At 37.5% G+C, this 144,179-nt stretch overlaps 1 protein-coding gene and 1 long non-coding RNA gene across 5 annotated transcripts in view; both read right to left on the minus strand.

Annotated features, from left to right (window-relative positions):
• The window catches only part of LOC134157802 (uncharacterized), a 4,194-nt gene extending 716 nt beyond the window's left edge, over positions 1–3,478 (minus strand). Inside the window, exons 1-2 of the long non-coding RNA XR_009962472.1 lie at positions 697–3,478; positions 1–636 (exon numbers count right to left, since the gene is read on the minus strand). The exon at positions 1–636 is cut by the window's left edge and continues 716 nt beyond it. This is a non-coding gene — a long non-coding RNA (uncharacterized LOC134157802). The remainder of the gene's footprint in view (positions 637–696) is intronic.
• Positions 3,479–5,088: 1,610 nt separating this feature from the next.
• On the minus strand, positions 5,089–112,875 carry PTPN4 (protein tyrosine phosphatase non-receptor type 4). 4 transcript variants are annotated; one of them, XM_062607155.1, is made up of 27 exons: positions 112,742–112,875; positions 73,043–73,197; positions 66,367–66,474; positions 62,405–62,447; positions 62,229–62,307; positions 58,064–58,108; positions 57,772–57,824; positions 55,357–55,477; positions 54,061–54,148; positions 52,517–52,605; positions 46,507–46,570; positions 39,597–39,769; positions 35,635–35,703; positions 28,089–28,223; positions 26,694–26,852; positions 21,596–21,755; positions 18,801–18,884; positions 18,659–18,715; positions 17,115–17,271; positions 15,450–15,616; positions 14,788–14,878; positions 14,641–14,702; positions 13,732–13,878; positions 11,324–11,452; positions 9,742–9,890; positions 8,418–8,553; positions 5,089–5,861 (listed from the first exon to the last, which is right to left on the minus strand). In XM_062607155.1, the coding sequence occupies exons 2-27, from the start codon at positions 73,178–73,180 to the stop codon at positions 5,775–5,777; spliced, it is 2,790 nt and encodes a 929-aa protein (XP_062463139.1). In that variant the 5' UTR covers positions 73,181–73,197; positions 112,742–112,875; the 3' UTR covers positions 5,089–5,774. The 4 variants fall into 4 exon arrangements, 3 of the variants coding, with proteins under 3 accessions (XP_062463139.1, XP_062463138.1, XP_062463137.1); XM_062607154.1 differs by lacking the exons at positions 66,367–66,474; positions 112,742–112,875; XM_062607153.1 differs by lacking the exons at positions 58,064–58,108; positions 112,742–112,875.
• Positions 112,876–144,179: the final 31,304 nt, after the last annotated feature.

The raw sequence follows: 144,179 nt of genomic DNA on the forward strand, positions 1-144,179 counted from the left end.
TAATATGATCTAAATAATATTCTTCCCTTTGCATTTACACATAGTATAGCACCTGGTACAGAAAAAAACCCAAACCTTACACAAACAGTCCTGCCAAATTGATGGGTTAAAGTGGCATCACTGGTAAATGAACCAAAGCAAATGGAAAACAAATCTAGCTGCATTGGATAAAGTAAAACTTTTGTTTTCCTACCTTAATTTTCCTGTAAGATTATTGTGGGTTGATACTGTGGTGCCCCAATGTACTGAGATAATTGCACTGGATCGTTTATAGCTTAGTCTTTGTGGATATATTTTAGTTAAAGAAAACAACAGCTTAATGTAAACTGTTTAACCGTTTCACTCATGTCCTAGGCCCCTGGCCTAGGAGCAAAAGGGTGACAACTTTAAACTTTGCTATGCATTATCTTTAGTTATCAAAATTCAAATAAGTTAAGAAAAAAAAAATATACTTATTTCCAGGTGATCTGATGTTAGAAATAATGCTTGGCAGAAACCTTTCCAGTAAACACAGCTAATCTGTAGCTAGCTGAGAGAGATCAGAGATACATTTACAAGTACCCTGCAGTTTTTAGTTGCACCATTTTTTTTTCCCAAACGCAAGCTTTATATTCTTTTTAAGATAGGAAAATTGACCTGATAGAAATATTAATATCTGTTTTCTGAGAGTCCCTCAGAAATGCATGAGAAACAAACCAGAAATGGTTGGAACAATGGAAAACATTTGTACCAGGGTGTAATCCGAATCATCTCTGTACAGAAACCCATTAAGCATTTACCTCCAAACCCAATTTATTTTGTCCAGTAGTTCAGTCAGTAGTAAGCATGAGATAAAGTGCTACTATTTAAACACCAAAACACTTGGAAAAAATTTACCCTTTAAAATGTGTAAGGTTGCTAAATACGAAATAACACAACCAACAAACTGTCAGCCAGCCTGTGAAACCATAGCTCATGCTACAGCAGACTGCAATGATAGATATTTCAGTGGTGGTTTGGTTTTATTGTTTGTTTGTTTTAAAATGAGGCTACAGATTTGAAGAAATAAAAAAGTCAAAATCTTTTTAACTGGAAATTTCAGCATATTTTTAAAGTGATTTATCTCAAATTCTCACTACTGAGCTCTCAACGAGCAAAATGTGCCTCAGCCAACAGCCAGAGCTTACAACTTATGCACCAGTTAAAACTTGTAGGTGGAGAAGCGAGAAGATGCACATTACCAGTAGCAACTAGCACAGAGGTACAATCCAGTGATAACAAACTGGCCTCTGTAGACTGCTAAACAAACAAAAAACCCCAAACAAATTATCAGTTTCAGTTGATAACTGCAGTGGGATAAGAGAGACTGGACAGAACAGTTACACTGAAACAAACCATTCTGCCCTTGTAACAGCTTCCCAATCACCATTAATTATAATCCCTGTAATTTCATGCAAGATTCACATCTAAGCAACGAGTATGTTTTTACCAGACTTTGATATTGGATCCCAGCACTGAATAGCAATGGAAAAGAACTTTTCCAGTCTCAATGCAAAAGGTGGGTACTTAAATGAGCAAATGGACCCAGCCAACCTGGGACCTGAAATGTGAACTACAAAGACTACAACTGACATTACAGGGCAACACTCCCGTACTTTATGGAAGTCTAAACATGCAAAATTTTAATTTGGACCATAACCCAATCCCTCCTTTTATCCTTAGGGCTGAGGGTCTTGTTGCCTGCGTATTGGCTCTATAGTCAAAACGACAGCATACATATTGGAAGACCTGCTTTTACTTGGAAACTGGTGGATCTGTAGAGTTTTTCATGCTTGTGCCAATTCCCTGAGCCATCAAACATCGCCCACACACCTGCACGCACACTGCAGAAGCATAAAAATACCACATAATTCAGTTCCACTTCATACCTGGAGCTCCAGCATCTCTATGCCAGACCTTCCCTACTTCCCATTGCCTTGAGCAGTGCAACTGCAGCAGGTCTGCTGCATTTTGGCCCTTCCACAGGTACCACAAAGCTTTCTGGAAGGTCTCCAAGGAAAGTTGCCAGCTACACAGGTTCCATAACAAACTCTCATGTTCCTTTATCTCCCAACTGCTTTCTCTAATAGATGGTGTGCCAGACTGTAATCAGGCATTCTAGAATAAGTATTATTGCTTTATCTATATGGAACATAAGCTTTCAAGTTTTAACAGAGAAACATGGAAGACACATCAGCTAGCATTAAATGTAGTGAGAAAAAAAATTCAGGCTTTTTCATAACTGGGAGAGAATATATAAAAATAAAATGCATAACAGCAGTGTTTTGCTGCTTAAGACTTGCAAGTTATTTAAAACCCCAAATGCTTCCAAATTCAGGATAAGTGAATTCTTCAGCTCTCAGTTACCTGGAGTATCTAAAGCAGTATTTCTCAAAGTGGATTGGCTGACAATCTGTAGGTGGTTTATTAAACAATACCTGCACCTTATTTCATATTTAGCAAAGAAAGAAAAAAGGCCCCAGAACACTTAAAGCTGCCACTAGAGCCCCAGGTATTTCTACAAAAAAAAAAAACAAAAAACAAACAAAAACCAAACAAACAAAAAAAAAAACCCCACAACCCAAAACTTTCAAATACACTTTAAACAAGAGATGGTAGTGGTAGTTTTCAATCCCAGCCTAAAAGGAAAACAAAAGTCTTAACATTATACATTGGCACAAAATTGTCATAATATTGCTCTTATTTACAATGAATTTTTTTTTCTTAAACTGGATTTGCATCATGGAAGTGTTACAAACATACTCTTTCCCGCATCCACCCAACATTTTTCCTAATCAAATGGTATGAAAATAATTATTCATAAAATTCAACAGTCATAACACCAATCACATATAGGTCTATAGGTCATTATGTCTGAAAGATACATTCATGTTTTGTACAGCATGAAGCATACAAAAAAACTTCTTTAAAAAGCTCTTAAGGATGATACAGATCTTCATGACCCAATGTAAAATATTTAGAAGTTTTGCTTTTTTTTTTTGGCCATATAAAAGTATTTTAAAGGCCATTTATACCACAACAGGCAGAAACATATGAACAAAAGTTTTACAGTACAGAAAGGCTTCAGCACTATTCCCTTTCCCAATCAATATTTTGGTTACCACTATCCTGATTTTGGAGAAGCCAAAAAGCCACTGAGTTGCTGATGGCCAATTATCTAAGAATAGTTACTTTGTTCATTTTTTTCCCCAGTGCAACTAATTCATAAACTACAAATCCACCTAAGCCAGTCCAGAGAAAAATTCTGAAGAGTTATTATCCTTGCCTGTGTTTGTAATCAAAACAGTAATGACAGACAACCAATAAATATTCCACACTTAATTGTGGTATAAATGGGGCTTTTGAAATCAAAACTGCTTTGGCAACTTTACATAGGAATCTTTATGTACGTGACATACCAACACTATATAATGTTGATATAAACTCCCGTGTCTGATTTCCCTTACTTTCATTTAGAACTTGACTATGAAGAAAATTTATTTCAATATAATGGATAAATTACTTTAATTTTTAGATGTTAAGTGCTCAGCTTAAAATAACCTTCCAACTAGCCAGCATCTCAGCTAATAATCTTGTCACATGGAAGTTAAAGAAGAATTCTAAAGAGGAGTTTTCTTTTGTTGCAAATGGCTTAAAATAAAACCAAGATTAAAGCTACCTTATTACTCTTTTTCAGTTTATCAGAAGATTCTTGTAAGATTAATTTTTCACTGAGGGATAATATTGATTTAAACATCAAATCTAGAAACACAAGTAACAGGGCCACAGGCCATTTAATATTATTTTGTTTTCTAAAAATATTTAAAACTCTATCTTCCATTTGGCATTGTGGTTCATGTTTATTACTAAGTCCTAAGCTAGGATTTCACTTTGCCTGAATCCCCTTTCATTAATAGTTCATAGCTGATCTGTTTCAAATGTCCATAGAACACAGTATATTATATAATTCTTCAATAGTTAAAAATTATTTAGTGTAGAACATTCCATTTTAATTCTATGCTCTATACAGTTTATAACAAAATTTACTGGGTAAACATTTTCAGGAAACCAATACAATAAATTAGAACTTTTAAATAGAGGACACACAGTTATGTTGTCACAGGGCAGTCAAAGTGACTGATTTTTTTCTTACAGTATATTACACCGGATACCTTGCTTCTGACTTGGTTTCTCCTATACTGAAAAAATATTAAAAGTGGGACATTTATGTACCTTTAGAATGAGCTCAGATACTGTATCACAAACATTTCTTACAAATCTGCTAGCTACTTAAATAAGAAGCAACCCATATTCAACTGGAACAATTTTGTACAAGCATAACAGAAGGCGACTGGGGTCATTATGGAATTAAAATGAAGTTCTGGGACAACTTCATAGTGTTCTCCTCCCTTCCCCCCAGCCAAACAATTAAAAAATAAAATAATATAAAATAAAAGGCAGACCTGTACGAACATGGCTTGAAATCAACTATGCGGATATAACAAGTAATTGGTTAGCAGATAATGGAATTAAATCACATCTGATTGTAAGTTCAACTTAATTATCAGTGCTATTAAAAAGTTATGTTCTAATCAAGTAAGACAGCTATTCTCAATAAAAGGATAAATGGAAGTATCAGCTCCTAATGACCCTACCAGCATTTCATTGTAAGCTGCTAGTAAGTTACTAGTTGGAAGGAATGAAGGAATGTGTCAGATTTTCACATAATTACAGCACAGCAGCATACAATGCTCATTCATTAAGTTGGCAAAGGAGCTTTCACTACCGAAAGCAGCACGCAGGTACTTGTATAAAGAAAGAGGGAATGGTATTTCCATGACCCCTTGTGGTAACATAGTCCAAGCACCAAGGGCCTTTTTTAAAATGTGAACCCATTAAGATAAATATGACAGGACAATACCACCCCCACAGAATCATGAGTGCCTTTCACTGGATGTACGCTGTAAGTCTCAAGGCACTTAAGGGGTTAAGACATAATGCATGCACTAGTTCCCATCACGTAATCTTAAATCACACGAATCAGAATACACCAGTGCATGACACACAAGCTGTGTCAAAGAAATGCTGTTTATTTTTTTATATTTTTATTATTATTATTTTGTACAAGATGCTGGTAAGTGGGCATTATGCAGCTACCGCTGGGTTAACACAGACGCCAGCTCTCCTCTAACAACCAGCTGGTCTCTAGTAAGGGTGTAGGACAAAGTGTGCTGCATCAGTAGGCAGTGTGTATCTATCTAGTAACAGCAATATTGCTAATGTTGTAAAAAACAAAACAGTGAGAGTCTGTACGTAGTAAATAAACCTAGCACTGGAAAAAGACCATGGCTTAGTGTGTTTTTTTCGTTTCTTTTTCATTTTAAGAGACATGGGTGTAAAACAGAGTGAAATAATTCCAAGCCTTGTTTGTAGCAATTCAATCAGAAGCGCAGTATATGGCACTACAACGAAATATCGTAGATTACCCTGAACACGATTAGTTCTTTCAGTTTATGGTTTGTTCGGAGCAAAGCACAAAAATAAAGTCTTCAAACAGATGAAAGTTAGAAGAGTTTCAGAGACTGATTTTGTTTCAACATAAAGTGCAACAGTGCTGAAGTTTTCAAAGTCCTTTGTCAATTCTTTGCTGTACTTCACTATCATTTCCTGCAAGCAGTATTATGGCACAAAGAATGCTGCCAGTTTATTATAGAGGACAGGATTCCTCAACTGATATCCTGGGGGTTTTTTGCTCTTTACTTATGCAGTGATGTTTGTAAAGGTTTAACAAATCCTTCTTCATACACCTTCAAAATAGCTTCACATACAAATCTGTATTGACTCTGAAAAGGAAAGTAAATTCAGTAAATTGAAAAGAAATGTACTTGACTCATGTAATCTGGAAGCAGAAAAGGCCTCTAAGATTTGCCCATCCCCTTCTCTTGATGGTCCAAGAACTGAGCTTCAAAGTGAGTTTAGGAAACACAAATCAGGGACTTTATATTAGAACATTTTGTTTCTCAACAGAAGAATGGGATGAACAGCACTTTGAAATACATACCAAAAGTCATATCCACAAAACCAGTGCTAATATTGCAACATCACCTATTCCGTTATTTTCTGCTCTTCATTTCATTGCTGAAGTTTCATTGACCTGAGATTTTCATTCACTTGGATTTAAAAGTTGTAGTTTCAAAGCACTTTTTCATACTTAGATTAGTGCTGGCATGTTACTGGCACCTCTCTCTCAGAATTTGGTAATAAAGAAAACTGTTTCATGTTTGAAAAAAAACCCCAGAACTCCAGTTTCTTTACATTAGATAATGTCTAACTCTGCAATGTATTCAAGTCTCACACCTGCATACACAGAGGCCACTAATATATATATATTTTAACAAACAATTCTTTAAAAATCCCAACCGTAATCAACTTAGAATAAAATGAAAATAAATAAAGCCACTGTTTTTTAAAGCACCACAACTATCACTGAACACTGCATAATGGTATGTATGCTGATCAGAAAGCCAGCATATCTGCCTTTTCTGTGTTGTGGAATATTCCTCTTTGTGCAGTCACTAGTGATGTCAGATCTTCAATGGGCACAGTGACAGATTTAGCAATAAAATAATTATTTACTGTTGCATGTATATTAAAACAGTTAAATTTATACATATTTGTGTAAAATACTTATTTTGCCTCCAATGGCTCCTGAAGGAGACTCTGAACTCTCCTCTCGTAGTACACACAGCAGACACCCATGCACAGGGCCATCTTGTGGACACTAAACGAATCTTTCAGGATATACAAATCAGGAAGAGAGTGCCAAGGGAAAAATTATAATAGATAATGTTTATGAAATCTTAAAAACCCAACCACTTCAAGTCTTTTATTATGCCTTCTCTCACTGATGCAGTAAACACCTGCATTTCACTGAAGCTTGAAAATTCTGGTTTCTCTAAGAAAAATGAGAAGACCAGAAGATATTTAGCACATGGTGTGAAAAACTGCCATTAAACCCCTTACCATTGAACCTCCTACCTTTACTGATAGAATTTTCTTCCTCTCTATATTTGCTAGAGAGACATGCTATTCATACTGTATAGTCACCACAAACAGCAAGAGTCACCCTTTATTATTTTTCATGTATGACCACCTTCTTCATCCTTCCTGTGCTAACTGAATAATACAACTTTTTTTCTAGTGCAACATGAATACTGGACAGCAGCACTGAATGAGATGACTTAGAAACCTAGAAATGGAGATCCATATACACTTTTTGTCAGTTTGAATACTCTATGAAGAACACAAAAGTCTTATTCAAATTTGATTATAGAGGAACAGCAGCAGGGACATCAAAGCTACTACCCATTACCCTCAGGTAACTGTATCTTCAATTACCTTTAGGTAGCTGTGAGAGAGAGCTGCTACTGGACCTAGTGCGTTTTCTCCTTCTAAACACTTTCTTTTTAAATGCTACATATACTACGAGCAAAACTCTACAACTGGATAGTGATTTAAAAAAAAAAAAATTAAAAAAAACCCAGAATGATTAGCATTAAGAAGTGGTTCCTGGATAGCTTGGAACAACCATGAGTCCAAGCCTTTTGTTTTTAGAACAAAGCTCAATCTTTTAACCCTTTTTAGATATTTTCTAAAAATGTGAACACTAACTATTCTTAGGTACATATGACTGATAAAAAGTTTCTAAATACGTTCTAAAACATCTGCAATTTTGAAATATAGCACATTAAAGCAACATCACAATTAGCTCAAAAAGCTCCAAACATTACAGATCCAGGAAAAAGTCTAGCATCGTAAGATGCACCAAATGTGAAGAGAACACCAAGGGAATACTGGTAGCAAGATACTTTTTTAGACTAAACATACTTAAAATTACTGATATACCTCGATCAGATTGAATTACACAGTTTTTAAAACATACTATTTCTCAGAGTCACTACAGGGCAAAGTTAAGTCTTGTTTTCATTATAGCTAAGGCAATATTAAAATCACTGAAGATTTTCCTTTCATGTCTTAGATCTTTCCATGCTTAGATTTTATACTGCTCCCATTCTTAACACCTGGAATTAGGCTCCTGCTGTTTCCACTGAGTAACTTTAACAGTACTGAAAATTGGCTTCTTGACATTAATTGCCAGGTATCCCTGACACAGCTGCTGCTTTTTTCAGTTTTTCTTTGTGGAAAATCTAAAGAATTGCTACTTTCCAATAGCCTTTGCAATTTACTCCTGCCTGGAGCCAAGGCTACACCTGCACTGGGTAACGGTGATCTCTTTGCAGTATAATCAACAGCAAGTATATTAAAAATACATCTAATTTTATGACTAGATAATAGGAAATTATTCTTCTGCAACACAGAACAGAAAGTATGATACTCACAGGTGTTTGGATCATCATGGCTCTTTGATCTCTCATGGTTCTTACAATATCTAATGGATAAACAGGCTGATTGCACTCAATAAGACACATAGCTGTCTCCATAGTGATGAGAACTCCAGTCCGTCCAATCCCAGCACTGAGAAAAAACAACAAAATAACAAAATGGAAAATGAAACATGATGTCTGGAGCATAGTTCATACCTGAAAGACCTTCCTTCTCAATGATTCTCATGATTGATCATTATGATTCCCATACTGTTAGGGCAGGGATTGTGTCTGTGTCACTGGAAGCCTCCACCTGCCTGAACAGAGCAAAACCACTCAGTGTAGAATTGTCAGTCCTTTGAAGAGGGATGGCCTTAACTCAGCCATCCACTTAAGCACAATTTCCAAACAGATATTTATTCAGATCATATTATAAACCACACTATTGTCTAGATGATAACAAAACACAGAAATACCTAGCATACACTGTACATTTTTGTGTCATTTCACAATTACTGGTATGACCATTACTGGAATGTTGGGCTGATTTGACAAAGCCATGTTTATGTTCTTGAAATGAACCCTATCTTCTTATTTCAGAATAAGGAATATTACAATTACTAGAAACCTTTGGAGGATGATAATAATGATGACATATGCTAATTTACAGTCATTTGGTATTATTTGTTATTACAGTTTACTAATTAGGTATTTTAAAGGATTAAGATTTTGGATTTTACTATACAAATGTAAAATGCTTTTAAAAACTATTGCACAAGAAAAACACCCCCCCACATTTTGTATATATAAAAATCTGAGAAATAGAGCTATTCTAATTCATGACAAAAGCAAATTATTAAGAGAAAATGTGTCATCTTAATGTATGACATCAAAATATCATGCAGCCTAAGACTGCTGACTTGAGAGACTTATTTGATCATTGCATATACCACCCATGTTTTCTGCTATGGATTATTTATATAGTTGTTCTGGAGTTTTGTAGAATAGTCACCATCAGGAAAAGGTTTCTAAATATGTGTTGCCATTTCCCTGAATCACTATAGCACAAGTATTTAAACTGTAAACAAACCACAAAAAATACCCCAAAACCTAACAAAATCCCTGCACAGATCAATGCATATAGATACTCAAAATTTTCTTTACTGACACATGATTACAGTTTTAGGTAATTACTTAATTTTAATGTTGAGCTTTCTTGTCATCCACCCCCAAAGCAGATACAATTAAATGTTTATTTACAACAAATCACAGAAAATCTATTTGATGATAAACAAGAGCAGTTTGATGATTTAATGAAGTTGGGAAAAAAAAGGGATACCTGCAATGAACAACAACAGGTTCTTCTCTGCCAGCCCTCTTCTTTCGCACAAGACACACAAAATCTAGGAAATCGCTAGAATCATCAGGAACCCCATGATCAGGCCATGCTATATACTGGATTTGGGTTAGTTGGCGGCTTTCCTCTTTCTAATCAGAAACACAAGTTTATCGAGAGAAATTCAGGAAAAAAAAAGCAAAAAATAATTATAATTAAAAAATAATAATCAATGGTACATTTACAGCAACTTGAACCTGTAATAGAAGTGGCTTCAGGAAACTAGCAGCACTTCATTACTGCTTATTACTGCTAGTCACTGCTCATCCTGGATTTTCTAATTACTATTTTTTCCTTAAAAACAAAAAAGGCAATCCACAAATGTTTACATCTTCAACAGGTTAAAAATATTATACGCCATGTAATAGCAAAGCAATTCAAGGATACCAATGATCTACCTGAACATTAGATGTACAAGAAGGTGGTCAAATTTTTAGCAAAATAAATTTAACAGAAAGAGGTACAATCTTACTAGATCAGATCACAGAACCGGGGTAGGAAGAGGATGGACTTTCAGGCATAAAAGCTTTCCTTCAGACCCTGTGTGAACAGCAGCATTGTCTTGGCTTTATCTGCACCTCTTAATTTTATCAAGTGTATACATAAGATGCAGAATGACTTTGTTTTCCACTCTCTCCTGCCCCTTGCTCTAATATCACAAATATAATCTGCCTTTATTTAGTGGAGGGGACAGGACATACAATCACTGTAAAAGCAGGATTTCAAAGATCCTTTAAATACCTTTTAGGCACACAATCATTTACAGATTGTCACAACAGGACACAGGGAAGGATTTTTAACTGCAACCTAACTAAAGGCAATTCTGTAAAACTGGTTATCTCATCTGGTAACCCAAGCAGTGAGAAATGAGTATATGAACTAACTGCCAGATATTCATTTCCAGACATTTTTGAGATTGAAATACTAGCTGGGGACACTCTGAAAACTACACGTGCTCCAAGAATCACATAATGCACGTTTAAGGAGGTCTTTGTTTACATATAGTCATCAATCCCAATTAGTTCTCTCAGCAGGATTTATCTTCCATCTACTTGCATATACTCTTAACAATGAAATTATTAAGATTTAAGAACTGTTTGCCTGTACAAAGACACAATTTCAGTTGTAATAATGAAATACCTCTAGTGGCTCACGTTTTGAAAACATCCAGGGAACAACAAGTTCCTCAACTTCTTTAATTACTCTTTTTCTTTGGCCAGGGCATGAAAGACACCAGTAAAGACTTCTAAGACAAATTATACATCTTTTACATGACTGAAACCCAATTAATATGATTATGGAAATTGAATCTTTGTAACATTTTGCTAGTGAAAGATGTTATCCTTCTAAGAGCAGAATTTAAACTAGGTATGTACGTGGCAATAAAAAGCAGTTTTCTACAGGCTCTAGAAATAAACAGTTCTATGTGGATATACCATGAAGCTGAAATGAAACCCTCATTAAGTTTTAGCTAGTCTGTGAGGATTCCACAGGTAAGTACTTTAAAAACGTATTGCGATTTTACCTCTAGATTAGTCAGTGTCATTTCTCGGAAAACATAAGCAGGATTTCCTTCTTCTGAATGGCAAGTAATCTGGAAATTCCCATATGATGAGCTTCCTGATGGCTCTGGCCAGTACTGGTGGCATTTAACCTGAAGTGAACACATTTTTAAAGACGTCTGAGATTATTTTCATTCTCTACGGTTCTTTATACCTTTGTTCATAAAAGACTATTTTGATAATTTTGTAATTACTATTACTTTACTTACCAAATAGGCTGTTACCTAATTATCGTTAATAAAATACGGTATCATGGAGATTTCCTGGTTCTGTTTTCAAGAGGACATATGCACCAGCTCTTGAGGTTAGTTTCACTGAAGATGGATGCCTTTAACTTTCATTAAAATTTTAAAACAAAGTATATCTATAAATATTCCATCTTACGCTTCAGTGACAAAGGTGCTGCTTTACAAACATTTCTGACCTCCAAAATCCTAATCTAATGTTCTCAAAGCACATTTATACGGGAAAAGAACAAATGAAATTTAAAAAAATCCAGAACCAAAAGGCAATAAGCCCCGAAAAGGTTGCTAAACTAATGAAGAAATTAGGGGGATGCAGACAGTGGACTTCAAAGACTCCCAATCAAGTCATTAAATGTGAATGAAAACTTCAACTACTAAGACTTTCAGATATATTGCTTAAATGCCTAATTGCAGAGGTCATTTCAGCTCAAGTGTACTTTTGTTTTTCCAACCCACCTGGCAATTCTTTAAGAGCAGCCAGATTTGCAGACTTCCTGCTCCACTGAGACATCTCGGCATGCAGTGGGCTAGTGATGTCAGTAGCCTCATGATCAGCTTTAGAGCAGGGAGTCTGCCTATGGGTATAAGACAAATAAGTTCTTTTATTTCATTATTAAGCAGCTCTCCAAAGAACTCCACAAATATCATTACTGAAGGGGTGGGGGAACCTCAGAGAACTGCTATTGCAAGTCTGTTCTTAGCAGATCTGCAAAGAAAACTCAAAGGAAAAAGCACACTTGTACTGAAATGCCCTCTAATCAGGTTTATTTGGGAGCAGGCAGCATTATGCAAACACTGAGTCACTGAAAAATGGTTTAAAAATGCTGCAAGTCCCCTTCAATTATTTTAATTATATTTAGAGGCCTGACCTCCCAGCAAATATATGGTTATTAAACCAAAATATATATAGAGAGCTGAACTATAGTCTGAGTTGATCACAACACCCACAACCTACCATAAATCCATCTTCAAAAGAAATCCTGAATGTGGAGAAATTCCACTAAACCTTTATTCCAGAGTGTCATTTCTGTCCACACACTGAACCAGACAGTGCTACTGTGAATGCTCCAGATTATAAATCCAGTAACTCTGAAATCACACTGTGCATATGACCAGATTTGACTGTTTTGCCTGCCTCCAAAGGACAGGGCTGCTTAATAAACAAAGCTATTAAGGAAAAACTATAGCTTAAAAAATAAAACCAGAAACAGATCACAAAATACACCTGAGGCCTTTTACAGCACCATACACAAGTTGGTTTTAGAAATTTGTAATTATAATTATGTTATTACCAGTACTTTTACAGATATTTGTATGGAAATGATTTAAAGGAAAATGATTCTTTCATAGGATTAAACAACTGTTTACATCCACAGAAGAACATTTCATGAAAAGTTTTAGATTTCAAGCTTATCAAGGTTTCTCTTGAAGACAGCCTTCAGGCATGGGATCTTAACAGTACAAAGCTGTGGTAGGCTGCCTTAAAAAATTAAATTTCCTACATATCAAAGAACTAATCTAAAAAATTGATGAAACTTCTTGGAGTTCCTTCATTTGAAGTTTAGAGAAAAAACCTACTGTGATGGTAAATTCTGGATGCTTTTTACTTTACAGTAAAGAAGCCTAAAATATTTTAAGAAATATGTGAAGGCTTCAATATATTTCAGAACTGAGTAAAGTTTAAATATTAACTACTTTAACAATATCAGAAGGTTTAAAATATAAGAGTCATCACTGCAACAGTACCAATAATGCACTGCCCTCTATGAAGAATGACAGAATGGTTTGGAAGGGACTTAAAAATGTCATTTAGTCCAAACCCCTGCAATGAGCAGGGACATCTTCAAATAGATCAGGTTGCTCAGAGCCCTGTCATGCCTGACTTTGAATGTTTCCAGGGATGGAGCATCTACCACTGTTCTAGGCAATCTGCTCCAGTGTTCCCATCACCCTCATTGTAAAAAAGTGCCTTCCTTTTATCTACACTAAATATACCTTCTTTTAGTTTAAAAACATTACCCTTTGTCATATTACATGTCATACTAGTATGCTCCTCAAATCTTTAAAAAGGCTAATCACCAACAGGTTTCTATAAGACTATGCAAGTAAAGAAATCTTTTACTTACTCTGCCCCGTTCAACTTGAGTCGTTAACATTACAACCATAGATGAGCCTTGTTCCCAAGTCATCTGCCAAAAGTCAGGACAAGTGTTCGGTAATGGACCTTGACAAGCAATGTACTGGTTTATTATTGTGGAAGAAGGGATTTCCATCTAAGAGAAGACAAAGTAGTTCTTTTCATGCTTACGGACAATCAAAGTCAGGCATCAGATGTTTACTGTTTAGGAGCTAACACATTAAAGAAGCATCAACTATATTAACTCTGTTTATTACAAGTTATTAAATCTAGATCGGCACTAATAAAAACCCTTCAAAATGCTTCACACACATAAGATACAAGTACACGCCACATATTACCTGACAGTTATGTTGTTGCCATAATCACAATTAATTTTTGAAAAAAAGAAATGATAGACCAACTGGCAAATAATTCAGGTGCAAACATTTCATGCTCTATGGGTTTCTGACACTAGCTTTTAAAATGCTGATCTTGGAATTTAATTTAATCACTGTTTTGTGTTCCAGAAAGGAAAAGTAAGTAGCTGTAATTTTGTTGTTATTGAGAATGTGGAGGGGGGGGAGGGGTGAAGGTGTAAAAGAAAGTGGTGCCAGATTCAACATTACTGATGTTGAACACTACTGCCACATTAATACTTGGAAAGGAATTAATTCCTCTTGTAGAGGGAGCTAGCTTCTCTTACTGTTTTTTCTTTCTCTGGGATTCATTTATAGAAACACCTGCCAGAAAACATTACCAAATAAGTATAACAAGAGTAAATTTTACACCACCTGACTAAAGGTTTATCAGCCATTCTAGGCACAACTAGATTTATGAAAACTTTTTTTTTTAACCAACTTCATGGAAAAACTGCAAAATTACTTAATTTTGCAGTTCTTTGAAAAATGCCACTCACATTTATATAATTTGCATTGATGTAATCTTCATTACTTTTTAAAATAACCCGTGTAGCATCATCTGAAAAAAAATTTAGAAATATGTTACTTATTTACTAACCACAGTAAAATATTTTTAGAGTACATATACAAACACACATACTTACAAGGCGAAATGTCTCTGTATCTATTTTTGGAAATGTTTTGAGGTAATCTGGCACAAGACATTGTCATTCCAGGCTTTTTCCTATACAATTGCTAAAGACAAAACCAATGGTCAGATGATAATAGATGCAAAAGACCTGTTACTTTATTATTTGCCATGGGGTACTTTTTAGAACATAAACTACTGAGCAACAGTAGCTTCAATACACATTATTATGTACTTTTCAAAAGAAAGCACTATGAGCTATGCTGTGGGATCACTGAAAATGATCAAGATGTCACAATTTGTTTGAAGACAATGTCACAGTAAATTAGACGTGGAATGAAGGTCTGAATACAGAACACATTTCGGTTTACATTTTTCAGTTTTCATCTCTGTGAAAGCATTTTATTAGCATAGGTCCCTCATAACCACAAAAATCTGTAAGTAATCAATAAAGCTATTTATAACAACACTAAAAACTAGTATTAGGATTATTCAGTGCTATAAATTTGTATATACAACACAGGATTGGATTTATTTTGGTTGTTATTTTTCTTTTGAGAGCACAAGACAGTTGTTCTGCCACAAGATGCTGACTCTAATGAAATTCAACTGAAGTCCTCTCTTCTGAAATAATTTCTTAGAACTGTAGCACACAGCTACAGGCAACATGGTACTCACATCAAACTGAGCCAAAACAGTTCCAGTGATAAGCCCCTCTGCTAGCTGAATCATGGATTCCCTCAGAGCATTATCATCTTGATGGACACCATCAAGTGGAGATTTCTCAGGGATGTACTGGAAGTCAGGCTCGCTCTCCAGCTTCTCTTCCACAACATCATAGACAGCTGTAACAAATAAAGGTATGAACACTGACTGAACATGCCGTTTGGCAAGCAAAGTTAAGTCTGCATCATTTGTTTAAAACAGTACAACAAACAAGTGTTTCTCCTTTAGAAAAGTCTGCATTTACTAGCACACTGATTTTAGCCTCCACTAGCAAAAGTAGCCTTTACTGATTATTATAATCCATAAAAAATATTTTTTGTTTAATAGTAATTTTAAGTGAAAGCACATCACTGACTGCTAAAAGTTTGATGAAAATTTGGGTTATGCCCTACCTTCTCTGATGTAACTCCCTAATCTCGGATTCTCACATCATGCCTCTGAAGTCATTATAATAGCATTTACGCTTTTAACTCACTTTGAACTGATTTTAGGCTTCAGCAACTAGGGCAAGATGTGCAGACCACCTGAGAAAACAGCATTAATATATGCTATTATACTGCTATCAAAACTGTTTGCGTGCCCTGCCTATAAACAAACTGAAACATAATACGCATCTTCTACTACACATAAGAGACATGATGCTTGAAAGCCTGCGTTTAAATGTCTCATGACCATGAAGGAAAAAACTGGCAACTGCTCACTTTAAAACTCAAATGTTTTTATCTAAAATATGAAGATAATCAACACACAAGGATAACTGTTTTAGTAAATTTGTAAACAAAGCTAACAATTTTAACTGAAAAAGAAAGTAAGCACACAAAAGCTGCAAGAGAACTTACACACAGAATAAGAGAACAAGTAAGTGGGGAGTGCAAATAAATGAATAAAGGAAAAATTGCTTTTAGGTGGCTGAGGTACTCTCCTAAACTAATTTAAATTATTCCCATTAAACATCATTATTTTTCATTTTATTTTTTCCTCTGCAATTGTATTACACTTCAGATATGCAGCTGAATTAAATCCAGTGACCATTTGCTGGCAATGCTCCAGTGGGGTATTTCACGAATATAATGCACAAGCTGTTATTTAGACTCCATTTCAAGCACTTTCTTCTATTAAGCCTCATCATGTAGAAATGTTACCAGCTGTTCTGGATTGTTTTAAAAGTATGTGGAAGGATTTTGCTTATATAGACCGCCAAAGTCACCTAAACATGGGGTGTTTAGTGAGGAGTTTTTGTTCATTTGCTTGTGTTTTGTTTTCCTTAATGGAATAACAGCAGCCTCAGAAACTGCACTCATTATCCATACGGCTTTCTGGACATTTTTATCAATGAGAGTGAGAACAAAATTCAAATTACCTATCAGTTTGAAATATTTGATCTCTGACTTTCCTGTTAATTTTCAACACTTAAGTTATTATGCATAGCTCCTTAGAGTAAAGGACTGATCAAGATTTCCACAATATATTCTCTTGCTGCAACTCTGTTTCAAGGAAGGGAGTTCCTTGTTACAACGATGTTAAGCATTCCATCTCAGGACACAAAATGAAGGTTAGAAAATGAAAGCAAGCTGTGGATTTATTAGTTTTTCTTATTATTATGTATAAATAACTCACCATTGGGTCGAACTAGGAGCACAAGTTCCCCTGAGTGTCTCTCACAGCTAGCTTTAATAAACATAACAACTTGGTCATGGGTATGTTCTGCTATATCCCTGCCGTTAATCAGTACAACCTGGTCCCCTTCATTCAGACGAGGGACACAGAGATCAGCCTGCAAGGTGGAGGGGGAAAAAAAGTAATAAAAATAAAAGCTGTAAAACAAGCCATTTCCAATTTCTCACCTTAAAATAGCAACATAAAGTAACTATACATAGGGACTTGAATCTTAATAGCTTAGTTGCTATGGTTGCTGCTTTGTATTCAAATGATAAATTTAAGTGTTACACAATACATAAGACAGTGCCATTCACATTAATAAGTCCATTTGCAGCTGGGAGGTGACTGTCATTGTAACATGTCCTTCAGCAGCTGTTACTCTACCCCTCTGGTTGAAGTAGAAAGTTCAACTGTTTGAATCACATTTTTGTACAGGCAATTAAAAAGCAGGATGCTCCTATCTTTGAAGAGAAGGAGTAACATGGCAAAGCCTTGTCCAAATCAATTTCACAGGCTTAAATGCTTCAGGTATGAAACGCTGCAATTGTAATGACAAGACTAAGGACCGAAGACAATGCACAAATCCCAGTAATCCCAGAGAGAGGAATCAGGTAATAAAAATCATTATTATCATAGCCTAAACATTGTTGCAGAAAAGAAAGAGCACATGCCATCACCAAATACCTTGTCCTTAGAGAGTGGATGTTTAAAGTGTTCAGCCAAAATTATTTATGTTATTAAATATTTCAGGAATAATAAACAGGGACAAAACCAATGCTCTTGACAAACACTTGAATAGTTTCAAATAGTAAAAAACAAAATTTAAAGAAATAAAAAAAAAAGCTGTACTTCTTAAATGTTAGCAAATAAATGGCTCACTCTAAAAGGTATGAACAGAGCTGACTCCTCTCAGCTGAATACCAGGTCAGTATTTCCGGCAGTCAACTGACAAAATATTGTGCCTAGCTTGAAGACACTATTGATAATCACAAAGCACCAGTAAGAACAGACAATCAGACCTGATGAATGATTCATGATACCTGATTTTAGTATAACTCTTGGCTTTATTCAGGTACATATGTCACTAAAATGAGAGATTTGCTATTTCAGTTATTTTAAACATCCTAAAAGATTCTTTCTGTACATAATTTATGTGAGCTTATATGAATGCCTGTATTTAGAAAAGGTAACCAAGTAAATGTATTTTTAGGATGACACAGCTCAAGAAACAGCACATACTGAATATTTGGAACTCCTTGTAATTTTCAGGAATTAAGCTTTGTTTCAGTAAAAAAAAAAAAAAAGTATTTCAGATAATTGAAGAACTTTAAAAAATGTTATGTAGCCCCATCAAATTCTTACTAAACATAATTTGCTTTGTTATAATAATGTTGGAGCACAAGCTGTGATTTTCATAGGCAGTTCTGAAATAATTCACAGTTTTAAATACATACTTTAAAATACACAGGTAATGCTACCAAGTCCAATTTTCTGTAACTTACAGGTGTTCCTGGAGCCACCCTGGACACTATTACTGGCATCTTCTGATCATATCCACCCTTTAAAAACAAATTAAGTTAGTAATAAATCACAAATGTCAGAAAATAATCTTAATATACATGAAGGGAATAGATGTACTGTTACCTTTACATTGAAGCCAAACCTTCCATTTTCATCTGGTTTCATTCTGATCATAACAAGATTGTCATGAGGGACACCACCATTGGGCTAGTAAACAAAGATTATATTATATTAACATACATATTATTTGTAATTAGACTTTGAGGATACTGTATGTAATAATTTTGCAGTTTCCTCATCAAGTAACTGTTCCTGGACCCTTGAGAAAACATCAAGTACTGGTACAAATGGTCTTATCTTGAGTTTTCCATAGAAGAGAAAAGTTACACATTTAGAAGTCTTGGAACAGGCTGCCCAGGGGAGTTGTGGAGTGTCCCTCTCTGGAGACATTCAAAACCCACCTGGATGCATTCCTATATAACCTGCTCTAGGTGGCCCTGCATTGGTAGTGGCATTAGACCAGATCACCTTCAAAGGCCCCTTCCAATCCTAACCAGTCCGTGATTCTGTGACATAACTGAAAAGTGTGTTCTCTCAAAGTAAGAAACAGAATTACAAAAGACTAATTGGCTTCAAGCAGGCCTAAGAAAAAGAGTTTACTAAACGGAAATGCCTTAAAATAATTTTAATTAACACCTCAGTAAAAAGCCTGCAGTAAAAATGTAATATGATGAAAAATAAGATAATTGAAGGCATGGCTTTCTTTCTATTAACAGCAACATACTGGTAATAAGCAAGGAAAAGTTTGGCAAAATCTTGGTTCCATACCCCTATTCCATTTCAATATAGTGGAATACGAGGCATGACACATGCTCTGCACCAAGCAAGCTCTGACAATTTCAGCTGCTTGCTTTTCAGTTTCATTCTGATCACACAGCACCTTTAAAGGAACTACCAATAAACTGAGGAATATTACATACTTTTTAATCTGGAAAAATCAACTTAGTGCCATTGAAGTGATCTTGAGTTTATACTTAATATATTTCACAGAGTGAACATCAGCTAGTGCTTGTATAGTTTCTATGGAGAGCACGTGAAGTATTATTAAAGAAATTTGTTTCAAGCCAAAGCATAAAACTGATATTCTGAAAGGAAGAAACCAAACAAAAGGACTTCTTAAAACAAACACTCCTACACGTAAGAATGTTCAAAATCTGCAGGCTCAATAGGTAAAAGAAGTCTGCTCATCTTGGCTCTTAAACTGAATTTCACGTGTTTCAAGCTCTTGGATAAAGCAAAACAACTCCCTTGAATGCATTCATAGTATGATAAGATGAAAAATTTGGGGAAGGAGAGGAAAGTAACAGTGTAAATTACCGATAAGGAAGGGTGTTTAAGGAGGAAATTTAACAGCTAAATGAAGTGTAAGGGGTGAGAGGGTTTCCTTACAATATTTGAGACAGAGCAGCAGAAGTGGTGCAGAAACCTGAAGTGCATTCTGGTCAGAAAAGCAACTTAGGAAAAAAAACACAACCAAACCCAAACACATTCCAAAACTTAAATTCACCATTTCACAAAATTTCAGTCATGCTGTATTCCTTCTTCTCTAATATGCGAAATAAAAAGCCATCAGCAGACCAAATCAGATCTTCAATTACAACAGCGTACTGCCTTAAGCAAGGCTGCATAAATGTGGCCCATTGGACCAAAGCAAACAATCACACCGACAATGCACAGAGAGAAAAGAATCTCATTCTCATGCAGCTGTGTTGGTTTTGCAGAACTAAAAGGAGTTAAAAAAAACAACTGAAAGTTATTTTTGTCAATTTGGTAAAGATAACTTGATGAGTAGTGTTAACTTTCAAGACAGAACAGTACTTTAATATGATTCAGGTAAGCACTGACAGAAGACAAAGCTGTTTAGAAGTCTGTTTTGTTATTTAAAGCAATTTTTTTTTGCAACATTCCCAAAATGCTCATAAATATGCAAGTCACTTTTGTGAATTTTATTAAAGCCCCCCGTATGAAATTAAATACGGGGTTTATGAGAATCTTAGCTTTATAACAAGGCCTGAGAGAACACCCTAGGCTTGGAGTTCAGAATGCAAATGAAAATAAACCAAAGGCATTTCTAAAATACCAATTTTTGGAGCTGACTCACAATTTTGAATGTCTGAGGTTGCCAAAGCTTTTTATGCAGTATTTGCTACATCTAGATTTAAAACAGTTTTCCCATACTGCAAAACATCTCCTGTCCCTGGTTTTTATCACTATAAAACCAAGAACCACTTGAAAACTTCTGGAGGGACAGAAGAAAAACTCACAAAAATGGTTAGTGAGATTTCACCTCAGTCAGGCAATAATCAAGTGACTGATCTTGACTCATCCAGCATGTGCTTAAGTGTGGAAAAAAAACTTGTTCTTTGATTTTTACGTTTGTTGTCACAGGTGCCCTTGCTCGAGTCTCTTCCTTGGAAATTCTGATGAGAAATGCAACCAAGAGATTCAAGAAACCTCTCCTGACAAAACCACTCTAAAGCACTTTCAGTTTCAGCTTTTTGATATAAACTAGATTAAACACCAGTGGTAGTGTCTACAATGTCGTCTCTAAAACTGACAGTAAATGACACCTTAAAGAAGAGGTTAGTTAGAAATTTCTGCATGTGCTGAAAAGCTAATATTCAAAATGCTTACATATCCATCAAAATGTAAATCATTTGATAACAACTGACAAAGGACTACACCAGCAGGTGGAAAAAATAGTGGGAGCTAGCAAAGAGACAGTATATATAATGGAAATGCTGCAATGTAATGCACAAATATAAGAGCTCTCTGAAATGCAACAGAACCAAGCTCATGAAAGTAGGACTATCATTCCAATAAAAAGCAGAATAGTTAAAGTGGATCCAAAAACTTACTGTGGATTTTTCTGGTGATTCAGGAACATCAAATGTTTCATTAATATGGTTATCCAGTTCTTGCTGTGAGTGCGAATGATGAATTTGGTTCCAACTGTTCTTTTTAAATTGTTTGGGTGGTAATGCAGGAGGCTGCCCATCTATAGGAGTTTCTTGAGATCTAAACACCAAAATAGAAGTATGAAGTGGAATGATCATGAGATATTGACAGTTCTTTCAGGGTTCCAAATAAACTGAAAATGCTAGAAGAAACTCAAGAGTTTGAGAACTGAATGTCTATATGTATTTTTGGAATCACAAAAATGTACTGTGGTAGAATATACTGGAAGTGTATGTTTGGACATGTTGCTGCTTTTTTCTTCACAAGTAACTGTACACAGAACCAGTAACTTCCAGCTTTTACACATGATTTTTTTTTTAAATGGTTTTAGTATCATCAACCCATTTTATGCTGAACTATTGTAAAACTCACTGTATTTATACTCTGCACTCTTGCTAAAAAAAAAACAAAAAAAACTAAAATAGATATGTCACTTAATTTTTCCTCAATAAGAATATCAATTAGTTTGCATCTTAAATTAATGCCTGCAATTTAAGTCTTAAACCCAGAGACAAGCAGCATAACTAATTTTTGGCTTTTGATCTAAAACCAGGAGGACTGCAAGCTGAAGACAACTCAGCTGTCTCCCTGCATTTATTTGAAATGCCCACGAAAATGAGAGTGTTAATTTTCCAATTAAAAGTGTATGTGTGCATTTGAAGAGAGCTGTTTTTTTTTTTTCCCCCTTGAACATTTTCCCCTTTGAAACATGCAGAGCTTTGAAACACTGTAAAAAATGCGTTCATTGCACGCCTTTTTTAGTTGAGTTATAACACCATTACTGGAGATTAAATAGCAGAAAGTTCTATTTCTGCTTTAGAGCAGCAAGCAGTCTACTGTAGACTTATAAAAATGTTCTCTATGTTTATGTATAATACAGATAATTTCCTTTATTAGTCCTTTTGGAATAAAAGCTTAACTGTATAATTTGTATTACATAAATACATGATTCATCTTTCATTATATGGTTTTATATTTAAGAATTAAGAAGAACATTTTGAGAGGCCCAAAAAGGCAGCACATAGTTCCCATTAACTTGTTTGAATGCCAGTTTCTAAATACCAGCATGCCTTCCTCCCCACTAACCACATTAAAAGTTATTATTAAGTCATATAATGACTTAGGACAACAACCCACTGATACTAGTGGCAAATCCAAAAACCACCAAGAATGAAGTTACAGGTTACAGCTAAATCTAGAGAGCATGCTACCACCAAAAATGGGTGCCTCCATTCTTTCTTTCACACGTACCCACAGGGCCCTGTCCTTGAACCATTCTGGCACTCCTCCCTTGGCTAAGGCAGCTCACCAAGCAAGCAAAAATAAGTTGATTTTTTGGACAAGGCTGGGTAGCTCTCTGCTTGTTCAACAAGGAGAACTGGTTTATCATAGGTCGACCGCTGCATGGGGAGGGAAGTACATACACTCCCTGACACCAGAATAGAACACTGTCCCTTTCGTTATCACAGAGCTGTAGTGGTAACGCATAGCATAGTATCTCTCTAAAAAGCAAAGGGAACCACATGAGTAGTCCTATGTATTTAACTGGTCTAGCCACAGTAAGCTGTTTGCAGGGTAAGACTCTCATTATGAGGCAGCACAGCATTTCAAGTTTCTGCAAGTTAGAAAACTGAAGGCACAAATCAAATTCCATACCACGTAACTTGTTTCTATGCAGTTAAAGAAAGCCTGATCCCAGATTCACGTTTTCAATTAAAAAGTCAGAACACAACTGTCTACAGTGATTTAAAATAAAGGATGAACCTTTCAAAAAGCATGAAAACTGTACTGGAATTAGAACACTTGACTTTGAAAAAACATGTTTTCCTTTTCAAAAATCTAGTAAATTTTCTTAGAAAATATTGATAATTTTTTTGGTCAATGTGTGAAACGGTACGTTTGAAAAGATCCTAAAAATATGTTCTCCGGTATGCTTCTGTTTAATTTCTACTTTCAGAAAATATTTTTTTGCCATGCAGAGTTAGAAGAAAAAAACATAACTAATTATTCAGTATCTTATGTCTGAAGAGCCTCATGTTCAAAACACACTAGGGAGTAAAAATAATATTCCTAAACACTTTTCAACACAAGTGATAGTAAAAATGATCATACTTTTATTTTTCAGGATAAGCAGCTTTTCTAACTTAATCTTTGTGGAGAAAGAGATAAAATATGATTACCAACATTTGCAAAATGAACTTTCAAGGCAGCTATAAACTATTTAGACTTTGACACAAAGGTCACCCAGAGCTTTTTAACTGCCTATGCATTTATTCATTCAAGTCTGGCCCGTACAGATTATTCCGCCTTTTAAGTGAAGGGCAACATAGCTATGTATTTTCCTGTGAACAATTGCTCGTGAGAGTTTTAAACTGAATAAAAAAGGAACAGAAAACATGAGTGTAGAGACAAAACGTCATTCTGATAAAAGCAAAAGATGGGATCTTATGTTTGACTAGATGTCTGTACATTCATGACAACAAACACAAATAAATTCCTACCAAACATACAAACTTTTAGAAAAGATTTGAAAAGTTACTTAAATGAGCGTTTTAGAAGCAGCAATGCAAGTACTGTAATATATTAGCATAATGAATTGTGAGAACTAACAACCAAGCCTTGGGCAAAAACTTCATTGGCTTTATATTTGCCCAGTCAGCTTTGAATTTCCTTATGAATGCCTAGACAATGGCAGTGAAAGGAGCCTATTTTGCACGCAAAGCAGCTCTCTGTTACTGCATTCAGCAATTTACATAAGAATAAAATAACACACAAGCCCTGGTTCTGACAAGCTTGGGGTATTTCTGTTACGTATATCCGGTCAGACCTTTTAATATATCAAGCAAAAGTTTCATACACACCCCCTAAACTTATTAAACTAAACGCATATCACTGCTGTTGGAATTTAAGGTTATAATTACCTCAGGGAACTACAAGCAGCGTCTCTCAACTGAGTTTTGAATAGCATACGCAGATGAAGAAGAAAAATGTGGAATTCAAGGTTGTATTAGCTAAGCTATAGTATTCTTCTAAATACTGCACTGAAACTCTAATTTCTTTTGCTATGCTGACTCCAAATTCAAAAAGATCATGAAACCCAAAGCCTGTCTGGTTACCTTCCCTGACTTTCTTACATATGTAAATTTATCAATTAAAAAAAATTCCCAACAAATTAGTGGATGAACTACTCAATTTCTTTTTTCCACTCAGAAAGGTCAAACTGTTTAAGAAACAGGTTTTTTTTTTGACTCTAAAACAATGCAATTTTAAATTATATAGCGAATATGAACTTCACGAGTACTAGTTTCTTTCACAGATCTTGAATCTTAAATCAACATCATCTGAAACTTTCAAAAGATCCTAATGGTGTTCATGTATTTTTGACAGTGAATGTCCTCATTCAAAAAAATACCTTATGCTAGATAACTACACTGGTTTAATTAAATTAAATTCCACTTTAAAGCTTCCAACAAAGGAAAAAAAAAAAACAACAAAAAAAAAAAAAGCCAAACCTTAGTGACAGAAGAGCAATACTTCTTTTGCGTGGGTATACAAAGTGCAAAATAATGAAAAAGAACACCATAGTTGCATAGCCACTTTACAAAACCACTTCCTTTCTTTTAAGACCCATTTCCATGGCAACTTACACGAGAAATCAGGTATCAAATAAACAAATCTCAAGAACACTCAGGAACATCTTTTACAACTTAAAGGCATATGAATAAAAAGAGACTAAGAACTGTGCTTACTTGACTGTGTCACTACCATTCAGTGTTTCCCATAACTGACTTAAGTTGCAAGTCTTGCAACAGAAGGAACCTGACCTTGTGTGGCTTTTGTACAGGAAAACTCTAATATGAGAAAAGATTCACAAGCATTCCAGAGTTTTGAGACTCCCCTGCCTTTGATAAAAAGCCCACCAAAAAAACAGGGATTTTAGATTAATTAGGCCAAATTACTGTCTTATAACTCTGAAAGCTCAATAACGAGGTGATGATGAAACTATAACTATTGTACCCTATCATAAAAAATGTCTTGTGTTACTTTACAAAACTTTAAAAATTTGGTATTCTATTTCCCTCCCTGAAGCTACACACAGCTGTTAAAACTGAAGGTATAGTTCAAGTAAAGAAGGTACAGTCCAAGCGAAGAAGGTATAGTCCAAGCAAAGCTGTTGAACTGTGTCAAATGCCTTCCCAGAATAATTTTTCCCAAGACATACAATTTGTTTTTATAAATGTGTAGTTATGTATGTGCTATTTTTAAATTCACAAATGTTTTTAAACAATTTGCACAATTTCCTTACTAAGAGAGATTATACAAAATTATGAGGGCAAGTTTAGCATTACATGTATAGCTCTATATAAAAAGATACAGTGGCAGTGTTAATACAGTGTACATCATGCACCTTCTTGCCCCAATTCATCATTGTCACAAGTAACTGAGTATTTCACATATTCAAATAATTCAGTATTTTTTTTGTCATCCTTCTGAACTTAATACACAGTAACAGGTTTTATTTTTGCCCACTATAGCATAGCAAGGTTACAGTTTCAAGAATAATTAGTGTAACAGAAGCCTGACAGTGCTATCTTAAACAATACACAAAATGTACCAGGAGTCTTAGAATGCTGGGGTGCTAAAAAGGTATTTTGGCAAGTAATTTTTAAAGCTCACTCATACTTCTGTGCTTGGACAAAAAGCAAAATTTTCAAACTCATGGGAATTAAAAACTTTTATCACAAAACAGTCCTATGAAAAAAATAACTTTCACTTCCACATCCAGACACTAATGGTTATGTTACAGCAAATCCGCATTTTGGCTGGGTGGGCAAGGTACTGTAACCCTTCACCAGGAACATGTTAGATATAGGTCTTCTATATCACTTAATTTTCAGTAAGGCTTCTACTAATACTCCAGAAATAACAGCTACCTTTTTATTAGATTTTCTGGCTCTCCGTACATGCTACCTTACTGTAATGACCAACAGGACTTACGGTGATGATTCCAGTATGATGCTATTAGCCTGGGTGGAAGACGGAGATCTGTGATTTACAAATACTTCACTTGGGGATGTGTGAACTACATGGTCCACTAAATGTCCAACCGATGAGGGTCGTAACCGTGCTCCTTCTTGAGTGAAGGCAGAGTTGCGACTAAGAGGGAAAGCACAGCAGTGCAATGTGAAAAGAATATTATTAGTCTGCATTTCTTACACTACTACAATGGAACATTAAAATAGTTATTTACACTTAGTGCAAGCATATGTTCATCTACATATTTTTATTAAATCAGGCTTCAAAAATCACTGAATTATGTTGTCAGATCAACATGGTATTCATTATTTTCCTTTTTAAAGTGTTCAAAATTTATTTTCATAAACACTAAATGGCTAATTTTTTAATTCTTTTTTTTTAATTGAAGAAGCCTGAAAGCATGATGGTCCAATGAACAAGCTACTGAACTGACAGTCCAGTCAATGAAAAGAAAAATTAATCCCCAAGAAAAAAAAAAATCTAGGTCTCTTCATGGCAGAACTTAATCTGAACATTTTATCCTCTGCATCTTCTCCTACAAAGATCATAAGCTTTGCACTGTGAGCCTTATTTCTGTGACCTAAAATTTTCCCATGTATAAAACTAGCACAGGGACATTAACACCCTTCTTTGCTTTAAAACATACATGATTAAATTATATTATGCTATAAGCATAAATATATTATAATTTCACAAGAATTTTTAAATGCTACAGATATTTACAACAACAGTCTTTTGAATAATATGCTGTAGTGCCAAAGAATCTTAAAACCTTCTGGTTTATGCAATCCAAAATTGGGTAATACTGATTCTTAAGCCATTTTCAGCACACAGAAAAAAACTGGTTATGTCCCCAAAGAAATCAGGAATGAGTTTTCACTAACTATAAACATAAACAGAAAGTTCTATCATGTGGGAAGAGTGACCTTTGAAAGGAAATGCAGAAAAACTGAGGGGAATAAATCCACAAGGATTTCCAATTAAGTAACTTACCTAATGTTTTAGGAAGTGGTATTAACCAGGATAAATGATTTCAAAAATATCACACAGATTTTATTACCAGTGTTTTCTTAGACAATTAATAAGTTAGTTTTAACCTGTCAAGAAAACTCAAGCTCTCAAATTTAGGGTAGCATGCTACATCTTGCACTTCTTACAGGTTGAGTGAGAAGTACCTAAAATTCACACCCAAATAGTTTCTCTTATCTGGAGCTAAATGTTCCATAGAACCACTCAGCACGTAATTTGTCAAGTTATTTGTCTCCGTGATGCATTAATCCTTTTATTATATAGACAAGTCATTCACATTAGAGGTAGGCAGTTACTTCTAGAGAGAGAAGATTGGACACTACTTACTGATTTGGGGTTCCAGGTGGAGACCGTGATGGCAGGCTTTGTGTTTCCAACCTATCATCAGACAGTGAATTCCTACTCACTACTTCCCAGTCCATCCCACTCATTAATTTTCGTGCTAAGGGTTTACTGGGGGATCTAGAAGAAGAAAATAAAATGACTAACCAAAAATTGTATGAGCAAATACAAATTTGCCTCATACAAATACATAAAATTCACCAGAATTAAAATGATGTTCTATCACAGACAACCAAATTATATGGAAAAAAGGAAATAGAATTATGCAAAACTATTTACATGGGCAGTTCTTTATTTTCTCAATATATTGTACTTAATTTTCTGTACTCTGTACAAGAACATCAATGAAATACAGTCATGAAATACTATTGGCTGGAAGGAAGACAGGCAAGATGGAAGAGGAACCCACTGAACTTCACCAGGCATTTCTAATGCCTCAAAGAGAATCCGATTCAAACAAAATAGCCATTAAGAGGTCTGAACTGAGAAATAAAACAGAAGACAAGCAAACAAACAAACAAAAAAAAACCACAAAAAACCCCAACCCTCTAAGTAACACTATTCAGCCATTTCAGGAAAAATAAAGCAGTGCAAACACCAGCCCAAAACAATGTCCCAAAGACTATGAAGAACTAGAAGTGGGATAGTCATCAACATGACTGAGTTTTGTTTACTTATCAGGGGTTTTCATACAGGTGACAGGCTTTCTTCCAGAACATGTTTTGTTACCTGTATGGCAGATGCAATCATTCTATTTACACTTCTTTGTCAGTAACCAAACTTCATTTGGTACTGTACCACAAAAGTCCTTCAGGTTAAAGGTCATATCACCAATTTTTTTGTACAGAAGTAACAGCATTTTCTATTTGTTGCCCTTTCTTGGTGTTGAGGAAACTTTTTCTTCTCATTCTTGAGTAATCCCAGGATACCTACAATCCCCTTCTGCTGTTTCTTTCACCTGTTTCTTAAGCACAAATGAGACCATACTTGCAATCCCTCATAAAATACTTCATTTCTCTTTTATAGTGGAAATCATCAAATGAATCATAGAAGAATTGTGGTTGCTTTTTTTGTAGCATCACATTGGATGGTTCAATCATCCTACAACTAAACATACCCAGACTTTTGCTGTTTGTTTTCAACTGAAAATTCTTTATCCAACAACAAAAATTCTTTTAAATAATCCTTACCTGTCTGGTGTATTTTATGTTACCAGGCTTTTATTCCGACTACTTTAATGGTGCTACATACTTCAAGCTTCTCCACTACCATTACCCAACCCTCTCTTGTTCCAGTGAAACCTCAATTTCATCAGTCTTTATGCTATGACCATTTAATTCCAATTTGCCTTTATATTCTATCATGACACTCTACTGTCATGATTTCACCCTAGCCAGCAACTTAGGACCACACAGCCACTTGCTCATTCACACCCTGCTATGGGATGGGAAGAACTGAGAAAAAAGGTAAAACCTCTTGCTTTTGATAAGAACAGTTTAATAACTGAAATAAAGTAAATAAAGTAAAAGAACAGTAACAACAATAATAAGGGGTAACCAACAAGCGATGCACAATACAATTGCTCATCACCCACTGGCTGGTGCCAGCCTGTCCTGAGCACTGACCAGCCCCTCCCAGCCAACTCCCCCTAGTTTCTACACTGAGCATGACATTCTCTGGTATCCCTTTGACTAGTTTGGGTCAGATGTCCTGTCTCTGCTCCCTCCCAGCTTCTGGGCAAAGCATCAGAGACTGAAAAGAGTTGGTCAGGGTAAGCACTACTTAGCAACAACTGAAGCATCGCTGTGTTATCAGCACTGTTCTCATACCAAATCCAAAACACAGCACTCTATAAGCTACTAAGAAGAAAATTATCCCAGCTGAAATCAGGACATCCAGTTTCCAGCTTTGCACAATGAGGCGACAACATATTAGTGTATCAGCATAACTCCTCTATTTCTTTCCCCAGCTCCATACACCTGTATCACAAAACAATCTCTGCCTTTGCTGGTTTTAGGACACATGGTAACTGTTATTTATCTTCATCATCATCTTACTGATTTACTGAAAGTGTAAGTCCAGAAGAAAGGAACTTTGAGAAATTAAGGAAATACCCACACACAAATTACATCCTTCTGAAAATGAGAACGTTAGTTGCAAATACATTTTTGCTTCTCATGGAACTTAAAGCTCAATGCAAGCCACCACCTTAAGCAAAAAGAGACCACAATGATAACCAACCAAGCATCATATCTAATTACCTATCTTTACATAGGTACTTAAGTCCTACTGCTGTCAGCAGTGTTTGTTTGATACTAAAGAAGGGGTGGTCAGTGTGTGGAGGGTTTATTTCTGGTTTTACACTCCTAAGCAGTTTTGAACATGTACTTTCTGCTTTGCTACCCAAAAGCCTTACTAAATAACAGCTGACAAATTTCAGACAGTTAACTGAGATGGGCTGTTCAAAATACTACTGTTTCAAGTCTTACTGCATGCAGGGGAAAAAAAAAAATGTGACAGCATATTGATTATTTGAAAACAGAGAAAATAATTATTTAATTCCTGAGGAAAAAACACATCTGTTTTCTTCACTGTATTTAAGCAGTATTAGTTTGATTCAAAAAGTAATTAGCTTGATATAATGTCAATTAAAACAACACTTCAGTTTCTGTAATTTGCTTCAAATTGGAGCATCTCAAACTACTTATCTATTTTTCTTCCCAAACATAGCAAATTTGAGCAGTTCTGAACAAGTGAAATAATAAGAAACCTGCAGATCTGAATAGTATGTCTAATGTTATCTGCTCATTCTTCTCTTATTAATCAAAGTTATCATTAGCTAGACTTTGCTGACAGCATGCCTACAGCCAGCAGATAAGCACCCAGAGCCAGCTCTGCCAAGAGGTGGATTCTAACTAACCAAAGAAAGGGCTGAGGGAAAAATGCAGAGGAACATAATACATCCAGTGCTAAACTGGGTAAATACAGGTGTGCAGGTACAGTATCTTCTGACAGACATGCAAAACGTTCAGTGAATAAGCAACAACTGTAATACAGGAATGTTGGTGTGTCTATATATATATTATTTTTAAAGCGCAACAATGAAATGTCTGTATAAAACAAATTAAATTACAAAGAGAGACAGATATATATATGTATATAAGGGGGGGGGAAATCGAAGTTTTTCCAAAAATTCACCTCTGACTGCTTCAAAAAGCCCCTACTGCACTGTATCTTAACTGATAGTTTATAATTACGTTTTTGAAAACTTCCTCAATCTATGCAACAAATGAACATAACTCTAAAATGAGAAAAGCACCTTCTTCCCCATCAAAAAAATCCAATGTTAAGAAAACTCACCTTTTTCGTGGTTAGGGTCTGATCTTTCAGAAACAACAGCTTACCACCATGCTAAACATCTGCAGCACTTATCAGCAAAGGTTCATTTCAATTATTTTATTAACAGCTCTAACCTCAGAGTCCCACCCACACGTTTGTTGCCTCCATTTCCTGTCTTTGCAGAAATTTCAAAGAAAAAATTACCACACTGCAGCATCAAACTTCTCAGTGCTGTGGCTTTTTGATACTCATCCTCCTGCCAGCACTTCTAACAATAACTTATTTCTCACTGTCATTTAAGATTTGTTGTGAAATATTCCAGCAAGTTTCTCCTGCACTGCTAATTCTTTACAATATTCAAATAGGTTTCTCAGGCCAGAATACAGCTGAGGAGATGGGAAGGGGGAAGTAAGCCATAAAAAACTTTCAAAATTCTTTTATAAAGTTTGAAATTCTAAAGTCCATGTTTGTCTGTTCAGTCTGGATGCTTGTACTGTACCTCAGCACACAGCACTGCTTTTAACAGAGTAAACTCTTTCAGATTCAATTTCTGGTGTATCTGCAGAGACATTCCTAAATATGTTGGAAGAAGTCCTTTCTATCTGAGTAGGGACAGAGGCTTTACCTGCCCCCAAAATCAAAACCAGTCTTACAAGCTGCAATACTCCAACACACACACACACACACACACACACACACACACACACACACACACACAACCCCAAGTAGAAGGGATGAAATCACATAATGCAACTAAAAAAAGGCATGACAAATTACACTATCTCAGCTACAGTACACAAAAGCTTTCAAAGACAGAATTGGTTTTGTGTCCTGCTAAATTCTTGCAGGAGCTGGGAAAGAAAGAGGGTATTGTTTGGGAATACAGGTGGGAATCTTTTAAATCACTTCTGCCCCAGAAAGAAATATAACCTGGAGCCACAGCCTAGCTTTGTGTTTTGACAAAGGGCACAGGGACGTATTTGTCATCAAACCTCAAAACTACTGTTTCAAACCAAGAGACTGAGTCTACACAAATCTGCAGGGACAACACAAATTACATATGCAATTTAAAGCAACCGAGGAACTACTTAATTAACCTGAATAAATACATGGTTGAAGCAAGACTGGATTTTTGGAAATAGAGACTGTAACTTAATGATAGGGAGTTTGCAAATACAATGACTGAGATACCTACTCACTATCAAACTACCTTCCATCAGAATTGAACAGAACTAAAATACTTTGCAAGGACTTTAAGAGCAAACAATGGTCTTTAAGAAATCTCTCAATTTATGACTTGATTGAACTTTTTGCACTTTTATTATCTGTTTTCACTTTTGGTATGCTCCTGAGAATTCTCATGGTTCTTCTTGGGTTGTGAATATCTTACAATAAATGAGGCCAAGAGAATAGCTGTAATAAAGATTAAAAAAAAATAATAACCTAAACAACCACAGCAACTGTCTTCTAAATGCTGAAGTTATTGCTGCATGAAGATTAAGAAAACAGCATCTACAAAATGTATCAAATTTATTACAGACTATCCATTTTGAAAAATTAAAGTGTTTTTATAGTTTGGAAGTAAAGAAATACATGAATACAACTTCACCTAATTTTAAAGTAAAGTCCCCAGGACAGAGCTAAGCCTGCTAAATTGTAGGTTATAACTGTTTGTTTTATTCAAATGGCTGTTAAGAAATTTTATTTCCATGTCTGGTGCTCTCTGTGTTCTGCACAGTGTGAAAGGATCGCTACTTTTGGCAATCACCATTTCCCAACTTAGAACAAACAGGTAACTCAAATAACATCTCAATATAATTGTGTTATTTTCTTACAATGAAATGATTCAAAAATTTGCTTAGACAGTATTAGCTCAGTAAGGCAGTTTCTAGTTAGATAATGATAAGAGTGTAAATCTGGACAGCTCTAGAAAAAAAACCAACAAAATACTGAAACCATTTTTCTTAACAACTGATCTTGAACACATCTTTTGATGTGGGAATAATAAAAGCAACAGTAAGTACTTAGGTTTTTTCCTGTATTCACTTAATTCTCAAGACTGACCTGACTGTAATGCTAGCACGCTCTGACTTCACAGCAAAAGGCAACCAATACCTAGACGAACTTTCAAAAGCAACCAAAAGGAGCTGCTTGTCCATTGAACTCAATGACTTTGTCTGAGAAAGACACACTGAGAAAGAAAAAGGAAGGTCCCAGGAACAAACCCCACGTTATACCTGGAAAACCTTAAAAAGCTAAACTTGCTCTCTGTACAAATACAAAAGGGCTAACATCTGCTCAGTATTTCAGCTTGAAATGTAAATATTTAGAAGACCAAGAATAAAACATAATGTTCTTAGATTAAGCTTCTTGAACCACATAATGTTCTAGGAACGTCTTAATGTTTCAAGTGTTTTCACCTTTACAAATACTAGAAGTCTTTAAAATTGAAAAGCCATTAATTGCACACTGTGCTGGGGAGGACAGAGGACGCATGATTTATTGAAAGTTTTTCGATGTGTGTATTTATGGTATACACCATAAATTTCAGCTCACTGATGTACACACATACACCTCAGACATTTATCAGGCATTAACATTAATAAAAAACTCAAGAGGTGAGGAGAATGCTTTATTCTTCAATCTAAAAAGCAACAGTGGAAAATAAAATTACTGAGGACAGAAAAGCCAAGTATTTTTTTTAACTAAAAAACCCCAAAAGACTTGAGAAAACATCAGAGCAGTTCTAGCCACGGCCTTCAATTTAATCCAGAATATATTTTATAAAATACAAGTGACCCAGGCACCACTTGTTCAGCTCTGATGCAAAGGGAAGAGTGCCATCTACTGAAGAAGAGTTTTTAAAATTATAAATATATTCCTCAAAACCAAGTTTTGGTTCTACTCCACCCTACTTACTTGTAGGGAACTGCTAAGTTCAGAGTGCAACACAAAAAATAGCTTTTAATTGATTCATAACTGTAATTTAAATAAATAAAACTCTGTTGTCATAGTGCTGAGTCTTTTGAGAACTAAAAATGTCGCCCTAAGTAAAAATTTAAGCAGGTTCCCAAAATAAATTAAGCAAAAAATAATTCTACAGCACACAGAACAAACTGGTTTTATAAAATCTACCTTCTGAAAAACAGTTCACAGCACATCTGCCCCCAAATCCTTCTAATATGGAGCTAAGTATCTACAGTGTGCCCAGCTGAAAACTCACATTACATTGTACAGGGGTAAAGAAAGCAAGGGGGACACCACAACACAGGAAATCAAGGCTAAATTCACCAATGATCTGAAAAGCAGTGTTTGCAGGTACTGGAGAAAGGTTGGTGGACTTGTTACTAAGTCTGTGAGCATAAATTTGAACTCCAGAGTTCCTTAAGAGGTAACTATGTTAAAAGACATTAAGATCTCAGCAAAAGTATAAGCATAAAAAAAGGACAGAGCACACTCCCTCCTCAGAAGGATTCTATCTATTAGGGATCAGAGCAGACTGCCAAATGGGTGCAGCAGCAGTTTTACTTTTGAATACTGTATCCTAAGTTCTGAATGAAGAACTAAATCTGTGTCTTGACTGCTTTCCTGTAATCACTAAACCCCTCAGGAATCTTAAAGTTAAGTAATAGATTGTATGATTAGCCAACTCCTCTGTGACAGAACACCTTCAGAAGCAGCTCACTCTCAAATTTTTCATAGTAAAGTATCTCACTGGGACTTCAGCAATAAAGCTGTTCTCACCAAGTGAGACACTCACAGTACCTTATTCTAAAGGAAGTATGCATGGACAGTTGCAAGCTGTTATCAGGGATAAAACATACCCATTAACTCAGTATTTTAATGGATGAGTTAAAGAGACTATTCTTTGCAATAAAGACAGCACAAAAAGGACTAGTACATGCAAGAACAAATTACACAGATTGAAGGCTATTCTGAAAGAGGAAACATTAAAGAATACCCTTATTAACTTTTTCCATCATAAGATTCCCCCCAGTTTCTGGCTGCCTCATAAAACACCACCCCATTTCAAAATTAAACTCCTTAATATGGCTAAGTCAAGCCACCAACAACAGTTGACAATAGTTGTTCTTTATTTTACATTTTTGCACACAGAAAACAGTGATCCCATAACACCTAAAAATACACAAACACGAGACTTACTGATCTTGTACAAACGTAAATTGCTTACCTTGCAAACACCCTATCTTTGTTTGCTCTTTCTTTACCATACTGCACAGACTGGACCTCTGTTCTCCCACTGGAAAACAAAACCAAACGAAACCACTAAATATAAAAAATTTAGGATAACATTTTATTCCTTAAAATTGAAACATCTCTGCCAAAAAAAAACCACCAAAACCAGAAACCAACCCCCCCCAAAACCACAAAACAAAACCCAAATTCTATTTCAGTTATGCTCAAGCAATCATGCCAATAATTCAGTACAACGTAACTATAGAAAGCATTTGGTAGAATTGGAGGTCTTCTTTCCTACCATAGTGTAACTGTAACAAAGAACAATCAATTTCAGGCATAACATAAAGCTTTCTCTTCTCTTCCCTTCCCAAGAAAGTACTGATTGGATCTTTGGATAACATTATAATCTTTCCTGCTACAGTCACAATCAAAAGTTACAGCACCCCCTCTGTATTCTTCCGAAACTACTCCCCTGAATTGCTAATAATTTAGTCACTACTTAGTTCAGCAAAATACCATGAAGAAATTTGATAATAAGCACATCAGGCTTGTATTCTTCTACACAACTTGTCAAAACCAAGATTAGATCTTGGAACTTGCTGACTTTTCAGATAAGAGCAGATGTCTTGTGTCAAATCAAAGATCCTTTATAATATTTCGTAATTTCTATTTTAGAAAAAAATACAGGGTGGTGTGTTGGGTTTTTTTGAGTGTCTATTAGCAGTTAAGAACTGGGGGCAAGATACCAGCAAATCTCCCTCTTGCAGCCACTTCCCCATTTATAACTTCAGACCAAGGCAGAGTCAGAAAACACATGTCCTAAAACAATACTGATGCTTAAAACTCTGCTCTGTTTTGTTCCTTACAGGAACATTCACACAATGAAATGAACGAATAATTAGCTATTTTCATATTCATACTACAGAACTACTGGATGTGTGAAGGCTGGAGAAATTTGCCAACTGGAATCTCACAAAATTCAGTGAAGGGAAATGCAACAACCTGCACCTTGAGGAGGAGGAATAACCCAACGCAAAGGCTGAGGGCCAACTGGCTGGAAAGCAGGTTTACTCAACACAGGTAAGACCACATGCGGAGTGGAGTGTGTGTTGAGTTCCAGGTTTCCTCAAGTCAAGCAAAAGGCCACAAAGACAATTAAGGGTCCAGAAGAACTGGCTTATGTGGGCTGTTCAGGCCCAGGAAAAGAACACTTGGGGATCAAATGAGTGTGTATAAACGCCTGAAGAGGGAAATGAAAAATACAGCCAGATTTTTTCCAATGGACCCAGAAACAGGACAAGAAGCAATGTCACAAACTGAATTATGGGACACACCACTTAAACGGGGGGGGGCGGATGATGACAACAACATGCCCAAACCCCCTTAAAAAAAAACACAACCAACCCCTTTTTTACTGCGAAGGCTGTTAAACACTCAATCAGGTTGCTCAGAGATAGTGCAGTCTCCGTTCTTGGAGAGAGTTAAAACCTGGCTGGACACAGTCCTAAGGCAACCTGCTATAGTGGACCCTGTTTGAACATGGCATTACACTAGACAGGGTCCAGAGCTGCCTTCCAACCTCTGCCACGGTGTGAATGTAAGAAATGTCTTTTTTCAAAACTGCTGCCTTCTAACTTCCTGGTGTTACACATTTTAACCCTGACAAGCAGTAAGCCATCTGTATTTTCCCCTATTCCATTCCAGTAACTTTAACATTGTATTTGCCTTTCCCTAACAGCTACTGATAACTGATTTAATGTTTTTAGAGAACTATGAAGCTCCAAGACAGTAATAACTTGCTTCAAATTGATGCTCCTCCTTGTGTATATTATTTTTCATTTTTGGACACTGAACTTCATCTACCATCTTACTGCCTACTCACCCCTCATTGCAACATACCACCGAAACTTTTGACAGTCAGCTTCAGCTTTTACTACAAAGCCCTGTATTGCTTCAGTGGTAACTTCCCTTCATTGTGAAGAAGGGTCCTACTTGTTTCCCATCTGGTTAAAACAGTTCACAGCTGCTAACATATAATAAAACTCTTCATGTTTTGGTAGTTCCGGTATTTGGTGAGGAACAGTTTTAGAACCACTTTGAAAATCCAAGCACGGTGTACAGAAGTCAGATTTTCTCATCAGTTGTCTTCTTGATCCCTCCTGGAAGCTTTTTAGAATTGTTGCATTAGAATCGTTTATTCCAATGGATATAATAGAATATGTAACACATTTAATAATTCAACCATTTCATGTCTTTGATTTCTTTCAGAACTGGAGATAATTCAGTCTAGCCCTGGCAGTTTAGTATTTTATTAGTTGGTTTTAATCATAGAAATGTTGGCTAGAAGTCTCTATTCCAATCTCCTGCTAACACTAGGACATGTCTGGCCACAGCTTTGTCTAGACAAGTTTTGAAAGCCTCCAAAAATAGAGATTCCACAACCCCTCTGGGTAACTTGTTACAGTAATGCACTATCCTCCAAGAAATCAAAACCCCCAAAACGTTTACAGCTACAACCTTCCGGGTGAAACTTGTGGCTGCTGCCCCTTGTTCTACCAGCTGTCATTGCCAGCACAAGTTTGTCTCCACCATTTCTGACACTGCCCCTGAAGTAGCGTTAGCCTTGCTAACCCTCTTGCTTTTCCCTTTAGCTTCCTCTTTGCTAGGTTAAACAAACCCAGTGCCCTTAACCTCTCCTTGTGTGCGAGTTACTACTATTATGCTGCCTCCAAACAACCTCTCAAACTACTTGCAGAAATTCTAGCCTTTTGGCTGCTTCATTAACTTTAATGACCTTCTTCATTTTTATGCAGTTTCCCTTTTCATCTTACATTAACATAAGTTGAATGTCATCATCAAAGAGCTTTTCTGTAATAGTAACCACAATGATTCAAATTCAAAATCTTTAAAGAAATGAAAAAGCTCCCCAAAATTCACTACAGCAACATTGAATCAAGTCTCAAATACTGTTCAGGATCACAGAATGCTGTTTCTCAAATGGGTGCTGTGAATGCTGGTCAAAAGCACAGATGGCATAAAAATTTAGCCACTGAATTACTTTCCTCTTTATATATTTATTCAATTCACAAGGGTAACAGAAATAGTCTGTTATTGTGTTTTCCAGCTTTTCATCATCTCTCTTCATACGTCACAGACACTGTTGCCATTCTGGATGGATTCTATTATTCTCTACTTCTGGCACTATTTAAGCCATTGGCAAGCTGCATGACTTGCAGAGACAGTTAACTCAGTTCCTGAACTGAGATTTTATTTTTTTTTTTGTAAAAAGCGTAAAACACTAAAACCCAACACCACCCATTCCATCGTTAGAATAAAAATTATACTTGGGGATTATAGTCATTCCACAGCATTCTTTGTATCTCCAAGCTTTTCGCATATTAAGTTCACCCTTAAAAATTTATGGACTTCATCCTTATTTTCTAAACTTCTGGCTTTGGTGCAGAAAATACATGTCTTTTGTTTTCACCTAGTTCCTATTTGTATGCATCTAGCTTAAGTGGGCTTTACTTGTATAAGCTTCTTTTCCTTGATTTCTGCTTGACCTTTATTTAGGTCTGGTTTGTTGCTGCAAAAAGATCTGAGATCCATCAATTTTCAAAAACACCAGGTCAAAGACTCTGAATTTCTGAGACATTTTTAAGATAAACATAACCCAGCAGGGTAAGCAGGCAAAAGCAGCCTGTGAGACAATCTCAAGAGTACTAACTCCATAACAACCCCCAGTAATACAATAATTATATTTTTCAAGATAGCCTAGAGAATTACTGACAACATTTGAAACTTAGGCCAGCAGGGGAAGGGGGCAGTTGCAGGATTCAAAAGCTGCTTGAATTATGACACCTCTTCATACAGATTCTAAATTATTCCCTATGTTCATTAATGTGTTGCCTGTTCTCTTATGTTCTTTTGCATGTATTTCAAATTAGCACTTACCAGTACCGGAACTTGGAACCCAAAGTGAAATAATGTGCAAAAAAGTTCTTCTGAGGGGGGAGCGGTCTGTCCAAACGGAAGAATGTGTGATGCTCCACACAAGCTTTCCATAAATTCTTACATGCGCGGTAATTCACCATATTGAATCCTAGTAATGTTTCTCTAGATTCATGCTAAAAATGAGAAAAATTTATGTCAGATAAAAATTATTCCCAGTTACTTCTGAAATTAAGATATATACTGTTATATTTGGGTTATTTTAATTATTATTTTTTTTACATTATGGTTTTTGAGGTGGTTCTCTACTTTTACATTAATGTTATGGATTATAAACCCTTTAAAAATACCTCTTAAGTATTTTTAAGATTATAAACCCTCTAAAAATATGTTCTTTAAACAATTTTTTTTTTTACTGAGCCTGTTAAAAGGTTAACAGTCAGTTTAGTGATACTGAAGCAAATAGATGGAAATGGTCCCAAAAGCCAGGACCCAAGCTGCATTAAAACATTTCTCTGATTAAAGAATTCTGAAGCAACATGATTCCCTGGTTCAAGATTCCCGAAGTTAAGGCGAGGAACTACCACACACATGTGCCAATTACAAATTGGGACCAGGTACTGATCTTGAGAGCAACTGATGTTCACGCTTCTAAATGATTAATTTGATTCCTGGTAAAGCAAAGAGGCAAAAGTGCAAAACAAGCTAAACTATTCTGCCTGTTGAGGGAGCTTGATTACAATCTTTGTAGGTCAAAAAACACCATCAGCACTCTGCTTTCTCTTCACAGTACTAAATCCTTCCCAACATTCAGCACACCTGAACTGTTTCCACTTAGTAGTAACTCCTTTTCCAAATTACACATTTGCTGGTCTGCTCATCTTTAGATCTGCTGAAATACCAGGGCAGAGACCTGCAATTCTTCTCCCAGTGTTGTATTTGGGAAGTCCTCATGACCAACAGCTAAGAACAGCACTGTATTTTCAGCTGCATGATGAAGGGTAAACAATAAAATGGATTTAAAGAGTAAACATCAAGTCCTGAGTATCTATTGGTGAAATTCAAGAAATTATATCCAAGAAACTAAAACCTGATACTTTATTTCAACTTAAAAAATGTGCTACATTCTCTTAATTTCCAGGTATTGACAGCTGTTCCCTGTATTTTCTAGACATGTTAACAAAACAAATTAAATCCATTACCTATTCAGTTAGAAAAGGCTTTATGAACAAAGTAAATGTACAATAATATAAACAAGATACATTGCTATTCTGCAAGAGACCAACTAACTATGTAAAATTATGAACTGCCTCATCTGGATACAGTAAAGGATGAGCCAGCTCAGATGTTAAGTTCCAACAGGAAGTTCTCATGATGTAGCAAATTTTAATGCTCTGTCAGACTTTTACACTGTTGAAAAGAGAATTTGACACATTATATGAACTGATGATCATACATTTTCATGTCACTCAAAGCATTATAATTATGGGTTGGGGAAAAATAAAATCCCTGCTGTTCCCCCTATTTTGTATTCCAGAGAAGGAGCTGATCTGATTCTCATGGCACCATCTGATCACTAGATCAGGCATGAAGCATGAAGGAGGAGCTGGTATCATGATGAGAAGGAGCTGCAGCTAGATCAGCTTAATTGTAATGCGAAACAGCACTTTCACAGGAACTTGGTGTGTTAGAGCTTTAAAGGTACTTCAACAATAGTTCTATTCATAGCTTTTAAGGCTTTCATTGCAGTGCAGAGAGAAGTGTTTCTCAGACCCTTCCCTTCATCTTAATTACAGCTATGAATCCATCTTTAAGCTACAGAAGAGTATCAGATATTGGCTCCTAAGTGCACCCATCCTTCTCCTGTCCACACCTGCAGCTTCTGTAATACCGAAACATAAGTCTGGCACTTGAAATTAATCTTTGCTGATGACTCGGGAGTGCAAGCCCTGGCTCTACTGCTGTATTGTAGCTGGACTTAGCCTAAGATTGCCACTGTTTTCCTTGAAAATCGTAGGCTTGAAACAATGAGAGGTCAGCATAAGACCCCAAGGCAATGTTCATAGTGTCCACGTACTTCAGCCAAAAGCACACAAAATAACAGGATGGTTATACTGGATCCTATGGGAATGTTTTTATAGCACAAGACTCCAGGAAGATGCTGAATGCTCTGTAGGACAATGACATACAGGTATTTCAGGGCCTTAGGTCTGCTGAGACAGTGTTAGAAGACAACCTCAGGGAGTTACAGTTGGATTCTGCTCTGAAATTACTGTCTTACTAATTGTGTCCATGGTTCCTATTAGAGAGAGGAAAATAGTCTGCTTAATATAGAGAGGAAGAAGAGTGAAGCAGTTGGAACTGCAGCCCAGAAATCCAACCATATGCAAGCTGCAGGAAACGCAGTGTGGCCAGCAGGCAGAAGGAGGTGATTTTCCTCGACTCCATTCTTGTAAGACCCCACCTGCAGTACTGCATCCAGCTCTGGGGCCCTCAAAATAAGAACAATGTGGACCTATCAGACTGAGTCCAGAGGAGGGCCATGAAGATGATCAGAGGGCTGGAGCTCATCTCTTATGACAACAGGCTCAGAGAGTTGGGCTTGTTCAGCCTGAAAAAGAGAAGGTTCCAGGGACACCTGATAGCAGCCAGTACCTAAAGGGGGCTGTCGTGGTTTAAACCCAGTCAGGTAATTCGTTCGCTCACTTCCCCCCCGCCTTTCTTGCCCTCCCCCTAACAAGAAAGCTGCAGAGGGACTTTTTACAAGGATGTGTAGTGACAGGACAAGGGGGAATTGCTTTAAACTGAAAGAGGGTAGATTTAGATGAGACAAATGGAAGAAATTCTTCACTATGAGTGTGGTGAGACACTGGAACAGACTGCCCAGAAAAGCTGTGGCTGCCTCATCCTTGGCAGTGCTCAAGGCCGTGCTGGACGGGGGCTTTGAGCAACCTGGTCGAGTTAAGGTGTCCCTGCCGATAACAGAGGGGTTGGAACTAGATGATCTTTAAAGGTCCCATCCAACACAAGCCACTCCATGGCTTGAAACAGGGGATTCAGAGCAGACCTCTTACTGGTGAGGCCAGAAACTGGGCTGGAAAACATACTCTCTAGGGGGTCTGTTTCACTTTGCCTAAGCAAAGAAAAATACCAGAACAATGCAAAAATTCCCTACCCCATCTCAGAGGCAAAATGACTTGCAATTTATAAATGGCAGATGCACCAGAGACTCTAGATATTGCAGAAGTAGTGGAAAAAAGTCCTGTAGAAGCTTAAATTCAATGCAGATTATACCAACAGTATCTGCTCTTCACAAAAAAAAAACAAACAACAACAACACACCAAAACAAAACAAGACAGAAACTTCAAGAGGATTAGGCAACAATCAAATAGGCATCTAAAAAATGCCAGTGTTACTTAATATCAAGTATGTACTTGGGCAGAGAAACCCATACATCACCTTGTGATTCTAGCCCAATTTCTTTTTAGAAGTCAGTAAGAAGAAAAAATTCTGAGCCCAAACTTCAGATATATAACCTATTTTATTTTTTTATATATATAAATAAACAAATAGAAATATTTGACCACTCACTGAAACCAAGCCTTGGTCGTGGACAATACACATGGTATGGTTTTGTTACAGACTCAAACAATTTTTCAGTGGACATCTGAGCTCTGAAAGTGCAGAAGACAATCTTGAACAGCTTATTTGGCTGTCAAAGCATCAAGACCACTAAAGTATGCTGCACAGCATTATGAGTTTGATGCTATTTATATTACAAGAGCTCAGGATACCACTAACTAAAACCAGAGAATCTTATGGAAACATCTAGAAAAATGAAACTACTGAATTATTCTCAAGCAGCTTCAAAGCATGGAAGGGAAGAATATGGAACTGGAAGAATAAACAAAAATACGGTGAAAAAAATCCTGCCACTAAAATTATGGCTCAGAGACCTTCTAATGTTGGATGAAGAATTCACACATGAAACATTCTCTTCCCTCCACAAAATCATAAACAAACAATGGAAAGAAAACTTACTCCACTGGACGCATGCTCCAGCTATATAATTGTCAGAATATATAACCAGCTTCCATTCAAGATTACATTATGCTACCAGTGGAAAATGACTGATGTTAGACAGCTTCATCTGACTTCAAGTGATTTATTTAAACACAGATATAATCTATTAAAAGTAGGCAAATAATTCTTCACTTATGTTGATGCCTCTAAGCAATGCCAAGCCAGAGAATAAAATTAATAGATGATTAAAAGATAAGGCACTTGCACTTTGGAGGACAGTTGGAATTAAAAGCTCTCAATACTCATTAACAGTATTCAAAAAATCCCTGTTTAGGACTATTTAAAAGCATACGTAGCCCAGTTTTGAAAAAATAGAGAGAATTCCTCTCTCAAGTCCACTAATTTAATACCCTATAATATCTCAGCTTTGCATCTGAATAAATATGGTTATTCAGCTGTAGAATTTGGTATAAATTTACACAAAACTTCAAAACACATCATCAGCATACCAAGAATATATTTTCACTGCCACATCGGTGCTTTTAAGTATACAGTCAAAGCACTAGACCAAAGCTATTTTACATACCAAATGTGCAATCACTGAGTCACTTCACCTAGTTTCTTCTGCCTAAAGAGAGTCATTTAGGCTTCCTTTATTGTTAATGGGTGTGAAAGCACAAGTAAGCATATACCACCAGAGAGCAACTTATTCCATTGTAAAACGTACTTGCAATTCATGCAAGATGTTCCACCCTTTCCATGTGCCTGGTTACTACAGAGGAAGTCTAATGACTAACTTCAGTGAGATAATTATCACAAAAGTATGTTCTTTTAATTTAACTGAAGCAGAGTATAGGTGAGCTGAATCTTATCCTACAAGTCTACTCAGGGAAAATAGCTGGAAATAATTTTAATATAAGGTTTGATTAAAAAAATAGTTCAGGTATGATTTCTTTGGAAGCCAAATTTGAGCTTTGATCTCATGATATTCATGACTCTGAATGAATGAAAATTAAGTTCTTGCCATCAGTTTTCATCTGATACATAGAGTTTTAAGGAAAACAGTATAAGGCTTTTTAATTTTTTGGCTTCGATAAGATGCCTCAGAAGAGAAATTATAGTAGTTACATATACTACATTCTGCTGCAAGTAGCAATATGCAGAGTATTAACAAGGAACAGAAAAAAAAATTAGAAAAAAATTATATTACCTTTGATTATATGCAGTTGTTGTTTTTTTTTCTCCAGAAAATAAGAGAAAACACTTAAGTACTATACCAAATCCAATTTTACTTCTACATATCTTGGTCTTCAAGGCCCTGAACATTGATACTACATGCTTTTCCTCAAGTTCTGACTTACAAAACAACTGTAGTTTGTAGTTTCTGAATTCCAAATAAAAGCCCACATTCTTATCTCAGGTCTAAATACAACATTCCTGCAGTAGTAATGGAAGTTACACACACTGGTATCAAGACAAAATTTGACATCTGGTCTTTCAGAAATTGGTTTACCTTTGAAAACTAGCATATAGCTCCTGTAGGGTAATAGGAAATACCTGTGTCTTTGGTATTTCTCTGAAATATTCCCTCCACCCTTCTGTATCATCCCTTTTTTTTTTTTTTTCACATTTACAGGTATTTTTCACATTTACAGGTATTCTCATTTATTTCATGTAATATCTAAAATTCATTTCTTTCTACACAGAATTACTTCAAAATCCTCTAACTCGTCTGATTCTACTTCTGAACTGATAGCTCCACACACTATTCCAAGGCACACAGGTTAAACCTCTCCTGCTAACTAATTCAGAACAAGGTGCCTGCATGTGACCAGGTAGTTCCATTTGTGAAAACTGCAAACTCCTGGGCCTCATTTTAAAGAACCTGCTTTTAAGGGATACACCTGACTCCTATTTTCAGTATCAGTACTAGTCACCAGCCATTACCCTGATCTGACATAACAGGTATTTCCTCCTTACATTTTTCTTGTTTAACCATATTGTCTCTAAATCTGGAATAGTCCTATAATACTCAGGATGTATTTCTGCCTAGAATACACCTTTTTTATCTAGTCAGTAAGTCTGCATTTCAGGTCTTCAAATCCTTTAAGCTGTAAGAACTGTACAAAACCTTCTAGCTAATCTGATGAGTTAATCACATAGTCATATTTTTAATTAATTTCTCCATCTTTTCCCAGTGATACAACTGTATTGGGTTTAGACTAATCTCTTGGAGGCATGGAACAATCCATTTCTTGCTGAATTAAATGTGCAGTGGTCCTGCAGTACTTCACAGGGTAGCAAACACACACCACAAGCAGTGAAACCTACATGTTCTTCACAGAAAGCTTCAACTTTTTCCCCAAACTTAGAAGTAAGCATAAAAAATTGCCATATGCAATATAAAACTGCAAAGACTTTCTTACCTCTTCTGTTTAAATATAAGTAATACTGCCAACTTGTATTACTAAATCTGAATAATGCAAATCAGCATGTTTTAATGAAACATTTTCTTACAAGCACATGCACAACTGAAGCAGCATTAAGAATTACCTTTAGTTTTAATTTGGTTTCTTACGGAATTTAAATTTAACATTGATTTACTTTCAACCTTTTCAATGTTTGTCTCATATAAGCAAGTTGCATTTCCTGTACACAAATGTAAAACTAAACATTATCTAAAATATAAGGCAAATTAAATGGAAGAAAGAAGTATGAAGCACTGTAATGGTCCACTTAAAAACTGAAATAGCTGGAAGGTTGGTGAAACTGAACTTTTAATTGCAGATAAAGGCAAGAATCAACATAGTATCAGCCAGTATAATGCAGGCATATGGTATGGAGTGATTTCATTGCTCTCATTTTTATGATATTTAAAGCAGTACTCACCAATTCTTTCCTAAGTTGAATAAAAAACTGCTTGCACTTAAAAGAAATTTTTACAATCTTCAACCTAAATGAAAAATAAAATCACAGTATTTAAACACTTAATATACTGAGTCATGGTTAAAGGCTTAAATACACCTACTGAAAATACACTTTCTAAAGAGAACAGATTTCATTTAATTTCCAATGACAAAAAATTAAATATCAAAGATTACATAAAATAGCTTGTATAATCTGAAATTTGTAAGACCTATATTTAAGTCATTTATCAAACTCCCTTGTTTCCACCCTAAACCCAAGACAGTTGCTAATTTAAATATCTTTTCCCAGTTCCAAAGAGCTATTCCAATCCCCAGGTCTTTCCAACCAGATGTTCTCTTTTCTGAGACCGCTTCCATTATCCTTTAAAATATGAAAAAAAACCCAACTTTCAACTTCACATGATTCCTGAAAGACATTCTTTCTCTAGGTTCTTATATGCCTTTAAATATAACCAGAACTTGTTTTAGTAAAATAGCTAAGACAAAAGCACAGAGATAAAGACTTACAATCTTTGTATTTATCAAGTTAAAAACAAAGAAAAAAATTATCACACCGTAAGGAGGAAAAAACATTTAAAATATCACATGACAGGGAAAAATCAGCCTACAGATCTTTTCATCTTGTAGGTTGTCTATAAACATATGAGATGCTGACAGAAACTCCAGACAATTTTGCATAGTCACTGCAATGCTAGTTATGCTAAATGGGAAAAGACAGGCCATATTTCCATCACAATCTAATTACATACTTTTTCAAGGAAATGCAATATTAAGATAACGTGCATCCTTTATTAAATATAGAGGAGTGTTATTTTGGTCACTCAAAGGAGATTTCGCTGACAACTGTCATGAAACTCAAAGCAAAAGACAATCTGGATCACACAGCTACCTTGCAGGAAATTACACTGCAAACTCTTCAGGACTTAAAATCAACCTTTTAGACAGCATGTTTATACAGAGCACCCTTACTAATCTGAACTGTAATCTGATGGTCCCTGTACTTCAAGCTATTATATGGGCTTTGGTGAAGCTACAAGAAAAAAAAAGAAAAGAAAACAAAACAAAACAAAAGCCCCCCCCCCCCCAAAAAAAAAGGCAAGCCAAAAAAAAAAAAACAAAAAAACCCAAAAAAAACCAAACCAAAACCAAGCCCATAATTAAAAAAAAAACAACCCAACACATCAGTGAAGACAGTGTTACAATTTTCATCATAAACTTATTAATGAAGAATATACAGGGACATTAATAAAGACTGGAATTATTACTTGCATATTAATCAACTTACTGAATAAAAAACCCTCCGGACTAGGAAGGATGAGAATCAAAACACTGACACCTAAGTTGGATATCTATATATAGAAATAGATATATAGAATCTTAAGTAAAGCAAATGGCTAAATTTTTCTCCAGGGGATTATTCAGAGAGGAACCTATCTTTGATGTTCTAATTCACTGAGAGAGTTTCTATCTCTAATAACATACAAGCAGTCTGTAAATATCAGCCTTTACATTATGCTTATTGAAATCTTTTCCTATTTATCTTTTCTTTCCTAGCTTTGCCATTAGTTATAAAAAGAAAAAAAAAGCAAGCAGGGCAGCAATTTTCTTAGCACCTCCTCTGACAAACAATCACTTCAGAATAATTAGGGATGAGTCTTAAATTTGCTGGATGGGATGAACATTAGTGACTAGGGACTAACATCCCTGCCCATGGCAGGGAGAGGCTGGAACCAGATGACCTTTAAGGTCCCTTCCAATGAAGGCGATTCTATGGTTCTATGATTATAGCAGTTTGACTGTGGAAATAAACAGAAAAAAAAGATTCATGAGGCTATTTAGGATGCAGTTAACCAGAAGTAGGTCAGGATTAATTTTCCAAAATTTTTGAGTACAGAGCAATTAAAAGAACATTTTAATATATACCTCTTCTGAAAACTGAGCTGCACATGCTCTACAACATCTCAGATGCTTAGCATGCCAACAGAAAACCTGACAATAAAAATCAAAATTATTCTGTTTATAAAAATATATTACTAAGTTTTACTCTTTGTTTTCCCTCTTGTGCTAAAGAAATAACTGCCTTTAGTGATTTACAGACTCGGGGAGTATGATAAGGATGGAAGCTACACATACTGGTTTTTAATCTTACCCCATAATTTAGGCAGTGAGGTCAGCTGACTTTTAAGCCTGAAAGCATCTGGAACGGACTCAAAACTGTAACATGAGCAAATAAGGTCTAACTCAAACTGCAAAAGTTACTGTTCAAGTATAAAGAAATGACTCAGCAAAGCTGAATCTCAGCTATTAAAAAAAAAAATATAGCAGATAACACTGAGTTCATATGCACTGCTAATACCCTGCTAGTCATTAAATAAGAATATCCATACCCAGTCAAAGTAAACGCATGTCTGCCTGTGTTTTCTTTCTCCAACCCTTGGCAATGATGCGTATCCAAAGAAAAGCGTAAGCACAAGCAGGCATAAAAAAAATATTTTCCTGGTAGAATTTTCCAGCCACCTCAGACATCCTAAATTATAAGATACATCTTTTAAATGAAGAGATATGTAAAAGTCTTTATCTAAAGTGAAGACTGTACTCAAACACGTGGAAGGAGTCTCATGATATCTCACTAGGGACTTCACCAACCCTCCCTGATAAGGCAGGACACAAGCAATCCAGCAAATTTCTTGTCCAAGACTCCTCGGACACAGATTTTGGACTGGTCAGCTAGCAAAGATGCTCTTGGTAGCACAACTCACAAACAAGGAAAGACTGTCCAGATTTAGCAAACACAAACTTTGCTCCAGCAGCTGTGAGACAGTGAAACTAAAGACCCTGAGGGCGGTGAGGAGGGATGCAATAAACTAAACCACTGTGGAGTTCAGAAGCAGAAATTCCAGCTTGCTTAGAGCTTTAGTAGGTAAAATCCCTTGGAAGCTGCGTTTTGAGGCACAGGAACTGAGGAGAGATAGCCAATCTAAAAGGACAATCTTTTCAATCCAGTACAATCCCAACATGCCAGAAAATACGCCAGTATGTGAGGAGGCCAACTTGGGTAAACTCTGAACTGCTGACTAGAACACAAAAGAAAGCGTACAGGACATGGAAGCAGGATCAGACGACCAAGAAGGAACGCAGAAGTACCACCTAGGCATTCAAGGATAAAACTTGGAAATCCAAAATTCAACTGCAATTACAACTGGCAATGGATGTAAAAGGCAACAAAGCTTTCAAAGTGGACAGAGACCACAGAAGAGAGACAAAGGAAAGCCTGTCTCCACTGGTAAACAGGTGATCTAGTGATAAAGGAAAGGCTGAGGTACTCCATGCTTTTCAAAGGCAAAATCTACTCCCTATATTCACAGGTCACTGTGCCTGGTAGCACGGTCTGGGGAAATGAGAAATTACCCACAATACAGGAAGATCAAATTAGGACACACTGGATAAAAGGCAGTCTCTTTTGTTTTGCCTTACTCCTGCCTTGTCTCCCTCCTGTTTCATTTCTCTCCAGGATCATAAGGTCCATAATATGCAATTTAGATATAATATCAAATTAAGAGGGAGAGGATAAAGGCATTTTACTTAATTCTTCTGAGCTATACAGTTAAACCTTTATTTCTTCTCACATACATGTGTGTCTACCCTCTCACTTGTCCCAAAACTCATCTCAGGAGTACTGAAAAAGGGATATCTAAATATTCGCTGTAGCCATAAAGCACTGGGAAGACATTACACAGCTTCAGGTGCACAGGAGCAAGAGTAAATGGAAGTGAGAAGAAAAAGTATCAGTACTGGTATCACTGGAGCAGCTGCCTGACTATGGATAAAAAGGAAAGGTAATAGGTCTGTTACTGAGCTATATTGCAAGAACTGACATTTCACATTATTACTCATAGAAAAAGAAAGCCTATAATAGGACAAGGCAGACGGGGGTGTGGTTTGGTTCTATTTTCTTTTTTTTTATGTTGGTACTATAGCATTCACAGGAAGAAATTAATATCCCCCATGTCAGCTGATACAGTTGAACACAAAGAAGAACTGTTTAAGTAATTACACACACACACAAAAGCACACTAAGAATTTAGATCAGCATTCTTGGCATACAAACAATATGAAGCAGAGCTCACAGAAACCTCTAGCTTCCAGTAGAGGCATGTAGCTTAATTATGACTTATATTGTACGCACTCAGTAATTTACTGGTGTGTTTTATAGAACAGATTTCTACTAATAATGTTTTCCCAAAAATAACAGCAGTAAAAGCAGCCTGAATTAAAACCTTCCTGATTATTACAGTATTGCATTTATAAAGCAGCCTTAACCCAGAAACGGCTCTAACACTTCAGAACTCTTACCAAATGAAAGATATCTTTCTTACTATGTGTCACTAATACAAAGGCAGGTCTGACTGAGTAGTACAGTAGCTTCAAACTTCCCATTGCAAGATCTATTTTTAATTTATCCAAGTAACCATGGACACTGAAAACTTACATGCTCCATAATTGTCTCAGGCTTACTTTCCCTTGAATGCTTACAGGCAAATGTATCATGTTCAGTTGTATCTGTCTGTGGATAGCACGCTATGCCATAGCTTTTTTTAAATTTCTCTCAAAAAATCTACTGAAAGTTGACCATTCACACTGTCAACATGGTAAACCACAAAATACATAATATCCTACAACACTCGAAACTGAGCTTAGCATAGAAAACCAGAATGTTGCAAAAATTCCTTGGGTTGCAGGAAAGATCAAGACTGTGACTAATATCTTGCATCTCTGCAAGGGAACTTACTAAGTGAAAACAGGTCACTAACTACAGGTAATAGATCTTACCCTGTGTTAACAGAAAACAAGCAAAACCCAAGGATTTCAACTGCCCATATCATTTTGAACTCAGAGAAAAGTTTCAATTGTGGTAATCAATTTAATCTGTTTATACAAAGATTACAGTCCAGCCAAGAACCTTAGAATTCTAAAGTCCAGGGCTGCAATGTCCAACCACACACGCCAGTAGCAAATGAAAACGTAAAATGTTTCATTATTTTTCTAGAGTGAACAGCTTTTGTGCCTCATGAACTAATGTCTATTTTGATAATTTCATATGGCTGACTTCGTCCACTGAGAATGCTGTTATAGCATACTCTACAACATATGTAATAAGTAAGGCTGTCAAAGTAGATTCCAAGGCAGACAAATGAAACCAAGGGAAGGATACTTCTGAGGGAACTCAAAAAAAGCATTGGAGAAGGTAACACAACTTCTGTTGAGTACTACGGAACTTATAGTGCAGAACAGAATTTCTTTTAGATCTTTTCCCTTATGTGTATAAATAAGAACAGGCTCCCAACTTAAAAAAGACTAATAATTAGAGTAATATATTTAATGAGGATAACCCCTGTGTTTATAGAACAGTTTTAAAATTATTTTAGTTACAAGAGAAATAAATTACAACACTGGAATAAACACACTTTTTTGATCCTTATCATGAAAATGGTTATCTGTGGATGAAGAGATGACAATGTTCTGAATGCACTACCTCGGTTATCCTCAAGTACCATACCTATATTAAAATTTACACACACAGTGCAATCAAGTGATATGTGACAAAACAGGTAAGAGTAATCACTCTCCAGGCTAGCATTTTTAAGATCAGTTGTCTCTTTAAAGACTGTGGGCTAGACCATAACACTGGCCCTGGTTATACAGTAAATTAAACAAAGTATGCTTGCAAACTCCTGAAGAAAAACTGCATTAAAATTCATTACAGTTTGCACCACAAACATTTAACAGCATGCAGAACAAGACAAAAACCCCATCATAAAATTACCTATCACACAGCGAAAGTTAAATCATTTCAACTTGATACACTACAATGAAGTTTCACTCTTTTTGTAAAGCATGTGATACTGACAATGGTTAAAATATATCTTGAGAAACACTAAACAAAAAATATTAGCTTGAACAGCTGTCCTTACCACTGAAAAGTGTTAATTCGTACTCTGTTCTTAAAAATTAGTATTCCACCTGACATCACTCCAATCATTATTTCATTGTTACTCTGATCCTTTAAAAGAAAAGAGAAAATTACTTGAAGAACAATATAAATGTTTGAAACCTCATATACATTCATACTCATCTCTCTCTCTAAATACGTAATTACCACAGTACAACAGATCACAGTTAACATGGAAGGAAATATGTTTTAATAAGACAAGAAAGAACTATTCATTACTATTTAGGACAAGGCCGAATGCTTGCTCTGAGTTCTTCATACACTACCACAGAATTTTAATTTCTTAAGTTAGATCTTCTGTCTCCCACCAACTTTGAATAAATACATAATATAGGGTATCCTAACAGTTCATTACAAACAAAAGTACTAAGAGACTGGCTTGAGATTTGCTACACTAAAAGCAACCAGCAACTTAAATTCCTACCTGAAATTGCAATCTCAGAACAGAGAGAGGAGAGATTCTAAAACAAACAATATTATAAGCATATTTAAATAGCACATTTTTCCTGAAATATCTTTGTACTCTAATCAAACACCTGCTATAGATTTCTTTGTATGTGCACGATATTAGTAGGATATAGACAGAAGTGTGATTATAACTATAATAAAAAAAATCAGCTTTAAATAACTGCAATCCATGTAACAGATCTACGGTGCTAGATAAGTAACACAGCATGTGAAAACTGGAAAGTTCACAGCAACACAGCATGATGTGGGGTCCTGGACAGGCCTACTGACACTTTTATGGAGCATGGAAGAATGGACAAGAGGAATGAAGGCACTCATGGAGTGGGAGGATAATCAAGGAAAGGGAAGGCAGGAAAGAAGTCCAGGTAGTTCACCGACAGAAACAGATCCTATTTGAAATAATTAATTTCAAATTCTATTACCTGTTTCTTTAACCTTATGGAGTAGGACAAGAATATTTAAAAAAAAAAAAAAAAGGTGTCTTAGCTACTAAAAATCAAATATATTTAGAAGCTCTGCAGAAATAGCACTGTACTGACAGGTTAAGCTTGTTTGAGTCAAGACCTTGAGCGCCTTGCTTTACTAGATATAACTGATATTATATGAAATTATAGTACCTCACTTTATACTAACAGTTCATGTTGTATAAAACCAATGATTTATAATTTGGTTCTAATAGGAACCAGATTAAATATTTTTCAAAGCTGACAGAACTGTAAATACCAAAAGCACATTCAACAAGTACATATTCCTTATTCACCTGTAGGCAACTGAACTGGCATTCAGGTCAAAAAGGCTCAACGATAATAACATGTATATAACTAAGCCCAGATTTAAGCAAAGAAATACCTTCACTAGAGGGAAGCAGCAGCTACCAAAATAAGTAAATCACAGTTAGTTACCTAATAAGATATTATTTTCTTCTTTTTTCTCTTGTAAGCAGCAGCCAGGAAAACTTACTAAAAATAAGCATTTATTTTCCCATAAATCTCAGAGGAATCCATTTTTACATTTCAATACTAGTTCATCTAAACTTACCCTAGCATAGTGCAATTCAACTCCATAAAGTTCTAAGGTACGTGCTGTATTGAGATAACTGAACTCTGCTTCTGCAGGAGACAATCCTCTGAAAGACAGAAGCTAAATCAGAAACATTATAACACATCCCCCACATCAGGCACCCGAGTGAGCTCAAAATCTGCATGTGTTTTATGACTTTTACCCCAACCCTGATATTTGAATTTCCTTTCTCGACATATATAGACTGTAACCCAAAAATTTTAACAGAAAAAAAAAAAACAAAAAACCTTCTGCTCAGGTTAAAAGCCTTTTTAACAGAAAAAAAAAACAACTTCGTGTAGACAAAGTGCTGACTATAGTCCACAACACAGCTCGTTGTCCTGCGCTGTGCACACGTTTTGATTCTAATGCACTGTATCATTTAAATGCCTGTGGAGCTCTAGAATCTGGAAATTGCTTTTGCGGTCCTGTATTTTGTATTGGTATCAACAGTTCCTACCCAAAATTCACCCTTAAAGTTCAATTTACCAGCAAGTCACTTTTAATTTCTTTATCCCACTAAACAGAATTTGCTAAGCCATTGACTTAAAGGTAATATAATATTCAGTAGTTTCTAAAACCAAAATTATGCCTCAGTTAAGTGAATGTTTTTGTAAACATAGCTTACCTTTTGTTAAACTTAACTATAACAAAAGGCACTTAAGTTCTGAAATACCAAGCAACTATCACTGAAAAAGTACCACAATGTTACACACTAATAAATAAATAAATAAATAAATAAATAAATATATTTTCCATTACTTCATTGCCTTTTCCTCTTTAGTAAAAGGTCACAAACTTGCATGCAGGAAAGAGCAGATATTGAAGAAAAGGACTTTGTTACTTTTAAAGTAACTCTTGCTTACTGGTGAGAGCGCCATGAAAACTGAGCCTTTATGCACAAGGCATTCTCAAACACTGTGGAAAAATAAACAAAACCAAACAAAACCTCAAAGAAATTATATCCTACTAATGCAATATCCTGTGTCATACAAATACTGGGTTTAGTACCTTTAACATGTTGATTTTTTCATTTATTTTCCCTGTCATTCTGTCATAGATATTCCATCTGTGCAGAGTATTAATGGTACCATTATACAGACTATCTATAAGAAAACTCCACATTAAACATACTCTTAAGAAGAAAATATACCAAGCAAGAAAAAAAACCCAGAAACCTTTAAGACAAAACACTCATTTTCTTTTTGTAACAGAACAGCACCAGCAGTCAGGATTTGACAAAGTCAGTCAAAAACTTCTGCTGTTAATCCTTACATGTGCTGCTGATGTAATTTTGCTATTTCTTTTTCAAAGTCTTGAGGCTGGCTAGGGATGAAAGAATAGTCTGAGAGGTAGCCTGGAAAGTTTTCTGAATGGTTGTAGTCTCCCAGCTCGGCTAAAATATTAAAAAGAGAGATTATTGTTTATCACTGATGTACTTGGCACGGTGCAATGCCCCCAAAATTCACAAGAGTCTGCTCACGCATACTTTATGATCTACAGCAAACAAAAATAGAGAAGACATTTGTACTCCTTTCTTCCCCTTTGAATATACACTCACATTTTCATGATATTTAAAGAGAGCTTTGAGTAGTTACTTATGAAGGAAGTTTATAAAGTGTTTAATTTTTAATACACAAATTCATAAATGCTGTCATAACGGCTAGCACTAAATATATATCTGAAGGTATTTTTTCTTTTTTTCACCTTTGTTTGCTTTCATGTAATTACATAATATATATATTGTTAACATCACAACTGCTATATCTTCATTAGGACCTGCAAAACCCACCAACTCATTTTGTACCAAGATATATTTAGAAGCATTTGTAAACTATTTTTTGCACATTCAATAATATGTATGGAAAAAAGTACACATACATACACCTACATTGAAACTACTTTACTTGAAAACTTTACTTGAAACTACTAAAAAGTGCGTATATATAATTTCTTACACTTTCTTCAAATTTTAAGCCAAACTAAAAATCACATTTGTTGTCAGAAAAACACATACAAACAACATTTGCTAAAAATACAGGTTTTGAGGCTTTCTACCTACAATGAAAGAAATTCAGCTTTAAGTATCTGCAATCTATGTAACAGATCTACAGTGACAGATAAGTAACACAACATGTGAAAACTGGAAAGTTCACAGCAACACAGCATGATGTGGGGTTCTAGGCAGGACTACGGACACTTTTACGGAGCATGGAAGAACTGACAAGAGGAATAAAGGCACTCAGAGTGGGAATAAAAGAAAAGCAGGAATAGTTCATCTATAGAAACAGATCCTATTTTAAATAGTTTTAAAACTGGAAAATTGGGCTGGGTTTCATAACAGAGTGCCTGCCTTGCTAAAATCTACTAGAGAGATTATGGGACTGAGAGATACATTTTCCATTTACCTATATATAAAATCCTATATTATATATATCCTATATATATTTACCTATATATCTACCTATATAGAGAATCCTGAGAGCTAAACACAGTTTAGTAACAGGCAGCACACAAAATCATTAGACAGAGGTCTGCACCTTGTAAAACTTAAGAGCAGCAGAGTCTCTCATATAAAAGTAACTACAATAAACTGCACATACCCACCACTTCTACAATATTATAAAACAAAATATATTGCATTGTTCAAAGCTAAAATCTTATAAACTTTTCATTGCTCCACTACAGAATCATAGAACCATATAACCAGCTAGGCTGGTATGGCCTTTAAGATCATCAAGTCCAATCGCTCCCCCGTAACCACCAAGTCCATCACTAAACCATGTCACGAAAGGCCATGACAGCACTTGCAGTACATATCTATTTCCCAGTAGCTGGAGTATGGGAGCTTTGTTTAAGAGAAATTGCTCTACTTATTGAGCTGGAAAAAGGTGACCACCTATCAAAACTGCACATAAAACATTACATTAACATTACTATATGTTTTTTCCCTGAAAAGATTAACATGGATGCTACTTCTCTGCTACGTACGAAGTCTACATCATACTAAATGTACATATAAGTATCTTTAATAGCAGAAAAACACATGAATATAGATAGATATATCAGCATTGCTTGTAAAACTGAATTTCTGACAACCACAAATTACAGGAACTAAGTGCTGAACAGTCTCTTAGTTGGTTGTTATGTGTTGTGTTTTCTTTTTACCCACTGAACAATTTAAGTTTATAAAGGAAAATTAAAAGGGAGGAAGAAGACTAAATCTTGGTATTCAACACAGATCTACTCATTGAATGGCTAAAAATTGACCAAACGGGTATTGGACTTCTGGGCCATGTATGTCCAGAATTTTCACACTTATTTGGAGATTCACTATATGGTATGTTAAAAATGTTTGAGTCTAAAAAAGCACTTTAGCATCATTCTCAAGAACTCCCCTCCACCTTCAGAAAACACAGAAATACAGGAGGGCTATTTTGGGACTTTTTAACAGCATGGGTTTAAAGAAAGCAAGCAGAGTGCTACCAATATTTTTTCCATATCTAATTCAGCAAAACATGCTGGGAGATAAAAAACAACCAACCATATTACCTTAATCATGAGAAAGTAGCATCATGTCCACAAACATCACAATATAATGCCATACAAACTACAGTCTTTAGAAACCAATTAATACTACTTTTTATGTATTTTAGTATTAACATGCACATGAATACTAATGATACTTACACTGAACAGCATAGGAAGCGAGAAGAGCAGCAGTATTGTAAGGACACGGCAATCTGTTTTGTTTTTAAATTAACAAAAAAATTAAAATTACCTATTTTGTACGGAATTCAATTATTTGAGAAAGCCTCACCTTTCAGTCTATAATAAACTAGATAGATAATTATTATACATATTCCTCATTGCATAAACAATAATTTATTTTAAATTTTTTTTTGAAGGTAAAATCCCTCACCATTAGCTTTCAATTTTTTTCAAGTTCCATTTAACATTTAACACAACAAAAATGTCTTACCTTCCAGTAAGAATGTCCTGTTTAATTTGCAAAAAATACTGGTACCTTATGTAAAGAAATAAACAAAAACCACAGTAAGTAAAATTACAATTACTTAATCATTTTTCATCAATTAAATGCATTTTGCTTTCAGTTAGTGCAAAACTAAAACTTCACATTTTGCATGCTATTTCTTAAACTCCTATGTGAAAGAAATTAAACTTGATTAGTAAAATAATAATATAGCTTTGTAAATTAAACTATTTACAGGCTATGAAGTTACATTATATTTCACTAAATGGCTGCAAATGCCACATTCTACCTGATATATTTTCAAGTATTTAGGCTGAACTTAAACATAAAAAATAAAAAGCAAAGAAAAAGAAGTGCCTTCATGATGGATGGCAATATGACATCCAAAAGCTGAAGTCTGCATCTGTGTATGGGGGTACTTTGATAAAAAGGATTTGTACTCCCGGCAGATAAAATTAATTTAATCTCATTTACTGTATGATACTACCCTGGTTCCATTTAAATTAAAGTAATTACTCTTTGTATTCTGGAGCTACATTCTTAAACAAGTTGGATTCTATTATGTGAAATGACTTCCAACTGACTTCCCTAAACTTCTTAATTTTTCTTTAATTATGATGTGAGAAAGGCTTGTTTTAGAAATTTATAAAGTCTTCCCATGTCTACTTGTTCAAATCAGCAAAAGGAATTGATGAACACTTTAAAACAAGAACTATTAATCACCAAACAGCAGCAGGAGAAACACTATGACTTAAAAACCCCCAACAAACCTTAAACTGCAAAGATTTCCCTCTAAGTTACTTCCTTTGTTTCTCCAACAAAACCCACATATTTTGTTCACGTCTCAGAATGAATCTCTTTTTCGTTCAATCTTGTTCCTTCATATTTCACTCAAAGGTTTTAGACCATTTGAAAGAAGTATAAATGTTCACATCAAGTGGCAAATCACACCGGCCATAAACCTCCACTGACAAAGATTTAAGTGGGGTAACAGACAAGACTTACTGAGATGGCAGGATGTTAGCACAAACTTAAACTTTCAACAAACCCCCTTATAATAGAGCATAAAAGCAGCTGGAGAATTTAGGCCCCAATGCCTTTTTATTTAAAAGTAAAAGTTACACTGAATGTAAAATTTAATAATTCCTGCTTTCTTACGAATTTGCGCTGTTTGGGACCTCCTGCCTCATCATCGTTATTATCATCATCACCTGGTTTCCTTCTTGTAGTTCTGATTCAAAATCAGGGTCAGCCATACCCACTCCTTATAAACACTCATCAAAATTACGTATAAAAAACAGTTCAAGTTTGATGGAAACCAAACATTAAATATTTTCCAATACTGACTTGCACTAAGACATTAAAACCAAAATATATCACTTTGTTACACATAACATGACTTGTCATAGCTTTATAGTCTTCAGAAAGTGGATTAATTCCTACTTCAAAGACTTCCACAAATGTTTACAAACACACACACAAAAATACAATCATTTACAAGCTAAATATAGTGGAAAGGTAAACACTCCATGTTTGCAAGAAAATGAGGGAAGACGCTTGCAGACTGACAAGCAAAGATGTTAGCCCATGTGCTCAACTCATACAAAACCATCTAGAGATTCTTTAACTAATCAGAATGGCAAGAACCTTAGTTGAAGCTTAACTTCAAGAAGTTAAAATGAGAGATCAGCCAGGCTTTAGAGACCTCAAAATATTTTCTTATTTTCCACCTAAAAATGCATATTGAAACCAAAAGAGAGACAGATAAAGGAAAATTTCTTTACCTGTTTAAAAAGCAATAAATGACACGTCAGGGGAAGTTCAGGTTGGATATATAAGGAGGTTCTTTACTGGGAGGGTGGTGAGGCACTGGAACAGGTTGACCAAAGAAGTGGTAAATGCTCCATCCCTGGCAGTGTTTAAGGCCAGGTGGGACAGAGCCTTGGGCAACATGGTCTAGTATCAGGCATCCCTACCCATGGCAGGGGGATAGGAACTAGATGTTCTTAAGGTCTGTTCCAACCCTAACCTTCTATGATTCTATATATTAAAAGGATATGCCTCACATGCTTAGCTTCAGCATCTCTTCACAAATACACTGAACAAGTAAAATTTTTCCTATTTTTCCTGTTAACATTTATGGCTGCAAAATTAGGTCAGAAAGCATTCTGTATGTGTAGCTGCACCTCCATTTTACTTTCCTTTTTTTGGTGTATGCTTTATTAGAACTATTCCATGGTATTTAAAGGACCTCATGATTAAGGAGCACCAAGCAGAGTCCATTTTCTGTTTTCAGCTCATTAGCTAATTGCCCCAGTTTGAACATGGAAGCCTCACATACTATTGAGTAATATGTGAAAGAAATCTATAGAATAGCAATTTAGCAATGTAGCTCTGAAACAGCCTGCACAACAAACTCAGCTAAAACAAGGTGGCACTGCATTACAGTGTTTTTATCTTCCTTATATAGATTTATCTAGAAAAGGGTACGACAATTATTGCTAGCTGGAGTCAATGTTAATAATCAAGTTCTTCTGCCATGAGTGGAACTAATGAAGCTTCATTTCCTTCCAAGAAACGTTCCTCAAGCTAAACTCCAACACACGGTGAGCTCCTGCTGACCTTTCCTGAGCTGGGGCCTTTATAATCTCCCTCCCTCACATGAATTCACAGAGACCTAGTGAGACAAGAGCTTGCAATGAACCTTTCCCTCACATCTATTTATACTGTCTCATATGTCAATTCATTCCTTTGTTTTCATGAAATTTATAAAAACTGAGCATTTCTGAAAGGTTTCAGCTTAAGCTGGAATTCTCTGAAGTTTGTGCTTTGTTTCTTTTCTTTTCTTAAGGGGGAAATATCTATTACACTAATACACCTATTTGTGATACGGCATCCTAACTTCACTCAAAAAAAAAAAAAACCATAGATAACTCCTCTCTCTTTATAACAATTCCAAATACAAACAAGTTTTCTCATGGGCAATTATGCGTATTAGCAAAAAAAGCAGAGCTGACCTAGATACAGCAACCATAGATTATTTCTCATCTAAAAGGATGCTTTATTTATAACTTTGCATTTGCAGAATACCATTTAAAATAAACAGTTCTCTCTCTTCTCTAGTGTTTACTTCATATTGGTCAACTTTTACTGTTTCCTCCATCTCCTTAGAAATACTACATACCGCCCATCAATTCAAGTAACACTACTATTCTGATACATTATTTTGATGTTCTAAATTGCCTATTTTTTCTAAAGCAAGTATTTCAACAAAACAAAGCCTGATCTAGGATCTCTGTGATTCATTTTAGTAAATTCTGTCTGCATGTATGTGTGTAAAATTTTGTCCAAAATATGACAAATTGAAAGAAATTATAAACAAACGTGGACTCAAATTTTCACAGTTTTGGTACTTACATTTCTAAAGCTATCCTTAATAATTTAAATACTGTTTTTTGAACAGTGGTGACCTGTTTTCAGAATGGCTGACATCCAAAAATTCCAATCTGCCAAATCACGCCACTTATGTAGAAGACGAGAACTAATTAAGAATTCAGAAAATTTGAGGCAGCTCTTCAGGGACTAATTGCAACTCACAAGCTTCCTATCTTGATTCACAATGAGAATCTTCATCAACATACTTCAACACAGTGGTATCAAAATAAGCTTACATGCTTCAAGCTAGAACTACATGCAAACAGAGATTAATTTTATTAGTGTAAAGCAGAAAACTGGGGAGGGGGAGGCAAGAAAGAAAAGCAGAAAGCTCAGGATTTTTTTTTAGTCACAGAGGAGAACACAAGGAAGGATAAAATTAAATTTGTACTCATTGGTGAATAGTGGGATTAAGTTTTTCCTCTCTTCTCTATTTTCCCTTTTCTGTTTCTACTTAGTAGTATTTTCTTCACGTGGTTACTTCACTTTGCATATAAATTTGTAAATTTATTCACAGAAGCTTTTTGTTATATTGATTTGATGCAACTGCATAGTTCATATCTGTAATTATTAGGCAAAAATTAGAAGCTTGCAAATATGACACAAAAATGATTTAAAACAAAATTTCTATGTTATACCTTAAAAAATTACTGATAATTTTCCCCTTAAATATAAACCTTCTAGGAAAATGCTTTACTGTTAAATTAACTAGACCTACCTTGTATATTCTTCTTGGAGCTTGTTTGGGTCACTTACAAAAAACTTAACTCTGAAGTTCAAACTGTGAGGAGATCCTCCTGCAATCAAGCAAAGTTATTTCTAATTAATCAGGGTACCCTGGAAAACCAGCATAACAGTGGTATATGAATTGACCAAATACATACATGTACTCACTTTTTAATTGTTTCCTGATAGGTTTGTTTGGATCCAGCCACCTCTGGAAAGAGACAAATTACAACATCAACTTTAGAGAAACAAAAGAAGTACACATTATAGCCTTAAATATCAATAAACTAATGCTTTTCTATTACTTTTTACTCGGTGTTTTACCAAAACGTCTTACTGACATACAAAGTCTTATTACTGATCCTTGAAAGACACCAACATTATCATCAACAGCTGCTATTGTTCTTCCTTCCCTGATATTAACCTCTGTTGTCCAGGAATCTGTCTCTTATAGGTCTAATTCAACTATGACTTGGTTCTCCGATTATCACATGAGCCTGTGAGAGGTTAGAACACAATCATGGTGTCATTAACAATCTTCACTACTTTTTAAAATTATTATCTAAGGTGAACAAACTGTAGCAGGGAAGAACTAGAGGCAGGCTAACTTACCCAACTCAGAAGTTAATTTGCTTAAACTAGTTCCAGTACTTTTGACTCTGCATTTTGCACGTCTGAAATATATAGGGAGTGAATTAGCTAAGTCGCTAATTGGGATCTTGGAAACCAGAGGCTCAGCATTCAGCCTACTGGATGAAAGGACTACACAGCAATTTTACGAAACAGTACCCAATCTTGACCATCTTTATGGGAGAACACTGCTGTAGGGAAGTACAGACAAATCCTCACAAAAATCAGTGCTGCAAATTTCATCTAGAAGTATGATTCTCTGGAAAGCCCTACATGTTGTTTAAACTACTCCCCACCATCAACCCAGCAGACTCTGCATATACCAACGTAGCTCAGTTAACTCATAGAATCAACTAGGCTGGAAAAGACCTTTAAGATCATCAAGTCCAACCATTAACCCAGCACTGCCATGTTCACCACAAAACCATGTCTCTATGGGCCTCACCTACACATCTTTTAACTATGTCCAGGGATGGTGACACCACCACTCCCTGGGCAGCCTGTTCCAATACTTGACAACTGTTTTGGTGAAGAAATTTGTCCTAATATCCAATCTAAACCTCCCCTGGAACAACTCAGAAGTGCCTCTCCTATAAATACTGTTCAATTCCTCATCCTTGCAATGCAAGCTCACAGGCCTCTGGAAACAGTTATACAGCCACAGTTCCTATGAAGTGACAGAGACCTAATCCTGTATGGCATGTAACTACCTCACCTTTATCACAGGGCTTTTTTTGATTTTTTTTTCATGTGAGGGGGAGAAGGAAGCAAACACACAGAGGTACCTGAGCTATCTGACAGACACTATAGGTCTGAAGTTAATTATGAGACATTCTATACATTAGGAACAAGAAGTAATGATGACTAGATCTAAATGCATTATCCTTGTAGAGAATGTCTTAAGAGAGACCGAAGAGGCTGTTTGATACATCTTAAAGAGTGTGATTATGTCAAAGAGAAAATCTCAAACAGGATCAATTAACTTGTAAGACTGCATGTAAAGGCTTAATAAAGGACCCTCCCACCAGCAATACACATGAATATTATATAAGAATCTTTCAAACCATAGTGAATGATACTTGAGTATCTTTAAGCAAGGGGTCATGACCCAATATATCTGATAAATGCACAGATACGACTGATAATCCTTGGATTTATATTTTTCTTTTTTGTGAGAAGTACTGTTGGAGATTACAGTTAATCCGTAAAACCTGAAACTGAAATGCCTAGCAGAAAAGCCTGTATTTACATTTCTTTCTGGTTGTAAAGATAGAATCATACGCCTGTCAAAGTCCCTCTGGATGGCATCATTTCCATCCAGAATGTTGACCACACCACACAGTTTGGTGTTATTGGCTCCTACTCACTCAATCCCACTGCACCCCTATTCCAACTATATACCAGTACCTCCTTCTTGGCATTGCTCCAGGCACCCAGCGGCCAAGACCCTAGCCAAATATTCTACTCCTGCTGTACACAGCTTTGTTGCACTGACTTTTACTGTGATATTAATATTATACAAAAAAAAAAAAAAAAAAAAAAAGCTTGTGCAGTTTATGACATCCATGTTTAGGCACAATGATAGAGGTTTCACACTCAATTAGCAGAATCCTCTTTCCCCCATCACCTTTATCGGCTGACATATTGGCTGCATCTTGGCAATATTCTGCTGTGTTATTTCAGAATTAACTAGAATATTTGTCAATCTAATCTGGTTTCTTTGTCCAAATGAACTGAGTGTAAACAGATACTAATGAAAAAAAAAGGAATTAGTCAAACCCATAAATACTTCATGACTAATATTCATACTAATATTCATTATATTTCTATTTCTCCAACACATTGTTGTCACGTCAACTAGATATGTGCTAAAAAGCCAAAATATTTATTAGTTAAAGAATACTAAACCTTTAAAGCATGTTCTTATATCAAGAGCTCTGAAGTCATTCTTCTTTTGGACTAACTATTTCCCAGATCCTTCTATTACAGTGTTGTGTTCAGCTGCTTCCAGACAGATAAACTAAAAAAACCCACAGCTTAGACATCTAAGCTTTGAAAACTCAGCTAAATGAGAAACACTACAAACTTCTCAATGTTGAGTGAAATAGAGTGATACTCAATTACATACTTCTTAAGCAAAGCTGAAAAATAATTCAGCCTTTTCTAGAGCATGCCTATGTCTTTTCAGCCTGGAAACAAAGTTTAGAATACAAAGATGAAATGAGGCCTGTCTGCCAATGTCTTAACAGATCTAGCCACAAAATTACAGCAGGAAACTTTGTAAAGTATCTACCACCATGCTATATGTCTCTGCTCATTTTAATAATGTTACCAGAATGTAGAAAGATAATATAATTATGAATAATTTGCTCTAGAGAAGAAAGAAATGGGCAAGTAGTTCACTATTTTGGCAGAAAAATCATGGCAGTATTATGATTTCTTGATTCCTATGCTACATTAAAAAAAGGCATTAAAAATAGGTAAAAGAAAAAACCCAACCTTTTAGTAAGACAAAAAAAAAACCACTATTCCTTCTATTTAGAACAGTCTCTCTTGATGGTAAAACAACAGTAGATGAAATCTGCTCTTACTAAAGAAAGTTGAACTATTTTCTGAAATTCACCTTAGTTACTGAATGATCACAATGTGTCACTTATCTCTACAGATCACATTCTGCACCATTTGTGAACAAAAATGACTTCTGACATACAAGTTGGGAGATAAATTTAGAACCCATCACTGACAAACACACATAATAGGAATTGATAAGGAACTGTATTACAAAGAATAATACTTAGTTAAATTGCACTTTATAACAAGTATTGATCATTTGACATCTACAAAAGAACTTCCTACTTCCTGCTTGGGAAGTATTCTTCAAGCAATCATGATCTCAGCCCTACAGCTATAACTATTGCAATGAACATTACAGCTAGATCTGTTAATTTCTACTGGTGATTTACGAAGTTTCAGTCCTATGAAATTTCCTTTCAATTGAAGCACATCAATTATCATAAATACTCAGTTTCAAAGGAGTCCCTTTTTCTGTTAAATTGATGAGATGACAGGCTTTGTCACAGTGGACTATATGCAACACTACTGAAAGAGCTACAAGGTATCTGGACTAGAAACAAAAACACCATACAGATCAATATAAACTCCCCGTATAATTAAAAAAAAAAGTTACTATTTCTTATGCCAACAGAGAATGATTATGCAGTTTAGTAAACAGGTACAATAAAACAAGCAATATCCTTTTAATGCAATATTTCATAAGCACAGATCTCAACATTTTACTCCAAACGCGCAAATTTGTAACTATTCACATTTAGTTTTATCACAGCTACAAGGTGATACTGACCAACTCAAATAACACAGTTGGAAAAGATGGCACCCATGGCTTTAAACCCACGGACTCTATTTAATTCTCTTTACAATGACACAGAGCACAGAATGTAATTATGATTTATAAAAATGTATTTATAAAACAGTCAACTTACAGGGTTATCAGTAGATTCATCAGCCAACTGTAAACCAAAGTAATCTCTCTCTGTCAAATCTAGATGCTTGAAGACTACATCCAACAGAACTTGTCCCTGATCATGTTTCTGCAGAGAAAAAATACACGTATATTTTAATTAACAAATATATAATTGGACACAAAGACTTCAGGCAAGCAGAACACATAAACATTCTTTCAGATGTGCTCTAGCAGCCTATATTTTAAATATCACAAAGCATACCCCAGGATATTTTTAAATGAGCTTCATCTCACTTTCTGAAACATATGTAAGGAATTATTATTTTTCCTCTTTGCCATTTTCTGACAGTAAGAATTTCTCACTTCTCAGCTAGCTACGTGATTATTCCTGAAAGCCATTCAGTAGCCAAATCTTCTGATATTTAAAAAGAGTACTGAAGAAAAAAAAAAAAGCCTCAGAAAATAAAAAGGCTAGAATGTGACAAAGAACTTCGCAGGCTTTTTTGGGTCACTGAATTTGAAAGTACAGGTTTGTACAAGTTAGTCTTACCTATTTCACCTGAAAATCTATTCCTGAATCTAAATGAACAAAATGTTTCCGAAGTTAAATGGTATAGACAGGTGAAGCAGCCAAATATCTAACTGAGAGATAGCCAAATTTGAGATCCTCAGGACAGTGAGAAGAGCGTGCAGCAAGCTCACTGCCCTGGGCTTCAAAAGAGCAGACTTTGGCCTCTTCAGGAGCCTGCTTCAGAAGGTTCCATGGGATATAGCCCTAGAGGGCAGGGGGGCCCGACTCTTGGTTGATATTCAAGGATCACCTGCTACAAGCTCAGGAGTGTTGCATCCCAGCTAGAAGGAAGTGCAGCAGGAGGGCCAGGAGACCTCCTTGGATGGATAAGGAGCTCCTGAGGAAAATTCAAATGAAAAAAGAGGTTTATAATAAGTGGAAGCAAGGACAGGTGGCATTGGAAGAGTACAGGGATGTTGTCCGGGAAGCTAGGGACCAGGTTAGGAAAGCTAAGGCCCAGTTGGAATTAAACTTGGCTAGGGGTATTAAGACATTTTTAAGGTTTTTAAACAAAAAAAAAAAACCCTGCTGTTCTGCTCCCAAACAGAGCAGAACTTCACTTCTCAAAGAGATTATACAACAGTTTACTTTCATAGCTGTTAAAACAGAAGTATGTAACTAAAAGGTCAAAGGAAGGTTGCAAGAATTTCATTGGTATCCTATATGAGAAAAATCTAGAAAACACTTTAGTTGTTTGCTAACATCTAAGAGCATCCTAACAAAACTCATCTTCCTGTTTAGCTGAAATTACACTGAGGTTGAGTAAACTATGAAAGCTAAAAAGGCTAAAAACTCCAAGAAGCTTGATAATTCATTTCACAATGGAATAGAAAATAGATATAAGAAATTATGCTTGAAATTATTCCAGCAGGACAATAATAAGCAGAGCTCTGTATGTTTTAAGTGGAAATTACATAAGGCATATATTTCAGGTCCTCTATAAATTTGGCTAAGTTAAAAGTGATCTAAGAAGTGCTATATTTACTATAAAAAAACATACAGAGAAAATTTCTCGATGATTAATGAAATGAGCAGCCTGCAGGAGCACCATAGTTAAAAAGTTCACTACTGAAAGATTTATTTTCTAGTAACTAAAAACAAGGTAAAAAAACCCAAACAGATGTTAACATAGTAAATACACAACAGTATAAATGCATAAGGCAATTTTAATATACAATCCAAAAATACTCACTTTCATTTTTACTAAATGACGGATTTCTGATATATTTTGAAATCAACCCGTAATTAGTACAAATTTCCCAGCAAATAAAACTAATTTTAAAATAACACAGCAACACTAATTGCTTCTTGGCATTTTCCTCATTTAGATATAAATCAGAACTCAATGAACTTATGATGGTAACTGTCAGAAAATGGGAGATATGTGGAACGCAAGCTTAGGCTTACATTTACTACAGCTGACATGTTACTTCTTCAAATAACATGCAGATATCAATTCTGTAGCTTTTTTCCAATCTAAACCTGAGAATTTATACTGTTGCTTAAGTATCTGAATAGATGCTTCCTAACAAACAATTTGGAACTTGTTGACCGGTTTGGATTTAGTAATTCAGAACGTCATTTCACGACTGCAAAGAAGGTATTTCTCCTGTAACAGAGCAGCAAATTAGGTAAGAGAAGACTAGTTTCAACATGAAGCATTTGTTTCGATCACAGTGTTTTACTCTCAGTGCAAAATAAAGATAAGCATCTCGTAAAACCAGACCTCAGTTTAACCCATCTCTGATATTTATATAATGATGTTACAGCTTGCCAGAGCAGAAGGTCACAATCCTACTTGTCATGAAAGGTCCAGAATACTTGTAATACTATCATAACTATTAAATAGCTGCTATAAATTATAAAAAGTATGATAACAAGTTTCTATTTTTGCCTTTATATATTTATATATACATGAAAGTAAAACCCATAAATGTGGATAAACATAAAAAGAAACTTGCCTTATTTCTACAGATAAGTTAAACATTAGTATTTCCTCTTAAAACAGGGAATAACAGGTAAATAGATGAAAAACAGGAACTATCTAACATTAAATTGCAGTAGTTAGATACAAAACATCAACTTTTTTTTGTATTATACCTTATTTACTGGATTGCTCTTATCTCAACCCATGGGACTTACATTCTTTTGATTCTCCTCCCCATCCCTCCAGGAGCATGGCATGGGGATGAAGGTAGAGAGTGAGAGAGTGGCTGCACAGTTCTGAGTTACTGGCTGGGCTTAAATTTAAACCACGACAGTTGGAATGTTAGAATGCTATGTGTACTTCTTATTAGTCATTGCTGGAGGCAAAATGTCGAACAAATTTTGGTCTTTCAAAACAAATTTGACATCAGCACTAGACATCAATATATTAACTGCACTTTTTGAAGTATCTATCATCTACTGGCTAACATCTGGTACACTGGATATATACACATTCATTTCTAATTGCAAAATGATTGTTAGCTGCTTACCCATGTTTGAAAATTTAGGAAAACATCTGTAGTTATATAGCTTTAATGCCTGCTTACCAACTACCACCATCTTCCCTATTTATCTTACAATATTTCAGTTTTGTTGCTGGCCTACAGAACTGGCCACATCCACAGCAAACATTTGGAGCTACTGCTGCTGCGTGAGTCCAAACAAATCTGGACTTCTGATGACAGGGATGACAGGTCTCAAGCTTTTCTGAAGGAGGTCAAACAGCTCTGTTGCTCACAGGTCTGTGGGAGGCTTGCTTCTTCACTAGTGGAAATACTGGAACCTCTCACAGCTCAACACAGTATTTGTGTTGCAGCTCAAGCAAGTACATCCCCCAAAAGCCAGCGCTGCACTACTGTCTCCTTTCATTCTACAGCGTACATTAGCTTTCCAGAAAGTTATCCTATTTTAAATAAACGTGTACAAGCAGGCTTTTATTTGTTTTCCTCAGAAAAAAAAAAAACAAAAAACCCAACCCCAAAACACCCGCAAAACGCAACTAAGTAATAATGGAGATTGAATTATTGAATTTTTTCTCTTCTAAAATTAAAGGAGGGTTGGTGTAGAGGGTTTTTTACAGATTTAGTGATCTCCATATCATGTACTGGCTTTGGGGGAATACAGTTAAGTCAGCCTGCACAGAAAAGATACAATTTGAGGTATTGAAACAATTAATTAAAACCAATTAAAGCAATTTGATCTTGAAGAAGCAGGTTTATGGTAATGCAAATCATCCTGATCACATTATTAACTCAAATCAGTCTCACTGATTCCAGCTCCACGTTCTACAGAATATGCTTTTCAGGGCTGAAGTAAGAGTATGCTTCATTTGCTAAGCAGAGCATTTTACAGAAAGAATTTCTACTCTTCAAACATATGCACAGGTAGTTCAAACTGATTCTTCCGCCTGCAGCCAAAATAACCTCTTCCTGCCTGCAGTCCACAGGGATTATTTGATTTGATTTGTTATTCCCTACGCTATGTAAGTCTTAGCACAAAGAGAATGCCTATTTTGCAGATCAATGGAAAGGGCTGGTTGAAATGTGAACTTAGAACATGTCACAAATTATCAAGAGACGTTGTCTGTGATCAGTACTTTGCTGCTGGAGAAGAAAGAGCATTTGAGTACATTTTTATTAATATGGCACTGCATACTCTGGATGATTAAGCTTTACAATCATTAGCATACGGAATACCTATATAGCAATCACCAGGAGAAAAAACCTTGCTAATTTATTTGATGTTATCTTTGTTCTTCGTATTTTGAAAACAATTCCATAAATATTTATTGCCAAGTACTGTGTCAACCACAATAAAGTAAAACACAGCTATAAAACCTGAAAACCTATATACCATGTAGGTTAGCATACATCTGCTATAATTGAATACTTTATTATTCCCTATTTCTGTAAAAAAACAGATTAAGGCTAAGACACAAGATCAAAATCTTGAGCACCAAGGAACTTTTTATTCCCTAAACTCAGTTTTAATTGCCAAACTTGCAGGCTGATCTGTATAAGCAGTAAAGCGTGATCCATGTAACTAAAATATTTAGTACACTAGGGAGGTGGTGAGAACATATTATATAATTTTTTCTTGGGAGACAGAGAACAGACATCTGAGGATTTATAACTGGTGGTTCTACTCTACACAGGGGCTAGCATTTTCTAACATACAGCTTTTGAGCAGCTAGATCAAAAAGAAGCATAACCTCCCATACCTATTGTACAACAATTATTTTTTATTTTAGCCAACTCTTACAAACAAATAAACCCCTGCAAGATAGATACTTTAATGGAAAACTCATGCACCTGAAAGCAAAGTACACAGCATTTACAATTTCTCATGCACTTGTAATGCTTTGTCTCCAACTATATTCTCCACATACTACTTTTTGGCGGGCTGTACGGACTGGGAAACTGTTAGCAAGGATGAGAAGGTTAAGAGAAGTAGACTATTGCAGAGAAAAAGATAAAAGGGACTTAGGAGAAATTATCCCAGAAAGAAAATGAGGCTTCATGTTAACAAACGGTCTATTTTCAGCCATCCAGAGAGTAGATATGCCTTGAAAACTGAGATTTAGCTCTCTTCCTCTTGTTGCATTTTCACAGAACCACAGAATGGTTTGTGTTGGATGGGACCTTAAACACCATATAGTTCCAGCCCCCCTGCTATAGGCAGAGACACCTTTCACTAAACCAAGTTGCTTAAAGCCCCGTCCAACCTGGCCTTGAACACTGCCACAGATAAGCAGCCACAGCTCCTTTGGGCAACCTGTTCCAGTGTCTCACCACCCTCATAATGAAGAATTTTTCCCTAATATCTCATCTAAGTCTCCCATCTGTCATCTTAAAGCCATTCCGCCTTGTCCTGTCACTACATGCCCTTGTAAAAAGACCCTCTCTAGCTCTCTTGTAGGCCACCCTTTACCTACTGTAAGGCTGCTATAAGGTCTTCCTTGAGCCTCTTCTCTTTTTCTTCCCTTCTTTTTCTTCTAGTATGTACGTGTGCAAGCATGCCTGCCTCAACACAACTTCCCCTCCTGTTCTGTACTTAACACTATTTTGGAAGTCAAGCTGTAGCCATATGAACACAACTCTCTCACACAGTTCCATGGCCTTATAGGGTATCTAACTACTGCTTCACTCCATTAAGTTCAATTTTCTCTTCAAAAACCTAAAATCACACCACCTGTAACTTCCATCACCACATCATTCAACCTTTCTCCATGTAAGTCGTCAATGCTGTTTATCTTATAAAGTAAAAGATGAGTTCTCCTGAACCAGGACACCCCACAGCTTCTTTCGTGCTGAGTCCTGGTTCTTCTCACACAAACATCACTTTAAATGCTTTAATGTTATCTTCTGAGGTCTTTGGCTGCTGTTCCTAGGGATATTTCCTCAAGAATTTAAAAGAAATGGTTGCACAAAACTATGAACTTTTTAATTTTAAATCCTTATCAAGGATTATAGATTAGAAAATCTTATTAATAACCCGTTCTAAATTCCAGGCTCTTATGTGTAAGTTATTCAGTCTTCCCAGTAACAGTCCTCAGCATTCACCAACTAGCTTCCTGTTTTTTTTTTCTGCCATCCTCAACACTGAGTTAGAAGATGGTAAGTTTAAATGAGGGAAATCATAGGACAAGAATATAATCTGAGAAAAGCAAAAAGCAAAGAGATACTTTAAGATGACAGTCATAACCAAATATAACCACATACATGACTGAACATAATTAGATATACAGTCATGAGAAGAGTTACCACTACACCTTACTCATGCTCAAAATGCAAAAACTGGAATGGAGCAAAACAAAAGCTTGCTTCTCATTCAACTCAGTGGCACAACTGCCCTCCATTTCCACTCTATGATTTCAGTCCATGAAGAGAATTGCTAGAAATAAATAACTCTTTGTATAATAAATTTTGAAATGAAACTGTGTTAGTATTATAGAGGATGCCAGAATGACTAAGTTCACAGTGATTTAGTATATATGTGTGCAAGCATGACTGTCTGAACACAACTTCCCCTCCTATTCTTTACTTAACACTATTTTAAAAGTCAAACTCTAGCCATACAAATCCAGCAAAGGTCAGCAAGCTCAGTGATACCAATCTGCAGTAAGCAAATTACTTACATTAACTCTGAAAGCTTGTACAGTGTTATCCAGGAGAAGAATGTTGCAGACCACCTCCGTATGCTGCCTGTCTCTTGCCAGCTCAGATGCTCGTACATTGTAGGTTCTGCCAGCAGGCAATCGGAAACGTGCGGTCATTACTGTCCACACAGGGTCTTTAGGCAAAACAAATAGAGAATTAAAGAAGATCAAAAAATGCAAATGCAAGAATGTCATACTACAAGGAAACATCAATACACAGCAGGTCCATTGTGAAAAACTCTATTACAGACAAAGGAAAAATGAGTACTAAATTCAGGGTATCCAATAACAAAACAGTGTCTTACAAATTTTGACACAACCTTATTCCAAAATATTTAGTCCTTTATTTTCTGCTGACTGTCAACCTCCTCCTTATTTTAAGGTTGTTTTGTGGTCTTGGAGTTTTGTTTTTTTTATGGGTCTGGGGTTTTTAGGGGTGGGTTGGTTTTTTATTTTTGTACTTCAAAAAGCACTGTAACTGACAGGTATCATGGCTACAAGGCATCAATTAAATAATTCACTTCAGTACAAAACAGACACCCCCCCCCCTCCCCACCTAATGCTTCCACCAAAACACTTTATAGGGAAAAAGTATGAATAAAACAGCAAATACACCAACATGCAGATGCATTATTCTGCAAAGCCTGTGCATTCACTGGGTAATCATTAGACATGAGAATACACAGCAGTAACAAAAACACCAGCATTGCTTTTTTCCCCCCTTTTTAAATTGTAAAATGCATATATAAAGATTTGTCAAACTACTGAACGTTCCATCTACATAACTTTGATTGGATTTACATATCTAGTTTGGGAGCACAAGTGATTCTTACTCTCCAAATAAGGAGCCGTGACCAATACAAGTCTACATCCTCCTCTAAGTGCTGATAAATAGAATGTTAAGAATTGAAATGTGACGTTTGCTTTACAAAACTCAGATTCTAATGATTACCATGCAACCCCCGTCCAGCAAAGTACTTACGTGAACACCTGATGCTACTGGCCCTATCCAACGATACTTGTTAGTTTCTTAAATACCTCACAGGATCAGGGCTTGTAATTCACTTAATTACACATTCAGCAAACTATTTCTACATCCTCTGACAAGGGCGTAAGCAAACAAGAGTTTCATCACTTAGGTAGAGAACATACTGAGATAGAAAATTTAAATACTTTAAGAAGTAGAAAAATAAAGCAGGTACTCTCAAAACTGAGCAAATTTAGCAGGGGGCAGCAAACATCCCAGCAGTGATTAGAGCATTTGCCTGGATCATAGAAGGCATCTGTGATCCAATGCACACAAGTGAATAGGGATAACAAGTAAAAGATCAATCCCTTCCTAAATAGCTGATGGCTTAGATATGTAGGCCTCTGTGGGAAAGTGGAAGACCAAGATCCAAGCTGCCAGTATCAGGAAGGCCTGGGACTCTGCGGTGTAACCTTCTTCCCACTGCCCGCAGCCAACTTCCTAAGCAACTGCCCAAAAAATCCCTGAGGTATTTTGCTTTCCTAGAGCATACCTTCAGCTCTTTCAGCATGACCACACATCTCAGACATTAAAACAAATAATCTTTTTTACAATAATCCACCCTTGCAAAACGTTTCAGTTTTGACTTAACCAGCATTTTCAGATTGAAAGTACTTCTTTTCTTATCGGACAGCTTTTTTTTTTTTTTTGGCTATTTAGTCACTCTGGCTTCAGAACTTCAATGCTGTATTCACATAGAATAACAGCAAGTTTATTTTTGTTTTGCTAAACTAACACGACAAACTGAGAAAGGATAAAGACACCAGATAAACCCACCAGCTGTACGCTAAACTCACAACTTTCGCTTAATAATAATGACAAATTGTGTTGCAAATATTGAAACTCCAAAGTAAAGCCTAACAAGAAAGTACATGTCTGACAGCTCCTCATGAAGAGGCTGCTTCAGCTATGCCTTCTATACGTCTTCAGAAGGCAGAAGAAAACCTTTAACAGAAGAATAGGAACTGAACCTCTATACCAGTGACGCAAGGCAACAACATAACTTTTCACAAAATATTTTGTCACACAGACATAAACGTGTCAATTGCTTTATTAACCATAATGGCATAAAGATCAGCAATGATGCTACACAATTAACGACTACAGCCAACACTTTAGAGTGGTCCAATAATCCACAATTTTGCAGCAGAAAAAACCCTCTTGTTAAAAGCCACCATGCTTTAAGGGGAAAAAAAGACAAATCTTACTACCTTTGCTTTCCGTTCTCTTCCTATTTTTGTCTGACTTGCTGATAAAGACCAACAGTATTTCTTCCTTCCTCATTACTGCCTGAAGCTAGACAGAACGTTTCTCAGTTTGAAACTGAGCAACAAATTCATAAGAGCTAGCAAGAAGGAAATCAGCCCTCAGTGATGCTCAAAATCTTTTAATACCAAACAGCCATTCTCCATGTCCTTCAATAGACACAACCTGCACACCCAGCAAGGTTCCTGTTATAACACAGATGATCTTCACTCTAACCAAAACCATTGAAAAGTTGCAGACTGTAATTCAGGTCTTTGTGTACATAAATTACACTGTCAAATTCAAGGAAGAAGGCACTGTATTATGAGTTTGCTAAGGAAACAGGACCAGCTATAGTGGGTCAGAACACCAGTTCATCCAGCTCACGGACCTGAAGAGCAATGCCTTCTCACTCTCTTTAAGGAAGGAAGAAACAAACAGAACACACATAAAGATTTTTTCCTCACATACTCATCTTATACTCCAGGTCCCACATATGAGTATGTAGTAGCCTGAACTACCACCTCAAAGTAGAAAAGTTTCTTTCATGAAACTATGAGGCTTTTGCAGCAGTTTTACAACTAAGTATAATAACTGAAATCCTGAAATACTTCTACAAAATGTAAATATAACAGCCATGATAGTAACAGAGAGTAAGGTGAGAGAAGACAGGCTACTTTCCACAAACCACAAAGTTACTCTTTCCCCCTATGTCAGAAAAGTAACTATGGGAGTATGTAGGGATTACATTAAAATGCCTCTCAAACTGCTCCTCCTTCTAAGATCTGCCAGATTACATGTAACTGCTTTGTGGCCAACCATGTGTATACAACCCATATTTAAACCTCTATCACCATATGTACGTAACAAAAAGGATGTAGCTGTTAATAACAGGCTCTGCAATTACTGGTCGTATTGTGACACCTGTTTTACAACATAATTGGTCCTGAATGGTATCCGTATCATCTTTACTACTCCTTCCTCCCAGAAATACATGCCCCATGAACACAGACAGTATTGTTTCTTCTGACCAAGTATTGCCGTTCTTGTTGTATGTTTTCAAAACATACAAAACATAGCAAAACAGTGAGATGGGTAGCTATTGCTTATGAGGTTACAGATCATAAGTATCTGATTTCCCAGCAAATACTGACATAAAATGTCATAAAATGACAAAACTGATAAAAATTCAGCCACCCTGGTTGCAGAATTCTGCAACAAAAATACATTATAGCTAAAGTTAGTATGGAAGTAATAAAGGACTGCCCTGAGCTCCAAAATAAAACAAGCAGTCCCAAAAGAAATAAAGACAAAAGCTGGGATGCAAGCCCAAAAAAATTGACAACTGCTTTAAAAAGCAAGGTATTACTCCGTGTGCACACCCATTTAATGGACAGTACCATGGCCATGTAGGCTAAAATCACTGGAATTAACAATCCAAAGTACCTGATGCTGCAGCAACTGGAGAAGGACAGAACTCGCACAATGAACACCATTTACCTCTCAACTGTGTGAAGGGCCTAAACCTAACCTAAGCTCAGGTTTCAAGTGATGAAGCAATTCCAGGGAGTGTTCCCTACTGAAGGGCAGAACGTTCCTGCAATACTGGCTTGGTTAGGGCATTAAAGAACATACAGAAGCTTCATGAGTGAATTTTCGGCATTTTCTATTCTTTTATGTAAACTTATACCATAAAACAACAATTTGCTTGGGCTTACAATAAACTAACCATTTAAGCAGCTTAATAAATAAGCAGGTGGTTAAGAAGGTAATTACCTGAAAATTAATTTATCCAAGAGAGCAATCAATTCACTGACTTGAAGTAAAGAGTTCTTTCAAAGAGTTTGCATCACGTACAACTGTACAACCACCTCAGCACAGTACAGTATGCACATGTCTGTGCAAGGACATGAGAAATTTCATTTTTCAAAGCTGATCTAAAGCAGCTAAGAAGCTAATGCACTGGCAGATCTCCATTTGTTTAGAAGCTGCTATTTTCACAACCCGGAAAGCATGGATTTCCAGTGCAGCCCAACTCCTGATTTGGGTCCAACACAGTACATGAATTTCCTACAAGAGGAATGAATTTTCCTAAAGCAGGCCAGACTCTTAGAAAGCCCACATCCTTATAACATGATGTAGCTTGAATACATTAAATAGACTGCAGGCCCCATGTTTACTAAATTATCTAATCTAATTAGGAGACAATTTTTAAGGTTTAAACAGAGTAGTACAACACACTGCATTCAAAAGAAACACTGAGTTATATCTAGAGCCCATCTTCGTATACATTTACTGAAAACACATTAGTGAAACTAACTTTTTTAACCAAGACCAGTTTGAAAATGCTAAACATTAGCTGATTGTGCACTATTTTGAGGGAAATGGACATTAGTCCAACAAATGAATATTCAAATTCTTTGTCTTTCAAAAATTTGTTCTGAAAGCTTTCAGCAATTCCAATGTAGCACACAGCTTCAGAACATTCCTTACAAATAAAATCAGAGCAGAAATTCATTTTCATTTAAGTTAATCAACCCATGCACTACAGTCCTAATATCATTCCAACGATTCATACTTCATTCATTACTTCCTGCTTTCTGCTGACCAAACAATAGAAAGTATCCATAATTGTTGAAAGCTGATACTGTGAACTTTGGGTCATTCCACTTTGTTGTCACTGGGTTCAAAGGATCAAGCTAGACTTCAAGACAGGCAACAGCATCATTAATGATTTTGGCCTCTATCAAAATCTGCATATTCTTTTATAAGTTTACTTATGATCTGTAATATATAAATTAATCAAATTCATTCTGCTGAAGGAAAATAATATACTCTGGAAAGCTCTCATATGGTCACTTACTAAACTCTTCCTAACACTTTCAGCGGAAAACAGGGACATTACATTTGTCCCATTGATGAACTGGGACAGTTACAGTGACTGCACAACATAACTACAAGCAACTCCTTCAGTGCTACTATATTCCCAAGAAGTTGTCAAAATAGAGCAAGGATACAAGGAGACACTTGGAAGTTTGGAAGATGAAGTTTCCAACACCTCAGCAGCTTCTCTTCACTGGCGGGCAAGCAGACTGTGCTCTCATTAGCTCAGGTACATGCATGGGGCTGGCAGCTCTGGAATTCAAGCTCACTCTCATCAGCCAGGGCTTCCTGCACCCTTCTTTAGAGCATGGTCCTGAGCAGCCTCCATGCTTCATAAGCAAAACTGGTACAAGAAACTTATCTAATCTCCAGCTGCTTTTATGCATTCCCTCCAGACTTCTATTATTCACACATACTCTGAGCTGCTTGATTAAATCCCTCACAGATGCAAGAAATATAATACACCTAAAGAAACTCCTATCTGCAAGTACCTCACCCTTGAGAGCAATAAAGAGCAACTCACATGCCCTCAAAACGTCCACAGTCTCACCTACATTTCAATGAACGAGCTACTCTTACATCCTCCTTTTCCACATCCTCAATCCTCAGCCACATGAAGAGACAAATCTAACACAAAAAGCATTAATTCCTAAAGCACATCTGAAAATTTTGGGCCCCTTGGGTGTATGGCTGCCATCACTGCACTGCTATATGACCACTTCAGCGACGAACAGCAAACAAACATGTGAATGCTCCATCCCTGGCAGTGTTCAAGACCAGGTTGGACAAGGCCTTGGGTGATATGATTTCGCATAAGGTGTCCCTGCCTACGGCAGGGGGGTTGGAGCTAGATGATCTTAAGGTCCTTTCCAACCCTAACGATTCTATGATTCTATGTGCACCACATTAGCAGCAGCAGCCCAAGCTCCTGGAATAATCAGCATAGGACGTAAAACGGTAAAGCTAGCAGGGATAAAAAAAATCTAACGTAAGGAAAAAAAAAAAAAGGAAGCAGACCAAACCCCGTGGAAGGGCAGATAGCTGAAGCAGTTGGAAAAGGATAAACCCACAGGAAAAAGAAAAAGAGCACTGTTTAAATATCACAAAACAGTGAATTTAACTATCCTTCTGTATTTTAAAAATATTGTAAATTAAACAAATACATAAATTAATTGATAAGATAGAAAACCTCCTTGTTTCCTAGTATATATTAGACTGTCAGCTGATTTGAAAGTGTTTATCATGTGTAAAAATTACTTTGAATAACACAGAAGTTTTCCAAGTCAGTTCTACCTCCAGTATCTTAAATAAAAATTTTAAATAAATTTTTCATTAAAAGGAAATTCTGACTCCCATATAACTCTAAGATTAGGAAGCCTAAATATTTACAGACCAGAAGAAAAAAAAGTTGAAATCAGCACAAGTTCAGACAAACTAAAACCAGAAACATCAGATGATAACAAATTAGTACTTTATATCTTACTTAAGAAAGGTGGGGAGGGGAAGACAACAATGACACAAAACAAACACCCAAGTCCCCAGACTTATTCCTACAGTTTTCCTCAAAAGTATGAAGCAGTAACTAAATTTGATTCCCCTTTGCTGTAGGCCTCCAAAAGAGATATCTTTACCTATTAAAGAAGGGCATTACAGTCCCCTACAGGCCCAGCAGAAACTAAAAGCTCTTTAGTATCTAAAAGGAGCCTGGTTATCTTCAAGCCTTTAATGACAATTTACAACTGGCTATAGCTAGAATAACCTAGTACAGCACTTTCAGGACACTAATTAACAACAGCTCTGAACTTGAGTAACAGCCTGACTACACATGCAAGGAAATGTAGTATGTGAGAATTAGGTTTTGATTTCAGCTTTTCTCGTCAACAAACAGGTAGCCAAATAGAAAAAAGAAAATAAGCAAATAACAACTGCTGGTCTTCAACAACTGTATACAACTACGCAGGTCAAACAGGGGTAACGCACCAAATGCTGAAAAGCCACATGTTCTAATTTTGCGTGACTATAAATGAACACAAATCTCACATCCTGTATGCCCTACAAGCCTCAACCGCAATTATCTGAAGAAAACACCAACAGAAAACATACCAATGGAGAATATCTGTGAGCTAGCTATTAGCCACCTAAGCACCCACAGATCAATACTGTTGCACACAACAGGATCTTCAAAACCAGAGCAACTAGTTGAATTAGCAGCTTTAGGTCCAGCCACAGCATCTGTATTGTGAAGCCTTTGTAGCTGAAGGCAGTCTGAATTGAAGACAAAATGGCAAAATTCAGAAAAAAGGTTTTATTCTACTCATAGCAAACTTCAAGTTGAATTTTGGCTCCCACTAGAACTGAAGTATTAGACAGAGGGAGGAAAGTTGTCAGTTTATATTCTGTTCAGAGTTTCTAAACCTGAGCCAAATTATCTTCAATAGACTTAAACACAGCAGATGCTAATTCTAAGGCTGAATACAACCAACTGGACCTTTTCCATCAAAGTTAGTTCTTAATCAGAAATACCATTTCCATAAAATAGAAATTTTCATGTAGAAAATTTCAGTTTTGCCAAAAAAGACCAATTTTCCACTGGAAACACTAAAATAATGCCTGTCTGGCTACCTGCCTGGAAAATTCTTGTCAACTTCACTTCCTTATCCAACAGAAAACAAATCAAGGGAAGTCTTCTAGCAGCGCTGCCCAGAGAAGTGACCTCACTCCACCGGTGCCCCTGGCTCTCTGCCACCCTGCCTTGCACTCCTTTACCAAGCACCCTGATACTCGGCCTCTCCCCAGCTTTTTGGCCTTGGAGTATGAGAGAGGAGCAGGTCACCTCTTCGGTTGCTGTTGGGATGCACACTAGAGAGAGACCCCAGAGAACATCCAAGGACTAGAACTATACGCTCTCTGCACAAGGAGAGAGCAGCTTTGCTGATGGACCTGCCCAGGAGTGAAAGAATCATCCTAGTCGTACCATCCTGAATGTTAAGGTCTCCTTTTATTTATTTATTTATTATTAAGAGTGCTCACATTTTTGTTACTTCAGCTTAGCTTAGTTATTTTCCTGATTTGCTGCTGCCTCCTCTCAAAGATCTTCTTTACAGGAAATAATTTCCAGTTACAAGCCAGCTCAAGAGGACTAGAAGTTCAAAATTATTTGACTGAATCTGGCAATGAAGATATCACTCATGTTCAAATGATTAAGCGGTTAAATCTGATAATCATTCACCTGCAGTGAAATAAAAAAAAGAAAATAAACCACAGTTTTGTGGGTTTAGCTTCTTTACCAGAGGATCTGAAACAAGTCTGAGCTCCTCAGATTTATACATTGTACAAACCTACTTTGTTAAAGGATCATTTCCAAAGATCTTGACCAGAGAACAACAGGACAGTTTTATCTGTATCTCTTAAAAAAAGGCAAACTTAAAGCCAAACCAAATTTTTTTCCAAAATTGTGGCAACCTCAACAGTGGCACCCTGTCAGAGCTTATGACATGATTAATCATTTAGGCCTGACTGCAGGCTCTAATGCACTTCATACATTCTGAGTTTTGCAAATTGTTAAACCACGATCAGTTTTGTACATAAACGAGTAAGAGGAGAGATTACCTTCATATGTATTCCTAAGAGTTATCGAAAAATGTGTTTCCTTCTTTTGCATTTCCTTCTTTTGAAATTAAACTGACAAACTTACAGAAGCAGCTGTTAAAAAAAAAAAAAAAGTATTGGAAGGAAACACAATGCAACATAATGCAATGGAGACAAGACCCAAACTTACAGGAAAGGTTTATAATTCTTACATGGGTTGATCAAAGTAGACTTCTGAAAAATGCTTTCAAGTTTTATTTTTTTGTTGAATATGGCTGTTTTCTTCCTTATAGCTTTCTTCTTTATAGAATAACAGTAATACTTGGAACTTGCCACAATATTAACAAAAATAGCAGATGTTATTAATAGTGTCAAAAGCAACATCACACTTTCAAAGCTAACTATGAATATAATGCCAAAAAAATAAAACTCCCTGTATTCCCACATCCAAAAAGGTACAAAGTTGCAGCTATACAACTGGAACAAGCATAAAACCTAGAAAGAAGGAATTTTTTAATGCACTACAGCACTAAAATGAAATCATACCATGTTACCCAAACAAAACTAAAATTTACTGACATACTCTGTACTTACATATTATTCATCTCAACCCACCTAACTAAATCTCAGGCCTTAATCAGAAGTTAGATTCCTTTTACTACCATAATAATGAAATATTTTCTAGGTACAATGTGTATGTTTTCTATAGAAAAACATTTAGTATCATTGTACTTAATAAAACATCTCACTGGGAAAAGTTATCTGGCCGTGTGGCTTGGAGCTGAAAACTTCCGAAATCAGCTGCCATTCAGAATCAGCAAGAAACTTTCAATACTCTTGGTTTGAGATTAATTAATTCAATTATTCTGGTATTTAGGGTATTTATTTTTAGTAGGAAAATAACTTCTACAATATCCTCTAAAGCATTCATGTCCAGGAAAACAACAGAGGATTTAATGCTTCTTTATCATATTGGCTCAGTTCAGGATGAAGTTTCACGTTCACTGAAAAAGCAGGCATACAACCATGTTACAAGCCAGTTAACTAAAAATAAAGCAATAAAAGAAACATCACAGCTCCAGCTGGAATAAAACATTGCTGAGAAGGACAAATGAATACACACATGCAGAGTTGGTGCGTGCTGAATTTAAAGAGCAACAGGCTATTAAAAGAAGAAAGGACCACAAAATGATAAAAGATTATTTATAGGTTTAATGTCACATTGCTATTTATAACACTGTTATTTATGGTTTCTCTCATGTATTGACCACTTTTAAGCATGAACAAAACCCTGAATGCAATTTAATCACCTGCATAACACAGGGTCTCCACTTTCAGTGGCTTACTTCTCGGCTGTTCATTAGAACTTTCATCTGGCCAAATAGATTTCCGGATAGGAGCCCAACACATACCTTCTGCCACAAACCAGTACGGGAGGAACCCATCACTCCTAATGATACTGTGACAGTAATCAAATTACCTCTTATTTGTCTTTGAAGAAAAAAACCACCACAAAAACAACAACAAAAACAACAGAGTTCTGGTAAGCACCTGTTAAAACATGCTCTCTGCCACTAAAACTCTAAGATGGTTCAAATCCCCATCCCCAGGCTCTTCACCATGTTGTAGGCTGCATACACAGTTACCACACTCCAGCTGAGAGGCTGGGGGTGAGTTTGGTTTTTGGCTTTTTCCCCCCACCAAGAATATAAATACCAACCTGAATTTAGCCCACACCCCAGTGCAGAAGTCCACATGTCATCACAGCAAAACTTCTCAAACTTCTGGTATGAAAGATGAGACCAATTTTGTTTCAAACAAAGCCTAATTCTAAGAAAACCATACTAAAAGAGATGGTTTATGTATCTAGTCACTAAACTTTTGAAACAAATCAACATTTCCACTGTATTGTCTATAAGTGGCACCTAATTCATAATTTAATTCATAATCAAATAATGCAACCATAAAAGTTGCTCTCAAAAGAAGTCTTAATCAAGTGATTAATTCAGCTTTAGATGTCACAATGAAGTTCACACTGCTTGTGCAAAAAAATAATGTTAAAAATGAACATGATACTTTACTGCTCAACTGCTCACGGGAGAGACTGGCATGTCCTAGCTTTTAACAATCTTTCCCCACTGTTTTAAAAATAAGGATGTAGCATTCTTTTTCTCTTTGAAGCCTAATTGATTTAAGAGCCTTCTATGCAAACTAATTCCAACATACAGCAGCTTTGCAAATGCTCAGCAAAAGAATCATTTGGTTAGTACTTTCCACTGTATTGCAGTTAACAGATACTATTGTAAGTGAACAAAAGCAGTTATAATCCCCAGGCTGTTAGAAACCAGAAGTCTGCATGGCTGTTCCATCTTCACTGCAGTCAGTTCACTTGGCTCCTCTGTGCAAGTGCTAAAAGCTCCTGAGACCCACCACCTCTGCTGAGCAAGGTACTGTGCAAGGCAGCAGGACTGAACGACAGATTTTAAACAACTCCCTCAGTGCTCTCTGTTCTGCTTTGATTCCACTGAAAAAAAATACTTTGAAGACTAAGGAACGGTTATGCTGAATGTCTATATGCTTCAAATTCCTAACAAGTATTTGAAGCATGTGTTAGTCTACAAAATCCTGACAGTGGAAACCTAACACAGGGCTTAGTGAGCTTGTTTTTACCTATGCTGGCATGCTACCAATTCCAGAAAGGGATTTCATAGTCAAAATAAAAAAGGTAATGTTAATCTTCAAGAAGAAAACAAACTTATCCACAATACCACAATTTCCAAAAGCATATAAGGAGCATACATTTTAAGTAGCTGATCTGCAATGATGGCTTAAGTAACAGTCACAGTATAAAACTCACCCTGCTGCTATATTTGTTATTTCTAGAGAAGGGAGGAAATTTTATCTCCAAAGCTATTTGAGGAGCATTGCAGTAAGACAAGTCAATTACTTTTATGATAGCAGACCTTTAATATTTAAAAATTCAGTACAAGCTATTATGCAAGCAGCTGTCACTTAGTCAAAACCCCTATCAAAACGGTTTAACTCCCCACAGTTAAAACTAAGCATGCTATGATGCTGCAGTTCATAAATCTAGGAAGTAACTACTTCCTCAGGTGTAATGTCTCAGGTGTAATGCAAAGATCCATGCTGAACACAGTGGAAGACCTAATAAGAAGGCATATTTCTGCCCACCGCTGCAGTTCTCAAGGATTGGTTATGTACCAAGTGACCCAGTGTGCACTGGTATGTGGAGACATGGACCTCTGACAAACAAATCCTGAAATTCCTGCAAGACTGTGGAGTCAAAAAGATTCAAGTCTTTTGAAAGAAATGATAAAATAAAGTGTCCTTAATGAGAAAAAGGTTTGCAGAATGTACCCAAGCTTCCCAGCTTCTTGTCCTTCTGGTGAAGGTGAGGATCAAAGTTTTTGCAATTGTCTATAAAAATAGTCAAAGGGAAGCTGCCAACAAGTCAAGTCATCGCTTCCTTAAATACCTTTCCTTTGAGGCTATCATTGAACACTTTTTCTGCTCAACTGCCAAGCAGTCAACATTTCAGGACAGATTCATTTCCCTTTTCTAAAAGGGAACAGGAGCTACTGGGGGGGGGGGGGGGGGGGGGGGGGGGGGTACAAACAAACCACAAACAAAAAAAAAAAAAAAAAAAAAAAAAACAAAACAAAACAAACCAAAATCCCAAACCCCTCTGAAAACAGAACAAAAGTGAGCATCTGTGCAGATTCTCTCTCTGAACAATGCCATGTGCAGAGACTATTAACGGTAGAAGGAATACCAAAGAAGAATTCAACTTGGTGTCAGCCATTTCAAAATTAAGGACAGTCCTTGCATCACTTCAGCTCAGATCAGGTATGATTAGTAACCACTAGTGCTGACTTGCACAAATGAGAAATTGTGCCTGTAAGATCAGTTCAGTATGCAAATCTCAAAAACAATGTATGAACCAAGTTTTATGAAGACTTTTAGTTTCCCAAAAGCTCTAGAAGAGCTTACTCTTTTATTCAAAGGAAAATGCAGTCCTAAACTTTCCTGTTACAATTCTTGCTTATATTCACAGTTCATGAAGTCACAATAAAAGGCAATGGCTTTTATACTCAAAAGGTATCAGCACAGGCTTGCAGAGAAATGAAAATAAGTTACAATAATGGATGTTTAAGTTACTTTCATGAATACTATTTCAGACAACAAAAATTCCTATCATGTTGGTAATATAAACAAGAAAATCTTCTCAATATATTTTCTCATCTTCTAAAGACAGATACAGTCTCTCTTAGGAGAATCATTCTTCTACGAATATTTAACTTCAAACGCAAGATTTGTTGTCTTAGCCAGCACATATAATCCTCTCTGAAATAAATAATAGGTAACAGTGGACAGTGGGTATAGTACATTGTTAAGTTTATGTTTTTAGACTTTTAAACATGGCTATTAATAGCCCTTTAAAAATCATTAGGCATCATTAGGCAATTTAAATAAATTACTAATTAAGTAATCCTAAAATAGCCTGGCTCTTGTTCCTGTTGTTTTCCCTGGAAACACAGGTACAAACATGGGTCAGATTCACAAATGAGCTGATAGTTACAGAATCACAGTTTGATGCGGTGAAGCTACAAAGATAATTACTTATTAATGAAACTATCACTTCTGTACCAATCCCCTCCCCTTCAAGCGCTCTAGATGTCCTCCACATCCCTTCTTAGCTTCTTAAGGCTCTAAGAGTCTGCTTTCTAACTGTTTCACCCTTCTCTTTGCTACTCCATGCCCTACTCCTTTGGGATGGGTGCAGAAGATGGAACAGCAACAGAAATTACCAAAATGTCCCCCAAACCCACAGAAAACCAAACATGTACCACCCAAAAGAAAGAAAAACAGCCTGTAGCCAAGAGACAAGAACCATGCCCAAGACAAGAACCTGCTCCCAAGCCTGAGAGAGACGCTGGGTAAGGTACATCTAGTCAGAGCAACGCCTGCTGAGATGCTTTCCACAAAGTTATGAAAGGAAGGGATAGATGGCACCATAATCACCTATACAGCATTACAAAAAATCATTGAAAGGCTTTTAAAATTTCATGTATCTTAATGCAAGGTACAGAAAGATTCCCACACCATGCACAGTCAAGTAATTTCTCCGTAATAGTCTCCCAGATGCAAAAATTCTGAGTTAATTCTGGGTTTCAGAACTTTGCCCTGCCTCATCTTTTTATCATCTTCACCAACAGGAAAAATTCAGTGCCTGTATTCTTAGGGACAACCTCCTTCAAAAACAAGACTTTCAGGAGAAGAGAAAACCCTGCAGGAAAACTGATTAAGTTTATCCTCAACATGCATAAACATGTTGACAGTGACACAATACAGCTTTCCAGCAGCTAAGTTTTCCAACAAATAAAAAGAGAAAAAAACCTTACAGCCTCTATTGAGTGTGACAAGGCACTCTGAAGATAGATTACATTAATTTTTTCTTTAAAGTGAAATTATTGTATAAAACACATTGAGAAGGAACAGTCTAACAAGACACAAACTAATCTGTGAAGATGGCTTTAACAGGTGATGAGCTCTTCGAGTCAGCATACCTGCACTGCTCCTCTTGGGCATTATGCTTAAAAACTCTTTTCATTCATGTGCCTTTGTAATCAGGCGAACTCACTCTCTTACGTCCTCTTCTTTAGGCACTGTTTTATAACTAAACTGCTGCCTTCTGCGTTACGTGACAGAAAGTAAAACTTCTACCTCATATAGAGCACCACTATTTTTTCCCTTGGGGGCAAAGCCACAATATCATAAAAAATTTGGCTATTATGCGACTTCTTTTATTAGAAGGCAACAACAGTAATACTTCCTTGGACTTATTCCAACAGTTTTTTCTTTATCTAGAATTCATATCCTTAAAAAAAGAATAGGCTAAGCTAAAAACCTAGTTAGCTAACAGCTAAACTATATTATCTTAGAAGTGAAGTTTATTTATATTGTCTATGAAAAATATTATTCTTCCCAATTGCTGTAAAGATAGTCTCTCAAGGGTTAGGTAAGAAAATTTCATGAGTCTTGCATTTAATACCACTATAAAGGATAAAACCAAATGCTCTTTCATTGCTGTTGATGATTATTTTAGTTCATTTTTCCATGCTGCATTAACACTACCATAACATTATTAAAAAGTTTGTTACTTTAGTCTATTAGTGTTTTACAAGTACACAGTTCAACATTACTGAAGCACTCCTGAAGACATCATCTGTAATATCCCAGAACTAAAAAGCTAAAGAAGAAGGACATATGGCAGGATACGGAATGTGCATGTTAACAAAGAAACCAGTAACTGGGTTCTTGCGTTTTCCAGTGTCTATTCACGTACGCTTTCCCCAGCCAGCAGCTGTGCAGCACAGCCCAGTTTCCCTGGAAGGAGCTGCAGAAGCCACAGGTAAAAGCACGAAGAGTGTCATTTTGCAAAGTCAAGTCTCTCTGCACAGCGGTACATGCTCAACTGAGAGCACAAAGCTCTTCCTCACACTCTGACAGATGTTCAGAAGAGGTATTTTCCCAAAATGAAGGCACTAGTTATCACACAAGCAATAGCCACATTCACTGATGGGATGAGATTAATTTCTTTCTAAACAGCAAGATGTTCTCATCAGAATATCACAGACCACATTCAGTTCTTCTGGGGGGCCAAAGTCTTTCACTAAAAGAAGAACTTTAAATAGGGGCTTTAGGAAATTCAGTATTTCCAAAAACACAGCGGTAAACTGAGTCAGCAACAAGCTTCATTGTAACAAAAGATGTAGGAGAAAATCCAAAATAGTAAGGCTCATGAAGATTCAGAATGCCAAGCCAAAATAAAAAAAACAAACACTTAGCTTGGTTTTCCCAGTTAAGTCCTTCCTGATATAATTAGAGGATCCGTGACTTAGACAAACAAGCTTGCTGTATTACAAAAAGGCAAAAAACTTCAACCCATGAAACGCAGAATAAACCTGGAGCATATAGAAACTGCATACTTTGATAGCATATGAAGGAGAACTAAATAATTACATTAGTACTATGATCATGGGGAGTATTTTAGTCAACAAAGTCCTGATTACCATTTCTGAATTCCAGCTGCCATACCAGCATTAGCAGTACTTCAGAACAAGTACACTTCAGCAAGCATCTGTTGCTATGGGCTGGCAAATACTGACTTGTCATTTAGATAAAACCATGCACTTGCTGAGGTGGGCAGCCAATGTCAGATTTCAACAATCTCTGAACTGTCAGCAAACAAACAACATTCTGGTCCACCATGAAATTGTTGATACCTTCTGTGGAAAGATGTGACAACTGCATACAATTTATTCCCTACATCACAGGAAGGAAAACCCAGTGACCCATAACTGGAAATGGTTTGCTGCCTCCAAGAAGTTGCAAGGGGAGTAGAAACATACAGCCTGATGGGTCCTTTTACAATCCAGTAAAGGTTTGAGAAGTTTCAGCTTTGTCCAATGCTCTTCTTTGAAGTCAGTGCTAGATGGTCCAAAACTGGAGTCTGTGAAGCCAGAGAGCAAGAGATGCAGTTCCAGCTGGATCACTCAATTACTGAATTGAGGCTGCCAGGAACATTACCCACCACTTGTGAAACAGCAGGTAGCCTGTGCTGTGTACCATGCCACTCCTTAAGTGTTTGTTGATGGTGGGGTGGCTCAGAAGGCAAGCAGAAGAATAGTGAGAGCTGAAGAACACTCAGATATTCAGAGGAAAGAATGAAACAAAGCTTGTCCTTTCCAGATTCAGATGCTGGTATCAGGAAGCTCTGGCAATGCCTTAAGAATGAGGGTGATGTTATGTACATCAGAGAGAGGGGCAATGGTAAAGGGTTTATTGCCAACACTGCTTTATCCTTTTCAAAAATAGCTCCCATTCTCCAAGAAAAAGCACAGCATGTTTATTTACCAGAAGGTCACCCAAAAATCTCTCAAAGAGAACTTCTCAGCAGCCAAGAGTATGAGAAATATACAATGCCCATCCGAGAATGTGCTGTTCTCAAAACTTTGAAAGCTGGAGCCCACAGAGCAGAAATCCCGGTTATTTAACACAAAACCAGCAAGAAGCTTGTGTCTGCTACTGACAGGCAGGCAGACTGCGAGGAGCTATTCTGATTCCCTACAAAAGATGTAACACAAGCATTATTAAATAACAGACATGTCCATCTGTCTTCTGGAAGTATATAAAGAGACACACAAATTAGAATTTCTTCACAGTGTTAGATCATCCACCTTTCTCTAAGAAAATCTGCAAAAAAGAAAAAAAAAAACAACCCAGAGAAACGAAGAGGTGCCAACTAGACTGAACAAGTGCTGACAGAGCTCATGTGAGTGCAGAAAAATCTCATCTAGCTCTGAAGACATCCAAAATAAGTAACTGAAGAGCACAGATACCCAAACCTACAGCTCAGGCAGACTTTGTGGTAGGCTTTTTTTTTTTTACCAACAGATATACAGGCTATGCTACATGTACATCTCTGGCACAAGGTGGTCACTACAGCCAAATATCTAACATCTGTGAACAGCCAATAACATGTTTGCCACTATGTATTCTATTAGGCCATTTTGTAAATTTGTGGTTACGTTCTTCTGAAAAATTATATGGGAAGATACGGTAGCTGGAGTAGTAGTAGCCATTATATGGCAAGTTTTAATAATACTGCTAATCTGGTTCTTACATCTCATTTTACAATTCCATGGACTGTTCAGTTTTCAGTCTGACCACAAGGGATGGGAAAATATGGGTCTTAAAATTATAGTTGTTTGAATATTTATCTAAAATAAAACAGGAAAAAACACTAACTACTACAAGCAACTACTAACACCTTTGTAGTTAGTTTGTTTGCCTGCTTTGTTGGCTTCACTATCAAGTTCCTTTCAGTTTTCTACTGAATATGGTTGACAGATAATTTAAGAGAACATAAAATCACTTTCCAGAATAACTATCAGAGTTAAGGGAGATCAGAGAACCTTCACTTAAATGCCTGTTTTCAGAATACTTACAGACAAAAATATGACATCTATGGAAAGCACATAAAATCTAGGTAAGGCAATGGGAGAAACAGAGAACTAACTATTTTACAGCAACTTTTAGGTAAAGAGAACACAATCACTATCTCCACTGGCAACAATTCAAGAAAAATATTACCCCAGGAATCCAAGAGCAACTCCTGAATGAATATCATGCCTTCCTTTCAGTAGGGAAAAAGAGAACTGTGTGCAAGGGCTTATGGAAAAGAGCAGGCAGTAAGAACCATGTTATCAGCAGGTACCAGCAGTTCAGAACAGGTACAGGCTAAAAAGGTATTATATGGCTACTGAGAATAGAAGGAAGATGACAGTAAATGCTACCAGGCAGAGGAGTACTGCCAGTCTTACAACAATGACATCAGATCCCGAAGTGCACACAAAATAGCAACTCAGGATATTTTGGGAGAAGGTGTAGAAACTCATGGAACATAAACTCACAAAAAGATGTCATTCATTTACATTTGATGTGACACAGAATAGTCTGTTCTCCATTTCTGATTTGGGGTTAGACTTCAAGAAATAGGAGTTCAACAGTTCATAAGGGGACCTTCACAAAGGCAGTGCCATCAAATCCTGGTACTGAAGTTTAGAAAATGACCTACTTATTAAAAAAACTGGCTCAAAAAAAAACCCAAACTAAAACAAACAGAAAGATCATCTGTATGATCAAGTCCAGTTTGGTGCATTAAGCTCATATTTTTCTTTTACTTAGTGGTTTGATCTTTGAAAGAGCCAAAGATTGATCCTTTAGCCCTAGAAACACATGGAAATTTTGAAAGCAAATTATCAGGATTACAATAGCCATAAAGGAGGCAAAGACAACACAATGAACTAGAGCTCATATGATTGATCAGAGGGTACACAGCTGAATATCAAAGCAGAGCTGCAGAAACTGTTTCAGGGATATGTATTACACTGTTGACAATGCCACTTTTTCTGTTACTTTTTTCCCCAACTAAATAAAGAAATAGACGGAACAATTTACATGATTTTTTTAAGAACAATGGAAGATACTCTTAGGTTAGCTGAAACACTTTAAGACTTAAACACATGCAGATGTATGTATTACGTACAGGTTTGGATTGAGCCAGAACATCTATTTACCCATTACCGCAGGAGTATATAGAGTTGGATTTAGACATGAATTCATATCCTTTGTGGGCCTTAATCAAGGTTCAGATTCGAAAATGCCCAGCTTTGCAGGTAACTTAAATTCAGATATATATTTCATTATTTCCAAATGTGTTTAGGATCTGTAGAGTAAAAAAAAAACCACACTCTTCCCCCCATACCCTCCTCAAAAACCAGAAACAACCCACAAACACTTTTATGCTGCTACTAATAACTTGACTGCAGACTAATGAGTGTATGTCTCTGTAGACTTAAGGAGAGAGTGGGATTATTTAGTGCATTTGTGAATAGACAAACAGCGCCTTGTGATTTCAGGAACATGAAAAGCAAAATTATTTGTTGTGAAGGTATCTGGTCCCTGGTGGAAGACACTATGAAAACAGATGAGGTTATATTACTTTTTTTTTTTGGTTGCCAATGACCCTACCAAAATGGCTGAGGTCTTTAAAATCTCACACTAAACTCACCATATGCTGCCTTGGAAAACTACTGATTTGAATAATTCTTTTGAAACTTATACATATCCAATTCCAACAGCTTATCAGTCTAAACCTTATCGTAATTATTTGACAGGTATTTCCAAATAATAGTAGAGGTTTGACTAATAAGGCCCACCCAGATGATTTACATAGGTTTTCAACATGTTCTGGGGATGACAGGTTCCACCTCCTATGTACACCTAAAAATGAAGGATTTCAGTGATGTTATTGATCAATTGTAAGAAAGAGATAAACAGAGTTGGAAAACACATTAAACAATAAGGGGGAGAGGGAGAGACATAAAGAAAAAAAAGCAGCAGAGATCAGAATTTCCAGAAGTAGGATGTGATCATGTCAGAGGCAATTAGACTTTACTCTGATGAACTCTTTATTTTGACATAACCTGGCACCACTAGTTAACACAGCATTCTTAACCCACTCCTGAGTCTGGATCCTCATTTCCAGCCTTACGTCATCCTCTCCCTACTGCTGACATAGCCATTTGTACAGCCATATGGTAAACCAGAGTGGAGAATTAAGCAGCAACACAATTTCAGCAAAATGATTTTTCAGACAAACCAATTCCCCAAAACAGTTCACTGTGCAGCAGCATAAGCACTACTGCAGCGCAAGGACAGCGCCACAAAGGGGGGAAGCTGCTTCTTCCGTGGTCAAAACAAGCACACCTGTTTAAAAGTATTAGCATCCAGCTAAGTAAAGATCATTCATTTCAGTAAAAGCAATTTCAAGACTTGGAAATGGTTGAAAAGGTGGGGGAAAATGTAAAGACTTTCAAAACCAAAGGCTTTTTATTGTGTATTTAATGAACTGGAGACAGAACATGACTAGATAAAACAGTGATGGCTACAGTCACTGATGGGATGAATTTATTTTTTCTTTTTTTTTTTTTTAAATACTGAAGCTAAAGCAGGCACTTGGGGGGGGGGGGGGGGGGGGTATGTGAACATCTAAGGAAGCCAGCATTTAAAAAAAGGCATGAAATATTATGATAAATGGAACGGAAGGAGATGAAGATGCAAAACCAAAGGGGCAATCACTTACAAAAAGAGGGAACAGCATATCCTTCCTTGAAGCATCAGAGACCAGAAATTTGATGTACCCTCCACCACTTCCACAGCTATTTATCAACTACCATAAAATAAGACTGAATTTATTTAAAAAAAAAATACATCACGTCAGTGCTGAAATAACAGCATTCTGTTTATGTTTATCCAAACAGTATTCTGTATATAACTGAAACTGTTGTATCATTTCACCACTTACCTGCTACTGACCCCTCTTAAAATCTCCTGCATTATTTAGGTCTCTTTCACTACAGAATAAAAGACTCGCATACAATGCAGCAAACAATGACAATGAAGAATAGTTGGGAAGAAACAAGTGGCACGTGATTTGTTTTGTGGTGTCTGAATCATTAATTTGTATTTTGTTTCATGACGTACAAGAGGAAAGATTAAGACTATAGTGTTAACACAGATGATTCCTGAAAGATCAAGTTTCCCAAAACATGAAGGTTCAGTGATAAAACATAGTCAAAGACGTTATATAAAAGAGGTGATGGAGACTGACAGAAAACTGCTCTAAAGGCTCTATGTACTATTTCATCTGAAGGTGGTACAGGGTCTGGCATATCAAAGAAAACAGAATGGTAGTTATCAATGCACATGTTAGTTTTACTGAAGCTGTACTTAACTATAAAAAGGCTTAAAGAGAACACAGACTCAAGTGCCAAGTCTGACCTAAACCCATCTTTTCACTTGTGCTTTACAAAGATCTTCAGGAGCACAAGGTGATTTAATACAAACCAGAATGAGAAGCAAGACTCATCATATTGTGTCTGTACTGGTAAAAGACTTGCATAGAACCTGGTATTTGCTGCATTTTCTCACTTCAAATTTATATACTCAGTAGGCGTACCAAAAAAAAAAAACCAAACTCCTCCTTTATCTGAAGATCTCAAAGACTTTTTACTGGGAAACAGTATTTCTCATTTCTACAGGAGTAGAACGAGATGCAGAAAACTGAGTAATTTGCCTGTCATTACACAGTGAGTCAGTGGCAGCAGCCCACACTGGTCATACATCTCTCGCTGTTCTTATCAGGACTGGCATTAGAATGAGGTCTTTTATAACAGTTCCATGCCATATGTATAAACAACACGATCCTCACAATTTCAAATGTATGCTTGTTTGTTCTTTTGCTATGAAATCGAACACTAAAGCTTATACAATACTCTATTTAAAAGATAACACACTAGTGGCTTCCTTTTCAGTCCAGTACTTCATCACCTAAAAGATACCGGAAATGCTTTTGGGTTTACCATGAGCATGTAAAAATAGTTGCATCTCCTAAAGAATAAAAGTTACAGCCATTAGTATCTACATCTTAAAACCAAACAAAACTAGGAAACTGATTTATAAACAGTTTGTATGTGACTACACCAACGAAGGTTCACTGTATACAGGACCTGCGTCTTACACTTCTCCATGTTAGTAATCCTGACAATGATGAATGAGTTCTGGATCTTTAATCTGATCCAACACAGCAATTGGATTCTTATCTGCAGCACATACTGTGCCAGCCTTTCTGAATTTTTTCCCCCATGGAATGAGAATTCACTTTTGCATAGTGGGGAAGGGGGAATGATGATGACAGTATAAATGAACAAGGAACAGTAATACATAAACAAAAGATAAATTGTTAGAAGAAAGGTTAATTTATGCAACTCAGAAAAAATTTCCTCCTCTAGTTAACAAGCAATCCTTAAATCCCGCACAACTTGGCATAAAGTCTGTGATCCCTTTAGCATATCATCTTTGGCACACAATCACACAAAACAGCTCAGGAAAGACTGGATTTTATCTTTGTCAATGACTTTGGCAAACCTTTCCAGAAAAACAGACTTTCCTGTTGTAGTTGGTGCTGATGTACTTTTCTACAATTAGCCTCTCTAACTGAAACTTTCACTTAAATTTCTTACTCAGTTTTACTATTTGTCAGATTATTGCTGGAGTCTAGACTTTTAATTCATAACAATTTTTTACCTTGCAGATGTCCAAGTCTAAATAGATACTGAAAATCATCATTGCTGCTTTTGCCAATAGAACAAAACCACATGATATTCTGAGGTATGAAAATACAAACGAGATTAGAGATGTTGCGAATTTCACATCAGTGCACCTAATGTAACTGGTATAAAACTTTTGGCCGAGGCAGTAGGGGGTGGGGTAGGCAAGGCCAAGCTCATTATGTAGCTGCTTGATGATACATCTTCTCCTACCTGAAAATACCATGTAGCTGTACAGGGATGGACTCCAAAGGCCTGTACCAATGCCCAGTTGTGGATAAAGCAGAAAAGAAGCAGCAGCAACAGGAGGAGATAAAGTAGGATACACTCCCTCCCTTTCAAACTTCTGTCATTATCAGCTGTGTCTAGCGGTTATTTGAATGCAGCTTCCTAGATCTCAACCTTTCTGTGCAATTGCTTCTGCTGCACCACATTAGCCAAAAACCACAGCAACTACCACCCACCTCTATCACAACCTGGCTACAGCAGGAGATCATGAGAAGTACAAAGATGGTGGCACTGGAATTAGAAAGTCAAAGACAATTAAAGTAGACAAAACAATCTGCCTCTAGGAACTGCTGCAGGCTCCCTACAGGTTTGGGGAGCTGCATCACTTATACACATGATCTTAAGTTTCTCTGCTCAACAGTAAGGGCCAAAACCTTTGTAAATGAAAGATTTCATGCACTAATACTACTATTCAGAAAGGTTCTGATGTATGAACACAACTTTTAAGATGTCAGTGAATGTATATATCCTCTGAAAAGACTAAGTATTAGTAACATTTACAGTAATTCCATTAAAAAAATTTGTGTAGTAATCTGCATAGCCATAGAGAACCTTGCTTCAGAGGTCTTATGATGCTCAAGGGATGTATTACTGCTATAGTCTATGAAAATAGTTCAGCTGACATAGGCTTAAGTACGTGTGGCTGAGTTAACATCTGGAAAATGACTACACCAGGCAAGAGTGTAGGTCCTGGAACAGTAATTGCTACAGAAGAAAAATATTTGTACACAGTAGCCAAGATTTAATTAGGCACAAAGGAGAAGTATTAAGATCCCTATGTATTTTTAGCTGCACCTATCTATTAGACAGCTTTGCTTTAGGTTACAACTTGAAAGATGTCTTTCAGATGGCAAATGAACTCTTCAATACCATTTAACTGGTTTAGAAGCTTAAGTTTTCTTTCTAAAACAAATGCAGAGAAACTGACACTGAAATAATACTGTAAATTTACTTTTCAGAACTGGTGGAAGTGCTTAGAAGCCCAAGTCATGTAGAATTTAACTATCACATGAAATATATTTACAATTTTACGTCCCATAAGCATTGGTATTTTGTGTTTTCCTGCAATTTGATAGTTAAAATGTTTAACATACATAGAAGACTCCACAAAAATCTTTTTCCTTGAGAAAGAAAAAAGATGCCTCCCCCAGAGGTTCAAGACAAATCATTTCAGATGTCCAGGTTCTGAGTCAGTTTACTAAAAATCTAACACATCTTGTTCTTTCTCTTTTTTCTTCTCTCCTTCTCATAATCCAACATAATCTACAACATAACATAATCCAAAACAGCACCCATTTATTCAACATTAAGGCTGCCTTTATTTGACTCTGGAAGGGAATTCAATCAAAAGTCAATGAGACACTCAACAGGGAATAAGAACATCCATAAGGACAAGTTTGAAATAATGACTTTGCTGGTTGCAAAATTTTATGTTACATGAAATTCCTATGTAGACAAATCCTGCAATTTTTTTTTTTTTTTTTGTATTGCTATAAAGCTGATCCAAGTAAGCTCAGGTGAGACTAAAGGCAAGCAGGAACAGAAATCCTAAAGGAAAGGCAATTCATCAAAAGCATTCCAAATACCCTTAAGGTTTAAAACACATGATCAGCTCACCTTGACACATTGTTGGCACTGAAAAGTTTTTGAGACAGCCAGACCAGTGCACACAGCAGATGTACAAAAGCCTTTAAAGAACATTACCTACTCCACACAATTATTAAAATTACATCAATCATTCAGAAACAAATAAAGGGTTTTTTCCCCTTCCTATATTTTTACAAACTCAAGAGAGAGGAAAAAAAGCATAACAGACTGATAATCTTACTGCAAATGCTGCAAATCTGAACTAGGACACATGTTAAGAGTGAGCTCCAGTTAGTTGTATTGCCACATGAGGCCATTTGACACTCAGATCCAGATGTTCCTGTTGATCAACCTTTTGGCTGTCCTAATATCAGACTGAGCACCAGCATTCTATTTCAGAGAAATGGGGACAGAGTCAGAATTTCTTTTACGACCTCAGCTGGTTTCAGCACAAATCTCCTGAAGTGTGAGGCCATTATCAGTTTCTTGCCAGAAGTCCTACCTACCTATAATATAGGTTACTGTTAAAACTAAGTTTTTAATATTAATATTAAAATTGAAAATGTGTCTTAGAGTTGAAATTTGATTTATGTAATTCTTTTTAAAAGCTAAGACATTTCAAAACTCTCAAAGAATGCTTTTTTTTCCCAGGTGTATTCTCATGCGAAAAGTAAAGAAAGTCTACAAAACAACTGTGCAAGAGAAACAGTCTAAACTTTAAAATGATTATTTCTTAGAAAATAGTTTTACAATCACAGAATGGGTAGGGTTGGAAAGGACCTTATGATGACCTAGTTTCAACCCCCTGCCGCGGGCAGGGACACCTTCACTAAACCAGGCTGCTCAAGGCTCTGTCCAAACTGGCCTTGAACACTGCTTAGAATGGGGCAGCCACAACTTCTCTGGGCACTTTGTTCCAGTGCCTCACTACCCTCATAGTGAAGAACTTCTTCCTTATATCTAATCTATATCTACCCTGTTTAAGTTTGAACCCATTACCCCTTGTCCTATCACTACAGTCCCTGATGAAGAGTCCCTCTCCAGCACTCTTGTAGGCCCCCTTCATATATTGGAAGGCTGCTATGAGGAGGCGCTATGTTATTTCTAAATTCATTTTTAAGAGACACACTATGTTCTACAGACACTAATGAAGTTGATCCTACTTTGCCTTGCCAAGTTTCAAGTAGTATTCTGCACTGAATCTTCTTCCTTGGATATATTCACAGTCACCCTTAGCTGGTGCTACAAGTGAAACTTTAGACATGCTATTCTCAATTCTCTTGTGTTACCCAAGCCAGTAACAAAAACCATTAGCCAGTGCAGACACAGCAGAAATTATTAAGTACATCCTGCTCTGTCAGCCGTTCACTGTCAACTATTCAGTGGGTTAAGCCTTGCTGGTACTTCATATTGCGAGTTGTTACTTAATTACTTTGAGCATTACCAAATTCCTCCTACTTAGCAATTCATGATTCCTAAACCAAAGATACGAAATCAAGTATTTAAGGCATAAGAGTGTATCATTAAATTGTACTGATCTTTTATTTTTTTTAGTACTTAAATCTATGGGTTTATCTTAATTTCCTTACAGGATTAAAAAAAAAAAAAAACAACTCTGAACTCTGAGTTATCTACAGCTTTTAAGAACAAGAGACGTATTTCTTGTGTTAACACCAAGGTTGTTAACAAATGTAATCAGATAGGAATAATATCAAGACTGATATTTGAAGAGCATGACTAATAATCTCTCTCTATCCTGTTAGCTGCTTTTACGGTACAGCCGTTTGCAGTCTTCTCTATGGTCAGCTTCTGATCCAATTTGTGCTTTCGTTACTAATCCCAGCAATTTCCACAACTCCTCATGAACACTGTATCCAGTCATTTACTGAGACTTAATTAAGATCTATTTCATTCACAGTAAAACAAGTGTAAACTTAGGAAAAAAATAACTCCTACTGTCTTTAGTGTCTCCAGAACACAAGAACAACATTTATTCTTAAAAACCTAGTTAGAAAACTATCTTCCAAAAACATTTCTTTTTAGAATTTGGACAATTTCTATACTCTCTCAAGCAGGCATAATCCACTACAAAAATAGAGATATTGTATACATAGCAGTTATAAACCAATTTTGCAGACAAGGATCTTAGAAGGTAAGTGGGAAGGAAAGAGAATATTTTTAGTAGGTCATAAGATGCAAACATAAACCAGCTATGTCATGCTTCTGTAGACATGGAATTCCTCATATGAGGATGCTTAGTCAGGCGCACAGCCCACAGGACAGATGAAGGTCCTCTCTCATGCTGCTCAGTATTGCAAAAGCTCAGACCCTTTTTTTTTTTTTTTTGCTAAAAAGAGAGGCATAAGTCAATTAAGAACTGTCAAGAGACTGTTCCAGTACCAAAATGAAATACTTGAGAAAGCACAATAATGATAAACCAGAAAGAATTCAGATTGATTCACCTGAGACTGCAAAAACTGTATGTATCATAGTTTTCAAGCACTTCGAAACACAATTTTTTCTCCATACATAACTGATGGAACATTTATTAAGAACCTTAAAATGTTAACACCAATTAGATACTTGTTTCTAAATGATATGGAGGAGAGCACCAGACTTACACACTGCCCAGGCAGGAGAACGCACTTCTGAAAAATGAATGAGTACAAAACACAATGAATAAAGCAACCAGAGAAGAATGTAATCCAAATTTAAGGCAGTATTTTTTGCCTGAGGTAAATTTCTAACCACCCGTTTTACAAACAGGGTATAAGGAATGTCAACAAGTTTGAAAGGACGTTCAATACAAGGGATTACATGATAGGGTGGACCTACAAAACACAGCACACTCTATCAAGCAATAAAGTCTTTTTTGCTCCATACCAATAATGTATTTTAATACCTTCACACTTCAGGTGTGGCAACTACTTCCAAGAGTTGGGAAGACTGTTTCTTTCCAGTCATCCCCCTTCCCCCTTCTCTTTTCTGATTCTTTTCTCTTTCCTGCATTCAAAACAAATTACAGGTGCTCTTCTCCTGTCCACTGGTACATTTGGGATTAGCTATGTAAAAGCAGCAGTGCAAGAGGGGATGGATAATATCCATGACGATTTCAAGAAAAACACGAGGCATCCGGTTTGTCTTGCCTACTGTCATGAACTGGGTTTCATAAGGAAGCAGAAGACTCATAAACCTGAAAATACAATGAATGCTTACTTTCAGACAAATCTAAAAAGCCTTTTTTGCCCCTTAACAGAACCAGGTTTCCATAACAATCGCATAATTTTTAGATACCCATTATTATTTCTTTCAGTCTGGCTTACATACGAGTTAAATACCAAGCACCTACAAGAACAGAGGAAGGGCCAGAGTGTGTTTCAGGAAGAAATCCACGTTTAATAAACTTCAGACATTAGACTTGGAAACTGTGCCAGCAGCGTTCCATCATCTTGTTTCTGTAAATGCTGAACAGCCAGTGAAATTAAAAGAAGCTTTATATTGCACAGACAAACGTAAGATAGGTTTTGGTGTACCTATCAGTCAGTTGAAATGCAGACATTAGCATACTAACTTTGTGGATGCTCAAACGACATAATTGTCAAGATGAAAGCAGCTGACTCAAATGCAACCTGAATTATACAGAAGCGCTAAAAGGAAGCGCGGAAGAACTTTGAGGAACCAAAAGAAGGTCTGACTTCTCTTCCTTTATCTTTTTCCTAAGCTAACATTGTGGCAGCACTCAAATCCTAAATGCATATAATTCCAAGTGACAACACTGAACACTAATGGAATGACAGTTATGACACTGTGCTACTAGTCTTTCTCCTCACCATGCTCTACCTTGCCTCTCTTCCCCCTCAACACCATTAAAACCCTTCTCAAGGTGCAGTGTAAGTTCACCTGAATAGTCTTTCCACTTCAAATATTAGGACAGGCCATGCTTCTCTACCTCTCCATCTAGCTGAAATGTTTTTCAAGTATCAAAACAAGCACCCACCACCAGCATCTGCTCAATGCAACAACAAGGTACATGATGGTGGGACTGCTGGTCTGTATCTCAAGGTAAAGGGGGCCAGGAGAGACACAAGTCATGGCACCAGTTGGTTCCAAGATGAAATTCCACAAAGCAGTTCCTAACATGACATCATCCTCATGCAGAACCAGCCTGGCTTGTGAGCAGGAATTAGGAGTTTGGGGGAGGGGCAGAGGGGAAAGGCTATTGCAATCTAAAAGCTCCTGCTGTTAACTTGACTTTGTTTTTCAAAGTATCAGCAATGGTGAAAAACAAAATTTTAATACAGTAAAATCCATTAATTGACGAGTAACCTCCTGACAACCAGAACAAAACTCTGTTTCCTTTTGGATATGCTTTACACCCAAGAGGATAACCTGATGGAAACTGTGCACAAGAGCTGTCCCAAAGCCACAGCACTCAAGGGGTCCATTTAGAAGACAGTAAGTACTAGTGAACACAGAGCATTGTATTTCATGTCACACCATCTTGGGGCTATTTCAAAAGAAAAGCAGCATTAATTTTCTAAAGCTTCTAGTGTGCTCAAACAACACCCTTTGAGACCATCTCACTCTGTATAACCCATCTAAAATCTTCAGGATTGAAAGGACTGTTACAGTTGACATGGTCCAAGGTGCAATGTGAATAGTAAAGGTTGGAAGTACTTCCAAGACAACCTTGTGCTAGGTTGGTTACTTTTGTAGTTGCTATAGTCAGGAAATGGAGAATTTCGGAAAAGAGTATATGCTTTATATTGCATAAGCTGAACAGACAAAAATTAACCCCAAAACTCCATTCATTAAAGATTTCTTTAGATTTTCAGTACAATACAGGAACAAGAAACTACACTTAATATTTGCTTGACCTCTGAGGAGAAATCCACCAGTGAATATTTCACTAATAACCTCTGCACAGAGCTGAATATGCAAATTAACATGATTAGAGAGTCACAGAAAAGATAAAAATTACACTGTTTTGAATGCCAAATGTAAATACATCATTTTCAAATGAAACTGTCAAACATCTTGTTGTGGTGGTAAAAAACAAATCGCTATGCAAAAAGATAATACAAGAAAAGTCAATTGTGTGTTTCTAATAATAAATGCTCTTGTGGCTTTTGAAGTCACAAAAAACTCTTGGCTGAATTGAAGCATTGATTTCTGTAGTTATTTATGTGCAGTTCCTATTAGAATTCTATTGAATTCCTTGAATGGTGAATGGAAGTGCTTTTGAAAACACACACAAAAAACTGCTAAACAAGGGACAAAATAAATGGAAAGCGCAGTATTGCCAAAAAAAGTTGCAAAAAGTCAACAGAACATTTCAACGTTTTTTTTGAAGTGCTAGCATGTACCACACTGCTTGGCAGAAATGATGAAGTCTTATACAAAATACATTTCCCTTTCACTCCTAAAGAGGAAGCATGAACATTGCTATATGCTTTTCAAAGATTGTTTTAAAAAATTCTTGTGATACTCTTCAAATATGTTTTCCAGTAAAACATGGGTTTAGTGTTACAGATTTTTAAAACAGTATCACTCCTTCTGTCCACTATACAATATGAAGATATTTTATTTAGCATGTCCACAGATATATGGGAAGTGCACAATATATATTAATTATATGATGGACAATAAACAGATACACTTCTGAAAGCCAATTCCCTACTGATTTTAGGCAACATTAGTTAAAATAGTTATTAAGAATACATATATTACAGAACTTTCTTTGCAAGTGCTGGAAGTGTATTGAAGGCTTGAGACCTGGGTCTCCAATGCCCTCATTCCTAAGCATTCATTTTTATGCCATTCTTAATACACTTTAAAGCATTTGCAAGGCAACTGGACATCCCACCAACACTGTAAGGAGATAAATCCATTACCTCAACTTTAGAAATGTTAGGCCTTTAAAACACAAACTGGTTTCTAGTAATTGTACATAGCATAGTGGGCTGCAAGCCCATTTCCACACTTTGAAAGCTACCAAAAAAAAAAAAAAAAATTTATAAATAATTAGTCAGCATTTTTTATTATTTTTACTTAGACACAAAGAACTATTATAAAGACAATAAACAACCACTAGTAAAGGAATCCCTTTTTACAATTTTGCTTAAAGTCTGACAATGGATTATGTTTCCATCTTAAATGCTATGAAAATAAGGATATTTATACATTGCCAAAAGAAAAAAGATTTTACTGCGCTTTCTTCTGAGTACTCATTAAAGCCATACAGGTCTGGAAAGCAGATTTTTAGAATATGGCTTTCCATTTACAGCAGAAAAAAAAAACATAGCATTAACACATTTACCTTCAAAACTTCTTTATCAGTCTATCTTTATTTTCACTGAAGACCTCATCTGTTTTCACGTAAACTTCTCATAAAAAGACTGTTCTTTAATGACTTAAGTAGTCAGTAACTTATTTTGAAATAACTTAAAATTATCATAATAGCACTACTTGGTACATGTAAGGATTCATTTTTTTCTGTTTTCTCTCATTTACTTGTAGCACAGTAATTCTGCTGAACTATGGCAATTACTTCAATCTTGGGGAATCTAGTGTCAGTCTGCAGTTACATATTTTTTTTCCCTAACATGACAACATGATTTGCTATCACACACTGCCCTCAGATGAGGGATAGATCTCCAGTGATACAACACACCCCAGCTTATTGTACAAAAATGCTAGAGCACACACAATTGTCATGGTACTCCAGGTGCAGCAGAATGCAAAACATACTCAGAATGAATGAGAAAGTCAGAAGTGAAAAATGCCTTTTGCAGATACCAGAGTAAATATAACCATTTCCCAGAACATTCTGAATTAATCTGTTTGTCTGGAAGATATGGGGGGCAGGGGGGTGAACTGTAAAGAGGTGGATTGAAAAATGCTTACATCAATGTGACTTAGAAATGGAAACCGGAGATTTGACAAAGTAGCTTTATTGGCAACACGACTTCTATTCAAAGGTGGCTAAATGTTAGCTGAAGTTTCAGATGTTAATCAGCTTTCTCTTTCAAGCTACTCTCTCACATACATTTCATTAGTATAATTCCTACAAAGCACTTTTATTCCTGTTTTCTCAGGACTGTGTATGTGTTTTCAATACCAAAGAAGTAATCATCTACATTACCCTTATTCAGAGAGGGATGCTTTTTATGAAAATTCTTCTGCAGAAAATATCTAGCATTAATGAGCCTCACATACAGCTTTCCTGTAAAAGGAGAGAGAGCATATGTGATGGGGAGGGGGAGCAGCACCAGAATCATAAAAAGAAGGCAATGCCTCTGCTGGTAACTACAACGGAGTCTTTTAATTGCTTACTTCAGTCTTATTAAATAGCTTACAGCTATCTAGAGAATTTCTAATCTTTCATTTAATTAATCTCAAGAATGAAGTTCTCCTTTAGGAATTTCCTCTTAGAGGACTTTTTGTGAGATGTTAATTTTCAGTCTATTTTCTAGTCTTCTACAGAGGAATTCTGTTCTAAGTGTAACTGCATATATCCTTAATGGTTACTCATGCCTCATTTTCTTACTGTATCTCTCTCAGCCTTTTAAGTGGCTTGTTTTTGAAAGCAGAGATGTTTTAATTAATACATTTATTATGCTTACTATTCAAGTCAATAAAATTCACTTAATTATGTCAAATTTTGAGAATAATCCAGTTTCTGCAAGCACAGGGACTGTGAAAAGTCAAAAAGGGCCTTACAAACAGAACCCAGAGAATATCCACCACATTCTGCCCCTCCCCAGATACCAAGTCACTTACCCAGCAGATCCAAGAGCCGCAGAACAAAGAACTCAAAATCTATACTAGGAGCTAACGGAAAACACAATATCACCAATGCCTTAAGGTCTCTAAAGTAATAGCAAATCTCGTAAGTGAAGATGCCAAAGCAAATCAGACCACACAGGAAAGCAAAGCAAAAAACAGCTTTTGCTTTCCTGACAAAGATCTCCAAAAATTATTTCCTTAGTCCCAAATATGAATATTTGAAAGTTTAAAAGTTCAAGCCATTTCCAAACTGAGTGGTTTACAATTCTGACTTATATGGTATATTTTAATATATCATAAAATGAAAATAAAAGCAAAATATTCATAAGTGAAGGGTTAAAAAAGATAAAAGTTAAAAACTCTTACCACCATTAATGTTCTGTCCCTCCTTACATAGCTGGACATACAGTGAATTTGAGAATCTAGAAGCACAACTAGAAGCAACTGTATTAGCCCTATAATGAAAGATCTAAGTCAGGAGTCTAACTCAAGCTCACAGAAACCAAGCAAACTAAAATATATTCAAATTATTTGGAGGTATGACGGACCCCATAACATAGCTGACTGATCTATATGTTCCATTGTAATGCCACTTCTGTATTTCAGTTTCCCCCTCCTGTGCTTGCATGTTCCACAGTTATTTCAGCAGCAGCTTCCCATGTGGTCATGAGATTTGCTGACATTAAACAAACAAAAAAAAACCCTTATTCACCTTTCCTGTGTTTTTCAAAACTTGATATGTTTTATAATCACTGCAAGGCATCTCCCCGTTTCCTCTTTCCTGTCTTGTTAATCCAGACTTAGACAAACGTGATACATTCTTTAAGTTTTAGAGGCAGACACATTCTAACCTTTTTCCATAGACACTACATCTGGAAAGGTCCTTTCAAACATTAAAGAGATCAGCTCCAAGGAAAGCAGGTGCATTGAGATGAGCTAACAGGATGCATGTCTTCTTACAGAGTCAACACACAATACTAAAACACAGTAAATGGAGAATTACCTGCAGATTAGGATTCCCAGGACTCACCCATAACTTCATTTGCACTCAAGTACTAAAAACAGATTGTGGTATCAATCCTAACAGCAGCCTGCCACCCAAAAAAAGCCAGAACCACTTCCAAGGCAAGTCTTAATAGCAGCTCACAATTTGGAGGTTACAGGCCACAGTGATTTAAAACTCAAATTCCAAGTGATATAAAATTCTATTTTTAAAAAGACAAACTATTTTATACAAGTCCCTTTTCCTGAAGTATACCTTTTCTGAGTAGGCACACTATATGAATGCTTCAAAAACAGTACTGAGGCTATATGCAGTTTAGAGACAATAAAAAGCTGCCATATGCAGTGCACATACACAATCTGCATGGAGGAAAAAAGAGGAAAGAAAAAAAAAAAACACAGCCAAAAAAACTTACACTGCAACACATTGGTGGTCATCAGCACTGGCCACCTTTAACCCTATTCATAAATCTAAAGACAAAAATATGCCTCACTACTTTTTCAGATGACACTAAAAGCTTGTTACAAGTACGAAGACGGACAAATGCAAAGTGACGTATGTTAATTTTAACTTTCTCCTAAGCCAATTTTTCACGGGAAGTCTGCATTTCCCAACCTCAAAAGCATTTCTGAATTCAAAAAAAGAAGCAAAAAAAGCAAAAAAAAAAACCAAACCACACCACAAACAAGTCCACAGTTTCACCATGTGATTTTCCTCCTAAATTATTTTGTCTTTGTCTTTATTTATTATTTATTTTTAAATTATTTAAGTAAACGCATTGAATCACTGGTGTAAGATCTGAGAAGCATCCTCTTTTGTCCCAGGAGAAATACACCCCATGTTGGTTTTTTAATTTTTTTTTTTCCCTAAAAATCAGTTATGGTAAGAGCTTTAAGTTACGATGAGCATGTTTTTAAACTTACTACTCTTTGACATGTCTTAGGAAAATACAAAGCAAGGCATCCTCAGGAAATTATCCACTCATCCAGACAAAGCTATGCTAACCCAGGAGTTCAGAGGGTTAACAGCAATAACTGTTCTTCCACTGACAGGTATACTTCTATGTGTTCTTACTGAAAAGGTGGTCAGCTCTCTACCCAGAGAAATGAACAACATTTCTATTTCTATTCTCTACTGAATCTCTATTGGCACGGCCAAGAGAGAACACAAGTTTCTGCTATGTCACACTTGAATCTCTTCTTTTAAAAAACACAGCTTTTCAGTGCATCAAATCCACTTGCTTGCCTCTTCTGCAAATACCACCTTCCACCGCTAAAGAAAACACAACACTACTGCTTGTTAACCTTCTTCCAAGACAAAGTATGTCAGCACATCTCTGAGACAGAGGAAACATAGCAGGTTCTTATCTTTAACCAGCTGATGTTTTGGTTTACATGGACAGCTATCTGCTGCAGATAGAGTTCCAATTTCTGGCTTTAAGCCTGACTGATGCCATAATACATATACATAAGACTTAGAATAATTTTCTCATCTGAGAAAACATTTTAAAAGTAACTTCCATTGCAGTCAACAAACATTCAGTTTCAGTGTTTCTCATTTGTGGTCTTTCACAACAGACACAGGATATTATTTGGGGATTTGGTTTGTGGGGTTTTTTTGGGCTGGTTGGTTTGGGTTTTTTAAGGCAGCAAGATGTTGGTACATAAATGGAATAAACTGACCAAAGGACTCAGGAAAAGCTAAAGTATGCCCAACTGTCTTAAAAGTTAATATCCTCTTAGAGACAAACACAATTAACAGCATAAACTCAAATTGTATTTCTGCTAAAAAAAAAAATAAAAAATAAAATTACCTTATTAAAACTATCAAGCAAAATAACAAAATTACATTCAACTGAAGCCTCCAGACTGGAACATCATCCCAAAAAAGCCCCAGTTAGAACAAGGTTTTCAGCATTTAATACCAGATATTTAGCGATTTTTAAAGTATAAACCCCAGGTTGACAAGAGAACTGAATACATCTTCCTTCAATCTAATCTACACCATTCTAATTAAAAAAATCCACGTGTGAAAATGTTAATCTCTAGCAGCACTACATTTGATTTTCATTTGAAGATTTTGGCTTTTGGTCATGCAGAATAATTCAGTCATTCTCTCGGCTACTTACCCTGCAGAAAATAAGAAATGTTGAGAAGGGCAATGTACAAACATACATGTAATAGCAAATGCATTATCATTTTTTTCCTCTAAAATTTAATGGATGGCTTGAAAACTCTAAAGTGGCAACTGCATTTCATTTCCCAATCAGTGAAAATATTTCCTAGAGCATTCCTCCTTACAGGTCATAAGTACCCATAATTAAAAGACTGTTTATTTTTAAATAGATATTAGCCATTTCCCCCTTCCTCATGTAACTGTAGAGATGGCAGTATCTCATAAACCACGCATATGGAATTGCATTTATCACCCAACAGTCACCTTATAACTTGTCCAAGAAGTAATGGGCCAAGAGAGGTCTAATTGCATCACCCTACCAAGTTTTTTTTGAATGCACATAAGCTAAGAAAGAAGAACCTGGTGTAATTCCCACATTTCAAACAAATATTCATCTAGTTATGCTTGTGTGATCCACCTGAGTAACTACATGACCATCATCTGTAATATTCTATATCATAGTACTGGGACAGCAAGCATACAAGCAGCACAGACTTTAGTAATGCTGTAACACAGATCACCATAAAAGACCATATTCTTGTAACCTACATCTAGACCTGGTTCTGCTATGTCGACACATCAATAAAACATCTGTGAACACATTAACTGCTGTAAACTTGAAGCAATCTACTTTGTAAGTGACAAATAGCAGTAACTTTCTAATAACTCTGAAATCCTTCAAAATAAAGAATGGATTTTTTAAATATGTACCCGAAGATACGTACCTTTATGACGTATCAGAGAGAACTTAGAGGAAACAGAAAAATTTTAGAAATTAAAGGCTTTCAAAAGCCTACGTAAAACTATTTTTGTGCTAATTCAGTGGATTACAAATCCCCAAGGAAAAACAGCTTCTGTTCCCAAACAAGCATATATGAACAGCTGGCCCAGACTTTAAAGACCTGCTGTTGTGTTACCAGGCCACTGTTGAGCTTTTTTGGTTTTGTCTCCTGCCCAGGCCATTCTCCCCTCCTCTTTTTCTTCCACCTCCACAGTTCCTTCTTTCCATTACAAACAACAAACAATCCCATATCATATATACACACAAACCATTTTTACAGTTGTTGATGCTGGAGCATAATAAAACTCATGAGAATTTTGTCTGGCCATTTTATAAAACAGTGACAGCACCAGAGTGAAAGTGAGATATTACCCAAAAAAAGAAAAAAAAAAAAAAAAAAAGAAAGAGAAAGCAGAATCAACCATCTGCTGAAAGATTCTCTTGTTTGACCATTTTCTAACTGGTGAGAATGGAAGTGAGGTAACACAAAAACAGGGTTTGAAGGCATGGGATTCATGTGATCTTGTACCAAATTTACACCCAAACTGGGAGGTTGGGAGGCAGAACACAGGGAAGGATGAGTCAGAATCATGATGTATCAAAGGATCTAATAGTATGAAAACCTGAGAAGACAAATCACAGAAATGTGCTATTTATCAATATAAGGTTGACATCAACAATAGAACACATGCATGTCCCTCCTATTTGTTTTAATTAAGTTTTGATCAGCTGAAAAGTTAAAGCAGAATTTTTAATCCACCATAATTTTACTTAGACACATAACCCAACCCATTTACCTCATCCTAAGGTCTAAACTGCCTGAGCAAGCCATTCTGTCCTTTGTTTCCCATGTACAGGTTAGTTTAAGAGACTAAATGAACCATCCTATCTCCTCATCCAGTATATTCCAAGTTGTAACTTCCACTCAGTTCTCCAGAATCTGCTTATAGAGTACACATTTTACTTTTTATATGTGAGCATAAAGAAATGCACAGAACTTCCAGACACATTCAACAAAACATTCATAAGATAACCTACCAATGATAACAAGACCCTAGAGAGATGGAACCCCGAAATGCTGATCAGGACCTTTCAGGAGCACTAAATTACAATATGAAAGAAATTTTAAACCCTCTTTTTCCCAAAATAATCATGTCACACACTACTGTATCAGGCTGTTACTCCAGGCACCAATCCTGCAGCTTTCTGCACCCATAGAAGCCTGTATAGCATGCCACGCAAACACAAAGGTTAACAACAAAACATACAAAACATTCACACACAGCAAATGCTCACGATAAACATCAGACTAAAGGCTACAGAATGCCTGTTACAGCTACAAGTTCCTGCAGCGAGTTTTGTGTAGGTGGATCCCTCTGCCCAAACAGGGGTCACTGCAAGATCACAGCCAAAATGATGTACCCTGGGTATTAACTTACAATATATCCCAAATATGCTAATGGTAATGACATGTAAATAGTACTACATGAATTCCATTCATTAATAAAGAGCTCACTCCATAGAGCCATGAGTATTACTTCTAAGATTACAGGATTTTGCTTTTGTTCACATTTTACAAATGTAGCTGCTAATAAATTAATTCTAGTCACAGAAGAACAGTATAGGCTTAACTTTCCTGGTGCTACAGTATTAGTACATCCAACCGGCTGCTATAGTGCAAGTATTTTTAGCAAGGGTGGTCAATCAATACTTCTATGTACAAGCTAAATTAGACATTGTAAAAAGCACGGCAACAAACAACACATTTCGTGGAAAATTTTACCAAACAAGAAACTGACATCAAACTAAACCCTAAGTAGGTGAGCCTGATTCCAAACAAACTTAACTGCAAACATTAAGAAAATGTATTAATATTTTACCTTTTGTTACATCTCTACTTTTGAGGAAAATGAATTAGTATTGAAATGATTTGATCTAATAAAGAAAAAATCTACAAAACCAGAAACATAATCTAAAAATACACAAACTCTAATGACAACAAAATTATCTCAAAAAATCAGACCAACGGGCACATTTCTGAGTTTATAAAGCATAAATGTGCCTGGGAAGCATATAGACACACACATACATATCTGTAAGCTTATCACCCAGAATCATATTTTATCAACATGATGCAAAGGCAGAGTCATGCCAATATGTAAAAACAACTTTTTAGGTCAGTGAAGCAAGAAATCCATTGTCAAGAAAATGGCATCCATAAGATTACGATACTGAATATTTTATTTTTAGGCAGTGAACTGGAAAACTTTCCTACAATATAATATACATACCTCATAAGAAAATGGTTTTACCAATTCTAATGTACCCCATTCTTGTATTCCAGCAACGCACATTCACGGTGCCACGAGCTCATAAACCTCTGCATGTGGGTGAACACGCCAGCGGCTCCCAACATTACAGAGCAGTTATTTGCCAGTAACAGGCAGGCAAACGTGCACTCACACACCCCCTCCCCACCCCCCACCCCCCCCTCAACACAGAGTTTGGCTCAGTGCAAAAAAAAAGGGCCCGTGGGTGAGAAAATGTATATGCATACTGTAATGTAACAATTATTCTTCAGCTGAGATCCACTAGCACTTCTGTAATACACATATCACATAAATACTTTCTATCTCACAGTTAAAATAATGTAACAGCTTGGCCACACTGAAGCCCTGGAAGGGTTGTAAGTAACAGCACAAAGTTCATTCACATATATTTTACAACTAAACGACATAAATTCTTTGAATAGGCAAGTGGTGGGAACATTTCACTTCCACTGGCAGCTATCTAGTTTTAGCAACTAGCTCTTGGAGATTTTTTGAGAGGAAAAGACGTTATTCTTCTTCTAGCTGGTGCTGCAACAGTATACACGAATTAACCCATCCCCAGGTACACCGAAATCCTCTCTCGCATATAGACACAGACGATTATACAAGCCTTCTGCTTGAGGGAGATACTAAAAATGTACCAGAGGAATGCAACGACAGCACTCAAACCCATTTCCCTTGCCCATAACCAGGGCAACGCGTACATGTGCCTAGAAAGCACAGGAACGCAAACTTTCATATAAAACATGTTAAAAGCAATAATCTGTTTCGGGCACTCAGCAGAGTTCACCACATTTTACAGTTCCCAGCAGCCCCGACCTGCCCCCACCGCCCGCGGCCCCGCAGCTCGCTTCCCAAGGGCTGTTTACGAGCCCTCTCCGCTGGCCGACGGCCGGTTCCACACAATTCCCCCGACGCCTGAGCCAGAGAGGATCCGGATCTCCCGATCTCCCTTCTTTTCGGGGACACATAAACACACAGAAAGGGCACCCCCACACCCCCGCCCCCCCACCCCAAGAGAGCTCTCGGCACAGCCACTCTCCGCCACCGGCGACCTGTGCGCGAAGTTACGGGAGGGAGAGCGAGGCTGAGGGGAGCGGCGGCCCCTACAGCCACGGGAGGTGGACGGGGGTCACAGCACAGGAATACGGCGCACAGTATCACCCCCCGTGCCGACGCCCCTCTCCCCCCACAGCACGGAGACCCGGGCGCCCCGACGGCCTTACCTTCATATAACAGCCACGTCCTTCCAGATGGAGCGGGGACCGCGGAGGGAAGAGGCGCGGGGGCTGCGCTCGCCGCTGCGGCCCCGCGACCCCCCGCACCGCGCACGGGCACGCGCCGCAGACGCTCGGGCACGCGCCGGGGTGCGCGCGCGCAGCACCGCGCAGCACCGCACCGCACCTCCGTGCGCGGGAGCGCCGCTCTCTGCCTTCAGTTCCCCCGCAGCGACCGCCCCAGCCGCAGCCTCGGGAGCGGCGAGAGCAGCCGCCCCGCGCCCAGCCGCAGCGGCGAGGACCACATCGTACTGCGGCAGCTGGGCCGAGGGACCGGGAGGTGGATGAAGGGGAAGAGCTGGGGGAGGAACGGAGGGGGAAGCCCGGAGGGGGGAGACAGCAGCGGATCCCCCCCTCCGGCCTCTGCTTTTCCCCTTTCCTCACAGTGACTGGCCTCAAGGGGTGGCGAGGCGGGAGCCGGGGTGCAGGCAGAGCAGCGCCGGGCTGGTCGGGTCTTCCCCTCACGGGGCACGTCTCCGCCTCACACACACCGGCAATCGTCCTGTGCGGAGACCCGGCCGGGAGGCAGAGGGGACCAGGGAGGGGAGAAGCGGCGCGGCTCTGCAGAAGCGCCCTCCCTGACGGTAAGCAAGCAAGTGAGCCGCCCGCCTGCCTCATACGAGGAGCCCTCGCAACATAGCAACCAACATGGCGGCTGCGCAGTCACTCGGCGGCGGGCGATGGGGCGGGAGCCGACCTGCGAAAGCTCGTGAGAGTCAGAAGGGAAGTGAGAGGTCCGCTTCACTTGTGATTGGCCCAGCTGCTTGTCTGTAAAAAGGAAGACTGAGTCTGTCCTGCGGTCTGATCGGTTGGATCCTCCATCCATCAGTTAAGGGGCGGTGCTCCGCGCTGAACCATGTCGGGGTTTGCAGGGCTAGCAGGGGTGATCTCAGTATGTCTTTTGTTTTGCGCGGCGGTGGAGGTCGTTCTTGAGGGGATGGTGGCGGTGGGACCCACGGGCTCGGCTTCTGTCTTGTCTCCCGCTACGGGCCGTTCACCCGAAATACCGTCAGCATAGGCCTGTCCCGGACAGGGAGGCCCGGGGAGAGCTGGGGTTGCTCCTCTTCAGAAATGGGGCTGTGGGAAGGCGAGGTGTAGCCACAGCCTTCCTGATAAACAGTGCTGCTGCTCCTGCCTGGGTAGGGTGGGAGAGATGAAGTTTTCCACACTCTCAGGTGCAGCCTGGGGACCAGCCTGTTCAGAGTCTCCGTAGGGTATAGGCCACAGGACACGGTAGGGCAGCAGTCTGGCCCTGGAGGAGTGGCATGGGAGCATAATGAGCAACTAGAGCTGGAGGAAGCATTTAACAAAGGCGGTGAGGTAGCGATCCCCGGTGCACTGCAGTAGTGTGCTTCACTGACAGCCGGTAACTGGTACATCTCGATGTTACCGTGCTTGTAAGTAGTCTTGAGTGCAAGTTTCAGGTCAGCGCAATGTCAGTTAAATGGCAGCAAGCCTGAACTGACATCAGGGCTGCCAGGTAGTCAGGTTCCTAATGGTGAATGGAAATGAGCCAGAGACAGGAAATGGGGCTGTTTTAATGGTATAACATGTCATGGCCACATGTCCACCCAGCCTCACCCTGCAAATGTCCTAGAGAGTCATTTCTGACTGCAAGTCCTTGCCAGAGTTCTGCAAGGTATGAGGTGTATTGTGCCTCTTGGCCCCTTAAAGATTTTCACATGTGGCCTATGGGAAGGTTGGCTTTGGGAGACCTTAGTTCTCACAACTCAGTACTTTGATGTATTTATAGAATGTGTGAAAGGGTGAAAACTGTCTTTAATGTGCATTTATTAAAATACAGCTGTTTCCTAAATAACAGAATATACAGCTGGGAATAAGTTTTGGATTTCACAATTAAATTCCTAACTGTAGCAAGATGCAGAATAACACTAAGGGAGCTTGCATGTAGTCTTCTGATTAGGAAGCTTTCTAAACTCTCATTCTTTTGATGTTTGAAAACCTTTTGTATATTTCCAACCTAATCTCGTGCCAATTTTGTTCCTTTGCTTAAATAGCCCTTACCTCTTAGTGGTGTTTACCCCCAATTATTTTTAAGAAAGCAGTCATACTCCATTTTACTGGCTACACAATCTGAACTCTTAACCTCCTCTCTTTTCCTGAGTGATTATTAGCACACACAGGATTCTCCAGTTGTCTCATCTTCTATCAGGACTAAGTTAAATCAGGGATTGGAAGACTGAGTTTGGGGAAGGCAGTCAAGCAGTAGTTTTAGATAATGCATAATTTCTGGAGCACTTTTAAATACTAGACTTTTAAATTATTATGACTAGAAAACACTCAGAAATTGCTGATATTTAAACTTTATTAATGAAAGTCTGTAAATAAGGTGACAACGTTTGAAATGTGTATGTTTTCCCTGGGTTGAATAATTCCCAGACTGAGGGTTGCATAAAGCCCCAAAATACCACACACAGCATCAGTAATACCATTCCTCATTGTGTCCATATTGCTTCAGCTCTCAAACATTTCCATACTCGTATCGACAAACTAATTGTGGTGCATCTAGAGACATCCAATAACTGCACTCTGCATTTCTGAACTACTGCTGGACCTCTTGAGCAGTGGATGAGATACATCCCTTTGGTCATTAAAGGGATCCTTAGCTGCAGAGTTATCTTGGTTTCCTTTCTCTTTCAGATCATGGCAAATTTATTCATAAATTGCATAGGTACATTTTAATCCATTTGCACATGAGCTTCCAAGTCTGCCTCTCACATTTTCTTATAATTCTCTTTACTGGTTTATATCAAACATACAGTTACGTTCATTTTGAGAATAACAACAACTAATACATTACTTGATACAGTGCGTGGAATAAAGAAACAGTCCAAACTGTTCAATGTGACTGTGGAACTACACAACATTTGTTTGGCAAATGTAACTTTAAGCTGTCAGGAAAGGATATGTTTTGCTACTCTAACACAAAATTGGTGACATACAGATATTAAAGGCTGGACATTCACCAGTTATTTCCTTGCAATGCATTATTATGCTTATAATTCATTGTTCATAGAAGGCTTAATTCAAAGCCCTAAATAAAGGCAGTGGAAGATTCCCACCATGTGCAAAGTACTTCAGGTGGGGCCTACGTTGCAAGAGCACTAAATGTCATAAAAAAAGATACTGAGACAAAGTTCTCCAGCTCACGCTCTTGCATCATCTGTGGGGCAAAACTGCACTGCAGTATATTTGTGCAAAAACATCACTCAGACCTGATAATGTGGAGTTCAGCAGAGAACTTGCTTTGCAGAATTCTGATTTCTGAGTTGCGTGTTACATACCCTGAGTGATCGCTTCCCAAAATTATGAATGAAAGAAAGTAAACTGAAATGTGACTCTCTATTTACTTGAAAAAACACATTCACATATAGAATATTCAGTCAGCTCACTTTCAGTAGCGTGGCTGTTACATAAAAGAGCAAGTTTTTTGCTATAGTCTGCCTTTGTATATAAGCAGTGAAAGCTGCCTTTTGCATAGATACTTCATATAGCAAGAGCTTAATTTTCAAACCAGTATGCAGAGATTTATCTGTACTGACCCTGATGCATTTTGGGGAGGATGTGTTATCTCATGACTAGTAATGTCCTGCTAATAAAATGCCAGTGCTTTAACCATTTTGTGCAACGTAAGCCTCACAGCTCTTATATAAATGTAGGAACAAACAAATTCTTCTCCTTTACTTAATAGATCTGGTATGTGTTTGTGGCAACAACCTTATTACTCATGCAGGACCTTCCAACCAAGCTGTGAGAATTTATGTGAGAGAAATGTGTATTAAAAATGTGAATGGGATTTTAATCTTTCACTGAAATGCCATGCAAACTGCCTTGTTGCCAAGATGACATACTTAAACACTGCATTAAAGCAATTCAAGATGAATGACTCTCACCACAGGTGGAGTTTAGCTGGGAAAGGAGCAGGAGACAAAGCACTTAGTCTTAACACTAAGATTAAGCATAACATATGTTTAATAGCACATTTCTTATAAAGTGGGGCCCTGATTCAGCAAAACACTTAGACATACAAGCCTCACTCATGGAAACCTCAGAGGCACAGGCACAGCCTTAAAGTGAGATTGGCCAAATCCTGTGTGGAGCATGCCACCTGTCACTGTGAATGGCCCACCAAGTCTGTACCCCAACAAGGCTCTGGGGTCACTGTTAAAATGTAGGAGTGACCTAAGTACTGAGCGTGCTCGTTCAGCTGTGTCCTAGGTAAGCTACAGGGACAGAATCATTTTGGTGTTTGGGCCAGGGACTAACTTTCTCCTTAACCTTGTGCAATACCTGCTGCAATGGGGTTCCACAATATTAATTGCTATTAAAATGCTGTGAAATAATAATTTGTGCTAGTAAGCTTGCTGCAGGTATTATTCAGATTGGAGGCTGGTTGTATTTTTCTTAAAATTATATTTAAAAGACAACCCTCTAGGAATATACCGAGAATGCAAGCTGATGGAAACATTAGTGCCTACAGTTGCTGGACCACATTTTGCTCAGTCCTTTATTCTCCAGCCAGCCTTTGACAAACTGTCTTGCACACACCAAAGTGCCATAGGTTGCATTTGCAGATACCCACTGCAAATACCTGAGCCTCTTGTGAATGCCATGTGTACATTCACTTGTGGAATAGTGTTATTTTCTGCTTCCGTCCAAAAGAGGAATAGCATAAACTCTGGCAAGTTAAAATAAGACCATAATAAAGTAGACCAAAAAAATGTTCTCAGGCATAAAAACTTTTCCAAATACATCAGAAACAGGAGATCTGCCAGAGAACATGCGGAACCAGGAGGAAATGGACATATAACAGAAGCATTCAAGGAAACCACGGGAGAAAAGCGAAGTACTTTTTTTTTTTTTACCACTGTTCTTTATGGCAGATTTGAGATGACTGCCACAACAAAACCTTTTTTAGGGGTACAGTCAGAAAAAAAGCACAAAACTTAATAGGTATGGGTTAGCAGCCAATCAGTAAATTGTATGGTACCTGCCTGTCAGGACAACTTGCTTCTCACCAGAGCATTCTAAAAGAACTTGGCTCTGAAATTGCCAAACTATTAACTGTGCTTATGGTTTGGAGTGAGCTCCATTCTGGAGGATTCAAAAGTGGCATACAACAATCCCATTTTTAGACAAGACTTCGGGGAAAACCTGGAAATGACAGATCAGTCAGTCTAACCCATGTCTCATCACCATGTAATGGGAAGAGATGGAAACAGCAAATCTGTTAGTGCTTTAAAAATATCAGCAATGTCAGCAAGTATTGATAAAGGGGAGCTGGCTCACATAAACTTTGTATAAATGTTGGGACACTGGAATCCTAAACCATAATCCAACTCCCTACTGGAAACAGACGAAGTACGTACCAATTTCTGCTATCTCCTGCCTCCTCTCCTCTTCCCAGCTTGCTTTTATTCTTGGTCTAATTTCCACAGGAAGAGAATCCAAAGGTATGAGACAGAAGGAGACAGCATGTTTTGAGTAGCTTCCCAGTCTGAACAATAAGGGGACTGTAGATGTGACGTGAAGAAGACTTAATATGCAGCCTACACAGAGCAATCATGTACATAGATTTCCCCAAAGGAGTTCCTTTTGTGATTAGTAACTGCTTCAACAGGAAAATAGATGGGTAAATGAACACAAAGAAGGGAGTAACCAGTGAGATTTCAAGGGGACCTATGCTTTAAAACCTGTTCACAAGTGGTAAGTGAAACAGAATTGAACACTGAGATGACAGTGTTTTCCAGTGATTCACAATTATTCATGCAACCAAAACCAAGACTTTTGGCACAATGTAGGAAAAAAAAAATGGAAAAATTAAAGACTAAGTGATAAAATAGCAGCTAAAATGCAATGAGCACAGATGTCCATGAGAGGAAAACAAATCTACCTGTGCAATACAGTAAGCTCCAAATTACTTCATATCAGTCAGCAAAGATGTTTTGGAGTTACTATGGACAGTTTTTTGAAATTGTTCTCTCAGTGCTCAGAGAGGCAGTTAGGAGTGATAAGGAAAAAAGAGAATCAAACAGCAAACATAAAACATAATGGTACTCCATAAATCCTCAGGAATCTTGTTCTTGCCTTTAATGAAATACAAAATTCTGCTTACAGCCCCTCAACTTCTGGTAGCATCTTAAGCATCAGAACAACATACAAAAAAAAAAAATCCCACCAAAACAAACCCACCAAACAGGATTGAGACAGAAAGATGGAGTGACTTCTAAGACAGATCAAGTACTCTGGGACTACCTGGAAATAGATGACAAAGGGGGGGCATAATTATACAGGTATCAAAACTCATGTCTGACATGGGAAAGGTGAACAGGGAACAATTACTCATTACTTAATGAGAGCTAGGATGAATCTTTTTTTTTTCAGATGGAAATGTAAAGCAAAAGAATTACTATTCAAAGAACATCTGCTTAATTTGGGTAATTCATTGTCATGAGATATTTTAGATGCCAAAAAAGCTAAGGGCTGAAAGAACTAACTAGACAAATTACCAGAAGAACAGGCTGCTTTGCAAAGAGATGGGCAGAGCCTCCAATTTTGTTCTTAGATTGCCAGAGATTGAGATGGTAAATAGGAGGAAAAATGAAGCTGTACCTATTCTGTCCTTGTATTTCTTCTATAGGCAACTGCAGGGTGCCAGGTTATCTGGACCTTTGGTGTGACTTAATTCAGTCTTTCTTACACTAGGGCTGCAGGAGAAAGATGTCTGTTTCAGACTTTTTGCTTCCTAACATATCTTGTGAGTATTGAACATGAGAAATGCTGATAAAATATTTTAATGAATGAAACATCTAGTGAACATTTTTAGAACCTTAGAAGGGATTTGATTGATGTTTCAAGATGAGAACCATAGTGATCTTATTTTAGGTAAACCAATTGCATAGATACAAAGTCAAAAATGACCATTTACTTAGACCTCCACTTTGACTAAGCCCAAAGAACCTCACCCAGTAATTTCTGCAGCAAGCCTATAACTTCGGTTTGAGCTGTGTTGCATGTTTTAAAATAGTTTTTGCCTTTTCTAGATCCATCATTAAGCAACCCAGCACTAAGAACTTCCACTGCAGCCTCCTGGCTTTCCAACTTCTCAGAAAATTTGTGGAGTGCTTGAGAGGACAGAAAGAAACATGCAAAATGCAAGAGAGTACAAGTGGGGTCAGTTTGTAAAGATCTAGTTCAATTCTGCTATTGATTTCTTTCTATAGTAATAGAAATATGTTCAATTATTATTTTGAAATGGGCAGCTCAGGCATGCAGATTCCAGCTGTACAGGCTTTAATGTTTTTTCCCTAACTTTGCATTGACCTGTATCTGGCTGAATTGTAGGTACCTTTCAGGAAATAGACAATTTTCTTTCAAAGCTAAAGGTCAGATAGCAGTGATTCTAATAAGGATGCCATATGTGTACAGGTTGCTGTTTTGTACTCAATCCTATTTACATTTCTGTTGCTAAGATTTCCACTTGTGAGTGAAGGCCAGTGGCATTTTATTATTTGAGGTGACGAGCAGCCTGTGTAGATAAGCAATACACGTTCCATCTCTGTAAAGAAGTTGCTTTTGTTGGTTTTGTTTCCTTGCTCTGCAAGACAAGCACTGGAATGAGCTCAGGCTTTCAGATGGGCAGTTTTCATATTTCAGGTCCCTTTCAAGCAAAACATTGGGAAACCTTTTGAAAAACACAAATACATATAAAAGAAGGGAGGACAAAATGGGTGTTCTGTTATCTCTTCCCATTTTGTCGCTGTGGATTTTTAAAAAAGCACTGTAGTGTTTGGTTACTGTGGCCTTTTACAAGCTTCTTTACAAAAGTTTGCACAGAAGTATTCACTCATCTGAAACACAGAGGAGACCATATGTCACCACTCACGGCTCCGCAGTTTCACAGTTGAGGTTTTGAGGTCAACGTTGTCTGCCAACAGCAAAGACCAGCAAAAGGTTTTCCCTTGCTGGTAAGCCATAGCCAGAAATGCAACTCCAGTCCTATAAACATCTTTCTTCCTTGCAGTATAACAATGACATGTTTCAAAAGTAAATGTTCTTCACAAGTATCTCTAAAGAGAAAAGTGGAGGAGTGTTTATTGACTGTTGTGGCTAGCTCTTACCTTCCATTAACCATCTATTTGAGTGTGCAGTACAGAAAACTGCCAAATTTGACCTTTTAGAATAAAAAGACAAAAGGCAGCAGAGCAGCAATTCAGCTAAAATAAACATATGTGCAAACTACTTCCTGGTACACCCACATTCTGGCCTCCCTGCAAAGTAATTAAAATTGTCGAGAGAGATTTTTGACTGGTGAAGTTCTTCCAGGAACTGTACAACTCGTTCTGAATTCTTGATTCATACAATGTTCAGTTTCTGGCTTCCTGAAGTAGTTCCAAAGTTCATGTTATAAATAGCAAAAATTTATTAGAAGGCTTGAGCTGATCATCTAGAAATTAGCCAGATTAATTATAATAAAAATCATCAACATTTACACAAGATTAATTTCACTGCATTTTCTAATAGGGTAAAAATATTTTCAGATCAAGACTGCAAAAAGGTTGCACTTAGTCTGTATATACAGACTAAAAATAGTATGGATAGTGTACCCGATGATGTCTTCTGAAACAATCAGCAAAAACAAGGGGACCAGAGAGCCGATGGAAGTTTTCAAACTGTTTGACTGCTGTTGATGTGGCTCGAGCCCTGAAAAGATGCTTTCACAGATACAATATTGGCTTCTGGATTACTAGGGGTGCAGAAGAACAGAGAAACCAATAAAGGGTGAGTTGTCAGTCCCATGGACTGTAGTCTGCATTGAAAATAATAAAGCATTGTATTGCACTTACACTGCTATTCTACCTGCACCTGTCTTACTCAACAGCAAAGGAGCCACACACTGAGGACAGGATGGCTCAGTGCTTCATCCCTCTGGTGCCACCACCACCAAGACTACCAATTAGCTGCAGATTTAATGTGGCTTTTATTTGATCTATAGCAGGTCTGTAATGTTGCCCACAGTTCATGAAACTCGCTTATTATCCAAGAATCTCAGCTTTAATGTACTACTGTTATAAGCAGCCATAGTACTGATGGTAAAAGTGATAATGACGATGTTTCTAGTCATAATAGTTGTGGGCACTTTGAAATACAAAGTCAAAAGTCAGAGAAAAACTCAGAATGCAGACTAAAATGCAGCTATATTTTCTATTTCACAGTCTTGGAAACAAACTCTTTTTTGACTGCTTGGCTTTACCAACAGTGTTGCTACTGATACGCCCAAGTCACCTTTAGGACAGCAGAAAGTGTGCATAAAATAGTTCCTCTCCACTTAAAAAGATAAAAATCTGGAGCTTGCTCTCTTCAGCACTAAACTGTCACTTGCTGGACTGCTGTAAGAGGTTTTGGGGGATAGCTGCTGCCCTTTCTTAAGTTTCCAGAAAGCAGGGTAATTATCTTGATTCCAGTGGGCTTTTGTTGTGGGATCACATCACTGGATGGGACCCCCAGCAGTTTAGAGGAACGGGAGGTAATGAAGGGTTGGACTGAGATTAGGATAGAGCTGAAAGGCATTTCAGGAGATGACCTCGACAGCCTCACTGCTTTCAGGCAGCACGATCAGCTATAGGCAGCACGATCAGCTATACTCTTTGTACCAAGACAGTAAAATGAGAATCCCCCCCACTTTACACTTTCCGGTTGGCTAATGGGGATAAAAGAGTAAACAGATCTGAGCACCTTGCTATCTTGCTTAGAAGATTTAGCAATGACAAATACAGAGTCCTAAGTCTCCTGCTAAATACTGGTTCCACCAGGCTAACACAGATGCTTCTGTAATTGCTTGCTACATATATGTGGCAACAGAGTCCTCATGGATTGGAAAGAAATTGTATCTCAGATCATTTTGGATTAATCACAGTGTTCTCTAGAGGTACTCTTAATGAGGGGCATACTTACTTTCTACTTTGTATTCCTGCCCAAGGCACCACATTTTCATGTCATATCATGAGGAACTGCCTCTGCAACCCCATTATTAATTTCATAGCTGTCTCCCTCCTCTAACAGTGGTGCTTCTGGAGGACTCTCCATATGAACTGTGTGCCTGGAGGCAGATCTTCATGTACAGATTTGTGCTGCTTTGTTCACCTCCCCATAAAATACTAAAGCCATTATGCACATGAAAAAGTCCCAATAAAGTTTGAAGAAGATAATTACAAAACAAGCCTTCTATTTTTTCCTCTGTTAAATTTATGGTTATTGAAAATTAAACTTTCCTCTGTTGCCACAGATATTCCACTCTAATTTGTTTACAAACAGGATATAATAATGTGTTTCAGTAAAAACATAAAATAATAAAAGTAAAAATGTAACTATTTTTTTTGCCATTGTTAAATAACAGAAGACCCCATTTTCCAGTACCTGCTGAGATTTGATATGTCTCAAAGTCTAAATTAATCCAGATTAATGAATCCCAGATTAAATCTGCAGGAAAACAGCAGAAACAATTCCCGCTTTGCTTGCTCATCCACAGCTTCCCCGAGCCCTGCGAGGTCTGGCTGTGCCATGGGTCCAGGACTAGTCCTGAGGCAAGTCGTCTGTGAGCCAGATCTGGCTGTGGTGTTTCCAGGGCAGCAAGCCGCTGCAGTAACACCAACATCATTTGGGACGTACAGGGAATAAGGCAGGACGGAACCTGGGCAACAGGAGCTCTGGCTCTGTAGTTAGACTGGCAACAGAAGTAGCATGAACAGGAGAAACACAAAGCTTAACATGAGCAGGACAGAAACACTGTTGCTGGAGTGAGAGCAAATTTAAACTAAGCGTGGAAGCTCCTAAAGGACAGTTCGCTTTCACAGTGATTGCATTAACTCAGGCACAGAGACCTTGAACTGAATTCAAGGCAGTGATACCATCCTTCTCTGCCAGGATCACAAGCCCTGCATTATATCGAGTTAACTGCAGTCTTGTGAGACTAACCCTTGCAGTGTTTTGCTGAATGACTGGGGGAAGTGAGTATTCTCATTCCCCAACAGTTCACATTTTCACCCTTGCCACGTGCAAGGCTTAATGGCTCATTTCTGCTTTGGTGTTTTTTTTTCTGTTATTTACCCTTTCTCCACTAGATGCTACACTGAGACCATCAAACATTTACTGAGACAAATAACAAATTTGAAGACTCAGCGCAAAATACAGTGTTTAAAACAGCACAGTGACAGCATCACTCTCTTTATGTATCTGCGTGGTGTGAAGATGAGAGTAATGCATCTCACATTGGAGTAACTGCACTGACTTCATCAGAGCTTCTTCCTTGGAGCTGTGTGGAAGATGAATAAAGCAAGTCTGTGTGTCCTGATGTTTCTGCACATGTGCAAATGTATGGGGTAACTGTCTAAATGTGTGAAATGGTTTACCAAGAGAATGCCACAAAATCTAAAATTAACTGAACAATACATGCTAACATAGTGAGCTAGTCCCTTTTTTTTTTTCTTTTGCGTCTTAGAAATCCAAAATTGCATACTTATCTGGAAAAAAATTATGGTAGATGATGTTTTTAATGAAGGCTATGCTTTAGATAATATCACAGATAAATATTATTGTTCCTGATGTTATGCAAGCCTTTGACCCAGGTAGCTGGGGAGGTGCTATCCAGTATGGCTCCCACAGAGCCTGCCAGCCTGGTTTTTAACTTGAGTTGGAATTGTGCAATACCTTCTTGTAAACAATCTGAAATCCTCTTACCTTTCAGCAAAGGCAGGCCCGACCGAGCCTTTCGCATGTGACAAGTTTATTGGATAAATGCGTTGCAGCCTGTCTTGGACAAAGCAAAGCGGAGCGAAGTTCAGAGGCTGTCAGCAAAGTAAGATCTTCACGGCTGTGTCTCTGTCAGGGCTTTGGTTAGTCTGCATTCCTAGAGGTCTGCTTATTATGTGTAACTTGCCATTTGTCACACTATTCAGAAATGCACAATGTGTTATAGCCCAACTGGTAGCACTTTTGTTGTTTTAGGACGGGGCAAATATAATCTGGGGAACCTCCAATGTGACCTGGTTAAGGTACAGAATCAGCTACATGCTTCCTTTCAGCAAAAAATCAAATCATGGCTTCAAAACAGTGCTATGTTGGCGTGTCTTCTTGTAACATGCTCTAATTTGCTTATCTGGACTTAATCTGGGAAAAGAGCTGGAACAGAAAATTATGGTTTGTTGAACTTGAATAGGTCCTAATAGGAGTACCTATTTAGCATTCATGAACCCAATCTGCTGCCAGTGTAATGAGCTTCAAAATATATGTGATATACATCGGCTGAGGATGTAGGCCAGATGCTCAGCAAGCTGTCCTTGAGCCCTGGCCTCCTTATTGACCATTCACAAGCTCATCTTCAGATTAGTATAGAGAAAGGTAGATTAAGAGAGTGGGGAATAGGGAATCTCCTTTTTTTTGTTTTCCGTTCTGCTAGTAGATGTGGTAACACGTAGATCAGTTTAGCCAGTGGCAAGATGCAGCGTTATTCTAAGCTATGGACTATTTACAGTGTTTCAGGCCAGAGATTTCATTTTGGCAGAATTTCATGTAAGGAAATAAAGAATTTCATGTAAGGCAGTAAGGAATAGGAGACTTTATCAAGGTCAGGAGTAAAAGCAGCAGATACTGAATTAGCAGCTGCTAGATTTACAAGGAAGAACCCTGAATATTTTATGGTTGGTTACACTGAGAAGCTAGTATTAAAAATAAACGCTTGTCCTCTAGTACTTAACTTACTTACTGGTTTCTCCATCTGAAGAGCTAAAAGCAGGCACAAAGCCCTGCCACAAAGTAGGTCATAATTCTCTGAAAAATCAAATAAAAGGTCATGACCTGAGTGAAACGGAGTTTGCTTTAAACAGTCCTGGGAATGAAAGGTGGTGGTAGCGACTCGGCATGCCAAAGGGAATCCTGAATGGGAGCTCTGCAGAGCTTCTTGTCTCTCAAGGGTGGGTTCACCTGCAGTTCAGGTCAATGTTGATTGAAAACCATTATTCTGCACAGTCTGTTCAGCACCCAGCAACTGCATCTGGGGATTGAAGCAGCAGCCACATCACATAAAACTACCGCTGCACCTGAAATTAATCTCTAATTTCTCTTCTAGCAGAGGGGTCAGGCTGAGAAGCAACTGTAAAGACGAGAATACCTCCTGGCAAAGCTGGAGATGTACCTGGGGCACAGACCATGGGGAAGGGCAAAGGTGGCAGGGCAGAAGGTGGTGTGCTGTGGTCAGGCAGAGTACTTCACTCTTCTGGATTTTGGTGGAGCAGCACCATTTTCAAGTACAAGAACTACTCTCAGGTCTGCCCTGTGAGACATGATTCATGGAAGCAGGCAGCCCAGAGAGAGCCCTTTATTGCAAGAGATGGCAAATGGCACAGAGCTGGCTGCCTCTCCCACAGCCCTGCCTGCAGAGTGCCTCAGTAAAGCTGTGGCAACTCCAAGCAGGACCACACAGGTGACTCCTATGGAGTCAGACTGATGGAGAAACACATGCTCCCTCACCAGAACAGGAGTGGGATCCAGCTGACAGGGTGGCTTACAGAATTAATTCTGTGGCAAGGGGGGAGGAATACAAGCTCGATGGAATACTGTAAAATTAGTTGAGGGTACAGATAAATATTACTCTTTATCTGTGTGTACTAGGAAACAAAACAAAAGCATTCCCATGTTCCTATTCCTATTTCGCTTGCTAAGGAAAACCAGGGAGGAAGCATTTAATTGTCGCAGGTCCCTGGGTTGAAGCCTATTCTTGCTATTTGTAAGGAGAAACCCCAAACATTATGTGGACCTCTTTGCCTCAGTAAACCATACAAGAAACAACAACAAACCCAGGAAGTGTTGCAGTTTTCAATATTAGAAAATTTGCTTAAAAAGCAATAGCAATTGGAATTACTGAAAGCAAGGTTTTCAGCAGCCAGTTCCTTGACCACATTTTACATTCCTATTAATTTAGGAATTATTATATATTCCTATTCTATTAATTCATATTCTTGTAGGGCATTCTTGTTTGTGATTAATCTCACTGCCCCAAATAATATAGAATAATGCATTGCTGATACTGAAGAAATTTTAATTACCTTCAAATCACAATTGCTAAATGTCTGACTGTCACTTTATAGCAAAATTAGTACTGGGAAAGTCTGGATAAGCGGTATCATTTCCAGGTAATACATGCTCACATAAAGCCTGACCTTATGATATAAATCTCAACAGGTTTTCACCTTTCTATGCAGCACATTACAAAAATACTTCACTGTTTTTGCAGTGTACTGGTTTTGGCTAGGATAGAGTTAATTTTCTCTGGTACGGGGCTGTGTTTTGGATCTGTGCTGGAAACAGTGTGGATAATTCAAGGATGTTTTTGCTACTGCTGAACATTGCTTACACAGAGTCAAGGCCTTTTTTTCCTCTCACACCATCCCACCAGCGAGTAGGCTGGGGGTGCACAAGAAGTTGTGAGGGGACACAGCTGGGACAGCTGATTCCAACTGACCCAAGGGATATCCCAGACCATGTGGCATCATGCTCAGAAAAAGGACCTAGGGGCAAGGTTGGCTGGGGGGCTGCTGCTCAGGGACTGGCTGCACATCAGTGATCAGTGGTGAGCAACTGTTTTCATTTGCATCACTTGTCTGTCTTGGGTTTTATTTCTCTTGCCTTGTTATTTTCCTTTTCATTACATTATTATTTCATTCATTATTATTACTTCAGTAAGGAAACTGTTCATATCTCAACCCATGAGTTTTCGTACTTTCCCCTTCCAATTCAATTCTCCCCATCCTGCTGAGGCAGGGTGAGCAAGTGGCTGTGTAGTACTTAGTTCCCAGCTGCGGTTAAACAATTACATGCAACAGCTTATCTCATTATCCCCTCTTAATCCCCCAGTCTTCCCTCCATTCTCCTCTACTTCCACTCTGTCTTTTTCTTACCATCTTCTTGCCTTCTTGCTTGTAACCTCTTGAGCCATCAGTTCTTCGAGACAGAGCAGTTGTAGGACTGGTACAGATTGTTATTTCTGGATTTATCCAAACACAACATTGATCCTCATGCACACTCCTCCACCCCCTCCCCCCCCCCCTTACTACCCCTCCAACCACAGCATCTGACACCATCTGCCTAGCTCTTGTTTTATTTTGTTCCCTCCCAGAATTTCCACCTTTTGAAAGGTGGAGGTTCCAGTGGGCCATTTCTGACTCCTTTTGCTGTCCTTTCTTGTGGCCCTGAGGACCCTAGTAAGGCACCTCACTCACATTTTAGAGAAAGGAAAGAATCTCTGAAGAAAGGGAAGTAAGGCTTTGCACAGAATGGCTGTGCCTCGCAGAACAACCATTTTACCAATTGCATTTGAAAACAAAATTTTCTGGCAAACGGGCCAAGAGGGTACCACTGCAGTTTTATCTTGGGGATTTGCTATAAGTTCCTACATAGAACTGGGAAGTGTGGGAAGTTTCAAAACAGAAAGGCTCTTTATCATGTCTGCCTTGGATCATAGGCTTATTTAGAAGACAAGACTTCTTCACCCAATCCTGAGCAAAGGAGGTCATTTCCCAGGTGCTGGCTCTCACTCCAGCACTGGGGTGTATTGGCACATGTGCACTGGCAGCTCCTGTTCTCGGGGCATGAATTACTGCACACTTTGCAAAACCAGGACTCCCTTCCCTGCATCATTCAGGGTGCTGCAGCAGGTACAATCTTGCAAATGGGATGTGCTGCCATCTCCCCTCTCCCTGTCTAGTTCTTGGGTGTCAAGAGTGATCATTTCTCACACCACTGAGACACACAGCAGGAGGGCATGGGGCAGGTTTTGGGGCTGCTAGAGGAAAGGCACTGAGGCAGCTGTAGCAAATGACAGATTTTTATATCAACTGCTAAAGTGCTAATAATGCTTCACACATGTAGTTTGATATAGTAATGGAAAATCAATTCTAGGATCACACTTTCACCACATGTGCAATAGCTTGTTGCTCACAGCAGTAATTACACTTCTTGGCTTTTTACCCAAGGCTCACAATATTTCTCATGGAGCTTTTTGTCACTGTGTATTAGTGATTTGCGACAGCTGAGCCACAAATAAAAAGGGAAACATAGATTATTTTGTTGGAGGTGGTTTTTAATACAGTGCTCAATTAAAGACAGCACGAGTGCAGTAATCTGATTTGTATGAGGCAAATTTACCAGCTACAACATGTGAAATTCTCTAGACAGATGGTCAAATTGACTGGTCCCTGTGGTCTCCTCTGGCCCAAAATCCACCGAGCTTGGAACAAGCTCCAGGATGAAGATGCCCAGTGCCCACATGAAGATTTATAACCTGTGGTTTTGAACTTCACATCCCTCCTTCAGAGCAGGACACACCAGCTCTGGGCTATCAGCTCCAATACACCAGCAGTACTGCCAAGGGGCTGTACATCTCAGAGAAGCCCAGGGCTCTGCCCTGCCAAACTGAGTGTAGAGGTTTGGCTAAATGTGCATCAAATCTATTAACTTAATTTGACAACTGAAGGTCAGTTTTGATAATATTTATAACGCACCATGCTATATCTGGTAAAAGTAATGAAGTCTTGGCTAACGCATCATTTAATGCTGTTAAATTTTTGATGAAACTGCCAAGCTGGAGTTTTGTTATTGTTGTGTGTTTTTAACAGCCTGAACAGCTTGGGTTTGCTTGAGTGAAATAAAGAATCAGATCCTGCAAGAGTAAAGTTTAAACATATTTTTTGAATCTGAAAAATGGAATTGAGTTGGGTCCTTTCAGTACAAACCAATACAGGTAAATATTGCATTAATACACTCTCAAGAGAAAATATAAATGGAAAAAATATATTTAAAATACGACTACTCAGACATTCAGCAAAATAGATGCATTTGTGTTTTTACATCACATAGCCTACATCTGAAGTGACAAACTTTCACTTACTGAAGCATTAGTAGTAAAAAGGTATGCAGAATCATGTCTTGGTCTACATAACCTCACATCAGAGGGTTAGATCTGCTGGGATCTATGGTGTGAGCTACCCCATGCCTTGCTCTGAAGGCACTCTTTCCTTCAATTTCAGCATGGAAGCTGCAGCTGTTTATTCTAAGAGTTGCCAATAGCACCTCATTTTCTTCTGGAGTGTGGGCAAAGGCAAAGCACTTCTGCTCCTCAGAGGAAGCCAGGCACGTACAAGCAAAACCTTCCAGAATGAAGTGTGCTGAGGCAGGATGGGGAGTCAGAATATATCAACTATAGGCCACATAACAAAGATATCAAGAAACTGGGGAAGTGGAGAGGATTCTGTTTGTGTAAAACTCTTGGTCCTTAACGGAGATACTAAGATTCGATACAGCAGAGATTGATTACTTTCTGAAAACACAAAGTATTCATGTAGACAAAATCAGGTATAAAGTAGGAAAAAAAGAAACCACCTGAGAAGGCATCTCTCAGTGTTTAAAGGTAACTCATTCAGAACAGCACTTCAACACTAGCTCTCACAAAACTAAGACAAAATAAATAGAAAGAAAGGCAGATCAAATCTGGAAAAGCAATAAGGTGGTTTCAAAATGAGAGAGTAATGCCTCTAGCAATGAGATGTGAATATGAGCTGAAGAATGAAGTTGTGCTGTTTCTTCAGGTTGAAACTTCTTTCCCAGAAGAGGAAGAGGAAAGTAGATTTGCTCCAGCCTTCACAGTCTTGTGTGACCCCAAGGGAGGTTGGCTGCCCATGACCCCTGTCTGACATGCACTATCAACACATGGTGGATCAGAATACTGCTCACATTATTTCCTAGTCAAGTCCTTTATTCTTCCTATCAGAAAAAGGGGGTCCTGGAGTAGTAAGACCAGCCCTCTACAAAATGTCTGCGCTGAGGAATCACTTCCCAGATGCTGTTTTTCAGAACTGTCTGCGGATAAAAAATGTGGGCTCAAAATCTATTCTTACAGGATATGCATTAACTGGATTCATGGCTGATCATTCACATTTGCCACTGTCTTCTCGAGGGATGCTGTTTAACAAGTTCACCGGATGCCATGGCTAATTTGTAAGTCAGTATTTCAGCTTTGTCACTTACAGCATGCTGCATCTTTTTACACACCAGGAACATTAATTTATATACTTGACATCGTCAAGCTGTTCAGGTGTGACCATGTTATAAACCCTACATGATTCTAGTCCAGCTTTGTGTAAACGTTATTTATTTTTTTGCTCTACCAGCCTAATTCAGCACAAAAGCAGGGAGAAAAGGCACATCAGTTTTCTTTAGCTGAAAGATCTGTCACAAGATCATAATCTTGCTGCGGCAAAGACAGCATAGGCTCTAAGCCCATATTTTATGTTTAAACGTATCTGCTTCTTGAAGTCTCTTCCAGAGATTTCCAATGCCAGATTATGCTAGAATTGGACATATGGAACAGCATCATCTGGGATGATGAAGGTCTGCAAGCTTTGTATAAAACAAAGGTGTTTGAAGAAACACAGCAGTTGGTGTTGATGTTTCTCTTCCAAGAAAACCAAGGTGTATAGCTTTCTGCATGCTGCACCCAAATTACAACCAAAGCCTCAAATCAAACTCAAGCAATACAACACTAGAGCAAATAGGATGAAATAATTTTACATGTGTACCAATATACAACATCAGAGTGATCAATTCACACACCCAATTCTGAAATAAGATTCCTGTGCAACTAGTTGGTTTTGTCACAATCTTGTGTGCCATCTAAAGATGTCTCCACCTGTGCTCCCGGCCAGATGCAATAGGCTGTTACACAACTCAACACATGTCCCAGTTAGGCCCTAAAACTGGTTCTATCCAGCTCTTAAGATTGCGTTTCTCTTGAGATTAGTAATTTACTACTTGTGATTTGTGCATAAGGCTTCTGGTAATGTCCTGTGCCTGTACCTTCCAACGCCCTGCTGTCATCAGGTTCTTGTGCTCTTGGTGGCCTGTGCTATCATCCCCTGCTTTTCTTTAGCAGACTTCAGGGCTTCCAGATAAAATAATTAATGTTTCATTAGCACAGTCTAGTCACACGTAGAGCCCTGTTCTAGGGTCACTGGCTAGTTCGATGAACAGAAATAATGGTTTGTTAGGATGTGTATAAACAGAGAGAGTGATATAAATAGATAAAATGTTTTCTTAATGGCCTGTTATTAATATCTGTTGGTTATGGCAATATTATTACTGTGTTATCAAAACTGCTTTACAACATACGCAAAGTTTTAACCAGACATATGGGTTGATACAGTCTAGAGAGCTCTTTGAAATCAAAGGGTGAAGAACTGAACCAGCTTAACTTTAACTCCTCTCAGAAACCATACATTTTATGAATTGAACAACTCCAGTTTCTTTAGAATGATGAGCTTTTTGGGTCAGTGCAAGAAGCTAAATCTAAAGAAAATGTTACCACTGCTTCACATTCTGTTTTTCTCTCTTCTCTTATACATGCCTCATATTCCATGCCAATGCCAAACAGCCTCCCTGTGACTAACGCTGCCACAGCCTGATTTATACACATACTTAGTATCTGCAACTCATTATCATATTTAAACTTCTGAGTGGCTCAGTTCCCCTGAAAAATTGCATTCTACACAGAAAAGGATCTAAGTACCTATTAACCTGTAGCAATTTACCACAGCATTTATAAAGATATGAATAATGTGCACAGTCACACACGTTACTAATGCAGAATGAATTATTCATTGCAAATCTGGGTAATATTTTTACCAAATACTTATTATGGATAAATGTTTTCCTTATTCAGTACCTCAATATATGTTTGAATAATACTGTGCAAATAATACTTCATGCAGATGTTGTACTGAAATATCGGCACTTTCCTCCATTGAATAATTATTCCCAAATCAGTTTCTGTAGAATAAACTACTGTTATTTATTCTCTGAGACTAGTTCTGTCTAGGCTAATAAACAGACATAGTGTTAGCCCCAAAGTACTTGTAATCTTAGCTTCAAACATGCAACCTCGTACACACAAGTGGACTTCTATGCTAACACAGTATTTCCAGAATCAAAATGGAGATAAAAAAAACATAGGAAACAGAGGAAGAAAAATGAGTCAAAAGTTTGAAATGTGAAATCACTGGTTATATATTGGTTGATATGTCCTTATTCCATTGTCTGTCATTCTTTATGCTGGTTTTGATTTTTCTCTGCCCTTTTCTTCTTTTAATGCCTGAATAAACTCAGTTTCTCATTATTTTCTTGTCCATCTGTTTAAGATTAACTGACTTATACTTGCTTGCAATTAGTCTTGGGTCTCTGATCAAATGCTGTACTTGTAGGACTGTAAAAGCACAAACTCTACAAGTAATTCTCCAGCCATTTAAATATTCTCCAAGACACATCTCCAAGGCATGCAGATGCTGCTTCTGTCTTTCTTCCTTTCATTTTCAAATATCAATGCAGTTACCCTGAACAAAATTCACCTTTATCATGAATGGCCAAAATAAGGCAGTCCTGGCACTTTGTGGTACAAAATGTTATGCTTCATAAGTTTCATAGACAGTATTTCCTCTTCTAAATTATAAGCTAGAAGTGCACATGTGAAATAAAATGTGGCCAGTGATTCCCAGCTCCTGGAGGCACAGGCTGGCTTGTGTTCATGACCATTAGGACTCTCTCCCTCTTATAAAGGTCATGCCCACATTGCATGATGGGTCTTCTTGTAGGGAGGCATCATCATTACTGTTATTAGCATTATTATTACTAGTACTACTACAATGACAAGGAGCTGGCTCTTTCTCAGTTCAGTGTGTGAAGTAACATGATGGATGTGCTGCAGCTTTCCAGAGCAAGGCTTTTACAGGATGGTCATGCTGTTGGCCTGGTGTGTCATGTGCAGGGATGCGAGGACTCTGAGGATGGCACTGGATGACCAGCTAAGGTGACAGGAGCCACACCTGCCTCTCAGAGCAGATCCTTCAGGAAACAAACTTGTGTATTGTGAAACCTCTCTGCAACACATGTGAAGCATGGGAAGGTGGCAGAGTTGGGAGAGAGATTTGAAAAGCATACTCTTGAGCCAGTCTAAAATACTGGTGCAGATGCACACTATAGTGCTAGGCACAGATGTTACCTTCCTGCAGCAAATTAAGCTCCCTTCTGCTAGAATGAAATGCTGTTTAAAAAACAGCTTCCACCTGAAAATTTGCATTACTGCTTCCTTGCAGTAATGAGGCTTTGGCAAACCATTTTCTAGCATTTCTGTATATCTGCCCCTACACAATAGTACTTAGCTTTGCACTTGTGTTTGCTAATCACTGAAGCAAAAGAAAATAAACATACTGAACACATGCAAACATTGTTTAAAAATTAATGCAGACTATAACCTGTTAAATATGTCTCCCTTGTCCTCAAAATAAATCAAAAACCCAGAAAGCAAAGTGGTAAAACAGAGGCTCTGTCTACTTTGCCAGCTACTTAAAGTCTCTCTGTCTTGGTCTCTGATCAGAAACAAAGTCAGGTATTTATGACTTTGTCAATTTGTCCTGGTTTAAACCCAGTCAGGTAATTCGTTCGCTCACTTCCCCCCCTTTTCTTGCCCTCCCCCTGCTCTCGGAGGGACGGAGAGGAGAATCGAAAAGAATGCAACTCCCACGGGTTGAGATAAGAACAGTTTAGTAACTAAGGTATAACACAAATCACTACTGCTACCACCAATGATAATAATGATAAAGGAAATAACAAGGGAAGAGAATACATCATCTCACCACCAGCTGACCGATAACTCGCCCCCCCCAGCCCGACCAAGCTCTGACCGATACCTCCTCCAACCCTGCAGTCTCCCAGCCCTTCCGGCTCACTCCCAGTTACATCCTGGGCATGACGTGCTGCAGTATGGAATACCTCTTTGGTCAGTTTGGGTCAGGTGTCCTGTCTCTGCTTCCTCCTGGCTTCCCCTCCTCCCTGGCAGAGCATGAGGCTCACAAAGTCCTTGGCCAAACAAAAACACCCTTGTTATCAGCTCTGTTCCCGAGCTGAAAGTCAAAACACTGCACTACACCAGCTACCAAGAAGGAGAAAAATGACTGCTACTGCTGAACCCAGGACACAATTTTATAAATAGAAAAATCTAATTTGTAACTACTTTAAAAATATTTTTTTTTGGTGCATTGAGAAGGAAAAGATAACAGCAGCAGAGGTCCTGGCCTGATGTAATTCCCAGGCGACGCTGTTGCAGAGAGAGAGGATCAGGATATGATACTGTGGCCCAGTGACAGCCTAGGTAAATGGTAGTTATCCACTTCTAGTCTGGGCAATTTTGCATTCACCTACTTCATGTTTTAGAAGAATAACCACAAGGATTTTTTAATATTTTTATTTACTGCCACTCTTCTGCGATTGCCTTACTCATGAAGGCTGTCATGAAGTAGGACCACATGGCTTCAAGATCAGAAACAGATTTGCTGAATCCTGGCTTTATTATTTGAATTCTTGTCTTGATAATGAAACACCAAATGAGAACAGAATTCAGCCTAAGAGATGAGATGTCAGAATAATTTTATATCTTGTCACTAGGTAATGATTCTAATGGTATCTCTTACTTAGCTGCCTTCGCTAATGACTTTATGGTGAGAGCGTGTTTCAGCAATTGCGAACGTGTGGAATACTTTGTGTTCTGGGGCAAAACATTAGCTTAATGAGGAGAAAGCCAATTTCCTGAAGAAGTGCCTTACATAGCTCCTACTTTTAAAAGAACAACTGTAACATGGACAATTTGTCATTATGAGATATAAAACCCACTTAACCTCACAGTTTGGTGCATTTATAGCACTCCTGCAAAGGGAAGAGAGAGATTAATAGATTTTTCTCACCTAGTAAAAATAGGTGGAAATCTGTCCAAGTCTTTTTGCTGAATAGAGAAATGTTCATTACCAGAAGACTGTTCAAGGAGCAGACTGTCACTTCACTTCTCAGGCACTTTACAAGTTTTATTAGATGATTATTACGTTACTTAGGTACCTTTGCAAATGTGGCCCCCAGACTCCAAAACTCTGTGATAGAGCTTTGAGAAATGCTCTTATCTTTCAAATGCAACATACTTTATTTTGTTATGGGCAAGTAGCTTTAAGTTCTGTAGTCAAGAAGTAACAGCAACAGAAGGATTTCAGTAAGTCGAAACTACGGTGCTGCAATCTTTAGCAGAAGTAAAGAAGCTGTAGAAGGGAACAACTATGAACATTAGGTCATCTAGTCCATCTTGCCAACAAAGGATGTTTCTCTACAGCCTTGGCAAGCAAACATGGTAATCAGGCTTGCCAAAATAAAAACTGGCAAGAGCCTCGATACCTGATGTGCAAAGAGAAGAAATGAGCACAAACCTAATATTTACTTTGTCTGCATCTTTTTCACAATTTAAGCAGAAAGGATAGAATGTCCTTGAATGTTCTTCCCCAGGAAAAAGCTGTACCATATAATCTGTGTCTTTGCACTTGATAGTTTATGCCCTCTTGTTTTTTTCCAGTAAGTTTAAATACTGTAGTGAAAAAAATTCTACAGGGAAGGTTTCTTATTTTTTTCCCCTATTTACTGAATATTAGATGCACTATTTACCAGCCTACCTCTTCAAGTTATGACAAGCTTACATAATATAAAAAGACTGTAAGTTTAGGGAACAGAGATTTAGCACATTAAAACATTATAGTTTTAGACAGTCTCAAGCTCTCTCACTGTCCTGCAGCAAAAACCTTCTGTCACCAAGCTCTCCAGCTAAGAACCCTTTTCCAGTGCAACCATTCTACTTCTTGTTAAGGTGACTCAGAATAATGTACTTATATAAAGAAAGTGGATTCCGTCTGTTTACGATACTACACCACTAACTGCATTAGTGCGCTACTTATAGCCCACTGTGATACAAGAAAGGTGAAAGAAGCTGGTCAGCTGTCAGAGAAACATCCCCAAACAGATCATATCCTCATCCTCCCATACGAATGAAGTTTGAAATTTTCATGGCAGCAACCAGTTTGGTGATGCATACTTAACTGGGCAAAATGCTTTTCTATAAAATTTATCCTAATGCAAGTCACCAAAGAAAACAGACCAAATAGGATACCTTTAGGCTGATGGTGAACAAAACCCTTTTATGATTTGAGGTTAGAGGAACTCTGCTGGTGATTGCCGCTCTCCCCAGCCCATGCCAGGCTGGTATATAAAGCACTCTGAGAATCCAGGTAGTAGCCAAGGCCAGGATGTGGTAACTGCTCCTCTGCTGTGCTGGTGTTACAGCCACTGCTCTGCTGCTTTGAAAAGAAAAAAAAGACTCCTACTGGAAGTGTTGCTGTATTGAATATAAACTTGCCAGTCACCTCATGTAATAACAATGAGAACAAATTCAAGACACAGGAAGAGATCTGTAAAATATTCATTAGATTATCTTAGCTTTCAGGACAGCCAAACTGACTACCATTTTAGGATCTATTTAAAAAACACTGTTCCAAAACTTATGGTGGGATAAATTCATATAGCTCTGCTGATTTCAGAGGAGCTGTTGCAATTCGTATGAACTGAGTTTCTAGTCCATGTTTAAAGCAAGTGTGACTTGCTTCTGATGTACACACTCACAAGTGGAAATGTTGTTGTAATTTCTGTATTTTAATGGAAAATAGATCACCTATATCTATGTCCCACATGTCATCTATGTCCTACAGAACCAAAATAAATATGCAAAACATACAATAATAGATATTGCATTCTTTTCAAATAAATCATTCTGCTCATGCCTGATTGATTTTACATGATTTGCGTCATCACAACACTGCTTTTCACTCCTACGCTATTACTTTTGCTTACAAAATCTCAGAGTTCTCAAATACTAAATAATTAATTGGTACTGGGAAGCTGGAGCATATTCTATTTTCCCAATGTGAAGATGCTGTTCTCGGAACATCACTAAGGAACTGAACATGTTAAATCTATGCCCATAGAAGAAAACTTTATGAAAAAAAAATGCATATATCCTATTCTTACTATGCACCTTGTCCTTTCTGATGCTCCTACCTCATCTCTTATATAAGTCCTATCCATCTATGGTCATTGCCAGCAACAAAAAATCAAGATTCTCACTGGACAGAAGTCAGCATTATTCCACCACAGATTGTACAGTCATGCTTGTTTTAATCACCTAAAAATCTCAAAAACATGGTGCTTATGGCTGGGGTTGGACAACAAGGCCTTTCTACAGAAAGTGATGTTTTTCTACTCTTCTATGATTCCTTGAGTCAGTAAACAGAAGAGTGATCAGTAAATCAAAATCATCATTTTAACGGAAATCAATATTCTTCTAGCAGAAGGCTGCTTTTGAAGACTAAGTGGTCAAGGGATACCAATCAATAAGAAGCTGGCTTAGAGATAGATAACAAAGAGTAGAAATTTTTGGTCATTTTTCTACATCACATAAGGTTGATGAGAAAATGCTCCTATGTATCATAATAAAATCAATCTGATTTACTAAATTTGTTTATGAATGAGAAAGTAGTGAAAGCCAGCATTTTGTAGGCAGGAAAAGTCAGCGGACCAGAAAAAAAAGAAATATATCAGTAGAATTTGACAAATTTAGACAGTGGTCTGCTGATGAGAATCCCCGTAAAGAAGTATATGAAAATCCACTGCAGAACTGAAAGGAGGTGGTCACCCACAAGAGAGGTTACAAAATTTCACAAGATTGCTTTTATACATGGATCCAGTTTTTGTTACAAACATATTAGCAGTATTATGCGGCATAATTATCTATTAGTCTTAGCCTGACATAACTGTCTTAAGTGGGATCCATCCTCTGAGCCTGCAGCTTTCATTTGGCCACCGGTCACATCTTACCCCTAAGACTTTTCTTCTCCAGACTACATAAGCCCAGCTCCCTCTACCTCTTGTCATAGGTCTTGTGCTCTATGTCTCTGATAACCTTGGTAGCTCCTCCTGCACCCTTCCAGTTTCTTATCATCCTTTTGGACTAAGAGGTCCCACAGTGGGTAATCTCTGTTAAGGGACAACTCCCAAAATACATGAGCAGCTGTCATGTAACTACCCCGACCAGTGTCTCTCCCTTCCCATCTCATCTCCATCTGAAAGCAGAAAGAAAATTAAATTCTACCTAACTTTAGGTCAGTAAATACCAACAGAATTAAAACTTTAGCCTCTGAACTCTAGGATGGTCTTAGGCAGAAATTATCCAATAAGGACAGTGCAGGTGGAAGCAAATTTAATTCTAAATATATTCCTGGGGATTCTCTAGTGAAAGACCTCCTCTAAAGATGTGGTTCAAGAGGAGTTTTGGCAAAATATATAGCATCTCTTGTGTAACTTCAGTGAAAATGACACCTGACAAAACCAGTCAGCCTCACCCCTTCATTATTTTGTCAGTAACAATGACAGTGGCCTGCCTACAAAGGACAGAAATCACTGTTATTAAAACAGAAGACACATCTATGGCAACACCAGACAATTCTTAATGGCCACTTCACACCACTTGAGGCCGGGAAGACAAATAAAAACTCCAGCTGAGAATACCAGGAGAGGCTAAGTCTATTTAGATTAAAATAGTAGTGTCCAGATGAGAATCACCCAAAGTGATGCTAAAAGGGCAGAGAAGCTACAAACACCTTTCTCTTCTGCAGACACTACCTTTGGCAATGATTTAACAAATCTGTTTTAACAGTCATTTTCAAACTTTTCAGATTAGCCCTATTTTTTTCACTAATGGTTTAAGCCTCTTCCTGGCACCACCACGCATTCAACAGGAATGAAAAAAGCTAGCATGCAGCTCTCATTAAACACTGAAAACTCTGAGGCATGCTGTGCCCACTGGAACCCCTGGGCTCATCCACAGAAGTTATAATCATGGCATTCTTCTGTCTCTATACATAGAGGGTAGAAGAGGAATAATTACTCCTTGAGGTGAGATTCTTTAGCCAGAGAGATTGAGTTTTATATTGTAAAAGTGTTTGGATCTTGCTTGTCCAGGAGTGCCATAGTATTGATGGCAATAATCTTCAACCAGCTGTTGTAGATGATCGTTGCAAATGTGCAGTTATTCTTCTGAACCCCACCAAAAACCCAAACAAAACAAACCACACAACCACAGCAGGAGGGGATTCAAAGTTCAAAACCTAGTGATTTAAGCTGAGACCAAAAAAGTCGAGACAGTGGCTTTCGGTCACATTTTCAACTCACATCTTGCAGCTGCATATTCTCCTCTGATCTTATCTTTTGTATATCTTTTGCCTTTGCCCTTCCTTAGCTCAGGGATGGGATTTTTTTGCCAGCCTGCACGGAGGTCAGCCAGGCTGTGCTCTATGGCAGCCAGCAGGCTCTGCTCTCCAGAGGCTGCAGATACATCCACCCACAGTCTGGATGAAGGTATTGGGTCAATCTAAAAATGATTATATTGGTCAAGATGTCAGATTGTTCAAATATTATCTCCTCTTCCTTATGTCATTCTCACAAAAAACATAAAACACTGGATAACTTGCGTTATATAGGTCATTTCTATGGCAAGTGGTTAAAACATAGTTTTCAAAATGACACAGAGTAAGCACAAACTAAGAGTTCCCTGAAAATAATACACTCATCAAGCCAGCAGTACTATTGTTTGGCCAACGGGTACCACAGGGCAACAGCAATGCTGGGGTGATCAGGTTTTTTCCATTATTGATAAAACACCTAATTTTAGTCTTGGTTTGAAGCACATTATACACTCCTCCTGCTATACCAGAAGGGTCCCAGTGCTATTCCTCCACTAGTGTAGTGCTGTTGTAGCTGGCTTCTCGTCTACTGGTCTCCCTCAGCTGGTTGGAGCTGTGTAGGAGGATGGAAGGGATGCTTTGAAGGAGCTATAGGTAGCTCAAGGAAGATTGTCTAGGAATGGATGCCACTTGACACAAGTTGAAAACACCTTTCAGGAGCTATTCCCCTCACCTAGGGACGGACATGGCAGAAACCTTGGATCTACAGCGAGCTCTCCGTTTGCCACTACTTCCTTGAGCGCCAAACTTGGCACAAATAAAAATTGTGCTTCTTGGTAGAAGGTGGTTCAGTTCTTTCCGAGGAACCAGCATGCTGCTGAAGGGCCAAAGCTCACTAGGCAAAAGAAAATCTCTCAGTTGACGAGACACCTGCTGCGTATGCGTTATACTGGGCTTATAGCAAAGCCAGATCCCTGATGGCAGGTTCTAGCCAAATCCTATTGACTCAAATGGCATGCTGTCTGTGGCAACTAAACAATTCATAGTTGTTATAGTGTGGAGACTTCATTCTGGCCTTTCTAATTGATGAGAGCAATCTTGGGCCAGTCTGCCCCTTGGTTAGACTCCCATGAATTGCGCTCTCTGGCTAGTCGCTAGTTTTCCTACCAGAATGGCCTTGGCACTTAAAAATCCAGTAAGTATTATGAACAGTGGATGTAAAGTTAGCTGAACCAAAGAATCCCAGCCCGCAATTCAACTCAGCCTGTTAGTTCCAGGAAAAGCAGTCATGTCCTCAAAGTCTACGTGCTTTTCTGGATTCCTGAAAAAAAGGTCTCTTTCAGGGAAAACATCAAGTGTTATCCCCACTGGGCAGGAGTTACTCAAGCACATATGCTCACTAACGTGCTGCCAGTGTTCGTGTGAGTGACTGCTTGCCAAGAGGTACACAAAGTTCTTATCTGTCATGTAGAAGCTTACCTAGGATGTTCTCTGCCTGACAGATCACTGCTCTTTGTCCCACAATATTATTTATCATCATCAGAAATAAATCAGGGAAAAACCTCTGAATTTGGGATTTTCCTTAAAGTTACTTATAGGTACATTGAACAGAGCAGACTAATTTTTAAAATAGGGAATCACTATTTCACAGCCGACAGTCTGCAAACCCATCCACCAGCTGCAAGGTGGAAGAACTTTTAATAGCTGAGTCACAAAACACTTGACGAGTTTATGATGGCATGATGTAGGTACACATTAAATGACAGTAAATAAAACAGCTATGACATGACTTGCATTTTACATATTGGTTTTCAGGGAACCTATTTGTGCCTTAGAAAATTTATATTGCATGCTCTTTGATAGTTTTTTGGATGGAGACTAACTTAAAGGAAGTTACAAAGTGCTAACAGTGTTGTAAAGATGGAAAATGTAAAAGACACACATTGGAAAGAATTTTTTGGGATCATAATGAAAAAATTTATCACAGTCTTTTTGCTCTCCTTAACCTATTTTAGTAGCAATAAAACTGCTTCGTTGGTGTTTTTTTCACGGTGGTTTCTTTTTTTTTTTTTAGAAAGGAGATGTTCTTTGTTTTTTGTTTTGTTTTGGTTGGTTGGGGTTTTTTTGTTTGGTCGTTGTTTGGTGGTTTTTATTTATTTCTAGGAAGCCAACATTTAAAGAAAACCAAAGGCAAAATAAGACTTGAGAAATAGGCAGAGGGGGACATCATTCCACACTGCTGAAAATAATCTGCCTGAGGAGAGCCCCATTAGTGCTTTGTGGTTAGGTCATCCACGTCGTGGGATTACTTGGTTTCAGTCTCTTGCTTCCCAAGGACTTAAACACTTTCCACATTAGCTATAATGAGTATATGATGTAAATGTTCCTTGGATTGCATGGTACAAGCACACCAAGTTCCCTCCTATTTAACCTACCTTTTGATCCTTCCCCTTCCAGACCCATTATTGCTGCATTTTCTCCCACACCATGACACAGTTTAACAAGCACAGGAATCCCCTTCATCCATCCTTGCTTGCAACACCCCCCTTCAAATTATCTCCAGCAGATTATGGTTTAAACCTACAAATCATAAACCTGAAGAGATGATTTAGCAGAGTTTTACCACCTCAACATGTACACTAGCACGTTACACAACTTAGTGAGCACAATGTCACCTCCTCCAACCATGTGTTAAAAGGACATCCCAGCTGCACTTTGTGATGGGTTTGATCCTAGCAGTGTAGCTTCAGGCAGCTCAGAGGACACAAACAGCCTGATCCCTTGCACAGATCCAGCAGCAGCAAATGCATGACTGAGCAGGGTTCCTCACTAGTTGGCACTGAGCCATATAACTGGGTCACTTCCAGACTCTTGCTGAACTCTGCTGCCAAGAAAAGGTGCTCAGGCTTAGATGATACATGTTTTGTAATTAAGAATTTGTATCACTACATCAGTCATGCCTTCTGCTGGTTTTAGGCAAGCACCTCTATTGGACTTGGCCATCAATATTGGCTCTATTTACACCACTCAAGGCAAAACTCAGTAGAAACTCTAAAACCAGAGCAACACCATGAAACAAAACCAGAGTGCTGTCAGCTTTTTTCCTAAAGGCTTTCATACCCACAATTTCAGCCGAAGCCAGCATGCATCTGATACCCACAAAAGACCAGGTACAGAACAATTCTTTCACACCAGACATCAGATTTCAAAGTCCAAGATGAAAATGTCCAGTGAAAGGGGAAGGAATTTTGACACATTCAATCCTGCAACATGCACACACAGTATTTTGCAGGGTTCAAAGCTGCATCAAATATTTTTCTAGTCTCAGAATAAAAGAAACTTCAGAGACAGCCATGATGTAATTTAGGAAATTCGTGCTTCAAGAAAACTTACCTTGGGATCTCCATGTAACACTTCCCCAGAGCAAGCAATTTTGTATCTGGATCAAGGAAACAGTAAGTACACCTGCCAGTTGAACTGTCTGTTTGGACATGTGTCCTGGGTTGAACACACTTGGTTTGATTTTCTTCTGCTCACTGTATAAGAGATCTGGTCACCATATGACTCTAGAAGAAAAGGTACCTTTTTTGATCCTATCTACTGTGAGGTTTCAGCCCAATTTTTTTTTTCTTTAATATTCACTGAAAGCAATCCCAAATATGTAGAAAATCCCAATTACTCTAATTCTTACTCTGTTCTTAGACTGAAAGTTTTGCATTTTCATGTCTCTACATATACAGTTCAGCTGCTGGAAAGTTAGAAAAAAAATTGAAATGAATGACTTTAATTTGCAACACAAATTATGTTCCAGCCAGGAAAGTAAGAAAAGAACTTCTGCCTTTGCACCTGCTTCATAGGTGTAAAGTCAACATATATATATATTAAGCTTTCATCTAGCCACCTGCAACTATGCCATAGCTGTCTTCACATATGATACAAGTGAACACTATTGAGATCTGTAAATTGTAATTGCAAAAAAAAACACCTGGATTTATAACCTCCATAAAATGATAGATTCAGCATTTCCTTTTATAAGGTGCTGCCACACTTAATGAAAACCTAATCAAGAAAAGGTTTGTCTTGTTCCTGATTTGGCTTTTTCAATATTGACTATTGTATCTTTAGATTAAGCATAAGAACATGGAAGCAGAAGGGAAAGAAGTGTTAGG

The sequence above is a fragment of the Pezoporus occidentalis genome, unplaced genomic scaffold (genome assembly GCF_034315485.1).
Source record: "Pezoporus occidentalis ecotype Australia unplaced genomic scaffold, CSIRO_AGI_Poc_V1 ctg12, whole genome shotgun sequence".
NCBI classification, from domain to species: Eukaryota; Metazoa; Chordata; class Aves; order Psittaciformes; family Psittacidae; genus Pezoporus; species Pezoporus occidentalis.

What these genes read in the sequence shown, in the direction of transcription:
- PTPN4 (XM_062607155.1), bottom strand. Translation starts at nt 73,180, where the DNA reads ATGACCGCACGTTTCCGATTGCCTGCTGGCAGAACCTACAATGTACGA. An exon ending in AAAGATAGGGTGTTTGCAAG is followed by an intron (nt 28,224 to 35,634) that starts GTAAGCAATTTA and finishes TTCTTCTTCTAG; the next exon opens with ATCCCCCAGTAAACCCTTAG. An exon ending in CTCAAGTTGAACGGGGCAGA is followed by an intron (nt 11,453 to 13,731) that starts GTAAGTAAAAGA and finishes TGTTCACTTCAG; the next exon opens with GTTAAATGCCACCAGTACTG.